Source organism: Ischnura elegans, chromosome X (genome assembly GCF_921293095.1).
Source record: "Ischnura elegans chromosome X, ioIscEleg1.1, whole genome shotgun sequence".
NCBI lineage: Eukaryota > Metazoa > Arthropoda > Insecta > Odonata > Coenagrionidae > Ischnura > Ischnura elegans.
The window spans coordinates 36,815,585-36,959,763 of record NC_060259.1 but is presented as its reverse complement, the minus strand read 5'-3'; the positions used below and the strand labels follow the sequence as shown (position 1 = coordinate 36,959,763).

Genomic DNA, 144,179 nt, shown 5'->3' with positions numbered 1-144,179 from the left:
GGTAAAATTGTGGTAAAAGATGGGTAACCTGCATGGTAACGGGTAAAATATCTGTAAATTTAAGTGATAAAATTCGGGTAATGTCATGGTAAAACACGGGTAAAATTCGTACTTTTTCCGGGTAAAACTTCCCGATGCGACATCAGAGCCATCTGTGGAGCTTCAAAGTAAACATGACCCTCTATCGGGTCTATTGTGAACTAACAGTACCTAATTTCAATACGCCAAAGGCATTCATATGAACGATAAATGAACGTAATCGGCATTGATATTGAAAAATAACTGTTTATTGAATGACGAAAAGTAACTAAATATACAAACACGACATATATTAGGAAATAACCACTTGGTGAAAGAGAAATAATAACAAAAATAAAACCCACATTCATGAGGACATACGTACTCGAAGAAAGAGAGATGACTGAAATAAATAACAGTTGTGTTTTAAGAGGAATTGCCAATTTGATTTCTTTATAATATAGAAACAATGTTAAACTTGGAACTAATTTCCTTCCGTTACGCACTTGGTGACAACAGCTTCCACGCCGAATTCCTAATGGCAGGCTTACGAGGAAACAATTCACCCAAACGAGAATCCTAAAAACTGCTTTTCCAAAGTTTTTCACCTGAAATTTTCAATGAAATCACCGTAAATAAAGAGCTCTATACTTTAGCAGAGGTTGAGGGAACCAAATTTCAGTACTGAAATTTGGTTCCCTCAACCTCTGCATATATTGGTTATTAAAAAGTATATTGCCTCACCATGGCGTCACAACAAAAAGTGATGCAACTCTCTGGTTAAATTTTCCATTGAATTATGTTCAACTATTTTCAGCATTGTATCAGGCAACTTAGTTTAGTTTACTTCATGCTCCAGTAATAGATAGAAATTATAATTACCAGGCACGTTACTTCGGCACTTGTAGTCGCGTTCATGTTCCTTCTTCATTGTTTACTTGTTCACACGTACGTTACAGTCCACTAGTCGCAAATCGCAGTTGAGGATCCAAAATAGCCAACTGTCAAGATTTGAACTCGACCTTTTATAAAACTTTAACGAAAATAATTATCCGATGAAAATTAGAAAATTAGATTTTTTACGAAAATAATCAGGTAATTTTTAAGTAATTGAATTTTTGCTAATGACCATAGCCTTTCATCGATAGCGTGTAGGTATATAAAGTAAAACTATTTGCGAAAATAAATCGAAAATAGTTTGAAAAATATCACTTACATGGTCGCTGTGGTTATATTGAACTTTACTTTTCTTCTTTAAACTTTTCTCAACCTCATACAATGAAATAAATTACTCACTTTATATTTTTTACACTTCGCTGTTGGCAATTCTGCACGCGAGTAATAACATGGTAAAGAAGGGGTAAAGCTTACTGGGGTAAATTTGCCCCAAATTACCAGAAAATTTTCCGTCTAAATTATCTTTTGTGCTGAATGGGATATTGGTCACTTTTGACCCAATTATTTTGCGGCTAATTCGGTGTGCTGTTCTACAGCTTTCACATGCCTGCCTCCATGCGATAACAAATTCGAGGTTTTTTGATGCATGATGTTTTTTGCGTTTAACTTAGGACAAATTGACAATACCAGCAGAGGATAGAGTAACAAGAAAACCAAGCTCGTTTCTTATGATTTCCATGTATTACTCCTCGGGAATATATACATGAAGCAATTTTGTGGGAATGTGCCACCTTTCAAGTTCCCCTTATTACACAAGCCAACAAATGTAATTTTCATGAGGATAAAATAAAATGGTTAACTTCCACACACTTTTTTATTAACAAACTACCGACCCGGTTTCCATACCCTTGATAATGACACCACGTGTCGAAACCGGGTCGGTAGTTTGTTAATAAAAAAAGTGTGTGGAAGTTAACCATTTTATTTTATCCTCATGAATATAAAACATTTCCACTATATATCGCCGGACACTGTGAATTTTGTTATAAATGTAATTTTGATTTGCATGGGTCACTTACATAAATTTTGCACCTAATTCGGGCATAAATCTATGAATTAATATCACGTGCATTCAAATTCATCATCTTCCAGTAATATCACATCATGATATTAATGAGTCACCAACGCACCAGTACGTAAAGTTCACCACGGCTGGGCACCTCATTCGACGATTCATAGGATTTCTCCGAAATATCATTGCCACCGCCAGGATTTGAACTTGGGCCGCCCAGAAGAAAGACACTACGTTTGCGCCAACCTCGCACCACCTAGTTTTTATCCCCGATTTTAGTAATTTTGGATATATATATATATATCTGTGTAAAACAGTGTCTATAATATGCCTCTAGTTCCAATATTTACCATTCATCACAAAATATCATAGTTTAAGCTCCGAAATGCACAACAATAAAGCCCGTTCCACATGCATGCGGACATTCGCGCGCGGAGCGCGGAGAGCGGTAACCGCTGTTCACATAGGTGCGGACGAAATCCGCCCGCGTCCGGCACAATGTCAGCTGTGTGCAGCCTGCCAGGGTACAAGAACGTCATCCTGCCAAGTGGAATTCAAGAAATTGCTGTATACCAGGTTAGAGAAAACGGAAGAAAAGTGTCAGTCAACGGAGGTTTTAGGTTCACCCTATTTCGTCACAAATAAATCAAAAGACAGTTTTTAAACCAGCTTGTATATATAGTGTCGGCATGGTAGAAGAAAATTATTCTTTTTGATAAGCTGCTGTATAAGGGACATGCGCAACTGAGTCTCCCAAGGTTGGTCGTCGTTGTTTCGCAGCAGAATGCTTGGACATTTTTAGGTTTTACGCCTTCAGTATCTGATACACGGCAACGGCTAGATTTAAAAAACCAGTGCGTGATTGTGAAATTGCAAACCCAAGTAGATGCTTAGCTCCCGGACTGGTGACTATGACTACCTACTTCCTTTACCTTGAGAATAGGGTGGTTTCCCATTATTTTTTTATTACCTAAATCGAAAGATTATTACTCCTGGAGTACGTATTTCACGCTTTTAGATTTTTAAATGACGATATCTATTTTTCGCGATTAAACGAAAAGTGAAAATTTTCAAGGGCGCGAAAACGCGACGCGTAAGTAGGAATGATGGGAAAAAGTCCGTGCGACGCATTTCTGGTTCCCCCTCCCGCCTTATGAAGTGACCTTGATCGAGGCTCTGAGCGCTGATAGGACGCAGGATGCTAGCGGGTAGCTGAGTACCTTGCTGGCTTGCTTGGCTTAAAAAAGGTTTATTAATACCTTATCAAACTAAAAAAACTTTCCGACCTTAGCCAGTTTTAATAGGTGATTATTAAGACATGTTTCCCTGAGCTCTGTGCCTCATGCATGCATTGGTAACCTCAGACGATGTATAACTCCTATTCTCTTGTGTAGAGACTAGGTCCCTGTGACGTCACGTGGAGTGGCATCGCATGGGCGCCAATCTGGCTTTTTTCAAATGAGGATATAATTTGACCCTTGCCATTCGTCTAAACCGTTATTTCAAAAACCAAATAATTTGGTCATTATGAATACATTAATGGTGGGTAACGAATGGCAATCAATGCCTTTCGTTTTCTTTGATGAAGGAAACTACCCTATTGAGCAAAAATGCGTGCGTCAGCTGAAATATAAGATTATATAGTTGAATAAAAAAGTTACCATAACTTACATTTAGTAAAAACTATCTTATTAGGGATAAACTTATTTGAAATTGATGAAAATTGGGCCAACATAGCCCACGTTTACGGTACTGCAATTAAAATACATTTTCTTGAAATGAAGTACTCTGAAAATACATTGGTTGAATTTTAATAGTTCCATTATACTTTAAGTTCATTTTTCATTCATTTTCACCATATTTGTGCCAACGCAAAGTGGGCTGAAATCTAAATACGCTGGCCAAAAATGATTTTTATCGATTTTAGAATTAGAAAAAACGATTATATGTACAAATAATAGAATGATCAGTGACCAAATTATTGTAATGGTTTTATTTCTAAGTATTATTATTTAAGCAGGAGACGTCTGTAAATTTCATATATGAATTGATGTCAAAATATTTTTCCATGGTGTGAAAAAATCGACTGAAGGTTTTTTTGCCACTGTTGCGTTACTTTTAAAAATGCCTAAGTTTTAATCATTGCATAGTAATAAAGAAAATTTTAAGAATCCGCTGAAGTGAAAGCTTTAATTTTAATGATAAGGTTTAATACTTTTAATCGAGCAATTAAAATGTCCTATTTTCACGTGTTTTTAACATAGTGCAGAGGAAATATTTATGTTTGTCACTTTGCATCACAAGTGTTTTGCACCGCATTATAAAACAAAGTGTCAACTTTAGTTCTCAAATTATAAATCATCCCCACCTTGCAACCCCGCTTCTCCTATCAAGTTATGTGCGTGAATGTCCAACTGCCCGACGCAGTGGTTAGACGCTAACGTTTGTTCAGACCTAGGTTTAGTCCAGGATAATTCTAGAAAAGTGGAAAGAAATTAAAGTTTTCTACACTTGCAAACATTTAAAATTCCATATTCGTCTTATTGTTCCAGTTTTTGAATAATCACATAACGATTTCCATCCAAATACCGCTTATTGTTTTATTGCCTCGGTCTACGAAGGGTTTTTTTTTGCACTTTTGAGGATCGTTTCTCTTCAACATCCGCGCAAGCGATTTATACGAAGTAACTCGCATGGGGTTTGCCATAAATTCTTCTTTCCAATTGGTGGAAAAATATTCTCTTTCACCTTTTTCCGAAAATTTTTCTCAGTTTTTCCTCATGAGTGCGAAAAGATCGCAGCGCTTGTGCCAAGGAAGCGAAGAACCTGGGTTTATTTTGCCTAGATCGTAATATTTCAGCCTTGAGGGCAAACTACCACTACTGATAGTGAAGGATATGTCGGAATGATAAAAGGATACGTATTCTAAGTAAAGTATCTCAGTTAATGAGTGTGTATTATCCAGGGAATGTTATTACAATTTCGATTTCCATGTCCTGTGAATTAGACTACTGATATTTCACATGAGAAAAAAATGGAGCGCATGAAAGTAAACCGCAAATAAATACACGACGTTATTTTTAATGGAAGTGGAAATTTGTTGTATTCAAAAACACAAATTGGCCTTTCAATACCTTTATCATACGTTAAACTTGGTTAAGTCGTAGAGAAGAAGGAAATTTTTAATAGCATCATGAACAAGTACTTTTTCTGTTGGTATTTTCCGAAATCGGAAGAATGCAAGAGAACTAGCGACAGGTTTGAAATAAAATGTCGATGTTGGTTAGAGAAGCATACATCCTTCCAAGAAGACTTGCATAAATCTCTTCTTGAGACTCCTGATATTGTTTAAGGTATTCGTATTGACTTAACCACATGCGAAAATTTTTGCGCTAGGCTAAAATGGGAGATCTTTTCCGAAGGCTCCTCCTTACTTCGGATCCTCTTCTATCAATAGATATGTATGTTGAAATGCTAAAAGATTTGTTTCAAAGGATATACGAAACTGATTTTTACTGTAGGAGCCAACTTGTGATGAGGAAAGTGACGGCTGGGAATCCAAAGAAAACTGGCAGTGGGCTGGTAAATTTATTCTTTATGTTTTACACATTTATGTTATTTTATCATGGCTCATAAATAATTTTATGCGGTATATTTTCGATTGCATTTTTTCCAATAAATTGTTCGCTAGGTAGATTTATTATGTGTGTTCTCTCAGAAAAAATGTTGGCACAAAGTTCAATTGTTAATCAACTCTATAATTAATAATGTTAAAAAATTATTTTATGCATTTCATATGATATTCTTTATTGAAATAATTGACCCACCGTTGGTCAAGTGACGTCTACCAGGCGCCAACACACTTTCTTTTCCTTACCCACATCGTGTTTTCAATGTTAGGAGGCAGTCTTTCCTTGAATCTTATTGTTTTAAGCTTCTGAATTAGTCACCAATTTAATTTTATGTGTCATCGCATTTCTGGAATTGATAAGAATGTTTCGTTGCTTTCGGCGTCCGATAGACGCCTCGCGATAACTTGAGGTACAATAAGTTTTATGCTAATACCTTCGCGAAATTCATTTTAAAGTTTTAAATGCGTTTAATAATTAGAACAAACATTATTAACAACTATTTAAAGCATTAATATTGGGATACGCGACGTTTTGCTACACATTTATGATTGTACTCAATATATCACACGAATGAAACTATTATTGCTGTAAAAAGTGTATTATTTATTTTATTAATGTGTGTATCCCCACCATTATAATGCATATATTTGATGTCCATTAGACCGGTCCTTATTTTTCAGAATTGAGAAAAGTTATGTTTTCCTAGTCTCAAAATGATCCAAATGAGGTTCATATTCACGTGTTAAAATTTGGTTACTCTAAAATAACGGCAACCCGTGCCCCATGGGCCCTAAGTACTGAGGACCTTCAATTGAGATTTTTGGGGCCGAAAAAGAGTTATTTCTATGTAAAACGTGAAAGTAAAGTTCTTTAGGGCCGCTTTTCTGTTTGTTTTGACCTATCTCTAAGCGTTTACGAGATATCGTCCGTCGTAATGCATTCCACCCCCAGGGTGCTACCCCGCACCGCGGCGCCGCGCCGTTGAGGTACGGCCCGCACCACTTACTAGAGACTTCCCCTCCACCCCCTCCCCTCCCTCGGCAATGAATTTGCTCCTGATGGCAAGATGTAGTCTTTGAACAAATGTGCTTACTTCAGAAAGAATTTAATTACCATGACAATACTTCCAATCAAAGTGATCAATTTACTTGTATTTCACTTTGTACATGAATTTCAGTACATATTAACCAAAAAAATACATTTTCGTGTTTCTCATCTTTCACTGACACCCCATATTTGGCATTTAAAGTGTATTTGCGGACGTTAGGTGTTGTGCTTCGATTAAAATTCACACTTATTGTTAGTAATTAATTTTGAAAGCTCTCTTCCTTCTAAGAGACTGACTTAAAATATTGAATTAGTTTCACCCCTCTCTCTGCACTATCATCTACCGCTTGAAGACTCCGAATAATTTGCAAATCGTTCTTGTAATCAGGATGTTCATACCATTCTTGTGTGGGAACCTCAAAGAATGCAGTTCATATTTCCAATGCATTAAATAGCTTTCTCGAATTAGTAGTGACAAAATTTGTTATAGATACCTAAGTCAGGTCTTAATTTTTATAGAATGCCTTCTTCGGTGGATCATATTTTCCCTTACATGTCCTCATACGGCGTATCACGTTTTCCTTATCATACCTAGGAAAGGATCCGTCAAAGAATGATAGGCCTACCAACTCCTCATTCAGGTACCACAAGTGGTTTGAAAACCTCTTTTGTACTCCTTTCTCTATGTCCAAGTTAGCACCTACGTGATTTTAGGATCTGAAAGTCACTGTTGGGAGATATGCAGCACAAGGAGCGGAGAACCACAACTTTTTTTTTCTTCTTGAGCATATTGAAATCTATTCCACCAATAACTGCATTTCGTGCTTCTATTTGATTGCATAAGAATTTTACTTCTTCATCCCACGCACATTTATTCGAGAGATTAACTGCGTGCGTTAAAAATTCAATGGCACCGCCCCTTGCAATGTCAAACGAATCATCAAGTTTTGTTAAGAAAGATTCTCTTCTCTAAATCTCTTCGGTAGATTCCACTCTCTCTTTACACCGTCGCATGTTCAGCCATTTGTTGTGTAATTTTCCTAACTTTTCAATCGCCTTATTTTCCGTAATAACAGGAATTCTCGTTTTGTTCCATGGATAAAACGCATTTCTTACTATTTTTCTCGCACTTAGTCTGATATATTTCAAACCCATAAGGTTATAGAAAAACACAGTACTTCTCTCAAGTAACTTTGAGTCAAATATTTCTTCACTTTCTTTTCCAACCAGTTCAATGTCTGAATTTAGTTTTGTTTTCATACTTTTTCTTGTTGGCCTATTCTTAAAATGAACGTCTCGTGTATTCATGATAAACTAGTTTTTTCACCACTTTTTCTCCTTAATTCCTAAAAAACTTAGCATTCTCTATCCTTTGCGCACTATGCATAAGAACTAACTATCTCTCCACATTGATATACGAATGTGAACTGACTGCCTCGTTTCTTCTTCCTTGAATATTTCTATCAACCGTTATGGCCCTGGAAGCCCTGCTCATTTCCTTCATTCCTTTATAATTCACAAACACAATTGTATCAAATACTTATAAAATTTTGTACATAAAGAGCAGTTTTGAAAAAAGCATGCGGTAATGGTGCGCGGTCGTATGATGGCAACAAACTAAGGTTTAATGGGTCGGCGCACACATAGGACGGCGTTGAAGGGTTAAGATTGACATTGTAGGGTTTAAAAACTTTAATCATGACACAAGAGGAACCTTTTTTCAATTCTGTACCACTAGCATGTAAATCTTGCCATCAGGAGCAAAGTCTTTGCCGAGGGAGGGGAGGGGATGGAGGGGAAGTCTCTAGTAAGTGGTGCGGGCCGTACCTCAACGGCGCGGCGCCGCGGTGCGGGGTAGCGCCCTGGGGGTGGAATGCATTACGACGGACGATATCTCGTAAACGCTTAGAGATAGGTCAAAACAAACAGAAAATCGGTTCTAAAGGGCTTTACTTTCACGTTTTACATAGAAATAGCTCTTTTTCGGCCCCAAAAATCTCAATTGAAGGTCCTCAGTACTTAGGGCCCATGGGGCACGGGTTGCCGTTATTTTAGAGTAACCAAATTTTAACACGTGAATATGAACCTCATTTGGATCATTTTGAGACTAGGAAAACATAACTTTTCTCAATTCTGAAAAATAAGGGCCGGCCTAATGTCCATGCTTGAAACTAGATATAATATGAATGATTTTTTTCAATTAAAAGTTATTTCTACTGACATGTATTTTCTTTAACCATCACTAAATGGCGTCTGTGAGACGGCGCGCGTCAAATTGAATTCCAAAATGTGACGCAACTGACGGAGGGTTAAATTTAATGTTCAACTACTTACTTTTTTATTGCTAACTATTATTTTCAATGAAATGTTCCATATCTACTGAGTCGTTCCTAATAGTCGATTTTTGGATTTTTTAACTATCTGCGAATTTGTTTAAAAAAACTACCGTGGTCATTTTTTCGGCAAAGTGTCATTAGATTCATATTACATAGCCTAAATATTAATAGTTGAAAATATTTCATGAATATACTTATAAAATATGGAAGATTTTTTGGCCAAATTTTTTGCGATTTCAGCCCACTGTGCAACGTCTTATCTCCGCCACTGACAAGCTATTTGTAGGGTAAATATAGAGAATCTACAAGCGTAAAACAACGCAAGACTGGCATTTAGGATATTAGTTTACATTTTAATAATTTTTTGCTAGCTAGTCAATACTTGTGTGCGTAATTAAAATCTTATGCAAAATAAGTGTAATAATTTGAACTAATGAAATTATCGAAAACTTTATGATTCAGTCCATTTCTTCGCCTGCCGCACTTTTAACTCAAGGCGGTTCAGCCGAAATGTCGTCTCACTGTGCCAACAAATTTGCTCTAGACACAAGTATTAAGAAGTTCATAAATAAACGTGAAGACATGATAGTATGAAATTAAAATAATTGTACTGAAATCATAGAGTGGGCATAACTTTTCAGACCGATGAGTCTCTGTGCTATTTCATTTATGCTTCAGGCTCCTTTCCTTATTATGGTGAATAAAAAAGTAACATCACAGAGAAATTTTTAAGCAATGATTATTTAAAATTTTTTTACAGTATTTCACACATACGTGCACCTTGGAATTTTACAAAAATATTTTTATGCACCACGTTAAGGAGTGAATGTTTTTCGATTTTGCGGTTCATTACCTTTCGTTTGATGCAAAATACTTTAAAATTAGTGGGACAATAATAGAAATATTAAACTTTCCAGAAATGTTGCTTTGACGCATACTCATCATCTTTGTCGTTGTTTCATCCATCTTGTTTTACGAATGCAAAACCAAACACATGTGGCATGTAGTGGCAGAACCGTGAACTACAAGGCACAAAGAAGTGCAGCGAAGGATTTAAACGACAATAATTAACACTTGAAGAATTATTAAAATAAAAACATGGCGGTGCACGCATGTGTGCCTTGAGTCTGAAGAGGATTAATGCATAGCAGCTTAGGCCCGTTGCCTTGCTTTGTTAAGTCGGCATTATTTTACCCCCACAACTAAACAGTCAAATGGGTTGGCAGATGCCGCAATATTTTTTTATGAGTAATGAATATGGATTCTTCGAACAAAATCTTTGGAGTATAAATTTTGCGGAAGCAGAATTATCATTTATCGACAAATTAGGCCCGTTTTACATGGACGAGGACGGACTAAGCGAGCCGATAAGGTTCCATTGAGTAAATGGAAGCTTACTCACGAGTGCGGACCGTCCGCACGCGGAGGAGGCATCTGCGTGCCCCGTGGATCATCCGCGCGCGTACGGGACGCAGAGACAGGATTGTGCTTACACATGAACGCGGACGGCTGATGCGGACCAAGCAGATTTGTCTGAAGAATTAGAGCGAGCTTGGAAATAACAGTGCGACTGCGTCTTTCCGATATCGATAGTGAAAAGGAGTGGACATACGAAAATAATTGAAAACATCATATTAATCATCACGAACCTAAGCAACTATGGTCACGAAAGCGGCTTTTTATTTTTTTTGACGAAATAGGGTGAACCCAAAACCTCCGTTGGCGGGCACTTTTCTTCCGTATTCTCTAACCTGGTATACAGCAATTTCTTGAATTGCACTTGGAAGTGTGATGTTCTTGTAACCTGGCAAGCTGCACACAGCTGACATTGTGCCGGACGCGGGCGGACTTCGTCCGCACCTATGTGAACAGCGGTTACCGCTCTCCGCGCCCCGCGCCCGTATGTCCGCGTGCATGTGGAACGGGCTTTATTGTTGTGCATTTCGGAGCTTAAAACATGACATTTTGGTGATGAATGGTAAATATTGGGGCAGGCGGCGTATTGGAGACATTGTTTCACAATGGTATAAATCAAAATTACTAAAATCGGGGATAAAAACTAGGCGATGGTGGCCATATCAATGGAGGTGCGGGGTTGGCGCAAACGTAGTGTATAAGTGAAGATTTCTCGGGATCGCCACCGAGTCAGGGACTCCATAGCTGCCGACGTTTCGATGACCGAGTCGGACATCGAAACGTCGGCGGTTATGGAGTTCCTGACCCGGTGGCGATCCGGAGAACTCTTCACCAAAACTATTCGCCGGGAAAGCACGAAATCTTTCTTCGTAGTGTGTTAGTCTTTCTTCTGGGTGGCCCAAGTTCAAATCTTGGCGGTGGATGAGACTTTTTCGGAGAAATCCTACCGTCGGATGAGATGCTACGCCGTAGTGGACTTCGCGTACAGGTGCGTTGGTGCCTCATTAATATCATGATGTTATATTACTGGAAGATGACGTAACAACGTGATTTTAATTCAAAGATTTATGCCCGAATTAGGTGCAAAATTTATTTAAGTGACCCATGCAAATCAAAATTACATTTGTTGGCTTGTGTAATAAGGGGAACTTGAAAGGTGGCACATTCCCACATAATTGCTTCATGTAGGGGAGAGTGGGGCAAAACCGACCTGCTAAGCTTTTTCATGAGAAATTTGGCTTTCTGGTACAAATATTTACACAAAATTAGCGTAATTGCAATGTTTACTATTTAAAGAAATAAAATACTAATGCATTATTCTTTACTGATACAGGTTAAATTTATATGAATTTTTTTTCCAATACTGACAAAATGACGGTTTTGCCCCACAAGAGGGGCAAAACCGACACCCATATGTTTTACATTAAAAAAAGTTTATAATGCTATTTTTGGGAATTTATATCACAAAACTCACTGTTTTTACAATGTACAGCAACATTTATTAATGAAAAATAAGAAATTAACACTTTTTGAGTTTAGATTTACATTTTAGGAACAAAAGTCACATATGAAATTGTCATCTTCTTCTTCACAATTAGCGCATGCCTAATGAGCCCATCCTTTACAGTTCAAACACTGGTTGGTTTTCATTTTCTTCGACTTCACTTTGTATATTTGCGGGTCTGTGGATTGGAAAGCAAGCTTTCTTTTAGGATTTTTATTCTTATCATTCTTCGCCACTGTTCCTTTGTTCTTAGCTTTCATTCTTTCTTTTTTAATATTCTTTTCCTCCTTTTTTTCTCGTCTTCCTCCAGTTCTACTTTATAAGGTGACGATATAAGTATGGCTGCCTTTCCAGGTTTTCTTCCTCCTTTCTTTTTAACTCTTTCCTTTTCTTATGGAGGTGGCATGAGTAGTTTGGGTGAAATGTAATATCGCAGTTTAAAAACTCAATTTAATGCGGGCAAAGCCGCAACGGGTACAGCTAGTACTTAATAAATTGGGTTCTATTATTTTATTAGGTATAGTGAAGCACAGATGATAAGTTGAAATATCGTGGGGCAAAACCGACCCCGGTCGGTTCAGCCCCACTTTCTGTAGACGGTTTTGCCCCTAGGTACACAGTAAAACAAATATGACAATTTGAGGTTATCCAAAATCATTAGCTAAGCTACTCGTACGTTAAAATATAAGTAAACACAGTATATAAGCACATGTACTCACCTTCGGTAAACCAGATTGTGGTTACACTTCTCAAATCAAATTAATATGACATTAAAGTTGTAAAATAAACTGGTTAAAACTTCAGAACTCTACATAACCCCAACATCGTCAAGCATGCCAACGAAACCAAGCTCGATCTGCTCGAAATGGCGGCCTCTTCAACTAGTTCATAGTTTTGCCGCTGGAAATCATCACCTACTAGGAAATATTTAAGGGGTCGGTTTGACCCGCCTGGTCGGTTTTGCCCCACTCTCCCCTATATATTCCAGAGGAGTAATACATGGAAATCATAGGAAACGAGCTTGGTTTTCATGTTACTCTATCGTCTGCTGATATTGTCAATTTGTCCTAAGTTTAACGCAAAAAAACCTCGAATTTGTTATCCCATGGAGGCAGGCATGTGAAAGCTGTAGAACAGCACACCGAATTAACCGCAAAATAATTTGGTCAAAAGTGACCAATATGAACCCAGACAAATTTAAACAAAACGAGTAATGACCCCGACGTGATTCGAACACGCAGCCTTCTGATCTGGAGTCAGACGCGCTACCATTCCGCCACGGAGTCCAATGGCGATATTTGCCAAAATTTCAATCCAAACTCTTCTGTTTACATGAATCACCTCTATGAGTAATTCCGAGATACGAGAGACCTACTACTAAGCATAAAACATTTTCATTGGACACAGCGTATTTACTGAAGCAGCACATGTTATCAACAGTTTTTTATTGTTTATGACGATAGCTATTTATCATAATCCCTCCACTGGCATTTTCCTCCCATTTAATCCGCTTTCGGATTATGTATCCTTAGGAAATGTTCAGTAGGATGGAAACGATGGCTCCCCGTAGCTGTGTTGCGGCTATATTTCTGGGAGACAGTATTCACTGGATGTCACATCCCTGAGTAAATGTTAGACACAAGTTTTAACTCGCAATAGGTCGTTGATATCATACTTAAACTTGACTGAGAGCCTGCTACGAATGTCTTGGTTCTTGCCACCAAATAGGTGATCCCAAAACCTCCGCATCAGTTAACGCGTTGACATTGCGGGGTCACACTAGAATTATGTTTGGCGTGCCAATGTAGTATCGAAAGCTCAGGTTGAAGGTATAGATACTAGAAAGCAGCAGTTAACTTCCAAACCGCCAGGGTAATTAATTTTTTCAATGATGAGTCTAATTGCTAGCGAGCTCTGTTTTAACAAATGGTGTCTAAAGTCGCGACGGCGATGTGAAGACTATGGGTATGAAATAGTAATTTTAGCTACTTATCATATGGGCATGACTCTACTGTAAAATATCTGAGATCGCGTGATTAGCCACTCATTCCAATTGGGGTTAACCATCTTCCTTGAACACTTCCGTCTCAATGACGATCGTCACTTGCCTGAATCCGACGAGAGAATTGCATGATTTGCAGTGGTCAGTTTAACTGCGTGGTATTTAGTTTGATTGGAATTTAATTTCTCTGAATTTTACACTCTAGATATGAAGATATCAGAATTTCAGAAAATATGTGTTTTAAACATGTGTAGGTATTATCTAAATATGTTTGATTTTCTTTACTTAATTTTTCAAATTTCTATCATAATATTCTATCATAATAGCAGCATTTGGCTTAATTTAAGTGCATTTAATACTGCCTCGGTTGTCAGCTTCTGTACGGCCACTTTTGAGCGGTTGGTTTACATTTTCAGAGCCAGGAGTAGTCCTCCTAGAGCTCTCATGCCGAAAATTTCCATTCATGTTTATCTTTTATTCTTATCATGTTAATTTTTACTCACAAATCTTCATACGAAACAGAAATGACCCCGACGCGACGTGAACACGCAACTTTCTGTTCTGGAATGAGACGCGCTATCGTTGCGCCACGGAGGCACTCGATAGCGACGAATATTGCAAAAGAGTATCCACATTTTGGCCTCTAAATTTGTTGTCAGCTACCGTTCATTGTAATGGGTTTACGAACTTGCCACTCGCGTCACTGACGGACGAATTGATCCGAGATTCTCGGGGAAATATGGCATGGCCGAAACGATTAATGTGATTCCAAAAAGTTTTCTATTTTTAACCCATACGAAAGTGGAATTTATGAGTTTGACATTGAATAAAAGATACACATACAAGTCTATGTAGACTTTCCTCTGAATCTTCGGCGTATCCTGAAATTTTAATGCCAAACATTGGCAAACCAAGTGCTTTAATTATCTGGACAGGAGAATTCTCTCGAGTTAGCAGTGATAACACGGTTCGGAGCAAAGCATTTGTTCACTAAGAAAATAATTAAATAAAACTAAGTGGGAAATATTCACCACATCCATGTAATGGTCATGGATTGGGAGGCGGTCATCCTCCTTCCGATATTATATGAGAAAAAAATGCACTTGCAAGATGAACGCACCCTTGGTGGGTTTAGACGAATTTTTCCCTCCGTATTCCATTCTATCTACGTCTACGGGGTGTTGAAATGATCCTGTGAACTATTCTTGGAGGCTTTGGGGCGGTAAGGTTATTAGGGAGCATTTAATTCTGACCGTAGTGCCAAGACCTTATTTCGGAATAACGTGCTGACAACGCTGTATAGCATGTAAGGGATAACTTCTCCATAAAATTATGAGGAATGTTTTGCAGAGAAAAGCATCCAGTGGTTACTGTAAGTTTCTCGAATAGTGACTTATGTAGTCACTTTTGATCACTCCTAATTTTTCTCATCAAGAGCATGAAATCCGGCCCTCATTGTTTCATGAATATTTGAAGGTGAGTGCACAAACGAGAAGTGTACGTACGGTAGGCGTGAAATACTTGATGTATGTAATCTCAAAGGATGTAGAACTATTTTAAGTGTATACCATGCGAGTTCGACCACCGATATAGGAATATTTGAGCGATAATGCCACTCGGTCTTCCGCCGGCCGCCCTCAGCGGAGCGGTGCACCGCTCAACTTAAAACCCTCTAGATGTCGGATAGGCAAGAGTAGACAAGATTTTTTTCTCGATCTTGTTGTATATACTATTCCCAAGGATTCTGCATAGGAATATTTGAGGAACACGGAGGAGCACAAAAGTATATCGACACATTTGACTAAAAATAGGCCCAAAAAAAGCTAATATTATAAATAATTAAATATTGTTATAAGAAATTCTGAAACGAACAAAACTTACGACAATATTGAGCGAAAATATTCAAACCTACCGTATTAAAATTGACAGGGGAATCCCATGAAATTAAAATAGTCATTTATTAAGTTGAATTTCCCTATAATCGACTATTTCTACGCGTCGGGCGTTTTAGGCTGAACATGCCCATGTTTGACGGGTTACCCAGGTCAACATAATAATCACACAGACAGACGAAATATTGTAGGCCATATCCTGTAGAATATGAATACATTATTTAAAACTTCCTAGTAAAAAGTCGAAAAAAAAATGACTTTTTGCCAGCTTTTTTCGATTTGGGACCACTGTGCGGCGGCGCTACGCTACACTTGTTGCTCTTCAGTGTTTAAGCTAATGGGAGCTATAAAAGGCCTAGGAGAGTGCGGATAGCAGAATATACGAGTGCATAGTGGTTATAATAGGGATTTTCAAGAATTAGAAAGTATTACTTTGCAGCCGCCCGCTTCCCGAGACAAGCTTCTGACTTCCCAGCGCAATTGTTGAGTCATGGATGTCTTGTGATGGAAATCGTAGCTTTCAAAAATTGGAACAATAAGACGAATATGGAATTTTTAATGTTTGCAAGTGTAGAAAACTTTAATTTCTTTCCACTTTTCGAGAATTATCCTGGACTAAACCTAGGTCTGAACAAATGTTAGCGTCTAACCACCGTGTCGGGCAGTTGGACTGTCACGCACATAACTTGATAGGAGAAGCGGGGTTGCAAGGTGGGGATGATTTATAATTTGAGAACCCAAGTTGACACTTTGTTTTATAATGCGGTGCAAAACACTTGTGATGCAAAGTGACAAACATAAATATTTCCTCTGCACTATGTTAAAAACACGTAAAAATAGGACATTTTAATTGTTCGATTAAAAGTAATAAATATTATCATTAAAATTAAAACATTCACTACAACGGATTCTTAAAATTTTCTTTATTACGATGATAAGATTGATACTTAGGCATTTTTAAAAGTAACGCAGCAATAGCAAAAAACTTCAGTCGATTTTTACAACCATGGGAAAAAATTTTGACATCAATTTATATATGAAATTTACAGACGTCTCCTGCCTTAAAAAATACTTAGAAATAAAAGTATTACAACAATTTGGTCACTAATTATTCTATAATTTGTACATATAATCGTTTTTTCTAATTCTAAAATCGATAACAATCATTTTTGGCCAGCATATTTTGATTTCAGCCCACTTTGCGTTGGCACAAATATGGTGAAAGTGAATGAAAAGTAAACTAAAAATATAATGGAACCTTTTAAAATTCAACCAATGTATTTTCAGAGTACTTCTTTGCAAGAAAATGTATTTTAATTGCAGTACCATAAACGTGGGCTATGTTGGCCCAATTTTCATCAATTTCAAATAAGTTTATCCCTAATAAGATAATATTTACTAAATGTAAGTCATGGTTACTTTTTTATGCAACTATATAATCTTATATTTTAGCTGACGCACGCATTTTGGCTCAGTTCTCAAGAGAAAGGAAGTAGGTAGTCATAGTCACCAGTCCGGGAGCTAAGCATCTGCTTGGGGTTGCAATTTCACAATTACGCAGGGGTTTTTGAAATCTAGCCGTTGCCGTGTATCAGATGCTGAAGGAGTGGAACCTACATGAAAATATCCAAGCATTCTGCTGCGAAACAACGACGACCAACCTTGGGAGAGTCAGTTGCGCATGTGCCTTTTACAGCAGCTTATCAAAAAGAATAATTTGCTTCTACCATTCCAAGAGTATATATACAAGCTGGTTTTAAATAAGTGTCTTCGACGCGCAGTTCGGGAAGTCTACGGACACTAATGATCCTGTTTTAAATATTTCAAAACCTATTAGAATAAATCACTAAGCCGAAATACGAGCCCTTTTTGGAAATAAACAGTGATAAATGTAGCACTAAAGGTTATATTGACAAATTTTAAAGTTTATCTAAAGAATTTTATGGTTTTTAGATGAGAATGAGGGCTCAAGGGGAGCCCTTCAGCGGTACAACACACCGGGGCCGGGAACCAAGTCAGAGACTTATACGCCCGATCATCCGGGGAGGTGCTGGAGAGGAGGGAAAAAGGAAAGAGGCGCCGCCGCGATACGATCCCGTCGACGCCTCTTGGGTAGGATAGGTTCTGAAGGAACGGGACGGGGAAAAACACCTTAACACTATACAAGCGAAAAGGGCCCAACTAAATAGCGAAACTAGGCAAAGCCGTTAATCTTCTAGCGATTTTGGAGGATTATCCTATGAGGAAGAATAATCCAACGATCAAATCGCTAGATGGTTTTTAAATGAGTGAGAATGATCAGCAAATATAGAACGTATGCAGCCCACGTGCAACCAAAAAGTCTGCCTGGTGTGGAACGTGCTCACTCTTGGGGCCTTATCTCGGGAACCACTGGTCACAATTGGAAAATATTTTAGTTGCAGCATGTCAAATGTCCAGTGTATTGTTGGTTACCATAGAAAATCAATTGAAAAATACCAGCGCCTACTTATTACCATTCATATCCGAAAAGCAGCCAAAAATGCCAAAATGTCTCAACTTTGAGTGCCATGCTTCCCGTTATCCAATTTCAATATAATTTGACAGGATATGTTTTTGCACCAATTGGCATAAAATGAGGGGTGTCCCGAAATAAATTCGAAAAATCGAAAAATAAGGACCACGCTTTTGGAAGAGCGCGCAGTGTATCCTACGATGTATGTAGTTCAACTAACTCTAACGTGCAAATAAATTGCCTGTGTTCCAGGATACTAAAAAAAACATTTATTCCTCTTTACAGAATATATGTATTTGTTTTTTGGCTACATGTAGGTAAATATCGAGCAGTCGGCAGCATAATTGAGTAAAATCTTCCTATAATACCATATAAATTATGCTAATTTATTCATACCATTTGCTGCAAACGGTTTCAGCCATTATTTGATGATCTTGATTCAGCTCTTCCCATGGAAGACTTGACAAACTATTATTATACAGTTAATAAATTTTGTTAAAAACAAAATCTTATAAAAAAAATACAAACTTTTGAGTGTATATTTTTAAAAGGAGAAAGATGAAGAAAATTTTTGCGCACAATAAATTTCATTCTTTTAGACTTAATCTTCTTTGAACAGATATTTTAAATAACGTTTAGAATCGGTGGAAAGCACTTATGGTAACTTTTTTCGCCCAATATTTGTAATATCTGGTTTAACTTATACTTCATTTGACCTTTTGACCTTTAATGAAGTAAATAAGTAGAAGAATTAACTTACTGTACATGCACTTACGCTTGATAACATAACACCACTCGTAATAAGTAAAATCACATAATGAACATACGGGAATGACATCATGGGGGATTTAAAATGGGAAATTGCGTTAAAAAACAACTGTGCACCTATATTCTACTTGTGGATAACTTCTCTTTTGCAGAAGGTTTATAAGGGCACCCACCGCGGAGGAGCACACAACACTGAGGCGATTTATTCTGCATTCGGTAATTGTTTCTGAAAATCCGTTTCATACCGCACTATTCGCATTAAATCGCAATATTTCCAAAAATGAAAGCAGATTTAGCTAATTTTGAAGTTAACTCTAATACGTGATAATTCTCTGATAAGTGATCATAAGTTTACACAACCAAATTCAAATGTTAAATCTTTGAAGACAGAGCTTCTTTCTGAACTCGTGCGTCATGACCTAAGTAGGGAAAAGTTATCAATTCAGAAAGCCCATTTTTTACTGCAATTATACGCCCAATTTGGTATAATTAGTTTAATCAGGTCTTTCGATTGAAAAATGTGAGAAAAAATTTCGATTATGAGAAAATTAAAATGTTAACTCTTGCCATAGTTATTAATGCTAGATTCAGAACCTGGAATTTAACTTTAGATTATTGTAGTTCACTGCCCCTAAGCGTAACAGCAACAATTTATTCCTCATTTCAATCGTTACTTATTTTTATATGGGGCGAAAGGTCAGGAAGCCAATGTATATCGGGCCACTGTATGTTGAAAAAGAAACGTCAGAGAAATTTTGACGCCGTTTTCTTCCCCATTATAATTAGAAAAGGTATATTGCTAAATTTTAACGGTGCAGTAATTTTTTCCTCAAAACAGGATTCAGTTTTCAGGAGTTTATAAAATATAGCTGTACAACTTCAATTGAAGCCATGATTTCCTAAACGATACCAGTCTACTTGGCAGGAATTCAAGATGAAGAGTATCTTGCACATCTTTCCTGCCACTAAAGTTGTTGATTTGATTTTTTAATTGAAAGTACATAGACTCATATATCAATCCATGGGGAAAATTTGAAGCGATAGCCTTGGTAGCTTTGAAAATGTATGTGCCGAAGGTTTCTCAAATCTTTGCTGAATGGGCCAGTGATGTTATAAAACTCACGGCTTCAATTTTAAGTGCAATATTTAAAATGCCTATTCCAAATACATGTAATGAAATGGTATGTACTTTATTGACGCTTACTTTGCATTGGAGACATATTTCCCTTGAAAAAACCAGCTATCGATGTACACATCATTGGATATAGTTGAGTTTTCATGCCTGGTACACATACCCTCCCATCATTAATAAACACTGGCACCCACTATTCAGCAGTTCCGCTAATAACAACTATGCTGATAATTGGAAATCACAGCTTTATAGTTATGTATTCTCGTCGTGTTACGTTTTTGTTAGACCTTTGACGCTATTTTAAAAATTTAACGGTCTCACTACCTTCAGTATTTATTTCCAGGATTTTAGAAACATTTCAAAGCACATAAAAGTGACCGTCGGAAAAAAATGAGAAACACTTTTGTTTAATGCCATGTGATAGGATGTCTAAATCTGCGTTTATAGTTAGGGTCAAGGTGTTACCTAATATCTATTTGGTCTCTCAACTCATAAATGGAATTTGTAATCATATTTAAGCTGTCATTGGACCCTTTACCGCTCCCTAAATATTTCAGGAGATGCACTCTCCCGATTCCCCATCCTTAATACGCGCTAGTTTAAAATGTAATCGCCTAATATGATGTAATTTACAAATATATCAATTCTTCCAGGCAGCAATATCTCTGTTTGATAAGGATTAACATAATTACAGTGCTGCACAAAGGTAACATTACAAGCATTGCCTTTAAGTCGAAAATTTTAGGAACGTTTTACCACGCTAGTACGCTAGTGGTACCTTCGTTATTTCTACGAGATTTTATTCTAAGCGCCGTCATCTCTATTTTCTCCATACATTATATCCGATGACCGATCTCATCTGAAAACGCGGTTTGAAAATTCAGCATCCCTTTCATTTCCAATGAATTAAATGCGTTAGAAAAGAATAAAGATATGTACTGAAAAGGGCGTACCCAGAATCAAAACTAGAGGGGGGCAAGCCGTTATCGTTGAGGTTGTAACACAGAAAAAGTTAAGGGTACCAAAATTTCAAGAAAATTATAGCAGCGCTTTATTAGTGCTTAGAATATTTTTTTTTTAATATTTAACCTTCATAACGTTTTATACTAATCGCACTTTTCTTGGATTTACAGAAAACTTGTTCAAAATTTTTGCTTTGAACTTAATTTACTTTTGCTTCTAGGGGGGCAGCTGCCCCCTGCTGCCCCCCGCTGGGTACGCCCAAGTGTACTGATTAGAACCGCAAAACTACGAATCAATGGTAATTTCGGCATAAACATAATTTTAATATCGCACTTTTATCACAACTTTTCAAATAATTTTGTATGATTAATGATTTTGATACGATATGAAGGATCTTACATCATCTGTCACATGAAATGGCCGGAACGAATTCCATAGTGTCTTAACTCATTCATATTATCCACTTTTCTTCAGCAACTTGCTACTGACTGAATACTATCAGAACTCTGAAATCGGGGTTATTACTATAGTGCTCCATTTTTCTCAATCACAGTTCTCTACATACTTTCTTACAATTCCGGAATCGATGATTTTTTTGTATATTGAAGCATATATTTGGTTTAGCACTGCAAAGTAATTCCAATTTTCAAATACAACTTTTGGGTTGAAGGTCAATTTTCGGTAATTGAAAAGTTTCGCACGGTGCTGGTGATGAAGGACTTACTTTGAGTAATCCAATATTTTGCTAAATACATTTTGAGACCTTGACTAAGGCCCACCAAAAATAAATACTCTGTGAAAAAGTACACCGGTAAATAAAGAATCGATCGTCATATGAAAGTTAGGTAGAAATGTTCAAGAGAGTTGAAATAAATAGATGTCATTTTCATGTCAATTTTTTTCATATGTGTACTCCTTAGAGATAAATAATTGGTTAGCCGTTAGCTTTATAAATACCTTCCGAGAGTAAATAAGTTGTCCTACGATATAATTTTTATGATTTATAAAGAAGATCTGAATAATATTAACGATTTATCCCTCGTTATTATAGATAGCCTATACTAAATCAAGAGGATCGCATGCTTACAGTATGAAGTTAAAATACAAACTTTACCTATACCTTTACTACATTTTCCTTCTAAAGATGTCACTGCGCATACGAACGAAACAGAGAAATAAATAAATCTCTCGGCAATATTTAGCACACAGAATATATGACAAGGCAATGTACCAAAACATAAAATAGTGCCATCTCCAAATAATAATTTTCAAACGTCCCAACTTGCCTTTAATCGATGGCGAACTATTCTCAAATTTCATTAGACGTAATGCAATGAAAAAATAATCATTTTTATTGAATACCCGGAATGAACACAAACATAAGAAAAGCAATGATTTCAAACAAAAAAGCGCATAGACTATGAATTTAAATGCTGAAGATACGTCTCTTTGCTTATTAACACAACAGGAAATAAATTATGCGCGATGAAATTGATGTAACCATAGTAGTATCAAAGACAGTAGTTATGATTCAACCTCTCATGCAATAATCTCGTGAAAAACCTTGTTGGTTAAGCTTTCATGTTCTTTATAATGAAGTGCATTTTAAGATACATTAATGAGTCAATGACTTTCAGATATATAATGCTTAATCAATATAAAATGATGAACACATACTATTAAGAAAAACATTATGCTGATGATAGCTAAAATGTAAACTATAGGTAGTGCATATTGTCCAAGATAGCGGATATTATTTTAGTGCCGCGTGATCTTAAATATTCCGCTCGTGCTTCTATCTACTTGAGAAACCAAGAAATATATAAGAAATCATTCCATTACTTTAATTTGAAATTTCTTTCTTTCGATAGAATCATAGTCATAAGAATTTTCAGAGAATGATTTCGTAAACCAGTTCATAATAAAATTTTAGATTTTCCCGGCATATAGTTTGATGAAAAATTTCTCACTGGTTGTGGTATTGGGTTAATTCTCCCAAAGTTTCAACGGCTGAGTTATAAATATAAAAGGATATGAATAAATAAATAAATAAGTACCGTAAAGAGTTTACCCCTGTGGACGATGGCAGACTCAGCCGTTGAAACGTTGGGACAATAAATCCAATACCACACACGGAGGGAAACCCGAGAAATTTTTCATCAGCTCATAATAAGCTCGTGCGGTAAAATAAATATATGATTTAAAATAGAAAAATAAAAGAATGCCATATCTGGTCTGAGCGTGAGCACCAAGAAATAAGTTATAAAATTTATACGCAGAAAGAAGTTCAATAGGAAATAAAGATGTTCCCGAAATTTCCACGGAAAGCATAAGATACTAAATAAATATACTGCTTCGTGCAACTCAAGAAACTCCGAGATAATACAAGAAATAATGCCTTCGCTTTATACAGAAAACAAATAAAATCCAAATCATGATCATTTTCTGTGGAAGATTTCGTTAACCAGTAAATAGAATGTTCATACGGTAAAATTTCTTAAACATATTATTAAAAATAGAAAGAAAAAATTCCGTATCTGATATAGCGTGAGCACCTGGAAATAAGCTATAAAATTTATACGCAGAAGGAATTTCAATAGGAAATGAAGATATTAATGTAATTTCCACGGAAAGCAAAAAGCCACAGAAAGAATTGAGAGATGAAGCGATGTGACTGCAAATGATGTTTCGAAGAAAGAACTTCCGGAAACATTCCATGGAATGCGTGTGACGCTCACGGTTATTCAGACCAACTTTTAATTCATCTCTCCTAATTACGCTCTTGTTGTTCCACATAATGCGCCATTGCCATTCTTTTTGCATTTTGTTGCGTCAACTGCGAAATTGACTCCACCTCAAGTGGCTAATTAATACAAATTTGGATATTTTTATAGCAAAACGTGCCCCTTCGTGCGTTCTCTCAACTCCAGAAGCCCCGAGATAATATAAAAAATAATTCCATCACTTTATATTGAAAACTATGTCTTCGAATAGAATCAATATCATTAGAATTTTCAGTAAAATATTTCCTTAATCAGTTCATAGTGTGTTCATACGGTAAAATTTATTAAATATATAATTAACAATGAAAGTATATACAATATGGAATAGAACTGCGAGACTTACTCCACCTCAAGTGGCTACAAATGCCGATATTTTTATAGTTCCGCGTGGCCCTAAATACTTCGTGCCTTTTCTTAACTTGAGGAACCCCGAGATAATATGAGAAACACCTGTACCATTGAATACCTATAATTGAAATAAATAATTTCCAGAAAACTAAAATTACTTAGATTCATTGTTAAATACTTCAACTCTATGTATTACGCGTTCAGAATAATGGCGATGTGATAATATCGAATTTATCGACGCTGAGGAAGGCATTCCGGCAATCAGTGAAGGCATTCCGGAAATCCACCAAGGTCTTTAAAAACCTTTGGTACTTGTGAACAAAATTGGATGCATGAATTCCAAAGTAATTCTAATTCTGCAAATTTAAGGAGTAAGAATTCAGAGGGTTTTAACGTGTAACAACTGACCTAAAAGTCAAAAGATTCGTTTTAATAGAATTCGCTAATTTATTAATAAATTTTCGCTGTCGATTTCTCAAAAACGCCAGCCAATTTAAAAGTTTTGGGTTCAAATTCTGTGTGCCATGTATAGGTACAGTGGGGTAGCCAGGAATTTTGATCGTGGGGAGTCCAAAACCCACGGGGAAATTCTTTGAAAAACAGTGTACTAAGTAGAGCGTATTAAATTAATTATAACCCTTTTCATAATCGAAAGACTTCATTTTCCAATGAAATATTTGGTAAATGCATGATTTTTCAATATTTTATTTCTTTTATGAAGCTAAGTAACTGTGTTTTTATATGTAAGGGGGGGGGGTCCCGACCCCCCAGAACCATCGCCCTCGCTACGCCACAGCTAGGTTACTCAGGTTAATGGATATTTATAAAAGTCCATAAGTCAATGGTAATTAAGGCATCGGACCTTAAAAGGCCTCGGTCCGCTCAATGAAGTCGAAATTTATTTATTTTTACTTCCCGCTTACACCGTAAAAATAATCTTCCCGCCGCTCTGATAAGATGCCTATCCCCTCCCCCTCCGCGCGGTCGACTGCCTCCAAAATACGGCGGCGACCTCATTGGCCTTGAGCGTATCTTGATGAGTTTGGTCAGCACAAGAATTTGAAGAAGGCGGCCAATGCAACGTTATCTGTTATGACTTCATCGCGAAAAAATGACAACGCAGTCTCCACTGTGATCCCTTCCTTGGAGTTATCACCTGCATTTTTCAATCATAAGCAAGATGCTTTCTCGGATGAATCAGATGAGATGACGGTGCCTTAACGGCGGATGAAAATAGTTGAAGGGTTAACGTCTAAGGAATGTTTCCGGCCAATGAGTGCATTTGAAAAGCAAGCATGGACGGTGAAAATATTAACGAATATATGTAGGTACCAAAGGGCATAGCTGGATAAGAGGGTGAAAGGTCCCCCCTCCGGGATTTTTCCCGTACTTAGTGTATGCGATTTGGGATCAAATAGGACAAGCCTCCCCATATCTACAGTCCGCTAGGGGCCCACCAGGGCCGGCTAGATCGAAAATACGATTTTCACTCTTTTTTAAATATCTCGGTCAAGAAGGCATATTTTTTTTATGCGGTTTGCGGCATTTTAAACCTTATTTAATGGAGCAGATTTACAATTTTTTTCAAGAACTTCAAGAAGATCATCCCAACCCCGATCCCCCAGCTAGTATATAATTAGTGTTTCATATCCCCCTAAGTTGATTTCAGAATTAAACTTCGTACACGATTTTCGCTTAAAATTTTTCTTTAATCTACGGTCGGTTTCGTCCAACAACGAACACCATTAGGCACACGTTATAGATCCTTTATGCCTAATGCACCCCCAAATTTTAAATTATCACCAAGTTATTTTTTTGCTACGACGCAACTTGCTCGATAAATTCCTCGTGTGGGAGACCTTCCGTGAGGGAGGTGGTCTGAATCCACACTTTCTCGATGAGTAGATTTGTAGGAACCAGATTTGAAAATAAAAATTTCATCAGAAGGGCCATCTATGTAGAATACGCCTTAAGCTATTGGTCACTATGCACCAGGAAATTAAAAAAAAATTCAATGTGATGATTCGAAGTGTTATAAATAACCAATTTAGAAAAAAACGCTAAAAACTTGTCCGACACCAGTGGACAATGGGTCGTCAATTGTTCCAAAGAAATTTTGAAATCGGGCATAAGCGGAATCCGAACCAAAAACTTTTGAGTCAGCTGGCAAAGTGTAAGCCGCTCGCCGCAGAGATCGGGTACCGGGAATAGAGAGGAGATAAAATAGCGTGATAGGAAGCGTTCTCAATATTACAGGCAACTACCGCATTCCTTTCCTGATATTTTTTTAAAGTTCTGCTCGTTAATACACCATGACCACATAAATTTAAGGTCCCTTTAACGATCAATGTATTAAGAAGCACAAACATATCGAGTGGTGGAGTCATATTTCACGTACGACAGAATGAAGAAAGAGGTTATCTGTGTTGCATTTCCTAAGATACATTTCCACAGGTACGGGAAAAAAAAAGATAACAAAGTTTGATTCTCAAATCAACTTGGAGTGATATGAAACACTAATTATATAGTAGGTCGGGTACACGTACGAGGAAAATTCTGATGTTCAGAAATGAATTTATGCACGAAATTATAGTAAATATTGTATTACTGCCGTCGGAATGTTACAGGGTAAAATTTACTAATTATTGCGTGTTTAGGCAATAAAAATTCCAAATCTCTAGTTTTTATGAACTATTTTGAACTAAACACAGCATATCAAAGTACGAAGCTGATTAAAACATTTTCTCAATATCAGCATTAATTATTTTTATAACTATCATTACGAATTAAATAATGGATTCAATTAGTGACGAGGGCAATACACACATATGAGACTAATTGCGCCGCAAGACCCACGACTGACGTCCCATTTGGCGGACGATATGTAACATCTGAAGTAATCAATCACCACGCAGCATCCAAATAGGGTAGTTTCCTTCATCAAAGAGAACGAAAGACATTGATTGCGATTCGCTAGCCACCATTAGTGTATTCATAATACACAAATTATTTGGTTTTAGAAATACCGGTTTAGACGAATGGCAATGGTCAATTTTCCCTCATTTGAAAAAGGCCAGATTGGCGCCCGTGCGATGCCACTCCACGTGACGTCACAGGGACCTAGTTTCTATACGAGTAGATAGGAGTTTTACATCGTCTGAGATTACCAATGCATGCACGAGGCACAGAGCTCAGGGAAACATGTCTTAATAATCACCTATTAAAACTGGCTAAGGTCGGAAAGTTTTCTTCGTTTGATAAGGTATTAATAATCCTTATTTAAGCCAAGCGCTACCTGCTAGCAGGGTACTCAGCTACCTGCTAGCAACCTGCGTCGTATAAGCGCTCAGGCCTCGCCCCAAGGTCACCTCACAAGACGGCAGGGGGAACCAGAAATACGTCACACGGACTTTTCCCGGCATTCATACTTACCCGTCGCGTTTTCGCGCGCTTGAAATTTTTCACTTTTCGTTTAATCGCGAAAAATAGATATCGTCATTTAAAAATCTAAAAGCGTGAAATACGTACTCCAGGAGTAATAATCTTTCGATTCAGACAATAAAAAAATAATAGGAAACCACCCTATTGCCCAACCTTTGCGATATCAGACCGAAGGCCCTTCACAGAATAATCCAGGGAAAATGGGCGCCTTGCCATTTCCGTATGCAAGCTAAAAAAATATTTTGAATATCAACGCCTTAGTGTGTTTAGAGAAACGTATATAATACAGTGAGCGATAAGGATAAAGCAATGACCGATCATTCCTTGAATCGCAAACTACGTCTGTGAAATATTTTAGAGTTAGCGCGATATTATCCACGGATGTTATATTATCAAAACATCCTCGCAGGGAATAAACAAACAATGGGGGGCGGAATTATAGTTGTAGGCGGTAAATAAAAGAAATGCGTATGGTTCGGAGGGGAAAGGATAATGCTGAGTTGGAATGCGTTAGTAGAAAATATTTTCGCCGTGAGTTAGGCAGCTTTGCATGAAAGGAGCGAAGGAGAGGAGATGAGGGGGAGGAGGTTCCATGAGCGACAGAGTTAGGAGAGGACTTGTGCAGTCGACATGGTTTTAGAAGGTGAGCAGTCTTCGTAGGCGTCGGTGAGTTCGAACACTCATAGGAGACTGCAGCGAAGTTACGAGGTGAAATTGTTCCGGCAGATAATTTGTGAGCACTTGAGAAAGTGATTACCTGACGATCGTCTACCAAAGTGTTAGTCATTCATCATTCAATAGGTAGGCGACACACCATATTTTTTACGGTGACTGCTGAATAAACTTTGTGAATATTCCTCCATTGTTATTGGAGAGACATTGTGAACGCATTGACCGGGAGATAATCTGACCTGGCCAGCAAGTGGAAGGAGATATTTCGACTAGTCCATTGGCAGGAGTGGGGTCAACAAAATTCTCTGCAGTGAGTGCCGAAGCTGTTTTGATGCCTGATCAATTCTGGTAAGTTGTTCAAATATCATTAGATTGTGCAGTGACGTAACTAGAAATATTCTTTGGAGGGGAGATAGGATGGCCTAGGGTGGCGACCCCCCATCCCCTTAGGCATGCGGGAAAATTTTTGAAAAATGACATGCCTGGATATACATTCTAAATAATTTTGGCACTAAAAATTTAACTTTAAGTATGTGCACTTATTAAATTTCTAAACTAGACAATAGTTTTAAATAACTTTTTTATTTATCTGAGGCTTTGGGGGGGGGGATTTAATCCCCTTTGACTCCCCCCCCCCCATAGTAACGCCACTGAAATTGTGTGGTGGTGTCCTTACATCAATGATGACTGTTGAATGCACTTTGTAAATAGGCTTTTTCATTTTATTGAAGAGACATGAATGGATTGACCAGGAGATAATCTGACCTGGCCAGCAAGTGGAAGGAGATATTTCGACAAGTCCATTGGCAGGAGTGCGGTCAACAAAATTCTCTGCAGTGAGTGCCAAAGCGTATTTTGGTGCCTGATCAATTCTGGTAAGTTGTTCAAATATCATTAGATTGTGCAGTGACATAGCTAGGAATATTCTTTGGGGGGGGGGGAATGGGATGGCCTCGGGTGGCAACCCCCCCTAATCCCCCAGGGGTCCAGGAAAATTTTTGAAAAATAACATGCCTGGATATACATTTTAAATAATTTTCGCACTAAAAATTTAACTTTAAGTATATGCAGTTATTAAATTTCAAAACTAGGCAATAGTTTTAAATAACTTTTTTTTTATCTGAGCCTTTGGGGGGGGGATTTAATCCCCTTTTACTCCTCCCCCCCCCATAGTTACACCACTGAGATTGTGTGGTGGTGTCCTTACATCAATGGTGACTCTTGAATGCACTTTGTTGATAGGCTCTTTCATTTTATTGAAGAGACGTGAAGCGACGCATTGACCAGGAGATAATCTGACCTGGCCAGCAAGTGGAAGGAGACATTTTGACTGGTCCATTGGCTCGAGTGCGATCAACCGAACTCTCTGCAGTGACTGCCAAAGCACATTTTGGTGTCTGATCAGTTCTGGTAAGTTGAAAAAAATCACAAACTCATTCTTAACTGTGTGGTATTGCATTATAAGGTCTCTTGGATAGTTAACTTTTACTTATTCCACTTATTACTTATTCTGGAATTTGTTGAGTTTATCATCATCAGACATAAATTATTATACATTCATCTTATTATTGTAATCTAATTATCTAATGGAGGAGGAGATGAATTTTTAAATCGATGCTAGAATAGGGGAAAAGGATGGGTAAAGATATTCGTTTATCAGAGTTGTGTCGTAATTTTCAATAATTTTTAATATTTCCAACTGCTCTCTAGAATCTAATTTGCGGCAGTTGTTGCATAATTTTATAATATTCATCTTAAAAACTCTTATGGCAGTTAAATATTAAGTGTTTAGCAAAATCAATTTTATTATCTTTCTTATTTCTATAAGCACTTAAATATTCTTTCTTCCTAACTTCGAAGCTTTTTCCAGTCTGCCCCATATAGACACCATTGCAATAGCAGTCAGGAAGAAAGAAATTTTAAGTGCTTATACAAGTAAAAAAGATGATATAAGTAATTTTGCTAAACATTTAATATTTAGATGCCATAGGAGTGATTTTAACCCTTTCCTGCCGGCGCTGACAACTGTAAAACGTTTTCATGCTACGAGTAGCATGAAAATATTTTAAACCTCTCTGTACGGAGCTCTTTTTTGGGGTAGAGTCACCCTGGTATTTTCGTCCCTTATATTTGAGACCCAGCTCAATGGGGTCCATCCCTTACCCTGGCCACTGGACTACACTCTTTAACCCCATTATAGCACAAATCCACGATCAGCTTAATGCGTTACCATTGATTTTTAACCAAAAATTTAAGTTGATTTTTAATAATTTACTCTTCTAAAAGAATTACTAATATTTTGTTTAACCATATGGTAGTATTTAGTGGAATTTTAAATGGGTTTCTAGCGTTAATAACAACAAAGTTAGTAAAAACAAGGCAATAAAGGCTATCAGTCCGGAAGTCCATTTTTTTAAACGCCAAAATTTTGTTTAGAAATTGCTATCAGAACAAAATGAAGAATTCATTTCAAAGAATAAAAACATTGTAATTTGCAATAAAATATATTATTGTAAAAACTAATGAAAATATAACTACTTTGCAATGGATTCCTGCGGGGAGGATGGTCATTAATGAGTGGGAGGGTCGCGCTTACTTGCCTAAGGACTCGCTAAGCTGGGTCTCAGGCCGGGCCTGAATGCATCTGACAATTGCTACCTCAGCAGTCACTTCCCTTCCCTCGTGCTGGCCAGAGCCGACGTCCGGTCGTTCACGTTGAAAAATCTGCGACAGCTTACCTGACATCAGGTGTTCTGCATTTGAAAATGCCCATCGGCTCCACGCGACGTCCGGCACAAAAGGGTTAAAATTAATATTTTAAAATTAAGCAATGACTGCCGTGAATTAGATTCTAGAGAGCAGGTAGAAAAATTTATTAAATATTTTTGGAAACCAGGAAAACACACTGATAAATGAATATCTTTACTCATCCTTTTCCCCTATTTTGGGGTCTTTTTCAAAATTCATCTCCTCCTCCGTTAGGTAAATATATTGCAAACAATAATAAGATAAATGCATAATACTTTACACCTGATGATGATGATGATTACTGATGCAAACTCGGATTGCTTTTTGTAAAAAAACCTAGTGGAGTAAATACAAGTTAACTATCCATGAAACCTAATTCTGTTAAGTTGTTCAAATATTATTAGATTGGTGGTGTCCCTATAGCAAAACCAAATCATATCTTTCGCCTCCACTTCAGTGGGACCAATTTGCCCTACATTATTCAGAGAGAACTAAGGAGAAAAAAATCCCTATAGAATTGTACCATCCAAATGAGTGAAGAATACAACAAAATGGATGAAAAGGAGGATGATTTTCAAAAGGAAGAGAATATTTATGAAGAAATCCGGTTAACCTCGAGTAAAGATGAGGGGTCAGAGGACTATAAGACTTGTGATGAAAGTATGGGAGAGAGCGATAACTTCAAAGGTGATAAAGGTGCCATGCGTTCAGAATTCGCCTCTGGGGATACTTTTATATTGGATGGACAACAATTCATTGCAATGGAGATGGAACGAGAAAGCAAGGTAACAGAGGTGAGAGATATCTCCAAATGAACATCAAATCTAAATAATTTACCTTGTGTATTGAACATCGATATTCAAAAATGCTAAACTTTATCCGCAGGAGTACCTTAAAGAGGTTGAGAGTGCAACTCACCTGGGAGAGGACCAACCCAAAATTGTAGATAATATGGAATTTACGACTGTAAGCTCCAGGCCCACCACGGTAAATGATGAATGTGGTGATTTACCTGGGAATGTGAAGAAATTGAGTAAAAGAGATGGTAGCTACGATGCTCCCCCATGGACTTTTAGGAAGGGAGAGGCAAAAATAAATGAAGTCAGTGAAGGAAAGGTGATTGTTCAAACCCCTGCTGGTGTACATCAAGGTGCTCCATTCTTAGAATGCAAATATGCTTATCAATTTGAATGGGACTTTCCACAAGGTGAAGAATCAGTAGAGGAAATGATCAAAAAGGTGTGTAAAATCTGAATTTTGATTGAGTTTTTGTTTCTCACTTTCCATACGAATTCAACTTTAACATGTCCATCACTGATTTTGCTTTCAGGACATCCGACCAGGAGTTAAAGATCAAATCCCATGGAATTTGAATGGCCTCGTTGCTTCTGAAAAGAAAAAGGCAATGCAGGTACGTGTTAATTGTATAATCATGATGACGTTTTTTTATCTCACAATATACTTCATCTTGAAGCAAAATTATTTTGGAGGTCCTTCTGGCCATTTTATCCATAGGAGTCCCTGGCTGAGGCTAGAACTGATAAAAATGAGGAAACACCCTATGAAATGAAAGAATTTCAATCAAAAAATGAACCAAAAGACACCCCTCGATGGACGTTTGGAAAACAAGAGTGCCTGAAGAAAGCAAACATTGATAGTGAAGGACATGCAATTGTTCCAACCCTTTTAGACGACAAACATGCTGCATCCTTAGATAGCAGTTTTGGTGATCAATTTGAATGTAAATCTCTACACAAGCAAGGCAAGGAGAATGAAAAATTGAAACAGGTCTGTGATGATTTCATTCATGAGTTCCATTTTTCCCCTTCCATGCAAAACTAAGTTTAACACTCTTTTGTTCTGATTTTATCCTAAGGAGCCCATCAAAGGATATGAAGAACAAGTTGCATGGGATATGCAAGTCATTATTGAATGTGAAAATGAAGAAGCAAAACAGGTACCCATATAAAGTTTCTTTTTCATGACTCTATTGTATTAATCTACTTTACAAATCATGTCAATGCACTCAGGTTTAATCACACCAAATGCCATCAAATTCTACCAATTAATTTTCGTAACTGCATAAAATTCCCACATTTTCATATTTTTTCTCATCATCTTCACTAAATCAGCCCATTGAATTCAAGTTTTGTTTCAATAAAACTCTCCAGCACAATAAATAGTATTTAAGGTGTTTTGGCGCCACATTTAGTTAGAGTGCGATTTGGTGCTTGCAAAAATTATTTGCTGCATGAAAAATTGCCAATAATTTTTTCTTTTTGGTCTAAGACAATGGCAGGATATATCCTTGCCATCAAGTAAAATCTTAATCAAAATAATGACCTCAGGGCGAGAGAAGTAGAAGACCACATTCATATTATGCTTAGAAAAATTGGCTAGGATGCACTCTATGAAATATGTACTCAGGAAAACTTCCTCCAATTTGCATGAACATTACAATGCATTTAAACAATTAATTTTCACTATTTATTTCAATGGAATTATGAGGTTAGGCTTAAATTAACTTTAGCATCAGAAATAATGTCTTGGCGATAAAAAATTTTCATTGTATTATTTCTTGTGCCAAAAAATACATAGTAAAGGGATTCATCTCATGAGCACATACATAATTGCAGTCCAGTGCTCAACAGCAGAGTGTAAAAGATAAATTTTGGAATCTTAATATATTGTGAATTTGTTTTAACCAGTCCCATAGTGATCGGCCACATAAACTGGAAGAGATTGAATTCAGACCCTATTCAAATCCCTACAATGGAAACAGAAGTTCAAACTCGAGGACTGAAATCGGCAAGCATGCAGATTATATCGACACGAACTTGAAAGAACTGAATATAATAGAGCCTATCTATGACGTCCCGCGATGGACCTTTGGGAATCAAGCAGGATTGGCAGCAACAAACACTTTCAATAAAGGAGATCAGACTGTCCCAGCCAATTCACGTGATGATCAAAGTGCTGCTTCCTCAGAAAGGAGATATGAGGATCATCATCATGGGAATTCTGCAAGGGAATATGAACATGGAAGGGAAGAAGGAAAACAGGTAAGTGGTATCCTCATTTTCATAAAGTATACGTTTTTCATCTTCTTATCTATAAATAACTGGCCTACACATGTTCATTTGTTTCATTGAGGAGTTTCTGCAAGGATGAGAAATTGAACAATTAACACGTTAAGCGCCAAACTGAATTTTTCAAAGAAAGTTTTTTGAAAGTTCATCAGGGCCAATAATTTTTTTCTTAACACACTCGGAAAATCACATTCATATATTTTAAAATGATTATGCATTTGTAATTTGCCTTATTTTTGGGAATTACACCAAACTTTTAAATGGCGGTCCCTGGATACCACCGTGGCCACCAGGGTGTATATTGGACTTCTGTTGCCATTGCCGTCCCTTAGCGGTCCACATCACGTAATTCTTTTTTCTCAGTCAGGCAGGTCACTTGATATTATCAAGGATGAATGCCTACTTTTCAACCTTTCCTTATGTTCTATGTTACTCTTTTCTTATTTCATTATTTACAAAATGCCATTTAAGTTACAATAGCAACACTTTGTGCATTCAAAGAGCATTGGTGCATTCATTCCGAGGAGACCACGAGTCTCCTCGGAATGAATGGAGTCTTACTTTATAACACAAATACAAGTTTTGGAGTTCCTCTAGCTCTAAGGCTATAATTTGATCTCATCTATAGATTTCATCCAATATTTTATCGACATTTATCCGCTCATTCATGATGATGCCCTTCAGAAGCATTTCCTTATCTTGAATTTCTATTTACCGATCAATGGACGGACGAAGACTTATCACACTACTTACTATTCTCGCTCAACGGTTTGTGTGATGCCCCAAGCTAATAACAGACACAGTCTGCCAGTCTTCTCCAAAGTGCCAGGTTGTTCAAGATACAGCCGATTGTGTGTCTTGAGCGACCATTGAAATGAGTGAACGAGCGAGAAGAATTTTGGAACTAGCCAGAAAATCATACCAAAATTTTAAAGGTATGTCATTGAATTTTACTGTGTCACGACAAAAACTTGTTAGGCATTGCTCATATTGAAAGAAAGGGCTTATAAATAAAAATAACGTGCCTAAGGTAACTACACTTATTGTGAAGACTGGGAAGGTAACCCCCACTTTTGCATCGATTTTTTCACAATTTATCATAAAAATAACTCTTGCAATAAATAAATAATGACCATATAATGAGCATCAGAAAAAGGCAAAGTATTTAGAATTGAAGTAATATTATGTATTTCAAATGTTATCGAGTGTTGAGTAGACATACAGGCATCCCCCGAGTTACGTAAGAGATGCGTTCCGGCAGACTATGCGTAAGTCGAAATTTACGTAAGTCGAACCTTTGCGTTGGCGCTTCAGAGATTGCTGTATAACAAGTTGTATCGTACAGGAATGAGCGCAACCACATACGCCACCACATCCATCGCTAGAACTGCAAATTTTCACGTTGATTGCTGACTTGGGATTTATAAGTGATTTTTCTACAGAAATTAATGAAATTTCCTTCGAGGAATGACAAAAATGGGTCACTTTGTTATTTTTAGCACGTAAAAAACTCTATAACTATTCGATATTTTTTCTACCATAGGTTGTACGAGCGAATATCTACTTCTTCGCGCTCGCATTCGAAAATTAACGTAATCATTTGAAATACGGTTATAGCTTACGTAAGTACGGATTTACGTAAGTCGAGACATACGTAACTCGGGGGATGCCTGTAAATGTGCTAACCAAAAAACATTTTATGTCATCTTTACCAATAAAAAAAAGTATTTCATATTTAAAATAAAAAATTGTCATAAAAATGTCAATTTCGTAAAACCTCTGCCTTCAGTAGTACTCCTTGAGGCCATAGTGGTCCCATCATAATGCGTTTCACACTGTAGTAGTGGTCCTCTGGCCCACCCCAACACTTCTCTAAAAAATATTTTGGGCGGTCCCATTGGACCGCAGTGGCCACAGTGGACATTTTCACCCTGTAGTAGGGACCGCTGCAGCACTTAAAGTGTTAAGGAAGGAAAGTGTAAAAAGGGTACATGATATCTCTTTGTCTTTATGATTTATTAGTGTCTTATTAACCACCAACTGTTCTAACTATTCTATTTCTATCAACTACGATTCCATTTCCTCTCAAAGGTGTCCCCAAGTAAGGCCCAGACTGCACCCAAATATAAAAGTAATGGAACAAGAATGGTTTCTGCCGAGGAAAAGAAGCCATTAGGTTCAATTTCAAGCACTACCATGGGCAAATTTGGGCAAACCAAGGATTGTGCATCTTTGGATGCCAAATATGAGCCAATCTATGATGTCCCCCGATGGACTTTTGGCAACAGAGGGGCCTGGAAAGTCAGCATGGACAGCAAAAGGAAGGAGACAGTCCCAGCCCACTCGAGTGATGAGGAAGGGGCTACATGCTCAGGATATAGACTTAAGGATAATTATCAGTGGGATAATCCAGGTATCAATGGGAAGGAAAAAGTAAAGCTGGTGAGTGACATCTCTGCTTTATTGATTTTTTTTTCCTTTTATCCTTGTAAACTGTATGTAAATCATAGAACCTCAAGTCTGAATAATTTGCAACTGAATAATTTCTGAATTTTATACCTTTATCAGACTTTAATATAATTCATCATTTTCTCTGAAATAACATGCATTTAAAGATTGTAGTAATAAAAAACTCTTGAACAAAGGTATAGCTCAAAATATGTATTAAAGAATAATTTGAGAAGTAATTACAATGAAATATAACATATGCATCCTTTTCAAGCTTGTACTTGTATAGGGATATAATGGCTTGAGGGGTAGCATGTAGATGTAGATATACCCTCTCACTTTCTCTCAACTACTGAAAGTTGCGGACTGATCAGTCAGATAGTATCAGATCTGAAATTTACTCATAATGGGATGATATAACATACTGCTGATAGAGCCCTCAAGTATAAAATTTTTCGATCAGAAACTGATGGAAATCAAGACATAATAATCTTGCCCATTTCAGTAAAAATCAGTGATGACTTTACATTTCACCACTATGCAAACGAAATTTATAGTTTAATTTATGGTTTTCCAATGCATAGGAAGTGACAAAAAATTAGCAGTTTAGGCAAGTTGAATGCCACTCAAGCTCTCTCCAAAGAAAATTTCTGGCTACATGGCTGCTTAGCGGCACTCGACTGATTCATCACACAAGGCAGTCATCCAAACATTGATTGGAGGCTCAGGGTGCGATGCGATAAAACCATGAGGGCTGGGAACGAAGTGATTCAAATTGTTTGCCTAGTCATCCTCGGGATGATGTTGGAGAGAAAGAGAAAACAGGAATGGAGGCACTGCCATGAAGTGTCATCATCAGTTTTTACTCAAATGGACTAGATTATCATATCTTTGTTTCCATCAGTGTTTGTTTCTCCTTAAAATATTTTAAACTTTAGGGCTCTAGCTGCAGAATGTAATATTATCCCATTTCAAGTAGATGTCAGACCTCAGACCGTGGTATCAGTCCGCAAGATTCAGTAGTCGAGAGAAAGTCAGAGGGTACATCTACATACTACCCCACAGACTGCCTAAAAAGGCATTTGGCAGGGGGTGTTAGAAAACCAACTGTTTACATATGGCAATTAGAATTACATACATATATTAAAAAAACCTTATGATGCTCCCTCCAGCCCCATCTTTAATACTTTGAAGATCTTCCCATAACCATGTGTCTGTTTATTATCTCTGCTAATTTTTACACATAAAAATCTGGACATGTTTGAAATTAACTCCAGTTTTCATAATTATGAAACCAGAAATAGGCAAAGCCTTCATTATAATACAGTGAGGACAAATAGAAATAAATGAGGTCCAAGAGAAATGGGACTCCGAACATACAATAAACTCCCCCACCATTTAAAAAATCAATGTCAGTCATTGGTATCTTTTAAAAGGAAGTTGAAGGCATTCCTGCTCGAAAAGAATTATTATTCTGTTGCAGAATACCTGACAGACTCCACAATCTAGAGCTTCTTTTTTATTTTTTGAAAGTATACTATATGTGAAAATACATACTTGTACATAACATTTCAACTATATGTTTCTAATCTACTAAATTGTATGAATCTCCTCCCCCCTATTTTTTGATGTGCCTTATATCTTCTTGTAGATCCTTGGAAAAATTAATTATTATTATTATAATGAAAAGCAAATATTCAAATGAAATTACGACTAGCATTTATTAAAGTCCTTTATGATTTGGAGGAAAAATGAACTCCCATACCTATCCGTTCCGCAAAAGATCTCTCTTAATTTATCGCATCAGTCAGACCTGGAAATAAAATGGGGCTCTAATATGAAGGCAATAGTTTCAGCCTGTTGGTAGCTGACTTTGTGAAGATGAGTTGAAACATTGAACATTACATGCTATAAATTCATCTTCCCTGAACAATTAATGAATATTATGGATGACATTTGCAGTGATATATTTGCACTTTAGGTCAATTTCTGGCAGTTTTTCAAAGTTTAATTACCATTATGATGTTGATAATGAAGCTTTAATTTTTTGACTCTCTTTGTTATCTTCGACTGATATGCATGTTCTCTATTTTCACCAGTTCAGTAAACAGAAAAGCAAATATCCACATAAATGCAGTCAAAAATCAACACTGATTGAGCATATTTAAAATAAACTGTTAGGCAATGGTCCCATAGTTGTCAAACCTGAGTCATATTTAGTTTGGCAGTTTATTTTCCATCAGTATTCCTAAAGCTTTTCAGAAATGCCTCAAGACTCTTTGGCAACATATGTATACTGTTTACTGGGATATGAAATTTTTCAAAAATATTTCTATTTTTATATCAGTATGCATCTGAACCTGAAATGGAGACAATATATGAAAATGTTGACTCAACGCCGAAAGCTGCTAGTGTCAAATGTTTGGATGAACTCAATGATGTGAAGGGAGAGAATACAGATGAAGACCCTATCTATGAATATCTCAGTTATTCCTTTAGCTCTGGAGGTGCTATTCCCAAAGCAAATACAGCCGATAAAAGAGAAGAAACTGTCCCAACTGATCACCAAATTGAGCAAGATGCTAAATCTATTGAATTTAAATTTGAAGATCAATTTGAGTGGAATCACTCCAACTATGATAAATATGCCGCAGACAAAATTAATGAGGTATGTACTATTACTACATTTGACACGCTTATTTTAAATCCCTAACAAAATCAATACTAAAAAGTTCTCATTCTGATTGTATTTCAGGAACTCTGTATAGAAGCTCAACATTCACTACGTCAGGAACAAAAACGATCTGGAACCACAAGAAAAACAGAAGAGGGGCGCAAACTATCAATCCTCAAGTCCACAATGGAGGAAGAAGACGATGCACTTAAGGGTGTACAAAAATACACTGAAAATATCTATGATAACCTCTCATTCACTTCAGATGAAAGAAAAGATCCACTGAAAACAAAAGCAGACAATGAAGGAGAGGCTATGCCTACCCAGTTTGATTGCCAAAAAGGTGCAGCATCCACAGAATATCTATTTCAAGATCAGCCAGGAGATTTCCACGGCTCCAAAAAATACCAGAAAGATAAGACAAAAAAGGTAGAATATATAGAGTACACAACTACATAGAATAAACAAATTTGTTCTCTTTCATTCCTGAATCTTACTTTTGAAATCAACTTTTGAAAGCCTAATATTTTTATTTTATCCCATCCAGTCAATCAAGGAAGACCCAAGGTGCACATCACGAGACACTGGTAAAAAAGAGACCTGCTCAGCACCAGAGCGCAAAGTGCGTTTTAAGAGGACAAACTGCAAGTCTAAAGAACGTCCACAGCTAAGTAAGAAAGCTTTCAACCTCACCCCTGGAGCAGAGAGAGCAATGGAAAGTTCACCAGCAACTTATCACTCTCGTGGCGGAACCCAAGATGCATCCTGGGTAGCCATCACAGAGGATGCAGGATCTGCAGCTCCAGTTGCTACTGCTGATAGCCATGTTGAGGAGCAACCGCAAGCAGGAGCAACACGTCAATTTGCTACTGCTACTGAGGCATTCAGAAGGCTACTGGTGAGTTTCTATCAACAATAATTATCTACAATCACTTTCCAAGTTCAATAGATCCCTGTTAAATGATGATTATACTTCAAGATATATATATTCACTATATTAATTTTGCCTTGCAATCTTTTTGCATCAAGACAACTAAATCTAGTATCACGTGATTCTAACCTATTTTATATCACTCCTCATTTTCGAAACACAAAAGTCTCAGGTATTCATGTAATAAAGCATATTCCCAGTCCATCATTATATTCCTTTAACAAAATCAAGAATATAATAATGCTTCTAATAATGATTTCATCTCTCATGACTACCATATGGGTTATTTATAACAGGGCACAATGAATCCTAATGAACTCAGGACCCATATTTTATTCAAAACAATTTCTTTGATGCAATTGTGATACATGGGCATACCCAGCAAGGGGCAGCTGCCCCCCCCCCCTAGATGCAAAAATTGCAAATATCTTTTAGGAAAATAATATTTTTTCCAGTAAATTATTTAAAAAACTAATAAAGAGTTGTTACAGTTTCCTTAAAATGTTGACTTCATTCACCTTTTCCATGCTTAAATCTTACCTACAACTTGAACAACCATGGCTTGCCCCTAGTTTTGATCCTTGGTACGCCCTTGTTGTGATACAAGATGCAGTCCAAATTTCCTAGTCTATTTGAAGCAGTTACCAAATATTTACTGAGAAAAATGAAAAAGGCTACGTAAAAAGTTTTACATCATGGCCTTACCTGAGGATAAAACAAAATGTATTGAAAAAGGTCATGTGATAACATTTTTTATGGAAAATTGCCAGTAATTTTTATTTTACTAACCCTATTGCTACAAACGATGATTTAACTAGGCAAAAATTTTTCTAAGCAAGGGAACGAACAATGTTTTAAAACGGCATCAATATTTCTGCTCAGACAAACATACAACGTGTTAAGAGGAATTGCTGCTAAGCTAGCCCCATGCAGGCCTAAAAGGCATGTGTTATAAAGGACTTCTTCTCGAGATGACTCATGAGGATTAGCCAGGCCCTTTGTCGCAGAGCGCGTCCCACTCATGTCAGGGCCCGTGATCAATTGCTGGTTGGTGCAGAGGAATAACAAACTTAGAACTTTTTCTACAACTACAAATTTTAAACAAATCTATATCATTATTTTTTAATGTAGTTTGTGAGAAAAGGAATTACCAAACAAATTGTTGTAGAGAGCTTAATATTAATGGGAGAATTTTGTTTAAAAGCTGTAAAGGCTCTGCAAAAACTCAAATAATTTGTTTGTGTTGCAATTAATATTATTGTGGCAGCAACAATATTTTTAGTAAAAATATTGCATGAACAAATAGTTGACCGCAACGGCAAATTGTTAAGGGTTTCCCAAGTGGGATAGGGGGGAGATTATCTTGACCCACTGCCCGAGAAAAATGTTCGATACTCCTATCCAAGTTAGGGAAATAGTAGGTACCTCAGAGGATCCTAGTGTAGTGGAAGCTGGCAATGCCAAAAATATTTTATGGCATTCATGAGGAAAGTAGCATTTTCTAAAATATAGCATTGTCATAAAAGGACAAATTCTCATTATTAAATCAGCATCTCAATGATTTACATATTTCTTGTCATTACATCATTATTTTCATTCTTACATAAAAACACATTTCTAGGAAATTAGCACAGTAATCCAAACTTCTATTCCAACAGATGTATCACAGAGGTTACCTTTAAAAAAAACTCGAAGAAAGCAGAAATAGCATATACAATCACTACTCAAAATTTTGCCATCTTTTGATCACCAATAAAGATATATGTATGCATCTGTAAAATAAGCATGTACACCATCAGAGTATTAATTACATCCAAGATAAATTTATTTCAACAGAAATGCTTAACATAATGTCTTTCTTTTTCAGTTCTCTGAAGGACAATGGAAAGCTTTGTTGTTTAATGCACTCTGTTCATTTGCCATAGTATTTTCTGTATTATCATGTATCTACCTTCTACATGATAAGGCACAATCAAAGAACTGATTCACTATTTTATCAAAATCAATAAATGTTTAAATATTAAGTAGGCCTAAAAATCAAAGGTGTTGCTAAACCCAGCATATCATAATGAGAAGTAATTGAATGAGGTTCCTAAAAGTGCTCCATAGTTACTGTACGTGACCTCAAAAAATCTTTGAAAAAGGCCAGTATCTCTGATACCTATCCGTGGCAGATCCTCTACCCATCAGTGGCAGATCCAGAGAGGGGCTAGGGCTATAGCCTCTCCTCCCTTGGGTATCTAATTTACATTAGATAAAATGGTTACCTATTTTGTTTGACCCTCAAAACTGCGGGGAGGTTACCTCAAAGGACCCCCCTCCTATCCCCCTTTGTCCCAATCCTGGATCTGCCACTGCTACCCCACAGCTTATGAATTCATTGCCAATTAAGTAAAAAAAAATGACAATGCATCAGAGTTGATGATAAATTGAAAAACGTTTCTATAAATACACACTAATTTCTAAGTCTAAGATTGTAATGCATAAAACTTTTTCAATTAATGCCATTTGAATGAAGTTCTGCATTTAGTTCTGGAATTAAATATTATGTTACAACTGTCTGGCCTTATATATATGGGCATACCTGAATTTTAATTTGTGATCAAATTCACTTCTCTACAATTTAATGACGAGCATTTTGATATTTCATGGAGAGATATATACAAATTAATTAGAAATAAGCAGCTAACTCACATTTTATTCATGATTCTGAAATAGATTTCTTCATAAGAGATAAGATTCTAAAATAGATTTCTTCAAATCTCTTAAAGATCACGAACTTATTTAAGAAGGATTGGACCCAATTACATGATTAATGATTGATTGTATCTCTTAACTTTCAGTAATAATTTGTTAATATGTAATTTTAATTTTAATTGTAATTTTAATTTGTTAATATGTAACATCTTAAGTGTGTGAGCTTCCAAAAGGATTAGTGAAAGGTATATGTGTAGGATGGTATATTTCTCTGAAGCATGAGGAAAAGTCTCACTACATTATGTATATTTTGCTGTTTTTGTGTTATTGTCCTCACCTATGTTATGATAACCATTTATCAAGGTCCTTAAGATAACCCATAAAGCATATTTGCTAGCTCTAAGAATAAAGAGTTTGTATCATAAATAATGCATTATTTTTCACTGAAATTAATGGATCACTTTGTCCATATTTTCCTGAACTTGATTCCCCAACAACTCTGTTCTCTGCATGTATCACACAACCAGGAATTAATGAGGAATTGCTGTGAAAGATGCTACAATTGGAGAGAGAACACAATGAGACGATAGAAGAATACAGCTGGAGACTAAGGGCTGGAGGAAAAAGAATTGACACAGCAAATACTTAAGGTAGACACTGGATTTTTTAAATTAACTTTAGGCAAATACAAGCCTTAGTGGTAGTGGGGTAAAGGCTTCGCCTGTAAGTCTTTGAGTCCTACTACCGAGTGGGTGAACTCTATCCAGGGCAGGGGTGTTTGTGTGCTACATTGTCGATTTTTCAAACCTCCAATGTAAAGACTGCTTTGTGCTGTTTTTGAAGTAGTTAGAAACAAGTAAAAATTGTACATCTTCTGCTAAATATGAGTAGGCCAAGAAATTAGGATTTCATTATGAGGCATATTCCAAGTACAATGTGGACTAGCAAGGGGTGCATATATGTAATCGTATAATCTTAACACTTTCATGCCAGAGCCCTATTGAGGAAAATACTTTCCCGGTAATGGGCATAAAGCAAACTGTTTTGTTTCTCTGTACTGAACTCTCTGGAGAAAGAGATTTACTCATCTAGGTTTACTCATCACCCATCTTAGTGGGATGCCAGTCCCTCACCAATCCACTAATGTCTACCCTGCAATGCATTAGAAGCCATATTTTTTGTAATTTATGTGCACCCTTGGTTGACCCAATTACATAATTAATGATTGATTGTACATATCTCTTAACTTTCAGTGATAATAATAATTTGTTAATATGTAATTTGCATCTTAAGTGTGTGAGCTTCCAAAATGCATTTTGGTGTTCAAAAAGACCATCTGGGTAATGGAAGCTGTAAAATTACTCTTGTATGGAAGTCGTCATTCAAATTGCTACAGTATCAAAGTGAGGAGTAAAGAAATATAAGATATTATTTCACCTATAAAAAATTGCAAAAAAACTGGAAATATCTACACTTTCTGTTTCATTATGTATGAGTGCAATGCTTGCTTTGAGTGACTGTCCATGCTGCCATCTAGCAGACGATCATTTCAGAGGCGACAATAAGCTGGGTGAATTTTAACTCAGACAGGGACGCCGGCTTACAAAAAAATATTGGGGGGGGCCCATACCAGGGATCTCGTCCCGGGAAATTTTATAGGTAGTGAGTTTTAAGTTTTTTAAGCATTTTAGAGGAGTCATATGATCAACATTACAAGCCTGATAACTGGAATCTTGATATCTGGACACACCAGGGAAAATCGACTACCCTGACACATATTTTCCTCACACCCATAACGAATTTTTGAGGGGGCTCGGGCCCCCTCAGGCCCCATGGAGTTGGCGCCACTGAACTCAGAGGAAGGTTCACTGGCGTGGTTAAGGTATGCCGCTGGCTAGTAGTGGTTATTTCCTTGAATAAACCCAATTAGCAGCCAAGTATTCACATACTTGGTGAGGGGGAGGGTGCAGTTGAGTACATCCAGACTTGGATGACTCAATGAGTCAAGCTAAGACATTTGATTTTACCGGAGGCCAAGTGGAAGCAGGCAAGTATACAGGACACTTCAAAGGGCTCTTCCTCCAACTCAAGCTAATGAATAATTTGTTTCATACCTATTCTTCACTTCCTCCTTAATGAACCCTTCCCCCAGGAAACAGTCTCTTTTGCCAGCAACATTCATCAATGCCGAGGCCTTAGAGTGAAGAGAATGGGCACAATGAATAGAACTGAACACCACCAAAACTGCTTATACATATATGGTTCAAGCCACTACCCAAATATTATGTACTATGTAGTCTACTCAATAATGGAGCTAAAAATCAGATAAAGCAAATGAGTTCCAAGATAGGTAATACAAATGCCGATTTAAGTTGGCAGGAGAAATCAATTGAAAAACCAGTTTGGGAGATACTTTTCTTTTCAAACTTAACTGGCATTTAGATTCCTTGTCTTCGGACTTTCCCAAGCCTGTTCAAATAAAATTGTGAATCTTCAAAAATTTATTGCCAAGGATGTATATTCATTATTTAATATTTATTTTGCATTTCATTATGACTGGAGCTCAATTTTTAGGCGTCATAAACCAATTCGCTCTGAAGAAGACCGTTGTCGTGTAATCCAGATCATGGACACATGCCACAAAAATTACCTAGAGTTGCCACACAACCATGAGCAGCCTGTAATGTAGACTCAACTCCACCCACTCCTCCCAGAGCCATGAGAATCACAAAGAGTTGGAGAAAACTCGCTGCATGAGAAATTGCAATAACTAATTTACACAGCGCAGGAATATCAGGCATAAAAAATCTTAGGTCCCTGAGAGCACTCACTTTAAGTCCAAAGCTGCAGCCACCCTGAGCAATAACAGTTGAAAATATGTTGCACGCAACAGTGGCGCAGCGAGGGGGGTTTTGGGGGATAAAACCCCCCCCAGAGCTCAGAGAAATTTATAAGTTTAACCCATTTTACTTAACTGAGTTGATAATACTAATAGAATAGGGTAAGGATTAATAAAATATCCCTCAGAAAGCCGTAAAACTCACCATTTTGAACCATTTATCTTAAAATTCTGCAATTCATTAATCTCGCACCTACCACTTATCCTGGCGGGTATTCCGTACCCCCACACACCCCGGTATTAGTTGCACCTAAACCCCCCCCCCCAGCCTTAATTCCTAGCTGCGCCCCTGGCAGGCAACATTGCCAATGGATGTTGATGGAGAATCTAGATACGTACAAAGAAACATCACCATGTTGCCTTGCAATAAATTTCAATGGGCTGTCACAGTTGATGATATATTTCCCACTCAGAACAGAGAATATCGCTCTGCTTTGAAGGATTTACTGTAAAAACAAATAAATGCTACAAAAATAAAACTTGAGGAAATAATAAGTAATAGCAAAGTGCCATTGATGGTAACTTCTAGAACAGCAAATAAGAAGAAATAGTAAGTGATTCACTAGGACTCCGAAAAATGGATTCTTAAATGTGTATTCATTGGTTTTCATTCGAATTGTTATCAATCAGAAAATCAGAATTCATCATAGGATTTACGGATGGCAGTGATCGGGGGTGCTAGGATTCGGTAATCAGTAGGGGCTCTAAACTCACATCACAAAATAAGGTATGGAAATACTCAAATTTTGCAATTTAACCCACAAGAAACCCCACTTATATGTTCTTTTGTATTGACCCTAAGGGACCAGGGGCCCTATTCACTAAGGCAATCTCTCGGATAATTTGTGGTTGGTTCTCGGAAAGACATCATAATATCGGAATGAGCTATCCACTAAGATCTTCGAACTTTCCGTCACGGAAACCCGTCCGAGAGCGGCCAATGAGAGGGAGGGTATCGGAAAATGACTTTCTGTTTCTCAGAATTGGAAAGTGATATGCCAACTGGTAACTTATGGAATATTTTTACAGCGAAAGTGGTTCCGCAGATTCTGGTAAGAGGTGATAAGTAAATTTGCACAACTGGCAAAGCATGTGCACTGAAAGTCATGGGAAATGAATGGTTATGGACGGAGTTAAGAAGTACATAATGTTTGAGACAAAACCAGTAGAAAAAATGTTGTGTTATGCTAAGTGAATAAATGCTGATCTTAATAAATATTGTTGTTTTAGGTAACAGACAATTATACTAACCAATTCTCTCAGTATTGGGTATCCCGGTCAAGGAAAATGATTTTTTTCTCTGACCAACTTGTTCGTTATAGGCCACAAATTTTGCAGAAGGAAGTAGATGATACGATAGCTTAACTGGTAAAAGTAATCAATCGGAAACTCGGGATTATGGAATCGAAACCCGGTCAATGCTGACTTTTTTCTCTGTGGATTGTTTGCACAAGGGTTACTTCGTAGGTATTATTTTTAATATTTAGATTGATTTTTTTCTGGTAACCTACACAAATTTTCATTCTGAATCTTTTTAATATCATTTTTTGCTCAGTTATTAAAGTTTGCCAAATTCACTACTGATATCATCCCAAGTGCTGCACTAATATGGCTTTCATAGGAGGAGAAGCAAGAGCTCCGTAATTTTATGGTGGAAAATCTGAGTTTTTCCACCAGCAAAATCGTTGTAATTTAAATTAATAAAACTGACGAAAGCGAAATTAACATCATGTAATTGAAATTTTTTGTAAACCAAATTGAAATGCATGATCACAATTGAGAATTGTGATTTCTTTTGACCTTATGATTTGCTATCGTTGATGTAAAAGGATATCAAACCCATAAATGTTTCAAATGTTGTCAACACAAATGAAAAATCAGATGACAGGGGAATATAGTAGCCAAATGTGAAAACCAGTTAGAGATGTATGCCACGAATTCCTGTAGCAAACAAACTTTCTCAAACAATCAATGATAACCTATCAAAGATTGAATTCATATCGCAAGATGTTTCTAGTACTATGTACTCTTAAACGAAAATCAAGATCCACACGGTGTGAAGTCAAAGAGTTATATAGTCTTCGCCAAAAAACACCACTAAGTACTGATTCCAAAAAAAGTAAGTAAGTAATTAAGTAAGCTGAAGCCCCCCATTCCCCTTCCTGGCGAGGTGGTGAGGGAAAACAGGTTGTTGCAAATTATGAATAGTTAAGAGGACTAGTCACAATGGGCTATTTGGACATTTTTTTTAAATTTGAATGACGACTTTGTTGGTGGCCAAACCCAGAATTTCCGCTTTGAAATTATGGAGCTCTACCTTCTGCTCCTATGACACCCAGGGCATCACCCATGTTAGAGAACCACTTTGGGCAGTATCTGTAGTGAATTTGATAAACTTCAGTTATTGAGCAAGTTATGTCCTTGCAAAGATTTAGGATTAAAATCAACTTAGGTCACCAGGAAAAATCCATCAAAATATAAAAAGTAATATCAAGGATATAAAGAATAATACCAAGCAAAATACTTGTATGGAAATTCCTCCGAAAAAAATACCCATCTCCTATGACTGGGAGTTGAACCTGGATCCCCCAATCTTTAGGTTGATGCTTAAGCCACTAGAGCTACCACGACAGGAAATTTGTGGTATATACATAAAAAGAAGGTTTGGACTGCTGAGCACATTACCTATTTCACAGAGAAAAAATCGTTTGCCTTGAGTAGGATATGCAATGTTGGGGGAGTTGGTAAATATAGTTGCTTGCAACCTAAAACAACAATATGTATTCATTAAAATAAACATTTTTTTCATACCTCCTCCACTCTACATATTCAATGGCATGATTAACAATAGCTAGATGATATTCATTCATTTTCTGCATGAACATTCGTCATGAATTCCGTGACGTAGCCTGTAGTAACTTCCGCAATCTCTGCCTCTCCTTCTAATGACGAGGGGAGGGCACAGAATATATCACGATAAGCATAGTGGATGGTGCCAAAGAGCTTCCGTGTAACGGAAACGGAATCGAAATGTTCTGCTACGGAAACGGAAATTTCGATTTCGAAATCTCGGAAACGAGAAGATGTAGTTACGGGAAAGAGCTCCAGATCCCTCATTGAGATTCTAACTGTAATAAAACATACATCAGAGATTCTAAGAGTTAGAAAATACTTTCTAGCTGCTGTTGAACTAGTTTTGGATTGCCATGAAGTAAAATGTGATCACAGGGTAGTCCAAATATGGATCATAGCATAAATTCAATAAAATTTTGAAACAAACATTGTCATTGTTCAAATATTTCCCCAGAAGGACAAAATGTGGTCCTTTCAGCTTTCTATAAGCATGACAGACTTGGGATCCAACTAATCCCAATTAAAAATGCAGGCATTTTGTATGATTGTTATTAACTTTCAATGCCAAATTTCTGATTTCATCCATATAACATAATTACTGATTGATAGAGGTCCGTGAAAGTGGTTTTATTTTTTGCTAATACAAATCAAGTGATAAAAAGGGTATTTTTTTTCTTAAAGGGCATTGACATTTTTCCAACTAAAAATTTTAAGAAATAACCAGAATTAAAAATATCATGATGTAAATAATATGAAAAAAATTTTTTAAATTAAAAAGAGATAGGACAGACATCTATCTGAGGTTGGTTCACCAATCCAATTTCGAAGGACATAAATAATAAATCATCAAAAAAAAAGTAAAAGAATTCCATAGGTTCACAGAAGCCCATGTAAATTGGTGTATTTTAATAATAGTATCTCATAAACGAGTAGTAACCTAGTGCCTTCATGGTGTTACTGGAAAAAGGAGACTTATTTCCATGGGAAAAACAGAAAATGAATTATTTTTTAATTAAATGAAATTCTGCTCAAACTACCTTAAGACAAATGTTGTTTCCATTTTTTTGCAGGATGAGCAGTCAAAATTTCAACAGGTAGAGCAAGAGATCCCTAGCCTTTCCTGACGTTCAATTGATTCCAGCCCCACCCGATGGATCATTAATACGAGCCAGTAGAGCAGGTTCTGACACACTGTTTTGATGCAGATCTTCACTAATCTCTCTCACTCTCCTACCTTTACATTTTTACCCATCTCTTCCACAACATCTAGTTACCACAGCTGTCACAACCATTTTGCACAGTTGAACAAACAAAAGTGCCAAATATGAATTATAAAAATGAAATGAATAAGTTTACATTTAAATAGGGTAGGATCTCTTTCCTGCTCAATAAATCTACAAAAATTCATGGACTTTAACTTCCTAAGCATTAAAATTTAATTACAGAGGGTTTATGGAACAGTTTAATGGAAAAATAACTTTTGGCTGGAACAGCCAACAGACAAGCTAATGTATCATGCTAATGAAGTTAATAACATTGATACTCAAACAATTAAGAGGTTTTTATATCATTTAGAAAGAGTGCTCAAGCTTGCAAGTTGGGCATCAGCTAAGAGATCAAGCAAATTATAAGTTGGTAGAGAAAAGACTATCAACGTCATTTTACAGTAGATTTAGTCACGGTTGAAGCTGATCCTAAGCTATCAAATGTGAAATGTTCATGGTGAAAAATAAACATTTTTATTCAGTGATGCATAAGAAATATTTTTCTGAGAATTTTGGAGGTTATTGTAGTAAGAAACTATGTCCTAGAGGCAAGATTTTCATAAATTAGCATGTATGTTTATGTATCCACAATGTGGCCTAGCATAGATTCAATAAAATTTTGAAACAAACATTGTTATTGTTCAAATATTTCCCCAGAAGGACAAAATGTGGTCCTTTCAGCTTTCTATAAGCATGACAGACTTGGGATCCAACTAATTCCAATTAAAAATGCAGGCATTTTGTATGATTGTTATTAACTGTCAATGCCAAATTTCTGATTTCATCCATATAACATAATTACTGATTGATAGAGGTCCGTGAAAGTGGTTTTATTTTTTGCTAAAATTCGTTTTAAAACCATGTGATTTCGGTGCTATAGAACATCTTGGTGGTGTTATTATAATGCTGCAATTTTTCCACGTTTATCGGCATTTTATTATTTTATGGTACCTATTTCATGAATACTTATACTTTTATTAAGCATTTTAAATAACATTTAACACAATTTCGATTGTACAAAATTTCTGATAAAACTAAATGAAGGAAATGGTTGAAGTTATATTGGTTCAAGGTATATGAATAGTTCAAGTATGTAGTCTTGGCAAGTGCGATCAGCAAACGGCAAATCCCCACAACCTTAGATGTGTATACTTAAAGAGCCATTCCAGAATTTTTGGATTGTCAACTTTCTCTAAACTAAATAAAACCTTTAAAAATGCTTCAGTAGTAGCAACAACAAGCTCCTCCTTTGTTTTTTGACTGTGTGTTCAAATGATAGCTATGGTTTTGCGGGTCCCCTTTCTTTTGCACATTTATGTGTATAGCTACTGATGTGCTTTAACAATGCGTCACATCTTTCAAATTCAAATCTTTTATCGCAAACTTTGCACGGTAATACCCTGTCTTTCACATAAAATCCTTCTCAGCTGAATTCACTTGCCCTGGTATGTACATCATCAATAGCTTTTGGCATTTTAAAATCCCAAACCTTCGTTCGATATTTAAAGATGGAACTACGATAAAAAAACAGTCCAACTGCAAAACACAATCTGTCACGATGGTGTTTTCAAACTGAGTGCTGGGTAGCTACGGTATAACCATAGTACTGTATAACTTAAAATTGGCCAAAATATTTCATGTCATGGGTTCCCTTTCAATATCCCTCACCCAGGTGTTGAGGGAAGGTAGGACAGCAGCTAGATACAACAAAATCGCCAAGTTTTGATTACAGCTGTTGCCAAGCAGTCAGGAAAGGCAGTGAAAGAAGCACACTTAAAAAAACATAATCGGATTCAAATAAACTTGAAAAGTTATTTCCCATTTATCGATCCTGAAACATCTAGAATGAGATGCTTTCTCACCTGAAGAATTGGATATTAGATTTGGCCAATGTCGAAATGATTTTTGTTTTGCATTGTAGCTCAGTGGAGAGCCAAATATCCGACGATCCATCCACTAATAAGGAGAACCCCCTCTCCTCCTATACTTTCTCTTCCTTCCTTCCCTTCCCCCACTGCTAGCACGTTGTTCTATCAAATAACCAAACATGCCTATGGATGTCTTTAAACGAATCAAATCGCGCAGTTGACGGCCGCCGTGGGCCCATTTCAATCCAGCCCGGTGGTGCGCCGTCTATAGTGTGAAATACAGGCGGTAATATATTGAGTGCAGCAGCAGTGCAGCCGCTTTCTGACAAAACGACTTTTCGCCAGCCGCCGTTCACATCACGATGCCGTGAAGTTCAGGCCGCTTTCAGACGAGATGACTCTCCGCCACGCTGTGGGCCGTGCTGTGAACGGCGGCCCGGTCCCTGCCAGCGGCCATGTTTAAGTCAACGAAATTGTTACATTAGACCCACATTCAAGGTTTTCCTGCAAAAAGTAATCCAATAACGCTGTCTAATCCGTCGTGGTGAGTCACCGGAATTGCTGCTCAGCATTAATGCGTACCGGGCGGGTGAGCTTGTCTTTCCGATCTTCCGCGGTCGCAATAACTTTCTTTGCTCACATTTTAAATTCACAATATCTAATTCTCCAGGTGAGAAAGCGCCTCATTCTGAATATTTCAGGATTGATACATGGGAATCCAAGAGAGAGGCTGTGATAAATTTAACAGCAAAGTCTGACGGAGAAATCACTACAGTGCGCGATATTACGCGTATGCGTTATGCGCGAGACTAAATGGGCCAATTGACCTTGGAATCGTAATGAGATAGAGCAAATGACCGTAGGAAGCGTTAAACAATGAAGGTTTAGGCTTTAATAGATCATGACTCATTAGATGTGATTTTTTCGCTAATCCACCTAAAATCGTAAAAAACGCAAAATTTCATTTTTAATTACCGATTTCGCATTATTTCGCGATATCGCATCTTGCAAAATTCACGGACCTCTACTGATTGATAATAAAAGGTTGTACGTTATTAAAGAAAATGCAGAATTTTCTTTTAGAACTTACAAGAAAATAATATGTACCTACTTGCAATCAAATCAAAAAACTACTTTAATAAAAGAGACAAATGACTCACTTGAATTCTGAATGATACAGACCAGTGACGTTTTGGTATGACAGATCTCTAGTCATCTTTTTGTACTTCTAAACAAAACTTTCAGGCCTATCTAAAAACCCTGAGTGAAATTTTAGTGGGCTCCCCCAGAAATGAGGAAAATAAAGAAAAAATTAAGTATTTTAATCTAAATTAGTTTAATTAATCATGCACGATGGTATGGGCATGACATGCAGTGATACTCCATTGTAAATATGAATTATCATAATATATGTGAAATATAATTAATAAATCTTGAATATCATGGGGTATCTTTATTTTAAGTGTTAACTTAGCCCTACAATGATCCAAGCCCCCTTCTATCATTATCTCAAGTAATTTGCATCTTTTTTTGCATCTTTGCATTTTGCATCTTTTCAAGCATTTGTTTCTTTTTGCAAAGCCTGAGTACCGACAGGCATGAGTGTCACCAGTCACCAATACAGTTACAGTGAATTGAGAGCATTCAGAGCAACTTTTTGTGCTGATAAGATGGCTGAAAGGCACCACGGGAACAAGAAATCAACTGCTAAAAGTTCCATAACAAGGTAACTGTCGTAACTCAGATATACAGCAAACTCCGGATTACCTGGACTAATGATCGGGTGAGGCGGCATGAATAATCTGAAAACATGCCTAATCCAAACTTTCATTTTAATTTCTTGCAATGTTCATAATTTACGAAAATCACGCAATACACTATAATTTATGCACGTAGCCAGTGGGGTAGCCAGAAATTTCGTTCGGGGGGATCCAAAAGGGTGGAAAATTTTTGAAAAACAGGGTACAAAGTAGAGGGTTTTAAACTAATTTTAACACTTTTCACAATCGAAAAAAACTTCATTTGCCTATGAAATCTTTCGTAAATACATGATTTTTCAATATTTTGTTTTCTTTTATGAAGGAAAGAAATTGTATTTTCATATTTCGGGGGGAGTCCGGACCTTCCGCCTCGCTACACCACTGCACATAGTCTGTTATTTAAGATTGCTTCATTGACTCATTGAGGGCATTCCTGACATGCCCAAAATCTTTTTAGAGGCAATAAAGTGATTGTACTTGTGTTCCCACAGCTTCATGCATTCCAGCAAACTGTCTAAGTGGGCGTGCGTCTGGTTGTGACTCATGCAATCTCCATTTTTCCTTTCTATCTCCTTCCACTTCCCCCACTGCTTCAACTCTACTATTCCCTTCTTCTCCAGTATTACCTTGGCGGGTCCCCTGCTTAATTATGCCTAAGTGCGATGAAACCTCTGGTTCCCTTGGGCTGTATACAACCACATGCGGGGCTACGGCAATAATTGTGCATTTACAATATGAAAAATACATTTAAAGATCAAAGATAACATTTTCTGAACTTACGATTGGTTAACCATTGAAAAACCTTCTAAAATAAATCAAGTTTCTTTTCCCACCACTCAATGTCTTCCGCAATACATACTATAGAAGATGTCCACGTAAACTTGAAACATTCCATGGCAGCAAGTAAATAAAATAATTCTGTTTCATGACGGGAATTCCAATGGAAATAATAAGTACGGGGTAGCCTTGAATTAAAATGCAGCAATCGTAGTGCTTTTCCATCTGATTTTATTTTTTAACAAGATCACAGAAAACATCTACGAAGTGTGAAAGTCATGCACAGATGATCCGGAGTTAGATAATTGGGAGTCTGTTGTTCTTTGAAAAAGTATGGCGATCATAATAGCAACCGACTGAGGCGACATCAGGCTTCTCCAATCAATTGGAAAATAGGAAGTACTTATTACACAGAAGAGGTGTAAGTCTGTTCATAAAATAGAATTCAGGAGGGATGCAAAGAAAGATACAACTGATTTTAAATTAGGTTTAGATTCATTTCATCAATATTTCGGCCATGTACATAATGAAATAGTGGAAAATCAATGAAATAAATTATTTCTTCATATCATTTTACAGGTTAAACCATGTAAGCCAAAATTTATGGAAGTGCTTTAACACTCATAATGACACCATAGACTTACAAGGTCAGATTTCTTCTTTTTGTAAACAATTTTTACAGACATAAAATAAATGATTCCTTCAAATGTACTCAGATTCAGAGGGCAGGGAAATTTTCTGCCAGCAATAATGGATAGAAAACATGCCATTTTGGAGCAATAATAATAATAATAATAATACTAATAATAATAAAAGTATTCTACTGATTACGGTAGATTTGCATGGAGTACTTCCAGTTAAGTGCCTAGTAAACATGTATCATTCCAATAGGAAGGTTGAGTGTAATTTGAAGGTTACATTACTGCCATTCAATCTGAAAGCCATAGGTATGATCATCTCCTGGAGAAACTGAAGCTCAGATTCTGTACAATTATTTATCTGCATAAATGTTTGTAACATAAGAAGACCTTTATTCATTTTGACAACAAGAGATTCAGCAATCCCATTTTACAAAAATTCTTCAATGATAGAGGAAAAGCTCCTATCTCATCCTTTCCCACAGAGGCATATATTTCCACAGCATAATAGACAGGAAAATAGAGGGGGATCCACGAAACTACAACATAATGTAACTTTATTTTCATTCCTTTCCAAACTCACTTCATTCCACTTCAAAGAATGATAGTATAATAACCCCTGTCATACATCCTTTCTACAGCTTTCAGGGCCACAAGTACATAAATATGTAAAAGAAACTATTAAAATTCATTTAGGACTCAAGGGTTCTGCAAAAAATAGGCTAAATTATGGAAATTAAAGTTGATTGGTTACACATATGTAATTTAATCCATAATCCGTTGAAATTTTCAGATACCATACAATAGCACTTCTAACTTGAGGATCAAAATGAAGCCATTTGGTATTATAGCACTCTCTGAAAGATGACCAATATAAAATCAGAAGAACTACGCACGATGGAGTGGAATATTTCAATACTGAAAGAAACACACGCAATTTTCTGTGATTATACACTTTCTCTCCCAACCAAAGTTTTAATCTTACTACTTCATCTTCAAGGTACAAAATATTCCGTTAGTAGAACTAAATTGTATGATGAGGATGATGAAGTAACACTTGCAATGCAAACACGTACAAAATAGTTCTACTAGCAAACTATTTTGTACCTTGAAGAAGATGTAGTAAAATCGAAACCTTGGTCGGGAGTAAAAGTTTATAATGAAATCAACTGATTTTGGCGTGACTTGGTGGAACGATGAGATATTCATGGTGAAACAGAAACCCAGTACTGTTCCACAAACTTTTATTCACTGTCAACTAGTTTTGATGGCTATAGCATCATTATCAACACAATTTAAGTTGATTGGTTACACACATGTAATTTAATCCATACTCCATAGTTGAAATAATGATGCCATAGCCATCGAAACTAGCCGACAGCAAATAAAAGTTTATGGAACAGTATTGAGTTTTTGCATCGCTATGAATAAAAGTTCATAATCGTGGAAAATTGCATGTGTTTTTTTCAAGATGACCAACATGACCACATTCACAGACAATCTTCTACATAATGAGAGATAAAATCCAATAAAAATGCATTCAAGAACTCCAAAAGAAAATATTTCTTCAAGGATCAGTGAGTATTTGCATTTAATCCAACAAGGCTGCACTTCCTAAAGTAAAATTTCAGCAAGGGCAGATAGGAAAAATGAATGCAATCACAACCTTTCCAAATATGAGCCCTGCCAAACTTCAGCAATCAAGTGCAAAAAATATTTATATCATAGACACTAAAAAATGCATTCGGTAAAAATGACCTTCGGTTCATAAATAAAAGTGCTCTTAAAAAGACTCCTCCTACTGTACATGACCACATGATTGTATAAACAATAAATTTTTTAGGCCCAATTGAAAACAACTTTTTCCTCTTACCTCCTTCAAATCATCACAGCCCTCATTCATTAAAAGCAACAAAATCCGTTTACATGGCGTACTTTTCTTAATGCATAACACCATGATTTATAAGAAATGAGGATATTTGGAGGAACATATCATCAAATTTTAAAGCTTAAACATAACACTGGCTTCAAAATATAGACTGGTTTCATCAGTTATGTAAACCTAACAATTTTCTAACCCCATCAAAGCAAGGGGATAGTTATCTTTCACGTGCCATCAGTAGCTACTAAATACCAATAGCTACTTAAGAAAGAACAAACTGCTTCAGTGTAGCTGTATGAGACAAGAGGCTACATGTGAATTCTAGACTGCTGCCCTGAAGCAAGGGTTATATCCTACCTATGTGGCCTTTAACTATCCAGGGCAGCGTGATCGATCATCTAAAAACATTCAACTACCATTACGTGACAATAGTTGTGACAGTTACAGAATGATTACATATTATTTTATTTTTATTTTTGACCCTTTGAACAAGCACTTGACCCAGTATATCTGATATAATACACTCACTTTTAGACCACAATCAAAGTACTACTCAAGATCACGGAAGGTTACTTGGGATTTCCACTGGGTCAGGTCCATTACCATTAAGTGACAATATTTGTGACAGTTACAGAATAGTTACATATTATCTTATCAATATTAGGGATGGTCGGATCGGATATCTCAGATCCAAATATCTGCAGGTATTGCCATTAATCGGATACATCGGATCCAAAGTCACGGAAGACATCGGATCTGGATCCCAAATTTTAAATTATAGCTTCAGTGAATGCAAAGAGTTCCGACTCTCTATTCAAATGAGCAGTTGCACTGCGATGCTTGACCTATTCATGAACCATTTTGTTTGAAAGCTCTAGCAGGGGTTACATAGCAGAATTTCAGGAAAAGTAAAAAAAAAAAAACAAAATACGACTGGCAGATAGTGTGACTTTTCCCAAAAGATTGAACAATCATCAGATGAATCTCAGCGTCGTAAGATAATAACTATGTACCTCAAAAGTAACTACACCACAGATTTCAAAAAACCACCCCAGGCCCTCCATCAGCCCGTGCCTCTGTTTCACGTTTTTGTTTCCAAGATCACACAGGCCATAAATCATTGCCTTCGAAGGAAAATATCAAGTGAAAAATCGCATTCCATCCCTACCCGTCTTACAAACTGACCTTTTTATGCCTAACTGCTTCAATTCTCTGTTCCTGGAGGACAAATCCTAGGTAAGTGACTTTCTGGGCCCAAAACTGTTTCGATAGCTTCAGCAATTGGATGACATGCACGAGATTTAAAAAAGAATGAGACCAAACAGGATATGTTTCTGAAAATATTTTAGTTTTTTTTTCAGCTCTAATTGATTCCAAACAGCATAATTTTCAAAGAAACAAGTGTAGCATTAACCCCTCAAACAAGAAGAGACGGACTCAAAATGCCAACTGCATGTATCACATAGCTCATCCGGCTTCGCTTTGAAGGCAAAGACGTCACAAAATAGCAAGCTCTGACATGTTTGTCCTCGACTCCCTCATTCGTAGTCTCGTTGCTTGAGAGACAGAGCGACAGAGGGATCATGCTCCTTCCCCTCCACCTCTCCTTTACGCACTTCTGCTACCCACCCCTTCCTCTCGAAATCACTGAGAGGTTGTATCGTTCTGTTCTCACACCTCATCGCACATGAAGTCAATGTTGTTCTACACATTCTCCATTATGTCGCAGACTGTGCAGTTGCAATTCAATTTAATGTTAACAAATATGTATTTCATTGTGTGGAAACATTTTTATTGAGATAAGGAGAGCTCAACGTATGCTGTGGTGTGAAACTATCAGGAGGAAGTGCAAAATCCACCTCACCACAACCGAAGCATTTGTGGGTCAGTATGTGATGAGAAAGTGACAAAATTTGCGGGAAACGTGCGTGAGGAAAATTTGAATACTGTTAAATAACTTGAAAGCTTATAAAAATGATTTTTAATCAGTTAAAATAAGGATGAAAATCTAAATAGCATTCCTTTGATCCCATGTACCCAGAAGAAAATTCATTATTTACTTCGTTTTATAGTAGGCAATTGAAAATGCATTTGGATCCGAAAATATCCGAAGATCCAACACCTAAAATCAAGTATCCGATTCGCATCTGAAAAAAATCCTGTATCCGTCCATCCTTAATCAATAATAATGATTTTTCGACTCTTTGACCAAGCACTTGACCCAATATCTTTGATATAATACTCTCATTTTTAGACAACAATCAAAGTACTTCTCATGATCGTAGAAAGTTACTCAGTATTTCCACTCGGTCAGGTTCTCCACCACGGCCAACATTTTGATGAACAAATCACCCATCGTCATTAGGGCACGATGACAATGGATGAGTCATTCGTCAAAATGTCAGCAGTGAGTGAGAACCTGACCCGGTGGAAATCCCGAGTAACCTTCCATGGTACAATACACCAGGAAAGCCTGCGATCATTCTTTACTACTCATGATATAGGTCTACATTTTGACTGGCTTAAAAGCAGCAAATTTCCATTCTAAGAACTTTGAGCTCGGCTACAAAGAGCTTAACTGGGCCTGTATAAAAACTGGTAAAAAAATAATACTCACTCTAACACAGTAGAAAATAAATTAACAGAGAAAAAATAATCATGCTATGCATACAACCATCAAAGAATATGTACTCTGAAATGCTCCACTAAGATAAACTCCTTTGAAGCAATAAAGCAGGTAAATGCAACCAGAAGTCCACTTCAGCAAAGACACCGTCAACAACAGTTTTCTCATTAAAACTGAAATGAAACAATAAGCAGGTTTTTTGAACATTGAAATTTGTGAATGGAAGAATACACATTACCATCTGATAAATCATTTTTGGAAAAAGTAAGAGTGCTTACGTATAACAATGATTTATTTCCTTTTCCTGTATTTACTACGTCCACGTCGTCTTCTTGAATTGCTGCTTCTAGACTCTGGTTTTTTGGCTCCTCTGAAAATAAAATTAAAAAACCCACATTAGTGCAAAAGGAATGGATTCAATATCATGAATATTGTAATCTTTTTTTGAAATTCTAAGTTTAAGCTGGATAAGGGATAGGATCGGAAGGGAAAACAAGCACAAATCAGGCAAAATGGTCAACATAGAATCCAAATGTGGAAAAGTAAATGCAACACATCTTAGTCTATTCAACTCATTAGAGTTACAGCGAGTCCTCGTTCTACATCACCCCGTTTAACGTCATTTCCCGATAACGTCACGAAAATTTTGAGATCGTCATTCGTTTATCGCACCTTCGCTTCACGATAGCGTCAAGTCTTTTAAAGTTCGCATGAGAAAAAAGGCGAAGCGGCAGGCATTGCAGGTTGTTCGTTTTGTGGGCGGTAATACAGTCCATCTATACAAGTGTAAAACAGTGTGTTTATTGTTAATTGCGATTACAGTTTTAGCAAATTTTCTGCAAAATGAATTCTTAGGTAGGTGCGCAAGGTTCACTTATTAGGTTCCTGAAAACCATAGGAACCTAATAAGTGATTTCAAGGCATTTTTCCATGTAGAATTCGGAGTTTTTGTCGTAACTTTTTTTACCGTGTTCATAATTTTGGTTCCTCTAACTGCGACGATGTTTCAGCGATGATGATGCCCAGGAGACGCTCACCCGGGAGACGACCATAGCGAAGCCGAAAAGCAAATGCGGGAAGATACAAAAATGGAGAAGGATTTACGACACAGCTGCTATGGTCGTCGATGAAGACAGGAACTCGTATTTATGCCATAGTTTGGCATTCCCATCGTAAAAAATGCCCCAGATATGATACGCTAAAATTTTTTCGCATAAGAATTGTGAGGTCTAGGAGCCGATATGTATTCACTTTTTACATTGTTTCTTATGGGATATTATGTTTTGATTCACGTCTTTTCATTTATCGTCACATTTTTCAGGAACGGTAAGTGACGTTAAAAGAGGACTCACTGTATAGGCAACTCTCCCAGTCATTCTTCTACCAGCTCCATCATAGAACTGTGGCAAATAGCTTTCTGATACATTCAATGCATATGATAAATTTATAATTTGATAGTAAGATTTGTGAACATCTGCCTGCCAGTGTTACCCTTCCACCCTGACAACTGGATTTTAGACAATTGACACTTCCAGTACTAAAATTGCACTCGGCCCAACCTGGCAACCTTTTGCATGGAGACCAGATTTCAAAGTTCACTTGATTTGCATTATATACTTAAATACACACCTATGCAACCTTCCAATAGGAACGCCTTGTTTCTTGTGGAGAAGTAGATGCTGCTGCACTAAATCAGCCAGCTTGCCTTGCTGTGCCAACATCGACAAAAATGTACAGATAAATTCATCATAATTATGAGTCCGCCTGCAATCATCAATCTGTAAGGCGAAAATAACACGGTTTAAGAATTTTTTTCATCCAGTGATACATATTTAGGACTTACAACTATCTTTATTGAAAGCAAGAAATTTAAAAAAATTGAGGAATGTCAAAGGCACTCCCCTGAAAAAATTTGGGACTTCATTAACTATACTTTAAAAAGTTTCCTATCTAATAAAACAAAAGAACACTTTAAATGACAATAAAAAAATCAAAGAAGTAGGAAGATCCCTAGATCACATTGCATTAAATGCATCATACTACGATTTATCACAACATAAAAGTATTCTAACAGATGTACCTTGTATTTCTTCCGTTTTTCATTTTCATCCTTCAAGCTCCCTTCACAGACATTAATTTCATTATCAAGATTTTTCAAGAGAGCTAAAAGATCCTTGGGAGCAAACGTATGGGGCTCAAATAACTCTGGATACTTGGCACAAAGCTTTGCATCAACTTTCTTGTCTGCATACTGCACGTCTCTGTATTCTTCGACCCTCTTCTCTTCCTTGCTTGAGCCAGATGGCTCGGGGAAAACGTCTCCTTTTCTTTCCACTTCCTTGCTAGCCACTGACGATTCCAATTCCGCAGATGCCTTCTTGGAAGCAGCCTCATTGTTTCCACTTATCCTCTCTGAGGTACGCTTCACAGTATATGCACTTCCAATGCTTGTACTTGTTCTACCTAGAAAAATAATTAGGATAATAAGCTAAGATGTCAAATTGATGGCAAAATATCCCAATAATTTACTTACCACATATATAACCTAGGTTGGGTAAGTCACAATACGAAAGACAATGAAAGATGCAATAAACCCCACTCACACGACTAAATATTTTTTTGTGTTATTAAATGTTTTTTAATGTGCCTTTCATTGTCTTTTTTTACCGTCTCTTACCCAACCTGGGTTATCTTTGTGGTAAATACCTCATCGAGAAATATCATGAAGTATCAATAATTTACTTTCCAGACAGTGAACAAAAAAAATAATATTTTTACAGATAAGACAGTCTGCCATTTTAACCTCAGTTCCATTTAAGGTAAATTTTACTCAAGTATCCATTTGCTAATATTTAATAATTGTGAGTACTTCAAAAACTATGAAAAACATTATCCCTATCAAGGAAACAAGTATGGTGACCACTAAGAATTTGACACAATGAGGCAGGAGAGAAGCATCACATATATGTGGTCATCCACTTCATTATTTACCTTACCTTTTCTTAAATGTAAGTTTACTTTAATAACAATTTTTAGCTTTCCTTGATAAAATCAAGCTGCTACACATATTCAACTCATTTCAAGCAATAAGATTCACCATCAAATGCAAAAAAATGTCAACCACACATTCTATTATGATCAAGAAACATATTTTTCAAGTATTTTCTTGCTTAACATTCTTGAAAATTTAGGTTATCAGTTACTTCAAGGAACTCAATGAAGGCTCTAATACTTCACAACCATTTAAGATATTAAAGAAGAAACTGAAGGTTAGGGGCGTGAGAGGAAGAGACTGTAGATCTCAATGGAATAAAACCTCCTCAGAAAACATGATGGTCAACCCCAGAGTGAACAATAAAATTTTGTAGGTCATACAGTAGCAGCCCGATTTAACAAGTGCTCATGATCCCTCGCAAATTACTTGCTAAACCAGCGCTCGTTGTATACAAAGGTGTAGAATAAACCCACCGAAGTCTCATAATAGTTCGTATCTACAGTTTTCCTTTTGTTTCCGTGGTATTTAACGAAGTTAATCTGGTAAAGAGCCACTTTCAGGTACAAACTAGAGGAATATCAACATATTTAAAGAAAGAAACGGAGGATTTCCAATTTTATAAAACATTAATTCCCCCAGTTTCGGTGATTTTATGCCCATTCCTATATTTTTTGATAACTGAAGAAAGCTGTAAAAACAGTGTAACTAGTTGGAATAAACATGTTTGGTAGGCCGTGGAAATGTTTGTATAGCTTTGAAAATGCATGTCAAGTTTTCGAATGTATAATGTCAGTTGGGAAAATTGGCTGAAAGGTCCTCTGAAATACAGCATGATTCAGTGGTAGAAGATATTTCTCCCCATTGGAGATGTAGTCAGCTTTAGTCTTTAACATCGCACCGTTTATGGCAGTCTTGCAGATCTTTGTTGACAAAACCACTTGAATAGTGCAGATTCCATTTGCGGATGTTCCCCTTGCCGCAAATATTTTTGGCTGCTAGGTACTCCTAGTTTGCTCACTGCTGCATGAATTTTATCTTTGTTCTTTAATATTGTGAAAAATGTAAATGAAAAGACACCAAACCACCTCCCAATATCAGTCTTTGAAGTCATGCTACTTTCGCACTTGTCTATAATTTTAATTTTGGTTTCTAGGTTCAAAGATTTACGTTTCCCGTACATGAAACACTCGCGCAAACCCCTTGACATTACTACGCCCCTGAGACCAGAGACTGAAAATGGGTAAACTCTGCCCCTCCAAGCAAGTGAACTCCACTCCTTACCCACAACTCTCCGTTGCCGTGTGATTGGGCACATCCAGTCGAAGGGATGGTAGTAATTTTTTAATCGCTCTCTTCTGCTGAATGCTGAGGCCCCATCAGCCTTCTGCCTTGGATCGTGCTCAAAGGATCGGGTGTATTAAGTTAACCCCTCTATAGTCTGAGAGTTTTTATGGAGAGCGATTGTGATGATATAAGCATTTTCCTCAATGTACAAAATCATCAATTCCACAGAAAAAAATAACCTTGGATGGTTTACATACCTACGATAAAAGCACCGCATGGGAATAGATTAGAGAGGATGCATATGCTGCGTCGCAAAATTTGGAACAGAATATAATTTAGGAGTCTGTACATAGGACCTTTTAATCATTGCCAAGAGTTTCAAAGGATCTGGTGTAGGAAATAGCATTTTTTAATTGTGCTTGCATAGTACATAGCCCTTGAGGATAACCCACATCTAAGTTAGGCCATTCAATGAAACAAATTTAAGGGATTGCTCGGAAGTGCATCACATGTTTGCTGATAGGATGTGAAAATTTGAATCAAACAGAATTTTGGAGAGTATGAAGAAGAGATAATGAAGATTCAATATGATTGATCGCTAAGCAGAGGATTTTTGCTATCAGCAGGGTAATTCTGCTTTGACAAATTTTTTTACAGTTGTTTACTCGGCGATGCTGAGTCTTCGCTCACTAACCTAAGGTTGATTGTTATTTTACCATCTTGGTAATAACTGTGATTTTCCTACAGGGCAATAGCTGACGATGTCTTGATCCAACTACATTCCTATGCATAAATGAAACATCAAAATATACATCACCAGATAGCATGCGGCGAAAGTTAACGTTGCTATAGCTTTCCATAAGCTGAAAGTCAATGTGAGGGCACCCATAAAACTACGGCAATGTTGTGCTTTCCACTTCCATACCTAACACGGGAAAAGATGGAAGGGGTTTCACTACAATGTAAGATCCCACGCTTAAGACGTAGCCTATTATGTAGCGATGAAGCCAGCCAAAGAGGATGGGGGGGAATTAACTCCCTTTCCCACTGTCATCTTCCTCCCATTCCCCTCCCACTGATAACTGGACCAAACAAAAGAAGAACATAAAATGGGAGTGAGCAGAGCGTACTCAAGGCTGTCAATCACATAACTGCTTGGGCATAACTGGCTTTAAGTGTTGTAGATCTGACACACATCTTGTATTTTTAGTTTAATAAACAGATAATACATAACATGATAGTTAATGCTTGCTCAGCGGTGCATCACCCTTGAGAAATATGTATCTGTCGTTACACCGAGCGTGCACAGTGGAAGGAATTTTTTGACCTCACTAAATCTGATTTATTTTACATGAATAACATAGGCCGTTTGGCGGTACAAAGACTATCACCCATTTAAACGTGATTATCGTATAATGTCGTACTCACTAAACCGGGCTTCCAATGTATTTAGCAAATATTAGGGCTAAGTGACTGGTCTCGCTGACCCTGGTACACAGCATTCCTAATTACCTTAATAAACCATATACAATCCAAGTTAGCTATCTTAATTTTAGCTGTAACAAAGAGTTATAAAATAAATGGGTGCTTTTTTATTTTAACACAGGTGGAACTTTTCCTAACACCAAGATAGTTCAGAAAGCAAGCAACTCCTATAAATGTTGCATTCCAACTTAAGATTTCTGATATATATTTATATGCAATAAATCAAAGCCAATTTGAAAGTATGGGCAAAATAACCATCAGCATTTTTAGATAAAAATCTAAGCCAACGTGGTAACTTGAATATGTATGGCAGTTAATTCATTTCACCAATATTAAAGACAACTGGAACTTCCTTTTGAAGGAATAAAATTTCCAAACCTTTCCTGAGAAAACTGCAGCGAAAAATATTACTTTTATTCATTAGTAAATACTGATTAGACACATCTGCAAATAAAGCACACAGCATATAATTTCAAATCAACGATGCTGAACGAAACATTTGCCACAAAAAAAAAACAAAGAAAGTAATAATAGCGTACACATTGATTGCAAATAGAATAAAAGAGACCATCAATCAGAAAATTTTGGCACATTACCTAAGTGACAGTCTCCAATTTTGTCCTCATCACCAGCAACTCGAATGACAACAAACTTTTTGAAGTCTTTAGTAGAGGTAGGGCTGCTTTGACCTGAATTCCATCCCCACCCTAATCCATAGAAAACAAAAAAAAAGACTTTTAACAATAATCATGCAAAAATTATAAGGCACACAAACAATTACACACACACATAAACGCTTGAATATAAACCAATATCTTACCCAGAAAAATGAAAAATAAGGAACATAACACGTAATGTGTGAAATTGTCAATATTAATTTGGAAAATTATTCATCTCCACATTAGCATGCTCTCAATACTGTTAACATTAAACATGATTCTGATGAATGCTCATATTTGCACAAAATATACAGCAAGGGGAAATTACAGTGTTTTGACCACAGCAGTATTTACAATTGATAGTATTTCGTAAAGTTACCACAAAAAATCAAGCAGGAAGTATTAAGTTCATTTGAAAAACATAAGCTATATGGAAATATTATTTAAATAATTTGGTGACTCATCTAAAATAAAATAAAATACTAGGAAAAAAAATATTCCATTACTTCTTCAAATAAGTAACAAAAACTGAGACAAAAAAGAGCAAATGAATACATGCCACACACTTTTGCCACATATACATAATAAGAAATCACAAAATAGTGTATTCAAACCAGTAAAACCAGCTATTGACACTGATTCAAATGCACAATTCAAACTGTGAACTCAATAAGAACACATGTATATTAATGGTTAATGATGATAAATGAATAATTAATGGAACAAAATTATCTATATTCAGCTATTTTAAAATAAACAACAAAATGAAAATTTTGAAAAGGGAATCAATCAATCACTTCTAACTTTTTTACTCATGTGTCATGGCAGGCATTAAAAGACCAACATGCTATTAAAGAGCTTTAACTTGAATGTCAATATGTATAAAATTAATTATTCAAAACGAATTATGAACATGATACCTGGGACTCAAAATTCTGGCCAATTAATCTTGAAAGAACTCATTTAGTAGCTTTTTACATCTTAACTTATGATCATTACCGTATAAAAATTTTAATCGATGAATTTTATTAGAAAAATAAACCAAATTTTAATCCAAAACTACAAAAAATTAATAGAAATTAAAACAATCTGTTTATTTAGCTTAACAGAGTAGAGGTAATGGATGATAAATTTACATTTAAAAAATATTTTTGGCACCAAATTATGATCATATGCAAACTGTAGAGATTCTGATAAGATCAATGATAGTGAATAGGACTATGATTCAAATGCAATGCTTCATATGTTATTTTCCAAATATAACTCTATGATAAGTCATTGAATTCTTTAATTGGAAAGATCGCAGTTGATTGAGGCATCTCATTAAATGGAGTTCATTTGCGAGTGACCATTTTTGTTTGTGAAGACTGGACACCTTTTCTCGACCATGAATAACCAATGACCGACTATGGTTGTGAATGATTGATAACCAACTCACAGACATTGGTTTCAAGTGATCGGCCAACAGCCAAACAGATTGTAAACAGCCAAAAATAGAGTGCTGTAAGTCAGAGTGATCTTGTTCAACAACTGATCCCACAAAAAATCTCAATCACACATTCCGGCCCATCACTGCATTGGAGTGACAGTTACCCATCACTCTTATTCAGATATGCTTTAGAAATCACCTTTGTCCTACAATCAGGAGTAAACCTTGAGGAATTATGACCTCCAGAGTAATACTAGTAATACTAGTGTATGACAATGCCTGACCGCTTTCAGGTTGTTTGACAGTTCAGACTATTCAGGATATCAAATTTGAATGTCAAATTCATCCTATTTACCAGACCTTGCTCCTAATGACTTTCATGTGCTCCATGGGTACAACGATTCCTTGGGAGTGACAAAGAGGCAAAAACTACTGTGCACCAATGATTATAGACATTACCAAAGTATTTTTTTCAACCTGGTATTTATGCACTTCCAATATCTTGCACAACTTGTACTGAAAGTCAGGGAGACTATGAAGAGTAATGAAATGCAAGAGTTGTTCCTAATTGTTAAAATAAAAAAATATTTCACTTTTAGGTTTTGGTTTTAGCCTCAAATTAGCATCAACCTCATAACTACAATAGCCTGAAAAGGAGACAGGAGAAATTCTATAATGGTCCTTATCTTTTTCGTAACATGATCTTGAGGAATGATTAATGTTACGAAGAAAAATATGTAAAGTATTTGCTAGCCTCAGTGGCGATGGGGTTAAGTTCTTGCCTGCCAAACCAGAGGTCTTGGGCTTGAGTCTTAAGCTTGGGCTTGCCCAGGTAAAACCTACCCATCCTGGGCAAGGGTATTTTAGAATGTGTTGTCCAAATATGTGTATGTATTAGAATGACCGTAATTGGGGCACCTATGATCATTACATACATTATTTTTCTACTATCTAAAAACTACTTCAAAGTCGCTTCACATAAAATAGTTTCCAAAAACAATAATTTTGCAGCACTTGACACATTGATACGAGTACACAAATTATGAATTCCAGTTAGAGGATTTTTTTGCCAAATTGTAAGAATAACCACTGTTTCTACAACTCTATCAGATATAAAAACATTGGCAGAGTGCAGAGCAATACAGAATGAAAACACACATATATTGTACCAATATATATCCAACAAGTCTAAGTCAGCCAAAAACACATATGAGAAAAGTGCAGTCCTTCAAATTTTCCTCCTACTTTTTGGTAAACTAAGATACATGATATAACAAGAATTCACTCAGAACTGATTGATAAAAGCCTATCCCAAAGCAAACACGATAAAGAGAGATTACCAAAAATACTAAACTAGGGCCACGTTTTGAACCCAGAACCTCAGCGTAGAAATCCAGCAGAGTCGTAGCAAAAAGTCCACTTCATCAGTACACACTACTTGATTGCTGTTGACTTTCAGAATTCCTTTGACTCAAAATGCAGAAGAGCCCAGATGTACAGTTAGGTGAGGACAGAGGGGGTGCTAATAAGGCGATAAGTGGAAGCTAAAACACACATGACCGGACACTCCAGCTACTACATCCTGGTCAGTTATTTAAGTGTCGTGAGCAATATGAGTAGCACAAGGAGCTTATTCTATGCTCTCCTCATTTCACTTGTATTATCAAGCCATCAAAGCAAGGAAAATGGTAAGTAAGAGATAAGCAACATTTCACCAGTCATGAATTGATATTTCACAAAAAAAGAGCTCCTATGTGTTTTGTATTGCATGAAAAAATTTGAGCAAATTGAAGCTAATAGACTGATCTCAAGCAGTGAAAAAAATCCAGTCATTCTTGAGCACAACACAGAAGTTTACAGGGTAAGCCATTTAAAGTATGACGTACACCAAAGCATTAAACACAGGCCAAAATGAAACAAATATTTACTCCCAACTTAATGGGTGAGTTTATCCATTGAAAAAGTACAGGAAAAAATTTTGCTTACCTAGGATTATAAAAATCAAAAGCAGATATGTTAAGTAAACTGTACTCTCACTTGGGTATAATTTTCATCAGCCTTTGATCCAGTATCAGGAATAAAGGAGCAGGGACCAAAAAATAACTGGACAAAATATTCTGTGCACCTCACTCTTATGCTTAGGCCTTTTACATTCACATCAGAGTAATCTCTATTGAATCGGTATGTCTAGGGATGTTCAATTAAATGGCTGTAGTTTACATTTTTTTAATACAACATGCTTTCTAACCCCTTAGATATTAGGAAGGGTGGTTTGAATAAGTGAGGGTAGTGCTTGTTCCAGAATTAGCTGCAGACATATGAATATCATACACTTGTAGTGTAACGAGGCCAATTCTTTTCCATGCATACTTCACACTTCAAGGATTTTATTTGGGGGTGTTCGAAGGCTTCATCTGGGATTAGAAACTGGGATCCTTTCATTGGCAACCAAGAGCTCTTCCCATTAGGTTAGCACCATCATGTTGGGTTTACACAAGATATTTTAAGGAATACTAAAATTAAATTAAAGGATATTCTACACTTGAGTTTCAAAATGAAAATTTGGAGAGTATCAGCTAATGCAAGTGCAAAATGATGAAGGACGAATATTAAGCCTGCTCAGGAAATGGGAGCCTCATGGAAGGCTAGAGATTGTTCAGATGAAATTATTTTCCTTGGTCTGTTCTCAAAAACTCTAACAAATATGTAGTGAAATTCACATGCCAGGGTTCCCACTCTACCTGAACAATGAAATTCACGGCTTTTTCCAGGTTTTCACGGTTATTTTTCACGTTTTCACGGTTTTTTTTAAGGTTTTCACGGTCTCAATTTTGCTAAATTCACGGTCCGTTAATAAGCCAACAATAAGAAAATCACTGGCCGTATATCAACAGAAAATTAACGTACGCGAAAAACGCCGTGAATGTTAACGCCGCAATGAAAAGTGATATCTGTTATGACGTGATCTATCGTTTGCAAAATTCAGGGCCGACTAAAGGACCAGCCCAACCGCGCTCTTGCCCGGACGCCGAATACCCTTCGGACCTTCTTCCGTCCGGACACTCGAGGTCCTTCTTTAATTCCTCGCTGAGAGATTGTTTTTTGCGCACGTTGTTATTACTGCACAGTAACCGAATTTCCCCCACCCCAATATTTCTTATTTAACGGAAAATATTTTATTTAAATTGTTTATAAAATATAATAAATTGATTCTTTCTTATTCAGCGGAAAATATTTTATGAAAATTGTTAATAGAACATAATAAATCGAAAAACAATTTCATACACCGTATTAGCACGAATCTAAGACGAACACGATTCTAAGACTACCCTCCTTTTTTGGAACTCCACTAGGGGACAATTTTTCTTTATTAATAACGATACGATTATAAAATGAATGCGGAAAAACGATCAATGCTTAATTTTTTTGCTAGATTTCCTATGTCCCAGGAAACGCAGGATTTTGGCGAGTAATTAAGAAATTCATTAAAGGTTTCAAAACAATATTTTAGATAATAACAGGAATAGTAGTACTTTATCAAGATACATACGTCATATTGTTGATTCGACCCATGTCTCTTTCAAAATTCTGAATGTTTGCTCTCCACTCGGCATTTACACTGCTATTATGGATTTCAGTCAGATGTAAAAATTCTTATCCATCAAACACCATTTCCAGTACACGTATTCACGAGAGCAATGTGCATGTTGTGCCTAAAACAACCGCATTCGCCGGTGCAGTGACTGGTTGTGAGATGGATCACGAAGGCCAAAAATAGTCAATTTCTTGAATTGTTCCTGTCTAATGAATATATTTTTAATACAATTGAGGTAGTGTGTAAAGCGTGAACAATGTTGCGTTAATCGTCAGCGGCACGCCCACCTGGATCTTTGCCTTCATATCTCTACTTGTTTTCTCCAGGTAGCTCACTCTACCCCCACCCCTACCGTCATGTGCTAGCGGACAACCCAAGGCGCTCTGCAATATTCACGCGCATCTAGCCCGGATTCTTTTCTTCATGTTCAATTATTTTCAGTCCATCTCTTAAAGTTCTCAATAGTTTCTTCGGAGGGGCCATGGTCGGAAGACGACTAAAATTAAACTAGTGAAAATGACTTTATTAAACCCACATGGAAAACACTCGGTGGTTCGAAGTCCAGCCACCCCGGAAAGTAGGGAACCACTCGTACGAGGTGAAGTTCGGAACTGATGCTATCGCGTACGGAGGTACGCAGAGCACACTGCAGAGGGCGAAGCGTGACCATAGGACTGCGCCATGAAATTTTTTACCCTAAAGATGCCCATTCTTTTCTAATTAGCGTAGGGCCAGATGATCAGATGAATTCGGATTGTTAGTAGGGAGAAACAAAAATCCTGAGAAGATATCCCTTCGTCAGTAACTCTGATAAGTGAGACTAATAGTAGTAGTATAGCTCGTAAATTGATAACTGATAACAACCTGGTATCATGTTTTCGGAACAAAATGCCGAATTAACTGCCGTAAGCTCAGCTACGAGGATATCGCGTTTCGCCAAAAATCACCATCGTATTTTTCCATCTATTTCTTTGCTTAAAATACGTCATGTGTGGTCTCGTTTTTTTTAACGTGCAAATTACTAACATTTCAATCTAATAAAAGCATAATAGCAATTACTGAATATCATTGTTAGATACCTTTTGGGCTAATAGGTGATTCATGCAGCAGTTGACCTCCATAAACTGGGAACTTCGAAGCAGTTAGGCTGAAAAAGGTCAGTTGGTGAGAAGAGGGGGGAGCGCGAAACACGTTTCTATTGTTCTCGTGTAACTCGATATTTTTTTCGAAGCTAAGGTCTTCTTAATAAGATCCCTGCGCGAGCTGGGACCTGTTTTTATTTTGAAGAAGAGGAAAGCGTCAGAAGAGGGGAGGCGAATGGTGAATGGAGGGGGATAAAGGTTCTTGGGAAATGCGCTAATGTTACTTTCCCACGGCACTGAGCTTCTCCCAATGGTAGTTCCATCTCTTGGAGAGGATTCCAACTACGTGCTTGTCGTTATTAGCCATAAATGACACATTGTATTTATTTCGTCTCATTTTCGTCAAACGATGGATGCGGGAAAATTCTGCGTCGGAACCGCGATCTTCAAACGATCAATGCGAGAAACGATACTTCGGGGAACGATAGATGCGGGAAAAAATTAAATTGTCTATAAGGAACTTTATTTGGGACCAGAAACGGCGAACGATCAATGCGGGAACGATAGATCGAGGTTCCACCGTAAAACTTTCTTTTGAAAGCGGCAGTGTAATGACTTCTTTTCTCTGCTATTGTAATACTCTGAAACCAAAACTGAATCGATCTCTCTAATCAGAGGCAAATCATGTTCCCTTCTTACCGTTGCTCTGGGAAAAATGGAACGACTATGTAGCATAATTAATCGTAGAGGGCGTAACTTGGTGGAAATCCATAATATCACGAATACAAGGATCAAGGAAATAGCAAAGTTCTTGATCCTTGTATTCGTGAGACTATGTAGCAGTTTATATCGCGACGGCATTGAGGCTTTAACGACACAAACAAACAGCATTACCTTAGATAGCACAAAGCGGAGGAACTGGATCACCACCGACAGTAAATAACTCCACACAAACTTTCCGGTTGCGACGTAAAACTGGCAAGTTCCAGGTCAACGCATGCGACAATCGTGTAATGCTGTGTTGCCATAAGCGGAAATCTTCTCTCGTTTTCAGGGCCGCAATGCGCGAGAATTAGTAACGTCACGCCGAAAGCTCGCTGTCACCCTGTTCAAACGCAGGGAGCGTAGTGTCCACAGCGCATGGCAGGTTGTCAAGGCTAGCGGTCTTCCAGTCATAGGATTGAGGGTGTTGAATAAACGTTAAAATTTTTCGACACAATGGCCATCTAGATTTAGTTTCAAAAGTGGTCGCAGCAGCCAGTGGGAAGGCTAATTGGGTGGAAGGGGGACTAAGCAGTGACCGAGGGAGGGGAAACCAAGCCATTTGAGGAAAGTAAACAACCTGATGAGAAGTGGTGTCATATTTCAGGAGGGGGAGAGAAAAGGCCTGCGCTGGGGAAAGATGTTTTTTTCTTCAGGCAACATTCGTTCCCACGCTTTTCTGACCCATGCGACCGCATGCGACAATGCTCGCCACAATGAATAGAAGTGCGCTAGCTACGAACGAAGATGAAAATTTCTGGGAAGTTATTATTATCAAGATTGAGATATTTTTAAGGTTTTAAGACGAAATTCACGGCTATTTCCCGGTTTTTTCACGGTAGAGGAAATTCACGGCTAATTCACGGTTTTAAGGTTTTCACGGTTGAGTGGGAACCCTGCATGCATGGCTCTCCAACGCAAGTTTTTATTTTACCAGCTCAACAAAGAAATGTTTTAAGATAGAGGATATCTTAAAAGCCACTGGTCTATAAGCTAATTCATGCCACCTAAGTGCCTCGGTAAGTAGTGAAAACTGGACAGAGGTTTCTCACCTGACTTTCTCGCACTTGCCATTTGTGATTTATTTTTGTCACCTTGGATGAAAAGGTAGCTAAATGGGAAAGGTCAGGAAAGAATTTTAGAGGTGAAAACAGAGTTGAAGGTGGTGTTCTAAGCATCACAAAAAAGCATTAAAGGTATTTTGAGCCTTGAAAAATGTTTGAATGAATTCATTGGTGTCGATGAAGAATACTTTGAAGGTCTCATGCACTTGTAAAGCATAATTTTTTACCCTTAGCTTGCAGGAACGTTTTTATACATTTGACCATTGCTTGACTACCTACAGCAGTTTCTTAAAATTTTTATTGCCACCCACATATCTTGCACAGGGGGATTTTCCCTCACCATAAGGATCGCTAAGGGTCTTATCTAGCCCTGGCCAGCCCTCACGGCAGGGATTTCCTATCGTAATGCCCATTTTGTATTTTTGCCTTCCCAATCCACGCAGTGCTTTCTTTAGAGTGTATAAATGTTCCTACAATAAGTACAGCCGACTCCTGATTATCGGGGTGCGGTATACCCGTGTTGAGGATTATCCTCGCTCAATATTGTCCGCGATCTTTACAAAAAATAAAATCGAATGCAAAATCATCGGAATTACTGCATTAATGCTAGGATATACCGGCTTATTATTTCCGTTAGAATCTCCTTTGTTAAATGGAAGCGATCGCGCGCTACCTGCATTCACAGGAGCACCGTGTTCCTGTTTTCCAAGCCTCGCAGTGCGATGGCGCTCCGTGATCACCCTAGTTGTTTACATTCCCTATCACATTTATCAAAACTCTCAAATAGATCCTAAAAAGACAATTTCTAAATACAAAACAAAATTGGCCCAATAGGATCTGGGAAGTCTCATTTTTATCAAACTCAGTTAACCTAAATGCAAAAATTCTTAACCACTGTATTTCAATGCATGCTATTGAGGCCATTTTACACGGTGCATGTTATTGCACAATCTGACATATGTACGAAGGTATAGTCAAAATTGCATTGTGTAGAGCAGTGAATCGCTAGAATGCATGTGAGAATGCAATGATGCGAGACGTCAAAATCTATCTACTAAATCTTGGTCTAATTCAGAGCTTTCATTCTCACAATTTAAAAAAAAATTACACTCCTAACTTGCACAATGACATGCCCTGAGTAAAACGGCCGTTAGAATGAAAGTGATTTCATTAGCAATAAAAAATTACATTCTTTCATACAAATGATTTATGTGCAATTAATGTTTCATTTTCTAGGGAAATTTTGTCCAAGCCACAGAGTAAAGCATCCCACAAATTGTCAATTATTTTTTTACTGCGTCAACATCACAAAACCGCAATTGACACATGTCTGGATACCTGGGAAGTGCCAACTAGGTCTGGTGAGTTTTTCAAAACTATTTATAACTTATATTTAGGCATATATTGATTAATACCACTCATATTGAAAATCCAAACGCATCACATTATGAATCATAATTAGAGATGGGTCGAATAGCATTTTTCTTGAATTTGAATATCGAATACAAATGCTTAAATTGTTTTCCGAATATCTCACTCAAATATCGAATACTTCATCACTGAATACAGAACATGAATTTTTTCACCAATTTTAAGCACAAATGAAAATTACAATTAAAAAAACTGCTGAACACTTTGCAAGTCAATGTACTTCAACACGACTCCTAAATCCTGATAAGCAACTATCAGCCACAATTACATAAAACTTGCGCCCATGGAGATCCACAATTCTTTTATTCATTATATGCATATTGAAGGCTTTATTATCAGTAATGCTTTATTGCGTTCATTGCAAAGCTTAAATTAAATAAAGAATTGAAAATTACTTTGAAATTAGAATACGAAAAATGTAAATTTCATCATGCACAGGGAGTCAGGGAAAAGGAACAGCCATCTAGCGTGCATTAGAACGCAGGTGTACATTCTTCTCAGTGTTGTTCTCGTGGAGTCATGGGCATTTTACATATTTTAGCACCTACTTGATAATTTTTTGTAAAAATATTATTAAAGAATTGAACCAACCAAATGTGTAAACTTTCATGTAAGACCCAACCATTTTCTATGGATTTGAAGAGAATCACAAACAATCTCCGCTATCACAGGAATAGAAGGATAAAAAACTTAGCTATTTCCACATGGTAATTTATTGAGACCCAATAGCAAAGAGACCAAACAGAAATAGCAAAGTTGTTGATCCTTCTATTCCTAGGATTATGGATTTCCACCAAGTTACGCCGGCTACTATTAATTATGTTAATTAGATCTCTGCTGTGTATTTGAAATTTGAACAACTGATAACTTTGTGTCATCGAATACTGAATAGTGTAAAAAGCTCATTATTTGAGGTATTCAATAATTCAACTATTCGAAGGTCCCATCACTACTCATAATCAAACCATGGCAATTACAGCTCCAGAAAAAATATGACAACCATAATAAAAGTTAAAACTCCAAGGTAGTAGTTCAAGTTCAAAGAGAATCATTCTTGTACTTCGACACAGAGAGGACCCAGAAACATTCTAATACTCATAATATAGGTCAGCTTAAGGATTTAGTTACCAAATTATCAACTAATTAATTTTAAAAAAATAATAGCTTTGAATTTCCCATATCTTTAATTCTTTCAACTCCAGGTTTCACTAACAGGGTTCCCACTCTAACTACATGATAAAATTCACGGTTTTTTCAAGGTTTTAACGGTCTAAATGTCATCAAATTCATGGTTTGTAGATAAGGCATTTTAAGCAGAAATATTGATCACATAACTATTATCGGCCACACGTTAACTCAAAAAGTAACAAACACAACAGATGCTTTTAATGCAAAAGCGGAAATGAAATTGCTATCTCTTATGTTGTCACCTATAGTTAGCAAAATTCAGGTCCAGCTAAAGGGTGAGTGTGGGAAAATGGAGAGAGCAGGTTGGCAGGGAAGTGAAGAAGTGCCTGATTTTTTTGCCAGAGTTAATGTCTTCCAATCGCACGCTTAAGGTCAATGTGCTGTCATCGCACACGGACCAATTAATAATTGCGCTTCGAATACGCGTGCGCAGATAAATGCGTGGACAGTGTCTGCACGTGACTCGGCCTTGAAACATGATCAAAATATCGATTTTCTTTTAATCTGTCTATCTTAGTTCTACAGTCAAGTTCGAGAGATTTCTAAGGTTTTATGACGAAAGTCACGGCTATTTCCTGGTTTTTTCACGGTAGACAAAATTCATGTCTTATTCACCGTTTTCAGGTTTTCACGGTTGAGTTCAGTCTTTCTTCTAATTCTACCAATATCATTTCTCTTTCAAAGAAGGTATGCACATATGGTGGACTCTCAGTGGATGCACATACAGTCAATACAAACAATGTTATTATGAAGTTATTGTTTTTACGAAGTAAATCATAGGTCCTGATGAAAAGGCTAATCTGATCTACAGTAAAAGAAACATTATTACGAAATTTTCGCTATTACAAAATTACTAAGTTCAGTCTCAGTCCTGGTGGTTATAAAATGAACTTTACTACGAAGTTCCACGGGTAAAATATGGCATTTAGGTGAATATACACTACACTGCACCAAGTTCAAGTTTTCCTCATGCACTATGCCCAAGACCGTCAATTATGGCTCTTTCTTCACAAGGATATACTTCAGTATGCACAAAGCGTCATATAATAAGCTTAAATGCTGTGGAATCATGGTGACTCACTCATTACCGCTCCTAAACGGGCCGTACAGTAAGTCCTTTTTCACGAAAATTTGATTAATGAACTCTTTAGAGGTACGAATTTTTAAAGGATTAAGGGGTGCTCAAAATTTCAAATTTGGCACCTTAAGAGTTGGTCGATGCGATGCTGAGTGGTGTAAATTAACTCATACTTCGAGTACAGTCTGAACAAAGTATCAATAAATCCATTGTGAAGTCAGGAACTCCAAATGTTCAGCATTTTGCCCTTTCTTCCTTCCTGTGGACAGCAAATTCATTTCGGCTCCAGCCACGTCACCCAAGAAGGTAGATCAGTTAGTCACAATCGTGAGTAAACGCTTGTCACGCAATGTTGCATTCTGCAGGATACCACACTTTTCAATGCTTTGCATAGGTTTATCAACTTACGAACAAGGTATCGGAACGCATCTTGTTCGTATAGCGAGGATTTACTGCATTTGTTCAGAATTTAATTGCGTGCATCATCAACATGCTAGTATCAAAGTGACTCTTTACTAATGAACTTTAGTATGAGTCATAGTAACCCTTGCAACTCCTCTGAATAACCTGACATTCATTAGTTAGAAGTTCACTTAAATTTACATTGCATTACATTTTAAAATTTAAATAAAATAATGATAAGCAATTTCAAATATTTCAAGTGAATTTGAAAAACATACACACAGTGTATTGAATATTAATTGATAGATAACTTCAAATGCAGGCTTTTGCAGCGAGATTCGTTGATATCAAAGGCTTTAAGGAGCAGCTGCATATTGCGCTTTCTCATGCAAGCAACCTGCAATGGCCACGAAAGCTCGTATTACAAAGTACAATATGCAGCTGGTCCCATAAGCCTTTGATACCAGAGAGATAACTCCACTTCAAAATAATTTTTGACCAAATTCACCACTCTTCGGTTTATTCAAACCTGCCTGAATGATGGCAGTTTGATAAAAAAGGATTACATACTAAGAAAAAAATTCACCCACTCTGGGAAAACTCTGGGATTGATACTCAAGAATTTTTTCTCACTGCAATCACAGCAAGAATTCATCATTGTTTGACAGCAACTGGTCGGGTTGGATTTGGCTAAAACAGTAATTTCTCCTAAATATTTCCATCCAATAATCCTTCTACTCATTTTGTTTGGACTATTGAGCAGTCATTAATCCTCTTCGTGTATCAAGCCAATATATAAGCTTTCAATTCTTGGGCTAAAAATGCATGGAGTCAATAAATCAACTCACTTACATACTACATATAGTTTAACTGCATAACATACCAAGAGTGGTACAGAAAAATATTTTCTCCTTAAGAAATAACTGTGTCTAGGATTGTCATTTTATTTTTCAGGTTTTTGAACCTGTTTTAGGCATGTGTGTTATACCAGAAGAACAGAAAGCCTGTCAAGGAGAATCTGACATGACAATTACAACAGATATGGTACAAGACCTGGTAAAAAATAAGCAACCACTGCTCGCAGAAGGACCTTATCTTGAATTTGAGACAGCCCTGGAGAAAAGTACAGAACATCAACCACCACCACCAGCTTCCAGCCATGTTGAAGATCTTTTTGATCACAGATTTGACACAAACTCTAGGTTTCCTAGCATACAAGAATATAACAAGTACAATTCATACCCACCAATTCAACCTAGTGATGATTGGAACCCAAATAAGAGAATCAATGATAAAGAGCTAGAGAGAATTCCACCACTCAGAGATGCCGATTCAATGAGCTATAAAACAAAAGGAGGGAGTGCAGAGAATTTAAACCCAATTTATTCCTCGAAACATTCCACACCCTTTGACACAAATGAAAAAGCAACAAGGCCTTCTTATCTAAAACAACCCATATATCAGCCAAACTTGGATGCTTATAATATAGGAAATAGCAAGCATCCTGCACAAAATGCATATTATATGAACTTACAACAGTCACAATATAAAGCAGAGAAAACTAGCAATGAGAATGCAAAGGAAGAAACTGACAACCAACAAGACAATCACAAAAAACTTGAAATAAAAAATCAATATGGAATGAATGAGGCACATAAAAACATGCCCATTTATCAAAGGGATACTCTGAGTCAGACAGAAGTTGGAATCTCCGAGGAAAGCATTACACAAAGTACAATCCCAGGGGTACGCATTAAACAATCACAAACACAGCAATATCCATCACCATTAGGGAAGATTTCAAACCGAGATAGTAGTGTAGAATGCAAACATAGGGCTCGACAACCTCATGAATCGGACTGCACAAAATACTACACTTGCAATCCAAAAGGAAACTTGACTTCCTATAATTGCCCTTACCAAACAGCATTCAATGCGTACACTCAAAAATGTGACAGTAAAGTATATAATGACTGCTTGAAGCAAATGGAATTGGGGACAAGAATAGATGTACATTTTCCTCCTCAAGATGATATAGACTACACAATTCCAGAACAAACAAACTTAGAGCAAAAATCTGAAACCAGTCAAGAAATATTCAAATGTGAGAGGGAAGGGAAATTTCAAGATACCAATTCAATACATCACTATTTTATGTGTTCCTTGGATCAGGGTACAAAAGTATTGACTCAACACAGGCTTTTGTGCCCTACGAAACTTTTGTTTTGTCCTGAAAAAAAGATTTGTACATATGCTGAGGAATGCTATCAATAAAACATGTATTCTACATAAATGTCTTTGAGTGGGTGTTGAGGTTTTAGATGTGACCTCATTGGGTGGATTACTTCATTAGACCTATTTTATCACAGCATAGCTCTTCAAATAATAGGCATATAATGTATAATGCAGCCAAAACGTTTTAGACTTGAGTACAACTCCGTTTGGAGCAGTACAAATGCAGTCTTTTAGGAAAGGTGATCCAGGGTTTGTATGCTTTTCGAATTTAAAATTTACTAGATAACTCTTTCTTTTGTCTTCTCTCTAAGGTTGTTATAATTTTGAGACAGATTATAGGTAAGATAATTCTCTACACAGGTAAAACGATTCTGTTACTTTGATAAATTTCTACTCCACCACTTAAACCCGTTTTCAAAACTGTCAAAATTTTTCACGAAACCAATACCAACAGCAATTTGGAAAATCATGGTGGTGAGGATTGCATTCTCATTTCTGGAGTCAGATGTACGTATTTGTCAGAATACAGACCCTCCATTTTCGACTAAATGTCAGTCACAATGAGGAAGAGAGGTTATCATGGGCAATTCAAATACCAATGCTGCTGGTAGATAGTAGGGATTTAAAAAATATTACTTCAATTCAACTGCTTCAATTTTTTACAGGCCTTTCCAGTTTTTCACTGAAATTTCTCTGACTTTTTATGGTCTTCAAAAATTTTCTGACATTTCTTGGTTTTCCCAGTTTTTAAGATGTGTATAAACTAGTGAATGTAGTTATCACTTATCGGAGAAACAAGTACCCAGTAATCACTAAAATAATGCCTTAGGCAAAAGGATAAAATCCGCAATCCATGGGATTCACAAATTAAGATAAAAGAAAAACTTAAATCACACAGGAATTACGTAATATAAACGAATTGGATGGTTGCCTAGCCTGGGAAAATCATGGAAAATGAACCTGGAACGATGGATGTAACAATATAGCCATAAAATTTGAGCCATCCCTCAATCTGAGGGTGCCAGTAGAGCAGCTTGGCGGATCATGTAATCCTCTGTCTCAGTGCCAGACAAGACGCCAGTCAAAAGGGGCCTATGATACCTGGGGGCATATGGGCCCAAAGCGGCATTGTCCTGCAGTATATAAAGCGGCATAGTTCTGCGAGCATTGGGCATTACTTTTGGTGAGGCTATTATCCAGTACTCGACGCTATAAGAGCTGCTCCCAAGGGATGGACCCACAGCACCTTGAAGACCATCACCATGTCCGCAGCTAAGGTAACAATGGGCCCAAACTCCCTGTCTTCCCTTTTCTCTTGAGTCTACTCACTTTCCTTGAGCCGGTCACACTTTGGAGGGGAAACATTAGCTACCATCCCTTCTTCTTAAACCCTTGCACTGAAATGATGAGTCTAGCTCATCATGACCTTCCGATGCCAAATCAGGCAATGACGAGCTTACCTCGTCATCACATTTTCATAAATTTAGCACTATTTATGAGATTTTGAAAGTTTAACGATGTTACACCCATAAAGTACATAAAAAATTCATATTTCAAGAAATATCGTGCATTCGAAGAAAAACTAATTATTTATATGAGTAGCGATAGCTGTGTTCTCAATATATTTAACAAGGTGCTATAAAATTTGGGAAAAATAATCACTTTTTATTTCACTGTCCTACGTTGATTACCAGCAACAAAATACCATTTAGTTACTTAGATTTCCACTTAAAAAGAATAACAGAATAAGAAGATAGATGATAGGAGCTTGATATTCAGACGATTAATTAAAGTGGAAGGGGTTAATTAATTATATTTGATTTTCAATCCGTTTTCCTTTCTACCTTTTAAATGCCACTGCACTCCCTTGACCTCAATGCACAGATCAAATTTTTCAGAAGAAACTGGAGACTGCATCAGCTTGGTATAGAGGAAGCTAGTATTGATGCTAATTTCCAACCCTCTCTTCTTTCAATCGGAAGAAACCTTCCCTATCCTTCCTTACCCAATCAATGATGGTAAATATGGCCTTGCCTAACATTCCCTTGCCTAAAAAACCGACCAAACAGGACGACACTACTGTTCTAAAAAAAAGTTGAGATGATGAGGTTTGATGTGTTGTATCTTGGTAGCTAACCAATGAGTTATAATGAAATAAACTGGAAAGGAATTGTATTTTTACTTTTCATCAATTTCATCAACTAATACTTGCATTGAAAATTTTTATCCAACTTTTTCAGATAAACGGTACAGTTTTTGATGCTCGGAAAACTTTAACTCCACTTTGATTGCAATTATATCAAAAACCTCTCCATGAAAGTCATTTCAGTGGGGGATAGAACTCCATTCAATACATATCCCAGTGCAAAGCATTGCAATTATAGTATTAGTGCAAAAACTTGATGTTAAAGAAAATTTCTCTATTCACTTAACCCTTAACTACTGATGGTAGATCCCCAGGCTGGTAAATTTGTTGTTTACTTCCAGTGTGATTTGGCAACATCGCTTCGCTACTTAGTAGCTTCAAGTCTACTCCCCCCCTCCCACCAAACTGGTTTTTGTCAGACTATCTCACCCTTGTGGAGTGTAAACGTTGTGCAAAGTTATCTTGGGACTCGGTATGTCCCTGCACCACTAGTTGCATCACAGATACCTCGTTTCTTTGCATTGAAGTAATTACGATTGTGAAGTGAAGTTGTGTATATTACTTTAATTTGCATTTTGCTATAATAATTGAATTATGAGTTCCCAGGACCTGAATAAAGAGAAAATTAAATATGATTTTACGTTTTCACAAAAAAATGCAAGGGTTTTTCTAAAAATGTGAAATAAATATTAAACATTGAAACCATCAAAATCTAATAATCTTCGACTGTTGAAAACAATTTAAAATTTCAAAAATGCATGGTGGTGTTGACAAAATATAAGTAGTTATTAAGAAATTAAATAAACAATTTGGGGATCTGGTATGTCCCCACACCATTACTAATGTCTCAAAAAACCGCGCCAGTAGTTAAGGGTTAATTCAACCATTTAATAATTTAATGAAATTATTTTCATTACTCAGATAATTATAATTTTATTCATCCGATCACTGAGTAGGTCTGCAGTGAATGGGTGAAAGACTTGACTGATGGGGTTGACACTTTCCAGTCTTTTCCAGATATGTTGCTGAATACATTGAGAAAAGATAGATTTTTTTCCTTTAGTTTCCAAGTTATTTAAATATAACCATATTAGTAATGATATACAGCATTTCAAACTCAAATAGCTTCACTTTTTGTAATGACAGTAGCCAGGCATACTCTAACAAAGGACAACACGAAAGAGTTAAAAGAATTAAGCATTTGATTATTAAGACTTTTTCGTTGCCTATTTAGATATTCAGCTCTTCCATTATCACTTGCATAAGGAAAATATATTGTACAATACAACACATAGGATGAAAGTGTGTGCAAGTGACTGAATAGGAAAAATATCCCGCTCTAATTCCATTCATACAAGGGAAAAACTTCATACTAATTTGTACCAAAACTTGCACCATGTAAAAAAGTTTCTTGTACCTTCCATAACTAATTTTTAGAATGATACCATTCCAGAAATGCTACCACAAAAATACAAAAACAAGTTGGATTTCAAAATCCTCAAGACTTCCAATTTAAACCATTCCACAACCTTTAAAACGTCCATTTTTAACTTTCCTGCACAACTTTTATGTAATAACTATTCTCCAAGAGTATTATTGACATAATCAACATCCACCTAGATACAGTTAAATGTACTCTTTTGCTTTAAAATGCTTCTCAAAACGTGCTACACCCTAAGGACTTCACAGTTTTTAAACCACCCAACAAAAATTTCTGCATTATTGATACGAAATGACTTGTATGATGAATTGTACCGTATAAGCTTGTGTAAGAGGCGCACACGTGTAAGAGGCGCACCCCTATTTTGAGGATCGAAGCTATAAAGAAAAAAAAATTTGCGACATTTTTTTTATCCTATCGTGCGGTGTTGCAGACGTATGCCTGGAATTTCGACAGTTATCAAAATTTCCTCTTTCAGTACTATTTGAAAGAGGAAATTTTGATAACTGCGGCGGTAATAGCGGCATAAGAGGGAGTAGAAAGAGTTCCGATCCTCTCTTTGCATACGCCATCGCTCTACGTTGCTTGTCCTACTCACGAAAAATTTTGTTTAAAAGCTCTCGCAGGAGTATTGCAATAGAATTGCAGCCGTGGAAAATTTTAAGACAAAACACGACAGGCAAATGGCATGAGCTTTCCCAAGAGATTGAACAACAATCGGGGCAATCTCAGCGCCGTAGGATAATAACCACGTCGTAGATTTAAGGCCCCTTGCACACGCACCGATTTTGGACGGCCGGTAAAATATCGGCCGTCCACATTCCAATAGTGAACAATGGGAGAGCATTGGAGCTTGCACACGTACCGACCACACGCCGGCACCGGCAAAATGCCGGTTAGCTGCCGGCTATTGTCACTGTGGATCGCCGACGCCGGCTCAAAAACTTAGCAACGTATCGTTTGACCGGTAAAAATCCGGCGTGTGTGCAAGCATCGCTTCGCCGGTAAAATATCGGCCAATATTTTACCGGCCGTCCAAAATCGGTGTGTGTGCAAGGGGCCTAACGGAACTACACTCGGCTCTCCATCAGCTAATGCCTCTGCCGTTTTTTTCCTTTCCGAGACTCCACAGGAAAATATCAAGTTACAGGGGAACAATGGAAACGTGTTTCATCCCTACCCCATTCCGCCAACTGACCTTTTTTCGGTCTACCAGGTTCAATTCCCCGAGTTTCTGGAGGTCAAATGCTACGTGAGTCACCTTGAGCCGTGAGCTCGAAGATATTTCGATATCTTTCAGCAATTGTATGACACGCACGAGGTTCTAAAAAGAATTAGACCTAATGCGACGTATATCTTACAGCATTTAAGTTTTTTGAGCTCTAATTGATTGACACAAAGATTTATAGCTAAAATAATGCTACTAATATTCAACATAGTCCAAACAGCACAATTTCGGAAGAAACAAGCGTAGCATAAGCGCATTCAAATAAGACGAGACGGACTGGAAACTCAGGCAACGCAAACTGCGTATATCACATTGCTGCGCTTTCGCCCCTTCGCTTTAAAGGCAACGACGTCACATGCAAGATCGGACGTGTTCTTCCCTTGCTCCTTCGCTCATAGCTTTAAATACGGAGGGGAGGGAGCCCTCTTCCCCTCGACCTCTCCTTCAGCGCTCTTCACTTATAAGCATTTCCGATTTCTTCTATCCACCATTAAGTCCAACAATGAGCACACTCGTTCGAATTTTTTCCACCGCAGGTTTTGACACCAATATTTCTATATGCAGTATAAATGCCGCGGGATGCCCACTCGTGGCAATAAATTTAGCGCGCGCTCCGGAGCGTATCACCCCGCGCGATCTATTCAATGTTCACCTCAGGGGTACCGACGTGACGGCGCGATGCTTGCAAGAAATTCAAACAGGAGCATTTTAAAAATACGTCACTAAGGGAGAAACTCCCCTGCCTGCCGCTTGATTTTGACCCAGGGTTTTAGATGACTGACTCACGCTGAAAACCAAGGCCACTCAGTCCCCCTTGGACTTGCGACCGGGGAAGGGGAGGGGGAAGATAAGAAGTTTGTGTAAGAGACGCACCCCCATTTTCGGCTACAATGTCTCGGAAAAAAGGTGCGCCTCTTACACGCGCTTATACGGTAATCCACAAGAAAAATATTACATGTTACCCAAACACTGTAATACAATTAATGCTATACCAAGCTGCTACTTTAAAAGACACAACATTTATATTGTCAACAATACTCCAAGCCATTATAGAAAGCAAAATACTATTTCTAAATATTTAGTTTCGCCTCCAACAGAATTTCATGAAAAAGCATTATTCAAACTGGACAGATCATAGACAACTAAGACATCACACCATCATTACCACTGTAGAAAACCAATAAATCTAAAAAAAAACAGCCACATAAGCTAAAATGCATACAATAAGCTGCTACAGACCATCAAATATATAATATTTGAAGGAAAATATTCCCTCTTACCTTGAGTGGGTGAGTTGAAAGCAGAGCCAACCTCGGATGATGTGTCTGTGCTGGAGTTGCTGGGTGCAGGTGAAGTTTGAATAGTCAAAGGAGTAGAGTAGTCAGGGGGGCATAATGTACTCATGGATTTCTCTTCATTTTTCTCCATTTGTTGATCCTCTGAAGCAACTTCTGATGAGCTGCAAAGCCAAGTTCAACAGGAAATGAAGCCAATTTAAACAAGACGATGTAGTGACAGGTACATAGATATCCATTGTAATACACTGACAACATTGAGTATGCAGGTGACCAAAACTGATAATTCCATCCGTGGGAAGTGTATGCATAGAAATTTTTCATAGAATTGGACATTTTAAAAATGAGTTCCACACACACAACCACAATTTTAGGAGAAAGACCCAAGAAAGACCTCATTTTAATGCATTCATAAGTCCCTCGGCAAGTCATATGACATGTATCACAGCTCATGGAGTTACTGAAGATGCCTTTACTATATTTAACCTCAAGCACATACAATAAAGCCTAATGGGCCAATGCTTGGTTACTTACAAATATTTTTAACAACTTATTTATATGGATCCATGTAAATTGCACTTTGATAAAAAAGCTGCGATAAAATAATGAAATAAGAATTTAAGACTGCCACAAAATGGAATAATGCAAATATAAAACATGCTCAACAACAATGTACAATAACATAAGCCAGTATTTGTAACAAATAACAGAACACTAACAATAAGCATTTCAAAAATAGTAGCCTCATTTACCTAAATAAAAAGCATTGCTTTTTTTACAAATACATAATTTTCAACTGATCACTCACACTTTATAACACTAACTTCCCCTGACAATTAACAAAATTTTCATCTCAAATGAACATTGTACATTTATTCAATAACACTTTCCGCTATTGAATATGCTTCAGTGAAAAAAATGAGCAAAATATGAAACATATTCCAATAAGTTTTTCAATTTCAAACTACATAATTCTGAACTTTTCACGCATGTATTATTTTCCTGGGCCTCGTTTCATAAGATGGACCTCTACTCATTTATCAAGGTTAGATTGAATTTTCACAAAGTAACAGTAACCCCAATATCAAACTCTATGGGTAATCATTAAATAAGTATCTTCCAAAAATGTAATTGAATTCAAAACTTCAGTATTACCTAATGCATATACATATTGATTTAATGGCAGTTACTAACAGTTATCACCCCACTTGGACACTCCATAACCAATAACGGCCCCCAACCCAGATAAAACTCTAACAGACCTTTATAAAAATAAATTATGGGGATGACTGATTGGAAAGATAACCTAAAAACCATGTTACCACCAAAAATAAAATTACAGAATGTTTTGAACACAAAAATATGGTGAATGACCAACATGATTCCATTTATATACAGTAAAATATGAAATACAATCAACTAGAGTAATGGAAATATTCTGTGAACTGAGAGAAAAAAAAGCCACTCTCAAGAGTGATACTTTCATCTAAGTTAAAATGAAAAGCTTGCTTTAATAAAAAATATCATGGCATTATTCATTCAGACACAGGGAAACAATTAGCTGCATAAATGAATATCAGAGATTTATGTGAGTAAATACCCATCACAAGTAAAAGGTGGGCACCACTAAAAATTCATATGTATAGCCTGCTAAAGAATATCATTCTCAACTTGAGAATTAATTCAAACATTAAGAATAGATCCATCTAGAGATCCTTGAAGGTGACTAAGTCATTAGCTAAAAGACATACAAATGAACTTATGTGCCAGGATGATTATATCCTGGTCATCCTATCATAATTTCATTTTAAGCATCAAGGGACTAAATAGACTAAATATGATTTTTGAGCAAGAGAATCCATTGATTTCTATAACTTTTGATTGCAAACAGCTATTTCTTTGACTCTTTGATTTCAGCTAACAACGTTGTAAATGATAAGCCATATTACTCCCCCTAAAAACCCCATACATTTTCTTACATTAGGTACTCTTTTAGAATATGGACATGCAGAATGATTCAAAAAGAAATTATCCTTGGAATATAAGACACAATGGCATAAGTTTTCAAAATATTTTTTCCTTCTAGACTAGTTTTCTTCCAATGCAGTTCTTTTGAACCTTCTCATGGACTATGGCCGAGTTATCCTCAAGCATAGCATTTAACCGGAGGAACAAGAAAAAGGATTAAATCAAGATGTTTTGCCTTAAAAATTATGAATCACATGGTCTTGGGATATTGGCTAGAATTAAGTCCTTCTCAATGCTGGGAAGAAAAGATGTTTCATGAATACATTTATAACTATGGGAGATAATCTCTTTGGCCATAGTTTGGTGCACATCAGGAGCTAGAAAAGGGTACTGAGAGGAGAAATGAATGAGAAAAAATAGTATCAAAGATCAGGAATGTAATACACATGTTAAATAAGACCTCAAAATTCCAATATTTAGAGCCAATTGAAAATGGATGATGTGGAGTGCTGTGCCGACAAATTTTTATTTTGATGAGAGCTGTAGCTGAAAGATGTATATTAGCTCTCATATTTTTTAAAATAACAAATTTTCATTAACATTGCTTGCATTGCCTAGAGAGGAAATAGGCTCCATTAAAATATTTTACAGTTCCTGTTTCACAGTGATAGAACAAGAAAACACTTAATTGACCTTAAGTGTCTTTAGCAATGCATAGTTGTACTCCTAGAAGTGCTGATTTAATATCTATGTACATAAACCCTGAATATAAATGTAATGCAGTGAGTGGAAATTTACAGCTAAAATGGTAACAGCAACATATAATGATGTGCAGCTCTATATGTAACTAGTGAGTGTCATTCAAATGGATGTGCACTAAATAACAGAAAATTATAGTGTTCATAAGTTCTACAATGACCCAAAGTAGAATGATATAGACATTTAAGGAAAGGATAGGTTCAGTTTTCAATAGGATGAAACCATAATATTTTGAATTAGTTATAGGTAAGGAACAGTGTTTGTGCAATGGCTTCTTAGCTGGATTTCACATTTTCTGGGTTAGAAGCAGGTCAGTAGTAGAGATTTTGAACATCTCAAAACTTAAACAGATACTATGCAAAAAATAAATCACGAGGAGTCCCGCAAATGCCACATTAGATGTTAAATACTGAAATAGCATGTTAGTGGATTTCACTCAAATTACGCTGATTATAATGCAGTTTTTCCCTGTCTTTCTTAATTCATTACTAGATGTACCCTCACCAACAATCTTTACTGACATAAATGATAATTCAGTCCTCTTCTCAAACCACAGAATACTGAATCTCATAGGAGGTGGTCACATGTCAAATGTGCTCAAATACAATTTGCTGTGATATGCATGGCCATTCACACTTTGAGAATAGAAAAACATTCAGAAACTTGAAATCCTTTCTAATGAAGTTGATAGCGAGTGAATTTACTTTGTGGAAGTTATGCATAATAATAATAAAAGGTACTTCATATTTTCCACACTGGCTTAATACTCAGCAACCAGTTTTGATGTATTTTACGCAGTTGTGCTTGATAATGACGTAGAATACGTCGAAACTGGTTGTCATCAAAATCAGTGAGGAAAGTTCTAAGTGCCTTATATTGCTGCTTGAAACCAGGGATATGATGACTCTATACATTACATTTACCAAGTTTCATATAAAGTTTGGAGCCAATAAAAAAATTAATAATGGCTAAAAGGAAATATACTGCAAATATGGAGAAGTTATTCCTCCCAATAAAAATTTTGGAGGAGCAGGTCCCCATGGAAATCAGACAATGTAGCTCACTTTTTAATGGACACTGTCCAATTTGCTTTCATTCCTAATAACTCCAATCTGATTTTGAGCCCAGCACAGAATTTTAAGCAGAGGAGATGGAACTTCCTCCCTAATCTCACTCAGACAACTTAGAACGGATTTATAAAGTGTGCTCACTGTAATTTAGGGTGTTTTTCTACCCCTGATTGCAATGCCAAGTGCACCCTTTATAAAGTGGATGAACTGTATTAGTGTAAGATAAAATAAAATTGCGAGAAAGCCAACGAATTTTTTTTTAATTCTGGTAAGTTTGTCAATGAACAACTAACAAACAATTTAGCAGTGGCAAGATTCTTTTTATCCCAAAAAACTTTTATACAAAGGTGGATAGAAGCCAATAGAAAGTAAACCACATCTTTATAGACTTCCAAAGAAAAGTCTTTTCAGGGGAAGATTAGTAGGCAACAACAGCCTCCAAAATTTAAAACAGATTTTTAGCAACCACCAGATTAGGCATCGAGATATCAGAAGAGCTAATTACATGTACAGTGGAAGCCTGGTTTAACGAGTGCTCATAATCCCTCGCAAATTACTCGCAAAACTGAGTGCTCGTTGTATCCGAAGGAGTTAATAGACCCAACGAAGTCTCATAATCGTTCGTATTTACAATTTATCTTTTGTTTCCTTGGTATTTAATGAAGTTACACTGGTAGAGAGTCATTATCATGCACAATATAGTTGAGTATCAACATATTTAAAGAAAGAAATGGGGGATTTTCAATTTTGCTAAATAATAATTCCTCCAGTTTCCATGATTTAATTCCTGTTCTTGTATTTTTTGATCGCTGAAGAAAGCTGAAAACTAATGATAATGAACAAATGATCTAGTTTCACATGCGACATGGATGGAGCCGAATAAAATACACTGTCCGTGGGAAGGAAGAATGGGAGAAATATTGAACAGTGACTGACTTCACACCGGATTCAGCAATACTTTGTTCAGATTATGCCCAAAGTGCGAATTCCTCTACGCCACACTGCATTGCATCGGGCATCTTGAAAGGCACCAAATTTGAAATTTTGGGCACGCTTGAATTTTTGAATAATTGTATCTCTCAAAGTTTGTAAATCAAATGTGCGTAGGAAGAGGACAAACTGTACATCCAATTTATGAGCGGTAATGAGTGAGTCACCATGATTCCACAGGAATGAAGCGTATTACATGATATCGCATGGATACTGAAGTATCTCCTTCTGAAAAAAGAACTATAATTGACACTCTTGGGCATAGTGCACGAGGAGAACTTAAACGTAGTGCAATGATTATGACATAGCATAGTGTATATCCACCTTTAGAAAATCCATTAGTGTGTGATAAAATGCTGTTAGTCAGTGTAGAAATGCCATTGATTATCTATGGAACTCAGTAATTAAGTTCACTTTATAAGCCCTAGGACCAGAACTGATCTTCGTAAAAACGAAAATTTTGAAATAACGTTTCTTTTACTGTAGATTGAATTTGCCTTCTCATTCGAACCAACAATATGCTTAGTAAAAATGAGAAATTTGCAATAACATTGTTCATGTTAACAAGAGTCTACTGTAGACACATGAAGTAGCAGGGTATGACACTAATCACTATTTCAATTATCAACACAAAGGTGAAACTGCATTATTTTACATCCAAAGCACCCAACAAAATCGCCATTTTGGCTTTCTCCTCACTCTCAAGTTTGTCATGAGGCTCGTTTGAGTGCCATTTGAGGAATAATCCACAGCTGAAATCAATGCTAGCATCAAAAAGATGAAATGAATAAAAGAAGAAATAAAGACACTTCAATTTGATGCAAGTACCTAATTTTAAAATCAAAAGTGCAGTCGTTGAGATATTAGCAAGAGTAGTCTGAGGAGTAAAGTAATAGCATACACTTTTCTCTAGCAAAATCAGTAAACTGCTAAATTCTTTCTGATACAAATTTAGTCATAACACTAAGATCGGAATGGAGGTTATGAAAGTCTAATATCTACAATAAATCAATAAGAATAAATCTAATAGCTAACTCTCCCTCAGTCATTCTCTTATTGAAGTAATTCATATTAAAAAAAGCAAAAGATGTCCAGTTTGTAATGTGAAGGGTTCAAAAGTAAGGAGTAGTACACATCCAGTCAAACTATGACGGATAAGTAAGTCAGGGTGTTACTTAAGCCCTTGTTTCTATGAATCTTAGGAGTACATACAGTAGAGTCCCGTTTTATGAAGTTCACGGGACCAAAAAACCAGAGGTTCGCAATAACGAAGTTCGTAAGAACATTTCTTTCAGAATTTAAATTGAGGAAAGATGGATCTGACATGACGATAGCTTCTAATAATTCATACAAAAGGAACTTTTTTCTTGCACCGCACCGGCCAACTCTAAAGCTGATAAATTTGAAATTTAGGGCTCCCTTGAATTCTGCCAATGCTCATATCCCCCAAAGTTCGTAAATAGAATGTTCATAGGAAGTGGACTTCCTGTACGGCCAATTTTCAAGCGGTAATGAGTTGGTCACTTGAATACCATCTCTTATCTGTTGAACTTCGTATTAAAGTTCTTTCTGTAACCAGGCATTAATTGTGCTCTTCCGAATTTTTTGCTACTAAGTAGGTATATTTTTCACAAAATAATACCTTAAAATATTATCGTTTCAGTTTGAAGTCATCTGCTTGAGCTAGGGAAACACTTTTCGATTGCCTAGCTCTTGCCCTCTGAATTCATATCAGTTTATTGTCGTCTTCCCATTTTCATGACCATCCTGCACCTACAACATTCATGTGTGAAACACAAACTCCTTGGCTACTGCATGATGCAATCTAGGGTTGATAACTTCCCTAATACAGTAATTCCTCGACATACGAACAAGATGCGTTCCAAGACCTTGTTCGTAAATTGATAAACCTATGCAAGGCATCAAAATGAGTGGTTATCCTGCAGAACGCAACACTGCATTACAAGTTTGCGTTAATTCATGACTGCAACAAACTGATCTAGCATGTGTGACACAGCTGGAATCGAAAAATATTCGCTGTCCACAGGAAGGAAGGATGGGCAAAACACTTAACATTCCCTGACTTCAAAATGGAATAACTGATACTTTGTTCAGACTGTGCCTGAAGGGCAAGTTCCTCTGCCCCGCACTGCATTTCACCGGCCAACTCTAAAGCTGATAAATTTGAAATTTAGGGCTCGCGTAAATTCTTCCAATGCTCATATCCCTGACAGTTTGTAAATAGAATATTCATAGGAAATGGACTTACTGTACGGCCAATTTTCAAGCGGTAATGAGTGGGTTACTTGAATACCGTTTCACTGTTCCTTATTCATTGAACTTTGTATTAAAGCTCTTTCTGAAACCACTGGGACCGGGACTGAGGTTCGTAACTTTGTAATGATGAAAATTTCATAATAAGGAAAATTTGAAAATAAAGCTCCTTTTACAAAAGATTGGATTAGCCTTTTCCTTGGGACCAACAATTTACTTCATACAAATGAACACTTCGTACTAAGGTTGTTCATATTAACGAGAGTCTACTGTAATTATTAAATATTAAAACTTAATAATATATAAACTGGGAGGCAGAAAACATAGGATTTAAATAAAACATATCCTAAGGGGAATGGTGCACCAAGGGGCTATGTATTTAAATACAAAATGGGATGAAGTGCTAAGCTGCTCATTCAAATGTACTAGTCGTGCAGAAGGTAGGCGTACAAATTTAGACAAATGATCATTGGGAGGGAAATCCACAGGGCTAAAGCCCACCAACACCAAGGCAAAACACCCTGATTGGAGGGAATAAGCAAACCACAGAGCACATGAGGATAGACATCTACTATTCAATACACACATGCCATATGTTCAATTATCAGCATTTAATAGGATTGTATGTTTTGAGTTTGACTTTACTGATAACATATCTATGTAACTTAAAACAAAATTTAAACCAAGACGGTTAAGGGATAAGATAATCAACAAATTTGATGATGAAAGCTATCTGAATGAAATATATTACAAAAAATGCTGATCTCCATGGAAAATAAACTTATATAATAATGACTGACTTAACCATTAATTACCTTTAAAGTAGGACAGCATAAAAGTTTGAATTTCTGTATTATTAAGAATTGTTTTTGCAGGAGGAAATGAAAGGAACTGAAAGAAGGCAGCACATAGTAAGGAAATGCATGTTTTCTAAAAGGGCAATTATTTTGGAAAAGATATCACTCATGAACATCATTATTACTTTCCAAGAATTAAATAAGAATGCAAAAGATGAAGTGCTCACAAGAAAAATTGAGTCCTAGACCGATTCTAAAAATATAAAATCACGAATGACGAAGCAAAATACTGAATTTGAATATGAGAAATTTAGTCACGTGGTCCTGTGTCCCGTGTATGAATGACAAATCTAATCAGTTTTGGTCCGAGCTTGTTCAAAAGACTTAGTGAGAGGCAAATCATATAAAACCCACAATTGTCCCCAAATTTGTCACAAATTGCCAAAATTATTAAGTGTGACTATCTATTAAGGATGAGTCAGTTCTTAAATTTTTTTGGTTCTCGATACTAGGTTCTAAGGATGAACTCTTACTATCTGAATTAATAGCAAATTTAAATGAACAACCACAAGAAGTGAATGAAAATAATTTCACTAAAGATGTACATTAGCGGGAAAGCTCTGTAAAAAAACTAGAGATGGGTCGAATAGCAGATTTCTCGAATTCGAATATCGAATTCGAATATTAAATCATTGCTCGAATATTCGAATACCTCGAATACTAAATGATGAATGCCGGAATGTTTGACTCGGTTGCCTATGCAGGAGGCAACACAAGATTTTGGGGAGTAATTTTGATTTACTTTAAATGATTCGAACAGGAATTTAGCTGATTAATGAATATTTTAATTTTATGGAAACAATTGGGCATATAATTAATTCAACTAGCATCGCTTTACCCCCACTTCTGCTGCCAAGTGCTAGCTGACAATCTGAGGCATTTTGCAAAATACAAGCTCTTTTCCACCGGATTTTCTTCAATTATTTTCAGTCCATCTTTGGGAGTTCTCACGAGATAAGAAGATGAATTGGAATTGCTATCAGGGAGAAACCAAATATTCTGTGAAAATGTCCCTTTGTCTGGGACTGTAACAATAAAGATTTATAGCACCACTCATTAATTGTAACTTGATATATACTTTCGGAAAAAAATACCGCATCAACTTCCGAGAAGCTCTGCTGCTCATATCGAGTTTCGCCAGAATGCTAAGTGTCCGTCGTATTTTCACATATATTTCTTTGCGTAAAATGCTTAAATAAACTCAGAAATACGTCGTGTTTGGTCTTATTCTTTTTGAAATTACGCGCACATTACTAATATTTCAATTCAATAAAGGTGTAACATCAATTGACGAAAGTCATTCTTAGACACCTTTTGTGCTAATATATGACTCATTCAGCGGTTGACCTCCACAGAAATGGAGAACTTCGAAGCTGGTAGGAAAAAAAAAGGTCAGTGGGGGAGAAAAGGGAGGGCCGGAAACACGTTTCTATTGTTCTCGTGCAACCCGGTATTTTTTCGAAGCTAAGGTCTTCGTAATATGATCCCTGCGCGAGCTGTGACCTTTTTTTTATTTCGAAGAAGAGGAAATCCTCAAGAGGGGTGGGCTAGTGCTGAATGGAGAGGGATACCGGATCTTGGGAAATGCGCTAATGTAAGTATCCCACGGTACTCACACAGCAGTTGACCTCCAGAAATGGGGAACTTCGAAGCAGGTAGCCAGAAAAAGGTCAGTGGGTGAGAAAAAGGGGGAGGGCGTGAAACACGTTTTTATTGTTCTCGTAACTCGATATTTTTTTCGAAGCAGGTGTCTTCGTAATGCGATCCCTGCGCGAGCTGGGACCTTTTGTTTGATTTCGGAGAAGAGGAAAGCGTCAGAGTGGGTGAGGCGAGTGCTGAATGGAGGGGGATAGCGGATCATGGGAAATGCCCTAAGGTTGCTATCCCACGGCACTGAGGTTCTCCTGGTGGGGGGAATCGGGGATTTTCGGATTTTTTCACCCGACCATTTTCGGTTCCCCTCGTCGAACTCTTTTCACCGCTAAAATCCACGAATTTGATGTAATTCGTCAACTTGCGTAAAACGGCGCTGCGAGCACTAAATGACTACAGTTCTCTACATTTTTCCGAGTCAACTACCAACGACGTGCGTGCGACAGTGTATGACACGAAATTCAAAGTATTCGAGGTATTCGAGGCGGTACTTTTCGCATAACTATTCGAAACCTCGAATATCGAATACTTTCTAATATTCGAGGTATTCGAGTATTCGCGGATACTATTCGCACATCTCTAAAAAAAACACATAAGATCCCCTCCATAACTTCATTTGCCAAGTAAAAATGTTCAAACAACACGTTAAAGAATACATGGTTGACTAATACGTCACATTAAATCGGGAAGCCACTGGTTCTTTCACCAGGATTTGATTTAAAAAATTCAACTTTTTACCAAAACTGGATTTAATCTATTCTTTTTTAGGCAGAAATATTATATAATGACACTCCCCCAACTTCTGACGAAATCATCTGTTGTAACTTGTGCATCAGTTCAAAATATATTTAGTATTCTCCGATGTAGCTGAATTTGTTACTTTAATTGACAACTTATTCGCATGCTTCACTGTCACAGTTCTTATGACCTCAACAATAAACTGCTCAACACACCAGTACAGAGTCTTCTCATCTGAAAGCCGCCTGAATTTCACGTGAACAGCGACCGGTGAATAGTCGTTTTGTCTGAGAGCTACCTCAATGTAGCACTATCTGTATTTCATGCCATAGACGGCGCATCGAGGGTCGGATTGAAATTGGTGCCATGCCGTCAACAGTGCGAAAATATTAATATTTACAACCTCCATGATAGAGACCTATGGTAAGTTGAAAGAACAGCACCGGGCCGTGGACGGCGGCAGGCGAAAAGTCAGTTCGTTTGAAAGCAGCTGAGGCAACGAAAATGTTACAATGTAGGTGAGAACGGCAAACTAAGGAACCCTTATATGTGTGTGTTAGCGAGCAACTCTCAAAAGAAAAAAACATGGATGCCATGCAATCGGAAAGTATTATATGCATTTTAAAATCTTTTTTTCCACTTTTTGGCCTTGAATACGCTGCAGACCATTTCAGCTTTGAACACCAATTTCAATTCCTCGCCACCGTTCCGAGCTGGTTCCAAAATACCGACTTTTTGAAACCGGTTCCAAAGGCCAAGAACCGGCGGTGCCGAGAACCGGGTACCGGAACCCACCCATCTCTACCATCTATATATCACCAAGAATGGCACTGGCACAGGGTCAAGCAAAAAGAATCTCATTACCATCTCTCACAGAAGCTGAAGGCATTGTCTTGGATGAGCAAGGCACCTATTCAATAGAAGGATGGATTTATCACCTGCTTGCACACATCTTTCACAGACACACAATGATTGAGGAAAACTGACCATGTATGTACTAATGATATGGGTACTCCTTCTACCAAAATGGAATCATTTATCCCATTACAGACTCTAAATTAACCCTACAAGACCTTCCAAAGGTCTATTTTTAGCAAAAACCTGCTGCATATTTTGGTGATAGATTGAATTTCAAATCAATGGATATCAAGGAAACTAAAATCTGTGGAATGGAGTTAGTTGGGGTAGGTCAGAATAATAGTCATTGGCATATTTTTTCAGACAAATACGATTAATCACTACTACTTGAAGCCATTCTTACACAGCTATAATATGTTTATAAAGCTAATGACAGCTATCATACATAAGAACCATTAGGAGATTAATAAAAAAAAACATTCGATTCTACAGAGAAGCCTAGACTTTCTTCCTTCGTGACTAATAACCATTGAACTTCAAAATTTCCTGTTCAATGTTCCTTTTTAATGCAAATCTAACATTTGATGGCTTATGCGTATATGCTTCTTTTCGACACCTAATTTTAATATGCATTGGCTCAGCAAGGAACTTTATTTCCATCCCAAATTTACAAATTTACTTTTTAAATGGTAGCTTATGAGTTCTACAGAGATGTTGGTCTCCAACAACATAACTTTCAGGAAAAGAATAGCATATAAACATGTGAATAAGGCCTGTTTCACATTTTGAAGACAAAAAAAACTAACCATGCCTTTTGGTATCCATTCACACAATTGAATGGCAATGATTTTGATGAGAGATTGAATTAGCAATATATCCAAGCAAATAACTTAGCCATGCATAAATAACTACTATAGCAGAATTAAAAAAATTGTTATTCTACCTTTCCTTCCAGGAATTAAATCTAAGGGTGTTAAATTTATCTAACATGATGGTAACAGTTAAATGTTGTAACATATTAGTAATGAATAGAGCACTTGATCATCTCACATATATAGTGTTTATAAATGGAATTGTTGAGTATCTAGTAACACAAAGTGAGGACATTTTCAGAGGAAATGAAGGAACTAGGGTATCCAACTACCACATTTTTACTGATTAACACTAGTCCGCTGTCCACCTCCAAATCATAGAGGAGGAGTGATGGGAAGAAATAGTTTTGAAAACCAAAGCTGGAGGATGAGGCACCAAAATATATATGTGTATGTGAACCATGGCAAAAAATAATAGAGATAACAGAGATATTTTAATAGCATTCAGAGTAACTTGGATGATTCACCCCATATGTTTCCATATGAGCAATAATTAAAATATGCAGAGATTTTTATGATTGGAGAGGAAACTACTTCATTAGAGGATTTTCAGCTTCATAAGCTATGGCTTTGCATCACAAGGAATATGTGAAATATAAAAAAGATTCCTATAAGCTGACAGCCTCAACAAATACAGGTGTAATGGAATCAAATGTGTCTATGTAGCTTAGCGGAAATTAAAGTTATGTGATAAGGAAAAAAGCAGTGCCGTATATAAGTTTCCATTATTCAATCTGTCAACTAGTTCTGGCATAGAATAGAAATGGAAACTCCAAAAAAGTATCAACTTCCATTAGCTACATCACAATCAAAAAATCTTGACTTTCGTCTGAACATTAGAATCTCTAAAAATCACAACTGTCCCTATGACCAGCAGTCATTTTTTCAGCTGCATACTCCACTAATACATGATGGAAAAAGTACTCCACCAGTAAATAATGAAAAAAATATTCATGCAGGCTAACAAGTTCAGAATTATAATATTGCTATCAACTCATTTTTTTATGACAGGGAAAGAGCTCTTACATGCTTAAACTTTTCACTTTAGCACAAATGAATAATTTCTGAAGAGAAGTACGACATACTTTGGAGTCCACCATTTAATGCAACGAATAACACAAAAACACTACTTTCAAGACTGAAAAAATGAGGTGAAAAAGAATTGCCAAGGCCAAGCTCAGTATACATCTGCATCACACCTTAGGAAAGGGAATGGTTAAATGAGGTACTACAGCAGTCATGCATGACAAAGAACTGCCCACATCGTGCAAAACAAATATTGGAGCCAACACCAGCAGAAACTGTAAAAAAAACATTTACTTAAAGCAAGCACAACACTTACACTCACCTATTTTCATTAGCACAAGTTACTTTCAAATTTTTTTGGCTTTCTGGGACTCCTGCAATCAAAGGGCTTTTAGCATAATTATGGGTTTCCAGGATAGTGTGAGGAGACACATACGAGGATACTACAGAGGATTTATCAGCTGACTTCACAATGCTTATTTTGGGAACACCCCATGATTTTTTATCTGAAATACAAGACCTCACATCTTCTGCTCCACTCCCGACGACTACCTTCTCCTCCTCCTCACGAGATACTGTTCTTTTTCTTGTTCTTGTCACTGATTGCTCACTTGAAACACTAGCTGACTCTTTGCGGTGTCTTGCACTCGATTCTTCTGCAGCCAAGCGATTGGCAGACATGTTTGGAGGTGTAAGCTTCACTAACTGTGTGAGAGCCTCCAAAACAATTTGTCTGAAATGATGAAAGGAAAGAAATTTGTATTTACCCTTGTCTCTTACAATCTAATTGTGCACACACCATGGGTGAAATTCACCATGAAAAAAATCATCCATTGCTGAATAGCAACAAAATTGGGTTTCTCTCCCCCTAAGCGGCCAAGTAAGCACAGCCTCTGACTCCTGTGCCTAAGTCTGGATATCAGCACCTTATTTGGTACAATAAATTTGAGATTTACCTAGGGAGAAGATAGCTTGGTGGCGTAATTGATCAGCATAACAGACCACCAATCGAGAGATCCAAGTCGATTCCTGGCTGAGTCAAATATATTTTTTTCATGGAAAATTTCATCCTTGATGTATGTATATATGTGTGTGCATGAATGGGTATGAAATCACTTGATTCATGCAGCATTTTGATAACAATTTAAACAAATTTTTTTTCAGGAATCTATCATATTAATTAGAGATGGGTCGAATAGCAGATTTCTCGAATTCGAATATTAAATCATTGCTCGAATATTCGAATACCTCGAATTTCGAATACCTCGAATACTAAATGATGAATGCTGGAATGTTTGACTCGGTTGCCTATGCAGCAGGCAACACAAGATTTTGGGGAGTAATTTTGATTTCCTTAAAATGATTCGAACAGGAATTTAGATGATTAATGAATAATTTAATTTTATGGAAACAATTGGGCATATAATTAATTCAACTAACATCGCTTTACCCCCACTCCTGCTGCCAAGTGCTAGCTGACAATCTGAGGCATTTTGCAAAATACAAGCTCTTTTCCACCGGATTTTCTTCAATTATTTTCAGTCCATCTTTGGGAGTTCTCACGAGATAAGAAGATGAATTGGAATTGCTATCAGGGAGAAACCAAATATTCTGAGAAAATATCCTTTTGTCTGTGACTGTAACAATAAAGATTTATAGCACCACTCATAAATTGTAACTTGATATATGTTTTCGGAAAAAAATACCGCATCAACTTCCGAGAAGCTCTGCTGCTCATATCGAGTTTCGCCAGAATGCTAAGTCTCCGTCGTGTTTTGACATTTATTTCTTTGCGTAAAATGCTTAAATAAACTCAGAAATACGTCGTGTTTGGTCTTATTCTTTTTGAAATTACGCGCACATTACTAATATTTCAATTCAATAAAGGTGTAACATCAATTGACGAAAGTCATTCTTAGACACCCTTTGTGCTAATAGATGACTCATGCAGCGGTTGACCTCCATAGAAATGGGGAACTTCGAAGCTGGTAGGAAAAAAAGGTCAGTGGGGGAGGAAAGGGAGGGCCCGAAACACGTTTCTATTGTTCTCGATAATTTTTTCGAAGCTAAGGTCTTCGTAATATGATCCCTGCGCGAGCTGTGACCTTTTTTTTTTATTTTGAAGAAGAGGAAAGCCTCAGAGGGGGGCTAGTGCTGAATGGAGAGGGATACCGGACCTTGGGAAATGCGCTAATGTAAGTATCCCACGGTACTCACACAGCAGTTGACCTCCAGAAATGGGGAACTTCGAAGCAGGTAGCCAGAAAAAGGTCAGTGGGTGAGAAAAGGGGGGAGGGCGTGAAACACGTTTTTATTGCTCTCGTAACTCGATATTTTTTTCGAAGCAGGGGTCTTCGTAATGCGATCCCTGCGCGAGCTGGGACCTTTTGTTTGATTTCGGAGAAGAGGAAAGCGTCAGAGTGGTTGAGGCGAGTGCTGAATGGAGGGGGATAGAGGATCGTGGGAAATGCCCTAAGGTTGCTATCCCACGGCACTGAGTTTCTCCTGGTGGGAGGAATCGGGGATTTTCGGATTTTTTCACCCGACTATTTTCGGTTCCCCTCGTCGAACACTTTTCACCGCTAAAATCCACGAATTTGATGCAATTCGTCAACTTGCGTAAAACGGCGCTGCAAGCACTAAATGACTACAGTTCTCTACATTTTTCCGAGTCACTACCAACGACGTGCGTGTGACAGTGTATGACGCGAAATTCAAAGTATTCGAGGTATTCGAGGCGGTACTTTTCGCTTAACTATTCGAAATCTCGAATATCGAATACTTTCTAGTATTCGAGGTATTCGAGTATTCGCGGATACTATTCGCACATCTCTAATATTAATGGATTTGGAATAGTTTTTAAATCAACAAAGGCAACATCTAACCACCCCATAAAGTAAATAATCACAAAGAGAAAAATCATTACATATAAACTAACGACAAGTCGGTTCTCAAATTTTTTCCGTTCTCAGTACCTGTCCAGTTCTCCCCCATTAGATCTCAGTTCTCGATGCTCGGTTCGAAGGATAAACTCTTATTATCTCAATTAATGGCAAATATAAATCACAAGGAGTGAATGAGAATAATTTCACTAAAGATGTAAATTAGCAAGAAAGCTCTATAAAAAAAACTTATGATTGTCTTCATAATTTTATTTGCCGAGTAAAAAAGTTTCAATAACACATAGTCAAAGAATGCACATTCAACCAATACGTCACATTCCATCAGACAGCCACTGGTTCTCTCTCCAGGTTTTGATTAAAAAAATTCAACATTTTTACCCTATCTAGGTTTAATTTCTTTTTTTGACAGTACTGAACAGGCATTCACAGAAAACAGCAGTGGTCAATGTTGATTTTGAAAGGTAGCTTCTTTCTGCAATGCAGCTTAAATTGTAACTTTTTTGATGATTTATTCGCATGCTTCACTGTCACCATTCTTATAATCTCAACAATAAACTGCTTAACATGCCGGTACAGCAACACCATGGATAAATAGTGGAAATGAGTTAACGCAAAATTGTAATGCAATGTTGCAATCTGCGGGATAACAACTCCTTTTGATGCCTTGCATAGGTTTTTCAACTTATGAACAAGCTTTTGGAATGCATCTTGTTCCTATGTTAAAGAATTATTGCATATGTACATGATTCAATTGTAAGATCACTTCCAGACGAAACGATTTTCTGGTGGCCTCCGTTCACGGCACGTAACACAGCGTTGCAGTGTCATCTCGTCTGCAAGCCACCTGAATTTCACGTGAACGGTGGCCGGCGAAAAGTCGTTTCGTCTGAAAGTGGGCTCAATGTAGCATTGCCTGTATTTCACGCCGGGCTGAATTAAAATAGACACTGTGCCATCAATGACGCGATTCAAATCATTTGAAGACATCCGTAGAAACCTATGGCACAGTCTAAGCAAGTGTTATGTTATGCTTAGACTGTGCCCATGGTGAATTGAAAGAAAGGCACAGTGCCGTGGATGACGGCAGGCGAAAAGTCAGCCCATTTGAAAGAGGCCTAAGCAGGCACGGCTACGGAAATGTTACTATGTTGATGAGAGCGACAACCTGACGAACTCTTAAATGCGCATGTTGGCGCACAACTCTCAAAAGAAAAAATGTGGGCTCCATGCAATCGAAAATAAATATATGTGTTTTTTAATCTTTTTCCACTTTTCGGCCTTGAATATGCTACAGACCATATCTGCTTTGGGTGGAAAATTCAAATCCCCACCACCATTCCAAGCCAGCTCCAAATTACCGACTTTATGCGATCCATTCTCAATACCAGTTCCACAGGCCAAGAACCAAGTACCGAGAAGCGAGTACCCGAACTCCACCCCGACCCATCTCCAATTTAAACAAAAATAACTAAAAAATTTGGGAGGTAAAAAATTAAAGGGAAAAATTTTAATGCACACAAACTAAACTGTGATTTTTTTTCTTATTCTTGTAACATTTGCGGAAAAGGCAAAGTTTTGTTTTATTAATTATTTCACAGTCTTTTACGTTATTTCGTTTTATTTCGCAATATAGAGTCTCGCAAATTCCATGCATCTATAGTAATAAGGTATTTAGGAATTTCCAAGAACCACACAACTGTTGTCATTGGTCAATTCAGCTTAAGATGCTAGAATAATATAAGAATACCCAAAAAATAGCTCTTGTGGCGTCATGTCCATTGAAATGGGGGTTTCCAGTATGCTACACATATTTACTCATAGAGATGTTGGTTCAGTTAATACTTGCTTGATCAATGGATCTCGGTAGTGCTTGGATAAAATACAGTCATGATAATGACTGGCAAATACAGAACTTCAGTTGAGCAGCAGTGTATCAGATACCTAATGACAGGTACCAAAGTTAATTCCAATCGCTGCAGCATATACGGTAAAAATTATCAATAAATGGCTTCTTTCCTTTCTAGTATTACCCATTATCGATTCAACTAAAGTTTTTTATTCTATTTTTCTTATTTGCCCTGTCTTTCAATGCAAGTTCTCGTTTATTCAAACGGAAAAAGTTCAATGAAGATCCTACAAGCAACCCAACAATGGCGTGACTTCGAAAACCTATGAAAACACAATTCCAAAATTCAATAAAAACCTCACCTATTGGTTTTAAGCATCTTCAACTTGTGAGAAAAGGCAAGCCTTTTATCAGGAACTACAGCCATCAAATTAAATCTGATGTCATGATACTGTTCTCCACTGGCTATTCCCAACCTATCAGTTATAACTGTACGGAATTTTTCAGTCCAATCTTCTTTATCTCCCCAGGGACCTGAAAAAGTTTCAGATGAGATTCAGTCAAACAAAAAGCCTTAGGTGAGTCAAAAAATAACATTTTTACAGATTGAACAACGCCAATGCCATAAAATAATTTGTTATTCATCTGCCATTGATGATATAAAAATTATAAAATAGAGACATCAATTACCATGGTCAATTGGGAAAGGTTTCAATCCATCAAGCTCAAAAAGCTTCCCACCAATTGGTACATAGCTGACAAAGTGAAAGGCTTCTCCGGTGTACCTCCCAGTACTCACACTCGATGACTTGTCCATGCGTCTTTTTGCCTGAGGCATTGCATGGGAATTATGGGCCCGTGCCAGCTCTGGAGTGTTTCCAATGGCCCAACCCTGAACAGAATTTTTCAATCATTATGCTATTGTTATGGACACAACATTCACTAGAGTAGTACAATGAATTTCAATGGAAAAATGGCATGAGTACAACATAGTATGCACTATCCAGTATCCTTAATTCCTGCAACAATTTTACACTGGTTCATAGGGAATAGTGTTACACATTATTAGTCCATAAAATAGAGCAATATGATGGAGAGGAGGATCTTCAGAAAGCCAAAACCAGCACTGAGCACAATTCCATTGCCAATGGACCACGAGAGATTTGGTCCTTAGTACAAATTCCTGATCATCCACATGAACAGTAACAAGTACATGAATTATAAAGGGAAAAATTAATCTGATTAAAGAATAGAACCATGGACTTTTGCTTTCTGGGACACTGCATAAACTACTGCTTAATTCAGGGTCTTTAGTCCCTATTCTCATATATCGGTCACATGTTATCCTTAATTTACAAGAGGTCTTTTGGGGCTAAAAGCCTTTTTAGCCAATTAAGGATAGCAGCACAAGGGAAATAGGACTTCAATAAAGTAATTCTCGTTGCAAGAGTGGACACTTGGTTGCAAGACTGTGGCCCAATAAATTAAAATTACTTCAAAGCAGAAAATATTTTATCTATCTGCTAAAGTTCATGTAAAAAAGCCTTCTGCAAATGCATGGATACTCATGCTGCTAATTCATACTTTGTAGTAATAACGGCATGATATCATTCAGTAGCCCTCATTTTTGTTCTGCAACAATTTTCAACTGTGGCTTATTATTCTGCAATTACTTTACATTTTTATAAAATATCTGTGAATATTCCCAGCTACAATTTGAGTGAACTACCCCCAAAATAAAATACTAAAGCCAGCACTTCATTGAATTGATAACAAAAACAGAGTTCTTACCTTGTTTTCCGGGCTCATACCTGATGTATGAGCTTTTAGGCGGCTTAGAGTTGCTCCAAGATGAATATTAGGACAGTTAAGTAGTACGGATAGAAGTGCATGGGTGGCACAGCTATTGGGCACCATCTAGCAAAGAAGAATATAAGAGGTGTGAACAAACTCAAAGATGGGTGCAGATTTTTTATGGGAATAATAAATTTTAAGACTGTTAAAGTTTTACTGCACTTAGAAATAATAATAACTAGGTAGCTGTGCAAAAATTGTGCATTTTCACGCCATCAGGGAGTAAGTATGATAAGGAAACAGTGTAATTGGGATTTAAATGGAGAAGAGGGTGTATTATAGAGTACTTTCAATACACTTGTTTTCTTGCAAAAATAAACAAAACATATGAATACAATATGGGCAAGAGAGTTTGGTACTAGTAGGAACAATTATGATGTCTGTTTTTGGCTATTAGTTTCTTAAACGCAAACATAATCACGGAAAGTGCAAACTCTAGAAAATGCTACACAGAACTGTCCATGCAAAAAATGGGTTCTTGCAAAATGGCTCTCTGAAGAGTCTGACCCTGTGCTTTATTAATTGTCATTGCAAAGGCCACTTCGATTGGGAATTGTTTTTTTTGTCATTTGTAATGGCATTGTCAGATCCAAAGGGGTGAGTTTAATTCTCGGACATTCCTTACAAACAATGTCTCTTTTAGAGAATGTTGAACATTCTTCATACTACTTAGATTCTATTTTTAATATTTTTGCCTGCTTATGACAGCTTTCTTTGGCTTAGTTATGGATTTAACAGGTTTTTAAACCTTTTTTTCAAATTTTGAATAAAAAAAACTGTTTGGAGTCAATAAACCTTGAGTGAGTAATCGCCATGGAAAATTGCAACTTTTGAGTCAAATTAATGGGTAAATAGTAGAGATGGGTCGAATAGCAGATTTCTCAAACTCGAATATCGAATTTGAATATTAAATCATTGCTCGAATACTAGAATTGCACAAAGCATATTATTTCTTTAAGCTTCTTATTTCTTACTAAGTTTCTATTTCCCTTGATGAATGTATAAATAAAAAGGTATACAGTGGAACCTCGATCTATCGTTTTTCAGGGGGGACGAAAAAAACGATAAATGCGGGAATGTTTGACTAGGTTGCCTATGCAGCAGGAAACCCAGGATTGGCGAGAAATTAAGATTTCCTTTAAAGGATTCAAACCGGAATTTAGCTGATTAATGGAATATTTTATTTTATGGAAACAATTTGGGCTTATAGTCGATTCAACTAACATCTCTTTCAAATATCCTAAGGGGACACACCACCTCGCGAAAAAATGATTGCATGCCATCTCGGCTTTTACACTGCTATGATGGATTTCTGTCTGATGTATATATTCTTATCTACCAAACTTCATTTCTGCGGCACGCCGATCAGATACTCGGCTTCATCCAACTTCTTATTTTCAACAGGTAGCTCGCTTTACCCTCACTCCTACTGTCAAGTGCTAGAGGACAATCTGAGGCGTTTTGCAAAATACAGGCGCTTCTCCACCGGATTTTTTTCAATTATTTTCAGTCCATCTTTGGAAGTTCTCACGAGATAAGCAGGGAGAAACCAAATATCCTGAGAAAATATCCCTCGGACTGTGACAATAGAGATTTATAGCATAACTCATAAATTGTAACTTGATATATGTTTTCGAAAAAAAATACCACATCAACTTCCGAGAAGCTCAGTTGCGAGGATATCGAGTTTCGCCAGAATGCTAAGTCTCCGTCGTATTTTGACATTTATTCTTTGCGTAAAATGCTTAAATAAACTCAGAAATACATCATGTTTGGTCTTATTCTTTTTGAAATTACGCGAACATTGCTAATATTTCAATCCAATAAAGGTGTAGTATCAACTGACGAAAGTCATTTTTAGACACCTTTTGTGCTAAAAGATGACTCATGCAGTGGTTGACCTCCACAACAGAAATGGGGAACTTCGAAGCTGGTAGGAAAAAAAGGTCAGTGGGGGAGAAAAGGGAGGGTCGGAAACAAGTTTCTATTGTTCTTGTGAACTTAGCATTTTTTTTCGAAGAAGAGGAAAGACTCCGAGGGGGGGCTAGTGCTGAATTGAGGGGGATACCATATCTTGGGAAATGCGCTAATGTAAGTATCCCACAGTACTCATGCAGCAGTTGACCTCCAGAAATGGGGAACTTCGAAGCAGGTAGCCAGAAAACGGTCAGTGGGTGAGAAAAGAGGCGAGGGCGTGAAACACGTTTTTATTGTTCTCGTAACTCGATATTTTTTTCGAAGCTAAGGTCTTCGTAATACGATCCCTGCGCAAGCTGGGACCTTTTGTTTGATTTAAGAGAAGAGGAAAGCGTCAGAGTGGGTGAGACGAGTGCTAAATGGAGGGGGATAGCGGATCGTGGGAGGTTGCTATCTCTAAGGTTGCTATCCCACGGCACTGAGGTTCTCCTGGTGGGGGGAATCGGGGATTTTTGGATTTTTTCACCCAACCATTTTCAGTTCCCCTCGTCGAACTCTTTTCACCACTCGAATCCACGAATTTGATGTAATTTGCCAACTTGCGTAAAACAGCGCTGCAAGCTCTAAACGACTACAGTTCTCTACATTTTTCCGAGTCAACTACCAACGACGTGCGTGCGACAGTGTATGACGCAAAATTCAAAGTATTCGAGACGGTATCTTTAGCATAACTATTCGAGACCACTTATATAGAATACTTTCTAGTATTCGAGGTATTCGAGTATTCGCGGATACTATTCGCACTCCTCTAGTAAATAGTGAAATTTGAGATTTTATTTTTTTTGTCAGAAGCCAGTGATTTAACATTTATAATGATACCTTATTTACCTCTGTAGGTGCAATATTAACGGAGCATATACAGAATGACAGAAAAGACCTTTCTGTAATAATATATATGATAGCTTAATTATTATGTAATAGCAATGCAGGGTCTGTCCAAGAAGTAAGTTGAATAAGCTCAGGAAGAAAGAGTTATTGATGATATCGATACAAGTGTCTACAATTCTTCAAAATAGGCCCCTTTCACGTCGGAACACTGGCATCTAAGAGTTTTCCCCAGTCATGGAACGCACCCTAGGATGCATCGACGGGGGCCTTCAACCACCCCATGGTCACTTCCTTATTGGCTTTCAAAGTCCGGAAATGTTGGCCCATGTGTACCCTCTTGATTTTTGGGAGCAAGAAGAAGTTTGATGGTGCCAAGTTGGGGCTGTACAGCGGCTAGGGTATTGCTGCCATGCCAAATTTCCCTAGAAACTCAGTAGCAATGAAGACGAATTGCGACGGCTCGTTGTTGTGGTGAAGTGTGACAAAGTGTAGGAGATCTGACGTGTTTCACTCTGCTTCAGAGTCTTTTTAGGACTTGCAAGTAAAACTATGTATTCTCAGTCTGACCTTGTCACACTAACTCTGAGTGGACAATGCCTTATTTGTCGAAAAAACAATGACCGTGACTTTAATGGCATGGGTTATCATACTTACTTCTTGGACAGACCATGTATGGGGCAGTGATAGTTAATGTGGGCAGGGGCCTACGGAAAAACCTCAAAATAAGGCTGCAGCAAGAAGCAATCACAGAAATACTAGAGCTTACATGAACTTGTTGCTCCCCATCCCTCCGCAATTAAAACCCACTCTCACTATCAACCCTATAAACACATAGCAATCATATTCACCATCATAACTGACATTGGTAATACTTGGAGAAAAAAAATTACTTTGAAAGGTTTCGACAAAATTTTGCAAATTGATGGTGTCAAAGATGGTCTTAAGGCCTGGTTACACGGTACATTAACACGTACAAGTTAATGTACGTTTGCGTGAATGATTTTGGTGGACCGGAACAGAACATGCACGAATGCATGAACCAAATTAGAACAGGTTCTATTTTCCGTTCATGCATTCGTACAAGTTGGGTGGTTACACGGTGCATTTTGGCGTTCATTCTCGCGTTCATACATTTAGACATTAACCCGTACGTGTTAATGTATCGTGTAACCAGGCCTTTACAAGATTTCGTAAATATAACCAGCATGCCATAACACAGAACAATATAATTTGTACAGGAGTAAAAATGACGGCCTATCAAGATCATCAAATTTTTACTGCCTCACGCTATATTTGATACGTAATATCCACAGAAAATTACTCCTGAGTTACATTTGTCTGAAGACAAATGAATGTATGTAATATAAGCAATGAGTTTGATATATGTACATGGGATGCTCTAAGGTCTAATGAAAGAAAAATACTCAAAGCTCTCACCTGCTGGGCAAAAAATATGTTATTTACAACATCTTCATCCTTCACAAAGCTTTCACTCTTATCCACAATTTTTCTCCTAGACCTCCTCTCTTCAATCCAGCGAAATAAGAAAATAAATCCATAAACTGGGCCTTCAATTGATTTCTGCAAATCATATATTTCCTCAACCTGCACTCCCTTCACTCCAAAATCTTCTAAAAGAAGAGTGAATAGACCTGGAAAGATAATAAAAAGATGTACAGAAATAAGTATTTTACTTTAAGTTAAACAACTGTATTCAATAAACAAAATATTTTTTGTATTATTTAAGAGCAGAAAAAAGATAATTCAACAAAAAATTCCCAAGTTTAAAGTTTCATCACCACTTTAACAATTTGTACCTGGATACACAACAGGTTTGATTTCCAAGGCACCAATAAATTCAAAAATATTAAAATTGTAAGGAAGAATTTACAAGCTAATGAGGAGAATATACTCAATATTTTTCTTCATTCAGTCGAACTCATTGAAACTTAAATACGAGCTACAGCAACACAGAAAATTTAGCGAAAAGGTATTCCTGCTAAATTAAAAAAATTCCCAATAACCATTTCGCTACCTTTTGTGTCCACTGAATTTCATTATATCAAGCTTCTACTTTATTATACGTAGCTCTAAGAAACACACAGCCCAACTAGAAACTTACATCAAAGAGTTCAATTAGACTCATGTAAAGGTGGAGGGGGAAATGATATAATGTCGACAGGGTGACTAATACAATATTTCTGTGCAGAAAGATAAGCTGCAGTCATACTATATGAGTCAACTACCACTGAACAGGTAGCTTAGTTCTTTCATTCTCTCACTCTACACCATGAAGGGTAATGATTTATGAGTCTTGAGCGGTGGCTCACTACTAAGCCTTTCAATTACCCTTAACTCATACACATTAATTGAATTGCATGAAATACAACATAAAAAAGGTATTTCAAATGCTGTTAAAATAATGGTACAATAGAGAAAGCTGCTCAACACATTACATAACCGACCTTCAGTCATACGGATAAAAATGCAATAACATGGAAATACTTGTTGCGCTCAACAGGGAATGAAGTCTGGAGAAAGATGCCTTCAACAATGAGCCTGCAGAAATCCAGGTATAAGTTATTTAAAAGCATTGTGTTTAATGTCAAAAATAACTCTGACAGTCACATATGTATGCACAAATTCGATACTTTTTGCAGAGTATTACGGATAAATTCTATAACTTTGAGTACCATTGTCATCAGCCTATGATCAACAGATCACTTACAGGCAGAAATAAGTACGACGGTACAACTGCATTCTCTGCCACCTCTACGTAGCTCAGAATAGTGGACAGCTGAGTGTATTAAATTTCATTAAAGGCGACACATTCCCTTATTAAAAGTAACAGTAGTAAACACGGAGCCCAGAGCCACTATTACTACCACAGCTTACACTTTTTACATAGTAGACCCTTAGTGTGCCTCAAGCATCAATTGTACAATCCCTCAGGCTTCCCCGATAACTATAGTAAAATAAATTCTTCAACACCAAGTTAAAGATCAATCTAATCATCATAGTCATTCTGTTCATCCTCAAGTGTAAGACGTAATCTCATCAGTGATGATGACCACAAAGGGTTTTGAGTGATCAGCATCTGGCACAAGATCAATAAAACATTCCTATCTCAGGAAGGACGAAGTGCAATTTTAGAAAAAAAAACATTATTCCCGACTGCGAATTACTAGCACTATATAAAAGGATCTACAACGCATAGGCGCACGATGCATCAACTATAATATTTCATATGAGAGTATTCCATTGCGTTAATACAATCCCAGCAAATAGATAACATACAGAATGAATTTAAAATGATTATTTAATAAATGGATAAAATTCAAAGTTTTGGGAGAAGGGCGTCATATTCTGGGAGTCTTGCATGGAAATTACAAGAGATCGATGAAATATAATGTTTCAGACAACTAAGAAAAAATTTTTCAAATACCCTCAAGACCAATTTCCCAATATGACTTCAAATAAAGAGACTTTGAATGAAACAAACATTGTCGCTTGATAGTCTTCTGATACCACCTGCTGCAGCGATAACTTCATTATTTGAAAATTACAAATTGATTGAATGAAACAAACATTGTCGCTTGATAGTCTTCTGATACCACCTGCTGCAGCGATAACTTCATTATTTGAAAATTACAAATTGATGCGTAAACGAACAGTAAAATTTATGAAATTCTCAGCGGAATATATACCAGGCTGAAATAAAAATGCACACTCCGTTCCTATTTTCCTTGTAATAATACGAGTCACTCAATGTCAACATATGAGACTATTTCTAGTACACAAATGATAAAATTCCTACCTGGATCGCTCTCTAACTCCAGCCATCCTTCAGTCAAGCGATTAATGTCCACTGGCATATCGGAATGGAAGCATACGACAGCAATAATCCACTAAAATGGAATTTATTGCGACGTTGACGTAAACCGTCTCGTTTGACGGTTGACGGGACTTGACTGATTTTGTGAAATAGAACACGCCCCCATTATGTGAATGAATAATGTCAAATGGGAAATCTCGAGCATGGTAAAGGTATCTTCACTTCATTGAAACATAACTAACAACAAACTTTTCACCGTCAATATTGACAGTTTAACAAAATATACTTCTCTGCATCAAAACACGAAAACATATGACGGTCTCCATCCGTAATTATATTAGGGGTAAGTTAGTTCAGGAAGTGCACGACTGGCGGGTACGGCATAGTAAGTGCATTCTTTGTTAGATGTCGCAGCTTATCAGAGAGCCTATGTTGGTGCGAATAAAGAGAAAGAAATTACCACAAGAAACAGCAATTAAATTTGGCGAAATTAACCATAGTAAAACTAGATTATAAATCTACTAAAGCAGGTGCATGTGGAAAATTCAAAACAGATGACATAATGGTGTGACAGGCTATAATTATGAAGAGTGAAGATCTCACAATGTTACCAAGGAAGTGATGATACGGACAACATTACCATGCTAAAAAAACTCACTGAAGCAAAATTTTCATTGTCCCCAAGAGAGTTTTATGACTTAAGTGACAAAAATACAACTTAAGGAGCATGAATAAACTACCCCTTGGAGTGTGACCCCTTCCATGCATGACAGTTTTCACGCAGGACTTATGGTACTGGCATTCCCTCTTCCTTATGATTCCCTGTCCTCACAATGCAAAACAATTGGCATATGATTGTCCCTCAGCACCCTCGTAGCATATATCTCAGTCTGATTCCTTTCATAAACATTCCTCATAAGGTGACCAAATTCCTAATCTATTACCATATAAGACTCAAAAATTTTCTAAACTTGACATTTAAAACTTCTTCTCCTTTGCTAATAGAGCATCCTACCCACTGATTATCATAGTTGGCTATATTTTATCTGCATCTTCAACAGTATAATTTCAATAATTATCAAAAAGAGTACTCCACTTTGAGATGCCAAGCCAAGTCTTTTCAAAGGCAATGGTCAATCCTACACCCACGGAAAATTCTATCAATTCAAGATAAATTGAGAGAAAGGGTAAGAAAGGAACTTTATAATGGCATAATAGATGTAGGTATACACAAACTTTAAAAGCAAAATTTCTTTCCAGTAAAACAGGACGACCCAGAAATTATGCTAAGTAGGTATGGGCTAGATTATCCTTAAAAAATTATTTTGAGAAGCAAAAATATCCACCCAGGCACTTTACAACTGAGAGTATGTACATGAAAATTCATGTGCGGAAAGTCACAGGCCAATTATTAACTTCATTGTTGCATATGATTGTCCCAGCACCATGTTCCCAGTGAGTTCTTCCCTCACCCTTGCTTCCCTTACCTTGCCACTCCTTTCCCTTCAATGAAAATGACTGCAAAGTAATCAGTGGTGGATACATATTGGGGGTGCAGGGAGTGTGTGACCCCCTTAAGCAGGGCTGCCCAGATTGCAGAACCACTATTAGTATAACTTTTTTAGATCATAAGATAGCATGTATACACGTATAATCAGGTTTAAATAAAACTATCTTAAAATTTGCATTTCACTGGATTATTTTTTATTACAATAGAAGTATAAGTAGCTCAAAATATCTTTTGCATCTCACAAAGAGACACTAACCATCAATACCTTTGTAAGCTTACTATTAGATGAATTCTGATTCAAACCTGACTTAGCACCAGTTTCAGACAAGAATAACAGTTGGATTCCATTTCATGAGAAGCTTGGAGTCTGTGTCCTGCAATGAATGTGTTACGAAGAATTCTTTGAGAAGTGGTTACATGGGATGGGACAACAGTAACGTTGAGAACACAGCATCAGCGAAGGTAAAGAAAGTAGACATATGCATACCCGAGCATGTTCATAAATCTTAATAGCAACAGAAAGCACAGTGAGAATAAAATAAAAAAGAGGGCATTCATTTAAAACTATTGAGACACACCACATTTAGGTAGTTTTAATTCCATGCTGAGGAGTATTTATTTAATGAAGCACCAATGGCTAACTTCCAACCTTACCTCTATTTACCCTAATTTTAAGCTAACTCACTAGGTTTGGTGGGAACAAAATTAATGAAAAAGGCTCTTTTTAGTGACTTACATTTCACCACCTCCAGGTGAAAAAATTATTTATGAATTTTATTTGTCATATCATATTTTAAATACAGTTCAAACACAGAAACAACACAAGAAAATAAAACAAAACCATTAGGAAATATTCAATTAGGAAATACGATTTCAACACATATTTTAGAAATTGTATAGCAACAGATTATTTAAAAGTCTAATATCTTCAACAATCAATCTATAGTGGAAAATGACATCATCTGATGGTACACAGTGACACTATCAATATGATGGAATGAACACCTGTTTGTATCAGCACTTATCACATTTCATTTGATTATCTAAACTGTAAAGGACTAATTCGTAATCCAATACAGTCCATTCCTACTTCAGCCACAGTACAAACAGTGCATATTGTGCCTTTGTAAGCTGGGAAGTAACTAGCACCACACAGAGGACATTTTTCTTCAGGCTTTCCTCGATAAATAGGCTTATACGTTTGTCCACACAGCGAGAACGGATTGTGTTCGTCATACTGTAGCTGATGCTCATCAGTAGGATTCTTATCACATGCCTGAAAAACAGGAATTCGTAAAAAATTATTTGATTTCAACCCAAACATTAATAGAAATAATAACGATTCCCAGCTGCCTAATGTAAATAAAATGGCAATCAGGCAACCAACCTGCAAAATTTTTCTAGCTTGTTGGGCAACTTCCAGTCTTGGCCCGAGCTCAAGAAGCCGACGTGCAAAAGAAGCTGCAGTCTTATAATTCTTGAGCTTGAAAAATAGATTTAGGGCAGTTCTTAGTGTAAGAATTTGGTGCACAGGTTGCAAATTGCAGTGAGTGAAATATGCTGCCATTTCACATATCCTTTTCTGCTCTTCAAGAGTGTTCTTGGGCAGCTCTTTCCGTGCGGTCTCCATTTTCAAGCCTGAAATGAAATAGTTAAGGTTTCAAGCAATCTAACTGTAGCATGGAGTTATTATTTCTATAGGATTCTTAACAAGGATTTAGGATTATGTACTCAATACCAAAGAAGCACTTACCAAGAATATATTCTCGACATATTTGAAGAAGCTGCTGTGCTTCTGTTATTTCCTGCCGGTGTTCCACTACAAGAAGAGGAATGCTAAGAAGTAAGCTTCGTAGTTTCTCCACAGCTTCATGGAAAATTCCACTAGTTGTCAACTGGTAGCAAACCTAATTCACAAAAAAAAATTAATGATACCCAACTAGAAGGCTTGAATATTGATAAAATTCACTACAATACCAGCAAGATAGAAAATATGGAATGAAAAAATGAAACAGCAGATATATTCCCAAGAGAATAAAACAATGTGCACTGAAGTATATGGCAAAAACTATATTAAGTTCTACCTATTAGTCTAATTTTTGTGAAAATCAAGTACATGTGTCATGAAAAATTTTGTAGTATGTAGAATCTGCAGAGAGAAAATTACGTACACATTATTAAGAAAACTATACACATTCCTAGTAAGGTAACATGACTGGCAAGCATTCCTGATTAAAGAAATGCATATCTGCTAATTAATCTATTATAGGCTCCTCAAGTCCCTTTGTAGCACATGATAAACGTGCAGATACAGACTCAGGGACGATGAAAATATACTACATAGCTGCCTCCTCCATTGCTCAGTGGGGAGAGGGCTTTGATGTTTTCTCAGGATATAATGGGCGCATTCAAGGGGAGCATACACTCTAGGAATTTTAATGGATCTACTGATCAATAATTGATACAACAATCAATGTCACTGCATGAAGAAATTGAATTTTTGTCTTTTTGTGCCAATGTAACTGACTAATGAAACAATTTTTGCAAGAAATTGGCTAAATTTATTATTTACACAATTATTTTAAAAATAAATGTTGTATTATAGATTCATTTACTTCTGGGTAAATATAAATGCATAAATAATGCAAACATTCTACTTTTGGTGCTGTAAAAACCTGAAAAAGGCATGTTTGTCGATAGTCATCAGCCACAAGTTATGTACTGTTTTAATGAGTGATGGATCTTCAGCGCTCAAAATATCAGATTTCTACAGTATATATGTACATCACATCAAGTCCATCTGAAATCCAAATACATGTCACAAACCTGAAGCCTCTGGACTAAATCTGTCAAACGAAGGCCAATAGCAGGCATGCCACCTTTAGGACCAGCTTCTTTCCAGTTTCTATGCGGGTGGCCATAAAGAGTGGGAAGAGAAGGTAATGCTGGAAAGGATGTCCTACTTCTGCTGTATGTGGATAGGAACAAAGCACGATATGGCTCAAAGTTCACAACACCAACCTGAAAAGAAGTGATAAGAAAAAAAACTTGTCACAACTTTGACATAACAGATAGTTTTCACAAATATGTAATTTTCAAATACCTCACTTTACAATGGGTTTGGCTTACAATATGAGATATTTTGAATGCACTCTTTAACATTTCCAATTAAACAAACTTTATTTCCAACCTTAAAACCTGTTTCCAACTGTTCTAATTAAATTTAATGTTTTAACTTAACATTTCATTGTGTGTACAATGGAAAGACCAAAATCTCCCATTCTGCTGAATTTAAGAACATTATTTGAGACTTCTTTGTGAAAATGTATGTTCAAAAGTATTTTACCAGTTCAATATTCAACAATAAAACAAAATACTCTAGTAAATCAACTTAACAAAATTAAATATACATCATTCATGAGTACTGTATATGTCTGAATATAGTCCCCCCTTTTTATCCAAAAATGCCGAAGGTAAAAGTAAAGGGGGGGACAATATTCAAAAGAATTTTTTTAACTTTTCCCGAAACTGAAGCCTCAAAATCAGGGGGGGACTATATTCAGAGGGGGACTATATTCGGAGAAATACGTATCTACATAGTTCCACTATTTTGGAATCCCAGCCAAATTTTTGTGAATGTGGTCGCAATGCATCAATTGTTCTGACATTAAAGTTTAGCTCTTGCTAAATATTCGGTAAACACTTACTTGCTCATGGAGTAGTCTGAAAGCAGATTCAAATGATCCAGCCAAGATATGGTCAACGGGCAGCTGAGTGTTGTTAGCCCAAACTTGGACTTGTGATGTTCCTTTGGTGGGAGGAACAAAATAGCCTTCCTCAGCAGAGCCAGCCGTTGATCCCTCCAGCTCAGGAGGCAGCTCCAAGTCTTCATCACCAACATCCCACCCACCACCTGAAATTAGTAATGAAATGCCACTATTCTTTTAAAATGTATACCAAACTTGAACTTCCAAGCACCATTAAATACTGTAATATGGCAGAAAAATGTATTCCACAGGAACAAAAGTTTTCATGGACTTATGGAAACCATGAAACACCTGATTGAATCATTAAGGAGTTGCTCGTGAGAAATTCCATTTCCCATGCAATTATGGTAGTAGGCACATGGGATAAGGCAGATAAATGTTCACATACATTATTATGCATTAAATTCCCCAATAAGGGCATTAGAGCGGCTCTAAGAAAATGTGCAAATGAGTAACAACCAACAAGTAAAACATGGAATAAACCGTGCCTCCCATACCATAATTTATTTTTACCCTTAGATTTTCATACACATTTTAATATTTTAGCTGATTAAAAATCCTTTTCACAAGCTTTCGAGTTAATTTACAGTATTCAAATTTTCCTCACGCGCATTTCCCCTAAATTTTGCCACTTTCTCATCGCACGCAGACTTGCGTTTCACCTGCAAATGCTTCAGTTGTGATCAGGTGGAATTTGCACTTCCTCGCGATAGTTTCATGCCACAGTGCACTCACATGGCCTACGTTGAGCTCTCCTTATCACAATAAAAATGTTTCCACAGAATGCAATATATTTTTATCAATATATAATGAAATTAAATTGCAACTGCGCAATCTGCGACATAATTGAAAAAGTTTACAACAACATTGACTTCACGTGCGATGAGGTGCAGGAACAGAATGAGGCGACCGCTCAGCGATCACAAGAGGAAGGGGTGGATAACAGAAGTGCGTGAAGGAGAGGTGGAGGGGAAGGAGCGCTATCCATTTGTCACCCCGCCTTTCAAGCAACGAGACTACAATTGAGTCAAGGATGAACGTGTCAGATTTTGCCATTTTGTGACGCCGCTGCTTTCAAAGCAAAGCTGGGCGAGCTACGTGATATATGCAGTTGGCGTTTCCAGTCCGTCTCTCCTTGTTTCAGGGAGCTAATGCTACGCTTGTTTCTTTGAAAATTGTGCTGTTTCGATGTTAAATATTAATACAGTCTAGTTGCAACTAGAAAACTTAGTGGCAATCAGAGCTAATAAAAAACTAAAATATCGTCAGAAATGCGTCGCATTTGGTCTAATTCTTTTTTGAATCTCAAGCAAGTCATCCAGCCAAAGCTATCAAGACATCTTTGGGCCCCGAAAGTCACACTCACCTAGCATTTGTTCTCCAGAAACGGAATTGAAGCAGGAAGGCCGAAAAAGATAAGTTGGTGAGATGGGGTAGGGGTGAAACACGCTTTGATTGTTGTCTTGTAACTTGATATTTTCTTTCCAAGATAAAGATTTAGGGTCTGTGTGATTTCAGAAATTAAAAAAAAACAACAGCATGGGCTGATGGAGGGCTGAGGGTGATTTTCCGAAATCTGCGACGTAGTAACTTTTGACGAGGTCACATATTACCCTACGACACTGAGATTTCCCAGATGATTGTTCAATCTCTTGGAAAGAGTCACAGTATGCAGCTATCGTATTTTTCCTTAAAATTTTCTACCACTGAAATTCTGTTGCATAACCCCTACAAGAGATTTTAAACAAAATGGTTCAGGAGGAGGACAAGCATTGTTATGCAGGGGTGCATGCGGAGAGAGGATCAGAGCTCTTTCCCTTATGGGACGCTGCATTCACTGAAGAATTGATTTAAAATTTCGCATCCAGATCCAATGCCTTCAGGGAATTTGGATCCGAAGTATACCGTGAAGGGCAATATCTGCAGATATTTAGATCCGATTCGGCCATCCCTAATATAAACATTGTATCTGCACTGAATTGAGCCAAGTAGAAGGATGGGAAGGTTTTTTTCAGAAAAAAATACAAAATTTTCCTGAGTATTTCAGATTCACCAGGTTTCTGGACACCCTGATATAGCAAATACAGGAAATGTAAGGGCACAAGGACTCTGAACAGCTAAAAAAAAAAAACCTCACCTTCTTCACTAGCTGCGGGAACAGGACCTTTTGAGGCAGTCATCTCACTGTCTCCATCATCCTCATCCATACCAAGCTCAGCATCCACTCCCCAACCTTCACCACCTGCATCTTCCACATCCAGAACGGCATCCATCTGGCCTTTACCCTGGGACATGATGGCACCCTCAAAGAATCCCTGAAAAATTAAGGAATTCAGTACTTCAATTCATTGCCCTTCATAGTAAGGCCTAGATGCTATTTTTAAAAAAGATTGGATAAATGCTCAGAGATAAGGGAAATATTGCTTTTTGACACTTTCTCCCACCACAGACTTTCTATATTTACTTGCCTTGGACACTGTGAGGAGTGGCCAGTTGGCCTCTGCCTGCATCACAAACACAGGTGGTTTCAGATACACAGCATTCTTGTTCACTTCCGGAAGATGATTTGATTCCATATTAAACTGCACTTTCAGTGCTTCGGCATCCTGAGTCAGTCCATGAGTTGCAGCTGTCAGATAAGCAAGAGTTTTCTGGCCACAGTTCTGTATTAAATAGAATTTACATAGGAACATGAATTGAAATATGAATAGAGGCTTAAAAAACAATAAAGCCTCTGTTAAACAAAGCTCCACAGAGCAAAATTCTACAAAAACCTCCTCAAAAATCAACATGTGAGCTCCAGTAAGGAAAAAACAGCCTCTCAATAGCCTAAGTTTTCAGTTAGAAATTATTTTAGCATGTAACATATGATGTAATTCTTTCCCGGTAAATTATTCGCCTTGAGAAGTCTCCTCCAGCTTTCCACTGGTTTAACCCTTTCGAGATGGTGGAGTTCTTGCCTTAGCATGACTGCTGTACTGAGCCCCAAGAGACTCTTCTGTCACCTGCGTACGGAGCATTTTTCAGGGCATTCGTTAAGAAGGGTCTTGCGGATAATCACGCACTCTCAGCATCAACCTTTTTCGACCCTTCCTAGCGGGGACTCTGCATTATCTTGGACTCCGAGGGTAGTTGAGCTCCCTCCTTTCAGAATTTATAACACTACCAGCAGCATTGGCTCTTGGTCAATCTTGCCTTGTTTATACAAATTAGCTATCTGGATAATTGTTGCTTGAACGTAAATTGCAGACTTCGAATTGAATTCCTCGTTTGATTCTGAGAATTGACAAATTTTGAATGAAGCTCTATCGTCATTGTTAACGCATTTAATGCAGCAAAAATTTCCATGTTGATGTTTATACTGAAATTGAGATATAAGTTAATATTTATTGTAGAATTTCGTTTAAACATTGCTAATACTGCTCAAAAGACAAATAATTAAATTCTGTTTATATTATTTGACAAAGGAACAAATATTTATTTTGCAAAATGGCTGGATGCACAACTATATGACCATGGTCCCTTACAGCTAAGAGGGGGAAATATAAGACAAGGGGTCCGGGTGCCTGCTCCCAGATTTTGAGGGTACAGCCTAAGCCCCGCTGTGTTGAGCCCCGAAACAAAGACATCGCACACCCACGACCGTCGCACAAGGGGGAGAGCTAGGAAATATATATATTCAGCATTCGTTCATCTGCGCAGGATGATCTCCGACGAAAATTTGCTGCTTTCATCCCCTGGGTCAAGAAACATCCAGATGCATATTTTCATCTTTAGTAGGAAAAAGGTTAAATTGTTATAGGTATATCATCAATGTTTCAATGGATGACTCATCCATAATTGAAAGCCGAATGGGTGAATGAATAAATTTTACAGAATTCAAAACTGCTGAGATGTAACTATTAACTGTCACAACCAGTGGTGCAGCGAGGGGGGTTTTGGGGGATAAATCCCCCCCAGAGCTCAGAGAAATTTTCAAATTTAATCCATTATACTTAATGGATTAGTATTACTTATAGAATAGTGTTAGGATTAATCAAATATCTCTCATAAAGCGGTAAAACTAGTCATTTTGAACCATTAATCTTAATTTTTTCTGGAGTAGGGGCCCCGCAACTCCCACTTACCCTGGTGGGTATGCAATACCCCACACCCGTAAGTATTAGTTGCGCCTAAAACCCCCCCAGCCTTGATTCCTAGCTGCGCCCCAGGTCACAACAATCAGGTTACTCCTAATCAGCCAGAAAGATCTTGGGAATTTGGATGAAAAGGAGGAGTTCTATCAATTTTTTAAAGTTTCTTTAAAATGGGATTACAGACATTCCTAAGTTTATATCCTGTGCCTTGATTAGAAGTATTTTTATCAAGCCTGATCTCAACTGCCTCTTAAACAAGCCTGCACCACAAATTGTAGCAACCTATGGAATTCCCAAGAAGACTGCAGGTAAAATTTTAGTGTATGTTTATATGCAATTTCATTTCCAAATCCCACATTAACCTGAGAGTTTCTATTTATTGTAACATAATACCTTGTTTTCAGACATCTGACTGGGCACTGTAATATGCAGCTCATCAGAAGAAGAAAAATCTGTGCGGCTTACGATGCTATGTATTCACCATTCTTTAAGCATCTCATGGATATTGAATTTGTCATCTTTAGTCATTGGACTCACTTCTTCAATCTACTTGAACTCTTGGCTCATCATACAATAATGCAACCCAAACAGCACATCAACTGATTGCACTTCTCACCATTTTCCCAGACCCGCTGAATTCACTACAAGGAGGTTTCAGAGTAATGGCATTATTTATCTCAAAACAAATGACATACCATGATTTGGCAAACAAAAGAGGGGCAAATATCAACACTTGCATTCAACATTACTGTAAAAATTGAGAATGACATCTGAAACGTATTAAAAATGGTATTCATATCTTTTCTAGAGCCTCAGAAGTAGGGAATTTTGAACAACATTCCTTCTGCTAAAATATTGTGATTACTGCCGCCAGAAAGGGAAAGAGTTATGGGATATCTAAAAGGTCTACTTCTAAATAAATTGTGCAGCTTATACTTGAGATGTAATCCAGTTCCAGACATTAATTTTCTTTATTTCACCAATCCACCACAATATTGTGTTTATTTGGTCAGTTTTGGGAATTTTAAAGGGTGCACAGACGATGAACATCCAGTGTATGCTCTAAAACTGCAAAATAGGTTTCATGACTAAATAATAGGGCAGAGGCAAATAACTCTATTAGAATTGTATAAAACCCATGGACGAAACTCAATGTACAAAAACACTTTCCACATTTTCAAGAGAGCTATAGACACATGGTAACACCACTCGATGAATACAGATGCATATTTCAGTTCCCTTAAAAAGAAGCATGACTTAATCAGTTACATACCTTTAGAATCTTCACTCTCTCTGAAATATCACCAAGAAGTAATGCTCCTTGGTAGTGTGAGGACAAATCTTTTCTAATTTCAGCAATTTTGGTCATCTTCCTCAGCTTATCTAAATTTCCGGTAATTAGGTACAGGAAAGACAATTTTTCAAAGTTCTTCGTCCTTTGATAGCACATTTCCACCACCTATAGCAGAAAATTTAAAACGAAGATCACAGTTACAAAATAATCACACAAAACTGTATATTACTGGAATAGAGGAAAGAAGTATTTACATCATAAGTGCAATACATGAAACAGATACCAGGAGATATCATCAGACCATTAAACATGATTGGGTCAAAATGGTGACAACTGTACTGGAGTGAGAATTCTTAGATTTACAGTTTTTTAGTCAAATCAATGAATAAAAAGCACCAGGAAGAATATTACAAGTCATCTGCTAAATTACAGGGCAAAATTTCCATCCATTCTTTTCTTACCTGGTGGTTTCCTTGCATGAGAGCAGCCTGACCCAAACGCTCCCAACATGCTTTGTCATCCAATGCACGGGCAGCTTCCAGAGCCACCTCAATATTTCCACACTCTAGGGCTAAACCAAAGCGAGTTTTCTCATCCTTTACAAAGTGCAGGGCCACTTCTGGGTAGCCCTTCTGCTGGAGGTAAGCAATGATCGACTGGCCAACAAGACGAGAGTTCCTTACCATGTGCAACACCTGCAAAATAACAAATGAAATTTCATGTATTTTTAAACCACTCTTATGGTACCTCCTTATGCAAACTTTACAGACCTCAGATGGCCATTAATACTGCATATATTTTTACACAAAGAAGGTAGGCCCTCATAACACTCACTTTCACATGAACAAGCACACAAATAAATTTAGAATTACAGAATCCCAAATTTGGAAGCAATATAATGTTAATTTCAAGGAAAATATAACGGTGGTTTCATCAGCACATAAAAACTTAGAGAGATCTATTGATATATGATCATTTGCGAGTGTGCACACAATGACTTTCAATATGCATGGTGATTAGGATACCTCATAATTAAGGTGATAAGCTCACTCACAAAATCCAAGGCTAAATTCACTCAGCAATATATGCAAACCTTACTCACCTCCTCATATTTCCTGTTGATCAAGGCCAGCTTAAATTTGAATTCAGTTGGGTCTATGTTCAGAATACGAGGCCTACATTCCCTGTCCATACAAAAGACTTCATTCCCTTTGACCTTGGTGAGATAAATGGGGAGGTCAAGCGTGCGAATAATACCATGATCCCTGGAATAGAAATGTAAATGTAATGCCAAATTGCTACAATGTATTCATAGAATTTTTAATGAATAAAGAAAATATGTATCATAAAAAATTTTTAGATTCCTCAATAGACTTATGCACCCACATGAAGGGAATGAATTATTGTGGTTTACCATTCAAGGAATCATAACACAAACAAACCAGTCTGCAAGTGCAACAAGCACATATCTGATTTTAATAAACAGTGGCATCATTAACAGAGATACCATAATTCATTTCTCACACATTTTACAGTTTTTTTTTGTTCAATCTAGGGAATTATGAATCAATGGTACAAAGTTAAACAAATCCACAAATTTTTTAATACAAGAAAAATTAAGCCTGGGTGCTAGATTTCATCATACGAGAAGCACAAATCCAACTTAAAAATTTTACACATTCCTCAACTAATTCCCTTAATGATGCATTAATTAAAATATCATGGGAGATGCTTATGTTGTATTTGCCTCCATCAAAGACTACAATAAATACGTAATCCATTTCCAAATTATGGCAAAAGTGGCTCCGCTAAATTTGCTGCAATACTTTTGTATTCAACTGCAAAATTATGGCTACCCATTAATGTAACATTCCGGGTAGTGCTATTTTCAGAGCAGAAATATCCTTACCCATTAGATATAGCATATTTGATGTGGTTGCTAGTGGTATAAATGAAAACTCCACTGTCATCCCAAGCCCCAGACTTCACACGTGTGTTCTCATGAATGGAACAAAGACTGGTGAGCTGTCTATTGCAAATGTTTACCGTATGCTTGGCAAGTAGAGCAACATGAGACATATCTGATGACCAAATAACATAGCGGCACTTGGCAATCTTCACTTGAGCCATTGTCCTGAAATATTAGAAAAACATTATGAGAATTTCAGCAGTAAAAGCAGTACACATTAAGAAAATATGATTCTTAGAGGAAAACGAAAAACTACTCTTTATCATACTCTAGGAGCTCTATTATGCACATCACAGTTCTAAATGTAAAGTCTTAAATTACTTATCAAAATCCCCAATAGCCACCAAACACATGGCACTTGAATGAATACTCTAATGAATTAAGTCTTTACTGCTGCCCAGTATACACAAGAATAATTACAACAGAAGCTATCAGCTGGCTTGAATTGTAGATTTTTTAGTAAAAATTTGTCAATTAACATGATGCAATTTTCCGTGCACCTCAGGAGTGTCAGAGTGCACACTATCATACTTCACATAAAACAACCTTATTTTTGTACACTAGAATAAGATTTAAAAATGCACTATCAATTAATAATGCAGCATATTTTTTGCAGCATGGGATATTCGACATATGTGGGTTGAAATGCTCACCGGGCCCTAATGGTAAACTTTGGCATAATTATCTCATTTTATTTAATGTGGGAAACTCCATTATACTACTATTGTGATGGGAAAATAATATTTAAGCAAAAGTAAATAATGAAAACAAGAACCCCTTTAGGTTAAGTAAGGTTAGGAAAAATAACCCCCTCGCTTTTCTACAAATACACTTATATTGTCACTGTATTGACGACAATATGACTGCATTTGTAGAAAAGCAAAGCTATTTTTCCCAATCTTATAATAGATTTCTACAAAGGTACGGCCTCAACCATTCAGTGCATCTGAACGTAAGCATTAAATTCATAACTAGTTATGCATAGGCAACTGCCTCTCAATTATTATCTAATCATCAGATAAGGGAAAGATTACCCAGAATAGCATGAATTTCATTTTCAAAGCCAATCACTCTGCATTAAAGAAAGATGGAACACAAATATCATTTGCTGTTTTGTAAGAGCTTTATGCTTCTAGCCAATGAGTTGACATTTCTTTCCAAAGATGATCCCGCATGATTTTTTCATGCCATAGCACTGGCTGGAAACTTCAGCTGGCAACACTAAGGTGAATGGTCCAAGCATCTGTTTCATCCACCATGAATAAATTTTATGCAAATGTGAAACAAAGATCAACATGAGTAGAAATCTCTTGTGGCCTTATCCAGATTAATTATCAGGGTGACAAGAGATATAAATAAGAGAGAAGTGCTAATTCATATACTCACAAATGAATTCATACTTAAAAGAACTTCCTTTCTCAACCCACCCAGTACTCACCTACTAAGTTGATTAATGCAAAATTTCATGTAAGAATACGAGGCTAGAGCTTAGCACAAAATACATCACCAATTTCACTCATTCAAATAGCATATTTCATGCATTCAAGGAAGGTGAGGCAGTACCTTCCCTTGTGCCACCTGGCATGTCAAGGATGTCTGTTAAGGAGTGTCCAAAGGCTCCACCCAGGATCTTAACTCAAGTCCGTACGATTAGCAGCCAAAAAGCACTACCCACCAGGCTGCTCTCTGAGTCTCACTTAGTCAGTAATTCAACCCAAAGGTTAGGTGTTATTTTTCCTAATCAAACCCAAACCCAACCCAACCCAATATGGGTGGGTGAGATCAGAGCCCACCTCAGACAAAGCCACAGTCATGTGAACTCCACGCAATCGTTTAGCCAGTACTTTTCCCTCTGCCACATTCCATTTCAAGGATTTTTGTTTGGGAGCATCTGAAGGCTTCACCTGGGATTTGAAGCCAGGACCTTTTAATCAGATGCCAAACCCACACCCCTCGCAAATCAACTTGATAAAATTTTCTCAGATTTTAATCTGGGGAAGATGGTTTTCTTGTAATGCATGATTTCACTCTTTCCTGGCAAAATTTATAGATGAAATCTTGTCTGGTTCGCTTCCAGGTAATGATTCCAATGCCATCAGCATTTTGAGTAGCTCATTGCCCATTATCAAGGTAAATTGCAGGTAATGCCCAATACATTTCTCATCATCAGAGAATGAGTATCGCTTTTCAGCCACCATGGGACACTTCGCCATTTAATTCCATTGGTTGAGGAGATTCCATAAATATTGCCAAATATCTACTTGAAATATAGTTTTTAATTAATCAAGGTAATGTAGAGCCTTCACTCCAACTAGATATCATAGTTAGTCATCTTGTTAAAATAACTATTTTGAACTAATGCACTCTTCATTTGCACATTGGAATGCAACAATCTCCTACCATGGACTTAGGACATAAAACTATGACTCGTACTTCGAGGACTTAGGTTGGGGAATGCACAAAGGCTTACCCTGGGATTTGAATCTGAGACACTTCGGCTTACAGTCAAGCACTCTTCAATTCACCCAGCAATCTTCAGTCAATAGCCCAATGCTCAACACATTCGAGACTAGTGTGCTCCACCCCCTCTCTACGTAAGGCAAGCCAATATGCACATTTCAAAGCTTGGACTTAAAGAATAGCAAGATATTGTATCAGGTTGCTATCAAACTAAACATTTGAATTTCTAGATTAAAAATTTTGCAACGTTTTTTTTCATTCCTAGAGTTCTGTATTTTCTAAAATTACCCTCAGAATTTTGGTTTCTACTTAGCAGTTCAATAGAACCTAAATATGTAGCTACAAACCTCTTTTGCTGGACATCAAACAATATTACACCATCAGTATCCCGGAGCAGTAGCATTCCTGTACCAGCATAAAATATTTCATCATAATTAGGTGCTGGAGCCTTCTTTGTGACTTCATTCTTCAGATTCTTGATAAGCAGCTGAAAAGGTAAAATAGGTACAATAAATAAATTAAAAATAGAGTGGCTTTTCTATAGCAGTAGGAGAAACTGGATTCTCACAACAGTCATGATCAATAAATATTCATTTTATTCAATAATTAAATTATGATTCCATGTTACTTATTTCTGCATTTTAAGGACCCCCTGACCTATGCATGCATGTGCCTAGGTTTAAAAATGATTTTCTAGCCTTCATAGAACACATTTGAAGGCTAGAAAATCATTTTTAAACCTAGGCACATGCATTCAGAAATGTAGGTACAGTTCACAAGGATGAAATAGTACATTCATTGTACCACAAACCTAACTTACCGAATGCGTCCTGTCCAAGACAGCAAACCTGTTGCGAGCAACCCATATTGCAGTAACTCCTTGATAACGCTTCCCATCAGCAGGCTCAGTGCTTTGATTTTCAGATTCTTTAGGAATGGTATAGAATTCATAAGAACTGTTTTCTATGATTGAAGTTCTTGTGCAAAGTAAAACAGCATTCTCAGCAGGATTATAGGACATGCTGTGAAAATTATTCCACAAAAAATAATATTAAAATAGAATATAATGTGGATTCAATATATCAAATTTACAAAATTATCTACTTCAAATGAACACGACTAAAATTTTAGGAAAATCATTTCGTAGCCCAAACAGCATCACTGCAGTTGACACAGTGATACTGTATTGGCTACAATAGTCATGACACTCAAGGTTTAAATACTGAGCTCTAAAAGGGTTGAGTAGCAGTTAGCATATTGCGTAATTACAAAAAAATTATTTCCAAAAAATTTTTTAATCCCTACATATTGAAATTTTCAGGAGGATTTAAGGCAAGAATATCCAGTGAACATACCTGTACACTGGAGTACGGCCACCACCACGAATTTGCATTACAACCGTATCTTTGGAAGTAGTGAAGTCAAGTTTCCTCAAGAATCTATCCTTTACATAAAAGAGCAAATTCCCATGGACTGCATATGCTGGTCTTTCACGCTCAAGCTGCAACAAAATTGGGGATTAATTCTTGCATTTATTTCAAACTTTCAATCACATTTCCAATACAAGTAAAGAATAATATGATATCAGGGTATAATCCAACCCTGGACATAATACGGAGAACATATGTTTTTCAAAGTATGTCACTGAAATTGTACATTTGAATGGTACCAACTGACCAAAGGTTAAAAGATTCATACACATTTGAATGCAATTGGCCATGGCAAAACCATTTGACTCAACTGAGACTCAAACCAAAATCTAAATACCACTGCGGGGTGGATAGCAACATCTCTACCAAGACATTATCTTGAAAAGCAAACATCAGAGGCAGTTCAATTAACAAAGTATCCAAGTCCACAGAGTAGAATGAGATTCTACCATTTGACTAAACTGATCACAAAGTAGAACTTCCTTTCAAGGTATTTTGTAAGTAAGGCATGCAATAAATACCTTAAAGATAATCATTCCAGAGTCGTGGCCTGCAGCAAAGAGGTTGAGAGATGGATGAGCAGCCAGAATCCAGAACCTTTCATGCTCACGCCGGAATGTGTGAAGGCATATCCTTTTGGTCATGTCCCACACCCTGATGCTTTTGTCTTCTGAATTGGATATTATCAGTTCTTGGCGAGGATGAAACAGCACACATGACACATTGTTATAATGACCTCGGCAAGTATCTACCTCCCAAGCCTGCAATTAAAACACAAAATGTTTTGCTACAAATCATTGGCAGCTAATGTTTTTTTTTAATCACGGACTTAACCTATGACAAAGACACACTTAAGAACCATAGCATCTCTCTGTGATATTTCTCACAAAAGATGAAATGGGAGCTAATTTTAACACGTAGAATGTGAGACATGACTTCTAACACCGCTCATACAGTTCAGCTTCTTCTTGTAGTCGGAAATGGCTTTCAAATTCAGCCAGGCAATGGGTCTGAAGTGGGCATCACACCATGGATTAGGGGGGTGAATGAAGGTCTAAATCACAGATGGGACACATCAGAGTTAATTTCTCAACTATATGAGGCAATGACATTCTCTTTAAGTTACCAAAGGGGAGGACCTTATCAATTGATTTGGCCTACACTGAATGTGTTTAAGGTTTCTCTGATTATGCATCATGAAGTATAATACGCCATTCTTTTACTGCACATACAAGTGAATATGTACCAATTTACAATTATCTCAAACAGTTTGAAATCTTGCCCCCTCCAAAGCTGTTTTTTATTTTTCTGTAACTGTTGATGACAAGATAAAGAACTTTCAGCCAGTGTGGGTAGGTCAGTAATAATGCAATGATATCTCTCTGCACCCTTCCTTTTTGTTCTGCAACCATGCTGAAGCCATCCCTCCTTATTCGGCTTTAGAGCCTAGCCACATCAAAATTTCTGCATTTGTACCATGGTTTTGAAGAGCAGGTATCTGAAAACTTTTGGATTGTTCCCTGGTTTATTAGTATAGCCCAAACACATATTTACCTTTCCCTCATTCATCCTCCACAGCTTTACTTGGCGATCATCAGCTCCAGATACAATCAAGGGCATGGTTGGATGGAAGTACGCCCAGTTAACCCCACGATCATGGCCTTCCAATACATGCTTCACAATTGCATCGGCTTGACCAAATAGGTCAGTGGCCCCAGGGTTCTTCAAGTGCTCTTCCAATCCACCAGGTCCTGGTGAGACACTTTTCTTCCGCAGACCTGATAAAAAGTAAAATTTTTTCCTGCAAAATCATCCATTTCACACTTCCACATCTAATTTATCAAGCATGATCATTCAGCAAGAGAGTAAAGTAAGAACACATAAAAAATTGCATTTGTCCACTCCTTTTTCACTCTCAAGGAATGACTTAATGGCAGCTGATCTGAGTGAAAGCAATACCCAATGATTACTACATACATTTTCCATGAGGGGGATTACGCCAATAATGACAAAAGAGCAAGAGAAAGAAAGTTTGAGCTTCATTTTATTCAACTCGGAGCTATGCAATTACTTCCCAATATGTGCAATTATTGTTTTTACAACAGGACACTAGATATTTATTCCTGAACTCTTACCCCTCCATGCTACTATTTTCGTTGGTCAACATTATTTCCAAGCAAGAGATTCATTCATTTTACAACAATAATTGATTTCAAAAGACATATGCACCACCTCGAAAGGTGGGGAAAACATTGAAGTCTGGCCTTGTTGTCTTCAAGTAACCAACAGGAGTGGGGGTTAGAAAATTCATGGACGAGCTCTGGCATCTATTGACTTAACTGCCTCCTCGCTGTGAGTCCAAGTCGCTTCTTTGGTAATTTTTAGCTAAAACAATGCCAACTTAGGTACCATGGGTGGGTTAACTCTTTGCTATAATTCCTTTATCCTTATCAATGTTCCTCCTCTCCTACCAAACCCTCATCAATAAATATTCCATCTTGCAAGGGAGTAAGGAGAGCTTACAAAGATTGCCTCATGGCCAAAAGTAGCCGCTTGACCATTGATATAGATTATCGAAAACTTAACAGGTATCCCCTCAATAATAATGATGATGAATCAATCCTTTTACCTTTCCTTTCAATATCAAAATTATAAAGCATTATAATCACCTGATATGTCCCAAACACGAACTGTTGTGTCAAGGGAAGCTGATACCACTATGTCATCAGTAAGATGAAACTGTGCACACATGACATAATGATTGTGCCCAGTTAAAACACATATGCATGTACGGCTCTGCCAATTCCATATACGAATGGTTTGATCATCTGATGCACTCAAAATCCATGGATATTCATGGTGAAACATTGTAGTGCGGATGTAATCCAAGTGTCCCAGTAAAGTAAAGATGCAACGCCGTTGCTTGTAGTTCCAAACCTAAACGTAAAGAAGTTTTCCCATTGATAGACTTAAGAGACAAAAGCACAAAATAAATAAGCAGAAAAATATGTTCCAGGGTTTAATTAATCTACCTTGATTTTATAGTCATCTCCTCCAGATACAAAAAGTGGTTGCTGGTTATGAAAACATATCCCACGAACTGGTCCATCATGTTCATCAAATTTATCCAGAAGGGTACACATTCTGTAGTCCCACAGCTGAATGACCCCATTATGCAAGCTGAAAAAAATAGGAGATGTAAAATTAGACCATGAAGCCCACAAAACACTATCGAAGAACCCAACCACATTGTCAGACTAATTGAAAATAATACAAAAGGGGAGTTGTGCTTGACACAAATTGGACTTATTCTCATCAGTTTTGATTTTGAAGAGTTGATTAAGATTGGTTATCACTGCAATTAGAATTTGTTGCGTTTGAACATTTTTATTCCAACAGCAATACAAGTCGAGTGAAATACATATTTCTAATACAACAAATTCTGATCATATTGCAATGAAAACCATCCAGAATAATTTTGATCACTGTCGAGCACACCACCCTCTCAGAGGAATTTCACCAGCACAGCAACATCTTTGGCCTCCATGAATGCTACTATGATGGCCGTTTTGCATTGATGGCACCCCCAAAACAGAATGCACCTTCCACACAGTGAAAGAATCTTCTACAACACTCTCCAGTCTCTAGTAGGACAACTGATACATTTGGACAACTGATGATATGCTGAAAAATCTTCTTAGCTCGAAAATTCTTCATTTGCACGCCAAAAATTCTCCTCAGTATCACCCCATCACATGAATCATGTCTCAATAAAAAAGCATTTCACTCTCATTTTAAAAACTTCCCATTATTATGATGTAGTAAAACTTTGAATTCAAAGAGATAATCAACTTATTGATATTCAACGTATTAATGTTCACCCAAATTACTTAGCACATCAATTACAACATATGAATGTAGAGTCAGTTTCAATGGTACATTCAGCTCGGAGGCTGAAGGTCGTGTGTAGAAACACTTCCATGATCCAGATGAGTCCGTTTTTGTAAACAGCTCTAGTTTATATCAATGACCAAGCTATCAAGGGGCTCAGCGAAAGCCTTGCCTCTCCTTCTCCAGTTTTTCCACAAAACCATTTGATGCCCATCTCACTGAATAGAATGATTGTTATCATTGTGCAGGCTTTCGCGGTGTGGTGAGGATTCAGCGTGGAGGTTTTCAGGGTTACTACCGCGTAGATTCATCTCTGTAGACGACAGCTTCACTGGCATTCAATTCATTGACCTGAAGGAGCCTGCTGCAATGCCGGTGAAACTATCGTCTTCTGAGATGAACCTACGCGGCAGTAACCCCGAAAACCTCCACACAGATTGATTGTTATGTTGAAACTTGAGTTCGAGGCAGAGTGGAAATACAATAAACCAATAATAAATTTGAGTACGCCAGGTGAATATAGAACCAGTAGAAATGCTAAGAATGGAAATATTTACATTTTATCAAAATCATTCCACATTTAAGAACCTGTCCTCTCGATCAGATCCGAGTTATTCATCTCATTCAGTTAGTTTCCCACAGCCTCTTATAAGTGCAAAGGAACCACCTTAATAACCATCATTCGAAAACTGAGGTGCACAACACTCATAACAAAAACTGTCAAACATAGACACAAGCTCCTATTAACTGAACTACGTGATTCATGACCAAATGACCAAACAGGAAGGTACGTTACTCTAACAATTAATACCATCAATTCACAAACCAGGTTTTTGAGTCATGGGACCCATTGAATCATGACCAAAGTATGTAATTCCTTAATCTTGTATCCCTGTGATTTTCACACCCTCACATAATATCCTAGGGAAGGATCACAATTTATACAAAAACGTTGAATCATTAATGCAAGGAGGAAGAATTAGATTTAAAATATTTAGGGATAAAATACGCAGCCCCTTTGCTTCCATATGCACTAGCCTAGAAGTAGGATGATGGCAAGAGCTAACACATAAAGCTTATACTTCGGATACGCAGGATTATTAAAATTAAGATTACTATGATATATGCCTTAAAATATTCTGCCGATAAGAATGTACATATGCAGTAAATACATTATTTCACAGAAAACTTAGGTGTCGGTAGATTTCCACACACAATATCGAATGAAATATCATAACAATTTCACAAGAATATCCTCAAGTTCATAACATCAACTATTCACCTTTGTCAATGGTGGACACTGCTTAAAAACTTAATTTTCAACACATGTATACGATGCTTAATCAATAACATTAATCGCCGGCAGTTGAAAAGTAAACCATCAAACAGTTTTTTCCCCCTCGCATTAAGTGCGACTAAATTGAGAATTGAGCAGCAACAGTTAAAACGAAGGGTCAGAACTCAGCAATATGAGAGAATCGGAAGATAAATGAGAAGTACATACAAAACCTTAAAAATTAATTCCAACGCGCAAGAATTACAAACAATACATACCTCGCCAGTACCCAGGGCCGCTTTGGATGGAAAGAAAGCCCTTTCACTCGGGCAGACTTCGTTTCAAATTTAGTGAGCATTTTTCATTAATATTGATTCACTAACCAAGTAAAACAATAACTTTCAAACTAAGCATTACACGTCGACAGGAAACAACACCATCAGCTTCCGAGTTTATTTGCGTTACGAAAGTCAACTGTTTAAAACATACATGTAAACCGGGAATCCATTCAAACAACTTGAGCGGAGCCTGCGAGGTTACTGACAGTACCGTACGATAGCAGCAGCAGTAAACCGAACTTGGAAATTCGAAACCCTTAGAACTTGTGTAATGATGAATTATATATTTTCTATAACAAAACTCCATTATTACCAACACTACGGTATAGTGACTGGAATACTTTTATTGATTTAAGATATCCTTAACCAAATTTTCCGGTCGTCTCGGTCATTTAAACCGGGAAGAATGTGAAAAAAGGGTGTATCCAAAATCGACTCGGCAAGGGTTGACGTTGTCAAATTCCTTTTCATCATATAAAGATTTAGCTTTCGCAATATTGCAGGAGAAGTGAAAAAGATAAAAAAAATATTGCATTACTCGAAGATAATTTTGAAATGCGCATCCAAAACAGCTTCCCATTCAGTGGCAGAACTAGGGGGTAATTGCTTCAACCCTTGAAGCAAAAACTCTCGTCGTTCCATATGGCGAAAAAAATGGAATGACAGGAAATGGATTTTGACACTATTCTGGCTCATAAAACTAGATACAAGTTTCTAAAAATAGCAATTTCGTAAGAAAAAAATACTATCAAAAGTGACAATTTCAAATCTTATGAAATTATATAATGTGTTACGGTTCTATTATCTATTTAATGATTTTTTTCTTGAAACTGCACCGAAATCTAAAAAAACCTCTAATATAATATTTTCAAATTACCCTTTCACAAAAGCATCATGTTCTCTTTATATAACCCGACATTTTATTTCATACGATCTTTTAACACGGAGTATGTTGTAAATGAAGCAACTGATGAAACTTTTGAATTTAATAATTGCAAAAAACGTAAGTTCACATAATCTAAGTAATTTCTTATTACACCTTCCATGTATTCTTTACAACCACCTCTGCATGGATATTTATGGAAGTTATCATATGATTCAGTGGCGTTACAACAGAGCAGGTGAGGGGATGTATCCCCCCAAAGCCGTGGAGAAATAAAAAAATTATTTGAAAATCTTGTCTGGATTTGATATATAATAACTGCATCTGCTAAAAGTTAAATTTTAGGTGCCAAAATGATGTAAAATGCATTTTCAGTTATGTTATTTTTCATAAATTTTCCTTAAATCCCCCTTGCCTGGAGGGGTTGCCCCACTATTCTCCCTCATAGCATATTCCTAGTTATGCCACTGATATGATATGCATATGGAAGAAAAATGTGAAAATAATGGGACACTCTTAGAGGACCCTTCTAAGCATGAGCTGGAAGGCATGGTGTATTGACTGATCTTAGCACATCAAGCAGTAGGATTTCACCTCTCCACATAAAGAGGAAGTCACACAGAAGGGGGAAGAGCAAATGGAGATGCACTCTTTCAGTGTCCTGCTCCAAGACCACCTCACAGGGAGGGAGTAGTAACTCCTATTAAATTCTAAGCAGCTCCATTCATTAAGTGAAGCATTTTTGTGCCAACGCGCTCTCGCAGAACCTATAAAAACTCAGAAGTGGTGCATATAACAGGGTAGTTACCAAGTTCCAGACCTCGAATTCCCTGACTTTTCATGAAGTCTTTTCCTGACATTTTTGTATTCTTTTTTCCATCACTGTAAAATATTTTTGATCAACTTGGCCAATCATGTTAAACTTCAACTGTGATCCAAGTTTGCCAGGAAAACACTGTAGTTATTAGAGGCCGTTTGTAGTAGCTTACGTTGCAGTCAAATGTACCTGAGTAACATGATGAAGCTGAGCATGTAGCAGAGGAAATTTCTTCCACAGATTCTATGAGGGTAGAAAACATAACATTTATTTAATACTTTCAAATTCAAAAGGAAAACTCGCGGGGTCCTTCTATGATAAAGACACCCTCATTCAGCTGACAGCATGGCACTTACTTCTATAAGCTCATCATGACATAAATATTCCCTACCATGGAAGATATTCTCACTTTTCTAGAACCTATTACAAATCCCCATACTTCTCATATTCCTGACATGTAACAACTTTGATTTACAGACTTCAGAAAAGCATACAGTATAAAAGGCCCTGCAGGGAGATTTCTGCAAAGATCCTGCTGGGGTCAGTTCAGTACTTTGGCTCTATAGTGAGTGTGGTTAAAGATGATTATGACAATAAGAGAAAAAAACAATGTTGAAAATTCCAAATGATTTATTTACGCACAATCCCAATAATAATATTGAGATAAAAATGCAGCTATATTAATTAAAAGTCATCAACTCATCACTCACTCCTCTTTCCCATTTTCTTTCTTACAGCTAATTCTTCCTCACATTGTAATGAAATTCAATATTAAATCTAAAAAATGCACTACAAAAATTTAACCAACTTCATTGCAAATAGTCTACTTCAATTCAATCATTTAGACCCACGTATGAACAATCAAGCATACCAATGGAGACTTTATGGTTGTACAAGAAGTCATTCTTCGCTGGGCTGACACCTGTTCTAGCTTTCCCGTGAGTTAGGAAAAAACAGAGGTGGTTGATAAATGCACACTTTACGGACACATATAACACAATCAATCTTTCATTTCACAGACGATTCATTGACAGATCTAGTGACAAGTTATGGAACCTTTTCCACCCCCAAGACAAACAAAATTCATTCAAAATAACGTTCACGACTCAGATGGGCAAACAAGTAACATAGGGTAGCAAAATAATTCCCAGCAAACAAGTACATTCCTAATGGCGAAGAGTACTTAGCGTAACAGAAAATTATTTATGAACATGATAAATTTGTTATATGCCTTTCGACAACACATGGCTTACTTATACTACCAAGCATCTTAAGAGAAGCCCAATGCCTATTACCCACAACTAGTGGCATAATCCAACTTCACCACAGACCCTCATTCCACAAAAAGAAATGCACATAGGAGGGAGTGTTTTGAGGGGAGAATCAATTCATCAAAGCCACATTATTAATTCTTTCAGTACTTGGCCACTTCTATGTACCATTCCACAAATCTAAGGTTAGTGATTAAGTGGGATAGGCTTATATTCAAATCATATGAATGTCATTATTACGATCAAAGGGAATATTGATGCATAAACATAAATTTAATTACGTTATAGACCATCAAAATAATACAAAACGAAGTTTAGAAAATTCAAGTTTCAAGAAATAAAAACAATTAAATTGGTTTTTCAACAATATCCTCAAAATGAATTCTAAATGAAGAACATAACTTTACAAAAATGTTATATAAAAATAGATTATACTTCAAAAACAAATTGCTGAAATAAAGGAACTGCCATCAGGTTTTTCACTAAAGTTATCGTTTTATGCACTAATTAATTGTAACAAAGCATCCAAAAATTTAACTCCGTGATAAGGAGAACAATTTCCTTGAAATGACAATCAGCAGCCCAGAAGATGAGCCCCAAGTCGGAGCTCAAAACGTCGGCAGAAATGAGGGTTCTAACCTGGTGGGAATCCTGAGAGAAGTGTACCCACATTATTTGCTGGGAATGCATCAAATTTTTTCAATGCAGATGATAAACATTGCAAGCACATTACTAAAGTCAGTCATCAGTTTTCAACATTGGGTGATTAATGATGCTATTGAGAAAATTCTGGCACAAAAATTGCCACATACATCAGTCCTGCAAAAGGCATACATTAACATTTAAGTTCACTATGGGATACCCACAATATTTCTCATTAAAAGTATATATTCCACAAGTAAAAAGTTTGGACTAAAAACACATGAACAGTGATGCAAAAAATCACATCCACAAAAATGAGTGCTAAAATGCCAATCCATATATTTCTAGTTCCAATACTCAAAATCCTTACTAAGAACTGTCAATAAATATTAAAAGATTTCATTGTTAAAGGCAAATCAAATAAAAAAAAAAGAATTTCATACTTTCCATAAGAAACCCACTTCATTACTGATGAATAAAAACAAAAAAATACCAACTGCACATAATAGCAAATGGTTGAACTCGGCAACACTTTTCACTACCATCACTTTTAAGGACTGGCATGTTATCTGCTTGGGACTATATTCACATCATTAGAATTCACAAAACTTTGAAAAATACTAAAAAATGCAACACAAAAATATATTATATACTATAAACATATGAGCAAAATGTACACGGCCACAGACACGCACACACTTCCAACTTTGCAAGGCAACTTTTATGTTTTCCAAAAATGTGGGAGTGAACATAATATAATGAAAATTACTCCTTTTAACTTAAGGATGTAATAAAAAATTAGGAAAATGAACTTCTTTGGTTTGACAATGCTTTTCATTGCCTACCTCAGCAATTTTTGGGAAAATTAGGAAGTTATTACACTGAACTGAGCAATAAAATACAATAATTATATGCTTTACACAGAAAAGAGAACAGCAAAAAGATTATAATTGGCAGTGAAAAAGGAGATAAACCATTAGGGCACTGTTATATAAACATTATTTCAAAGAGAAAATTATAACACTGCTCCAAATATTCCTTGCATCTGATAGAAAACCTTAAATTCACTAAAAGACATTGCATTTATACTGCAGAAAATTATGGCATGAAAATACCAAATTGGATTTCTTGGAAGCATGGAAGAGACGTGGATTACTTGATACCACTTAAATTTACAATTGCAAAGCATATTATTACATTTCACAGAATAGTACATAATTTAATAACAGAATAAAAACTAAATAAAAACCACAGAACTTTCCACCTAAAATAGTGGTAACAATAGCCAGAATCCAGATCATTCACACAATGGTAACAAATTGGATAGTTCACTGGATGATACATAACTTTAAAGAATTATGCCAAGTACAAATAATTTATCATAGTAAATTGATAATATTCTTTGTACATGAAATATTTCAAATTTTAATTTCTCATTAAATAAAACCCAATCATTACTTTATAATCATCACGAAATAAAGTTACGATCGCCAAAAATCTGGATTTTGCATTAATCGCCGCTCCACATTACTATACCAAGTTTGAATTCTTGAAAGAGGTACCAGCATTTCATTAGAATTGGGTAGAATTTGAGATGGAGAAAGAGCAAAGCTAGTAACATAATTTAAAAAATGCATTAACACTTTCTGACTAATTTCTACAACAGTGCTGACATTATTTGTCGGAATAGGGTCCTTCACGTTGAAAGCAGGCTCCACTGATATCCCTACTTGAGCATTGTGAGACATCTGCTGATCAAACATAAAGATACTTGTCACATCATCCATAGGCTTCTTCTTCAAATTAGATATTTTGAAAATTGCAGACGGCTTATCATTGGAAATATGGCCAAGCATCTGCCACTGTGGAGGTGCATTCGGATTTGGCCAACTGAAATAAACTGGAGAACAAAGATTATTTCAGTAACATAATATAATAATAGTACATATGCAATAAGTAAAGATGGATGTGGACTACAAAATAGAGACTCGGTCACTAAGGATAAATAAAAAAAAATATTTCCTCAATAGGAAAATACACGACTGGAATGCTATACCGGCAAAAATCTTTGCACCCTTCCCTAAAACTTTAGATATTAAGAAAAAGTTGAGGATGTAGAACAGGGGTCTCCAAACTATGCCTTGCGGGCCACATCCAGTCTTCCAAACAATTCCCCGTGTGTAAGCCCATCTAATCTGGAACCTGATTTCAATGAAATCTTAGCAAAAGTCTTAGCAACGGCATCATTCTTCACACTCATTTGGTTGCATAAAGCTAAAGGCAGGAATAAATTTAGTTTACCCTGATTTTCTCCAATAAGATCTTTTTTAATTTTTCAATGTTTACACTCTTAAGGCCTGTTTACACGATACATTAACACGTACGAGTTAATATACGTTTGCGTGAATGATTTTTGCGGACCGGAACGGAACATGTACGAATGCATGAACCAAATTAGAACAGGCTCTATTTTCTGTGCATGCATTTGCCCAAGTTGGGTGGTTACACGGTGCATTTGGGCGTTCATTCTCGCGTTCATACATTTAGACATTAACCCGTATGTGCTAATGTACCGTGTAAACAGGCCTTAATTTTTGAGATAAATGAAATTACCTGCTCTGATTTGTTATTTTAATTTTTTATTCCTTCAGCCCGCATAAATGTGGGAGGTGTGTAATGTGGCCCTTACATTGAACATTTTGGAGACCCCTAGGCTGGAAGATAAAACTAAGCATGACCCACAGATAGTTCACACCATGCAGAATTAAGTTTACTCCTAACCCACCAGTGGTTCCCATTGCATTCGTAATCCAGGGAGGGACATTCAGCTCTGCAGTGAACTAATTAAAAATATATAATATTATAATCCAATTTGAAGGAAATATGAATGAACTTACTTAAAATGAAAATGTCTGAGGAACATTTTGCCTTTAAAAATACATTGCAATAAACACTAAAATTATATCATTAAAAATTTCAGCTGAACTTTAATTGCTATCATGCTTCTAAAGAAAAGTCATAGGAACTCACAAATATACATTGCAATCTTGCAGAACCTGGATTATCCATAATTCAACTAACTGTTAGCTGAATTATGGATTATCCACAATTCAACTAACTTTTAGCTGAATTATCAGGCAACCATCTCCCTAGCCTGCTTCTCTAACACTATCAAACTATCTGTCTCCCTTCTTAGTATACTCACACTTCCCTATCCTTAACTGACTGGTTCTTAAATTAAATGGATGCAAAAGATGTATAGATTGCATTACAAACCAAGGAAAAAAAATGCTGGGAAAATGAACATGAACAATGCTTATCTGCCTCTTTCTCAAATCTGTTTGGGTAAATCATGCTATTAGAATGGATAATTGAAGTTCAACTGCATAATATTACGGACTTTGACAAAACATAAATTAAGCATAGCTTCAACAAAAGCCATTTTAAGGAGGGAAGAACAGTAAGTTAATGAATCTGAATCCATCAGCCTCAAAACCACATTTAAAAACAATATTGCATGGATGCACCCATTTATATCCACGGAAAGAAACAAGGTACAGTCAACATAAACCAAAGTGGATGAAATATAGGTCATATTTACAACAGAGGCACCAAGGCGATGGATGCAGTATCAGTTGAATGGAAGATGCTACAATAAAATTGTGGCTGAAAATTTCATGCAGATATTGTGAACCAACTACGTGATGGTTAAATTACTTAGTCGAGACACAAAAATGACCAAAAATTAAATTCAATGTGATATCTCAATATTTTTATTCCTGGTGGCACCTCTGTGCTAGGACTCATAACCCTCCAAACGCATATAAAACAATTTTTCCTATCTTTACTTTAAACTCCAAACAAGAAAAATTTCAAGCTACTAATAAAATCATACCTAAACCTGCCAAGCCAACAGGAAGCGGCTGAACACCAGTCAAAAATATGACGATGTGGTTAATATTGTCTGCTTCAGGTATGGTTATTACAAACTGAGTTTCTCCAATTTGCTGGAAATCTGTCTGTACCTAAAGAGAAAAGGATGAGCAAATACACATGATTATATCCATCATCACACAGTATTAGCTGTAAGCGAAATAGTATTTATTGACATCCACAGTTATTCGACAATTCACAGACGGAAAGTCAGTAAGAAAAAACATTCATTAGAAAATAATGAACTGAAGGTAGAAACAGAAGAAATGGATGTAATGTAAAATATTTATTCGATGTAAATTTATAGTGACGGGCTACTAAATAGAACATAACTCCCACAACCTTATAACTATGCCATGTGACAGCCATACGTTCTTAGCTTCAAGTAGACGAAGTCAATCCTTTGCCGGGAGGAGGAAAGAGGTGACAGAGCAAAAAATATAGTTAAATATGATTTTCTGGCATGAAACATAAAATTCAAACAGCGATCATTAAACGAAAAACAGGTAAAAGTAAATCTGATCGCCTTCTGCGGACGATTTTCCGACGAGGAGAATCGTTTACTAGCGTAAGAAGACGAGGCACAGCTAGAAAAGAAAACGAAATTAAGTCCTTCTAAACAAAGAGAATAACCACTTCTTATGCTTCAGCCCGGTACTCCTTAAATATGAAATAATTTATGATTTTAATACTAGTGCAAAGTTTAACAATGAGAATATGAATTTTTTTGGCCGTCTACGCTTCAAAAACATGAATATATTAAAGCATACACCAATATTGCCAACAACAACTTCACAAAATCACACAGGTGTTTGACTTGGGGTGCCTTTCAGCAACAGTACTACTACACATATGTTTGCAAACAGTTACTTGGAGAAGAACCGTGTGATCATCACCAGACATAAACGTGAAATTCGAACGTTAAAAAATTAAGCACACGACAAACAACAAATAGAACATTAAAAAATGATATCTTACCAATCTTCCGGAAACTATACACCCAAATATCGACATTTTGTTGCCTAAATCAGCTTCAATCCTCGTTTTATAACCGGTGTCACTAATAGGGAACTATAAACAAACAACAAAGCTGCCCTAATTAGCCTCACTTTCTCGTATGAATGGAGTAAATGTTTCAAAATTATCATAAAATTGTAGAACGAGACATCGTACCCAAAGAAAGCCAAATGCTGCAATAAACTTAATACAGCTCATGCAAGCCCAGGCGATGCTAGCTAAAATATTCGTGGGATAAAATCCCTAATGATACTGCACTCAAAACAGCACGCGCGTTCAGCCCTTCATTATTATGAAAAATTTTCCATTCAAATTCAGCATGAGTTTCAATTGGCTGAAGCTTTGCCGCGATATTTTCGTTTAGTCATTACCTGAATCTCGTTGCTTTGAGGAGAATCTAGAAATTTCACCGGCACTAAGTTCCGTGGGAAAGGACCAAAGGCATCGATGTATGACTCAGTTTTAATTTCAAGGGGCACATGTAAGCATCAACTCGCTCATACAATTGGATAGAGTAGGCCCACAAACGATAATCCGCTCCAAATTTACGGCAACACTACCCGCTATTTACACGATACATTAACAAGTACGAGCAAATGTCTGTTTGCGTGAATGATTTTTGTGGACCGGAACGAAATATGTACGAATAAATTAGAACATGTTCTATTTTCCGTTCATGCATTCGCACAAATTGGGTGACAATACGGTGCATTTTCGTGTTCATTCTCGCGTTCATACATTTAACGTCAACTCGCACGGGTTAATGCACCATGTTAACAGGCCTACTTAGCCGATGGTGGTTTTAACGAGTTTGAACTAGGATTCATTTTCAAATGATATTAATTGAGTGAATTGAGTCCTCCTTA

The 144,179-nt window shown here is 36.9% G+C and overlaps 4 protein-coding genes and 1 non-coding gene across 6 annotated transcripts; 1 reads left to right on the top strand and 4 right to left on the bottom strand.

Annotated features, from left to right (window-relative positions):
* Positions 1–13,136: 13,136 nt before the first annotated feature.
* Positions 13,137–13,208, bottom strand: Trnaw-cca. The gene has a single exon. It is a non-coding gene; the product is annotated as a tRNA-Trp (tRNA).
* A 15,200-nt stretch (positions 13,209–28,408) lies between these two features.
* LOC124171766 lies at positions 28,409–50,769 on the top strand. The gene is made up of 15 exons (XM_046551068.1): positions 28,409–28,765; positions 29,149–29,292; positions 29,680–29,827; positions 31,623–31,959; positions 32,051–32,404; positions 32,496–32,576; positions 32,681–32,953; positions 33,042–33,122; positions 33,874–34,227; positions 36,346–36,696; positions 39,050–39,370; positions 39,458–39,805; positions 39,924–40,274; positions 43,532–43,654; positions 49,827–50,769. Exons 4-14 carry the CDS (start codon positions 31,696–31,698, stop codon positions 43,592–43,594), a joined length of 2,841 nt encoding a protein of 946 aa, XP_046407024.1. The 5' UTR covers positions 28,409–28,765; positions 29,149–29,292; positions 29,680–29,827; positions 31,623–31,695; the 3' UTR covers positions 43,595–43,654; positions 49,827–50,769.
* Positions 50,770–59,042: 8,273 nt separating this feature from the next.
* Positions 59,043–112,998, bottom strand: LOC124171063 (ubiquitin carboxyl-terminal hydrolase calypso). Of its 2 annotated transcripts, none has more exons than XM_046550211.1 (12): positions 112,662–112,998; positions 110,282–110,496; positions 105,977–106,102; positions 104,876–105,077; positions 104,548–104,719; positions 99,759–100,169; positions 86,357–86,535; positions 65,933–66,043; positions 61,653–62,035; positions 61,202–61,350; positions 59,851–59,942; positions 59,043–59,745 (listed from the first exon to the last, which is right to left on the bottom strand). In XM_046550211.1, the coding sequence occupies exons 1-11, from the start codon at positions 112,717–112,719 to the stop codon at positions 59,864–59,866; spliced, it is 2,085 nt and encodes a 694-aa protein (XP_046406167.1). In that variant the 5' UTR covers positions 112,720–112,998; the 3' UTR covers positions 59,043–59,745; positions 59,851–59,863. The 2 variants fall into 2 exon arrangements, with proteins under 2 accessions (XP_046406167.1, XP_046406168.1); XM_046550212.1 differs by having other exon boundaries at positions 99,957–100,169.
* A 1,912-nt stretch (positions 112,999–114,910) lies between these two features.
* On the bottom strand, positions 114,911–134,877 carry LOC124170727 (coatomer subunit alpha). The gene is made up of 19 exons (XM_046549620.1): positions 134,691–134,877; positions 132,278–132,425; positions 131,915–132,182; positions 130,800–131,023; positions 129,767–130,006; positions 129,171–129,316; positions 128,636–128,837; positions 128,163–128,302; positions 125,296–125,520; positions 124,489–124,651; positions 123,848–124,081; positions 123,366–123,551; positions 120,425–120,619; positions 120,094–120,271; positions 117,897–118,102; positions 117,016–117,210; positions 115,943–116,096; positions 115,577–115,827; positions 114,911–115,465 (listed from the first exon to the last, which is right to left on the bottom strand). The coding sequence occupies exons 1-19, from the start codon at positions 134,768–134,770 to the stop codon at positions 115,229–115,231; spliced, it is 3,672 nt and encodes a 1,223-aa protein (XP_046405576.1). The 5' UTR covers positions 134,771–134,877; the 3' UTR covers positions 114,911–115,228.
* A 2,185-nt stretch (positions 134,878–137,062) lies between these two features.
* Positions 137,063–143,646, bottom strand: LOC124170982 (protein OPI10 homolog). The gene is made up of 4 exons (XM_046550093.1): positions 143,470–143,646; positions 143,275–143,367; positions 142,259–142,388; positions 137,063–140,263 (listed from the first exon to the last, which is right to left on the bottom strand). The coding sequence occupies exons 1-4, from the start codon at positions 143,509–143,511 to the stop codon at positions 139,845–139,847; spliced, it is 684 nt and encodes a 227-aa protein (XP_046406049.1). The 5' UTR covers positions 143,512–143,646; the 3' UTR covers positions 137,063–139,844.
* Between the last annotated feature and the right edge of the window lie 533 nt (positions 143,647–144,179).

Excerpts from the sequence above, each read along its gene's own strand:
- LOC124171766 (XM_046551068.1), top strand. The coding sequence starts at position 31,696 with ATGAGTGAAGAATACAACAAAATGGATGAAAAGGAGGATGATTTTCAA. Across the intron at positions 31,960-32,050 it reads GAGAAAGCAAGGTAACAGAG|GAGTACCTTAAAGAGGTTGA; the intron begins GTGAGAGATATC and ends CTTTATCCGCAG. Across the intron at positions 36,697-39,049 it reads GGAAGGAAAAAGTAAAGCTG|TATGCATCTGAACCTGAAAT; the intron begins GTGAGTGACATC and ends TTTTTATATCAG.
- LOC124171063 (XM_046550211.1), bottom strand. The coding sequence starts at position 112,719 with ATGCCAGTGGACATTAATCGCTTGACTGAAGGATGGCTGGAGTTAGAG. Across the intron at positions 110,497-112,661 it reads GGAGTTAGAGAGCGATCCAG|GTCTATTCACTCTTCTTTTA; the intron begins GTAGGAATTTTA and ends TTATCTTTCCAG. Across the intron at positions 62,036-65,932 it reads AATTGGAGACTGTCACTTAG|GTAGAACAAGTACAAGCATT; the intron begins GTAATGTGCCAA and ends TTATTTTTCTAG.
- LOC124170727 (XM_046549620.1), bottom strand. The coding sequence starts at position 134,770 with ATGCTCACTAAATTTGAAACGAAGTCTGCCCGAGTGAAAGGGCTTTCT. Across the intron at positions 130,007-130,799 it reads GGAGGATGAATGAGGGAAAG|GCTTGGGAGGTAGATACTTG; the intron begins GTAAATATGTGT and ends TTTTAATTGCAG. Across the intron at positions 124,652-125,295 it reads AAATATGCTATATCTAATGG|GGATCATGGTATTATTCGCA; the intron begins GTAAGGATATTT and ends TTTCTATTCCAG.
- LOC124170982 (XM_046550093.1), bottom strand. The coding sequence starts at position 143,511 with ATGAGCTGTATTAAGTTTATTGCAGCATTTGGCTTTCTTTGG. Across the intron at positions 143,368-143,469 it reads CAGCATTTGGCTTTCTTTGG|TTCCCTATTAGTGACACCGG; the intron begins GTACGATGTCTC and ends GTTTGTTTATAG. Across the intron at positions 140,264-142,258 it reads TGTTGGCTTGGCAGGTTTAG|TTTATTTCAGTTGGCCAAAT; the intron begins GTATGATTTTAT and ends TTTGTTCTCCAG.